General features: G+C 47.8%; 1 protein-coding gene across 5 annotated transcripts; it reads right to left on the reverse strand.

The window, feature by feature from the left end:
• Window positions 1–5903: 5903 nt before the first annotated feature.
• COL15A1 (collagen type XV alpha 1 chain) lies at window positions 5904–104108 on the reverse strand. 5 transcript variants are annotated; one of them, XM_061200195.1, is made up of 42 exons: window positions 104038–104108; window positions 103560–103639; window positions 103392–103477; window positions 70101–70648; window positions 68869–68943; window positions 67306–67386; window positions 62216–62363; window positions 58953–59062; window positions 56327–56482; window positions 54984–55136; window positions 52830–52979; window positions 52212–52352; window positions 49680–49730; window positions 48416–48502; window positions 47124–47249; window positions 46181–46243; window positions 41139–41174; window positions 40581–40721; window positions 40331–40399; window positions 39475–39510; window positions 39286–39369; window positions 37924–37989; window positions 35465–35500; window positions 33527–33589; window positions 31067–31135; window positions 30924–30959; window positions 27795–27848; window positions 27635–27694; window positions 26078–26146; window positions 25919–25960; window positions 23333–23378; window positions 21456–21536; window positions 20987–21036; window positions 20788–20889; window positions 19737–19881; window positions 16219–16283; window positions 14743–14871; window positions 14546–14605; window positions 13751–13810; window positions 9333–9518; window positions 8000–8115; window positions 5904–6989 (listed from the first exon to the last, which is right to left on the reverse strand). In XM_061200195.1, the coding sequence occupies exons 2-42, from the start codon at window positions 103568–103570 to the stop codon at window positions 6776–6778; spliced, it is 4101 nt and encodes a 1366-aa protein (XP_061056178.1). In that variant the 5' UTR covers window positions 103571–103639; window positions 104038–104108; the 3' UTR covers window positions 5904–6775. The 5 variants fall into 5 exon arrangements, with proteins under 5 accessions (XP_061056178.1, XP_061056177.1, XP_061056181.1 ...); XM_061200194.1 differs by lacking the exon at window positions 104038–104108 and adding an exon at window positions 103853–103997; XM_061200198.1 differs by lacking the exons at window positions 56327–56482; window positions 104038–104108 and having other exon boundaries at window positions 103560–103819.
• Between the last annotated feature and the right edge of the window lie 40071 nt (window positions 104109–144179).

Here is a 144179-nt window from a genome sequence, read left to right on the forward strand (position 1 = left end):
TGTGGCGCACAGGCTTAGCTGCTCCGCGGCATGTGGGATCTTCCTGGACCAGGGCTTGAACCTGTGTCCCCTGCATTGGCAGGCGGATTCTTAAGCACTGTGCCACCAGGGAAGCCCTCTCTCTTATTTTTCTATCTCATGAATTTATCTTTTTGTCTGTGTTCTGAGAGGATTGTATTAATTCTTATGAGTTTACTGATAATTCACTAAATCAGTTTTCAATAGTATATATGCTGCAGTCCTATTTTATTTGGGGGCTCATACAATCATGTATTCTATTTTCAAGTAGTGTTCCTTGTTCTCCTAGTATCCCATCTGATGCTTCTTCTACCCTCTGACATTTCACTGAAACACAAATTTGAATTTTTCAAGTTGGCTCCTGTTTTCTGTAATAATTCTTTTTGATAAAAGCCATTGGCTCTGATTGATTTGCTGGTTCCCTTTTTGAGACTGCTTAATCTCCTCAGATGACTGAGGAGATTTGTCAAATCAAATATATGTTGTTATTTGTAAATATGAAAGCCTGTATTGAAAAGGATTGATAGCTCTTCTGAGTGCTGGCAGCAATCGCCGCAGGTCCCCATAAGCTTTCCCTCACAGGTCCCAGAGTATCTTTGCCTCCAGCCCTGGCTGGCATAGTGCTGTGGGCACCAGCATCTGGACAGACTCACAAGCAGGCCCTGCCTTTGTAAGGTATCCAGTCACACTAGGTTCACTTCTTCCAGAGATTCTCAAGACTCCTGCCTGGCTGATGTTGTTCTTACTTTATGACAGTGGAGTTTCAGAGCTTTCTCCTCCTCTTATTTTTATTACTTTCATCATTTCAATGAGATTTGGGGAAGTTACTGTAAGCTCAAATTATTATCTTGAAATAAAACCTGCGTGGCTTCCCATTAGACTGAGCCTGATGTAACTGGCTCTGTGGTGCTGGCCCGAAGACCTCCAACTTCCGACGGCCAGCATGTACATCTCTTTGCCTGAGAACTTTCTCTGGCAGCCCGAACCCACTGCGGCTGAGCATGGCAGGTCAGAGGTACTGGAATGTAACGCCCCTCCGCCTTTCAGTGACTGGTGGATGTTGGTGTATAAATGCCACAGTTCCTTGTCCCTTAGGTGGGAAACTCTGAGGTGCCTGTTCTACACTGGATCCCAGAGTTCCTAAAAGGAGAGGATGATCTGGTCGCCCACAGTGGTGACTAGATGCCCCCTTTAAAGCCTGCCTTCCCTTCCCTATCTCACTTCCCCATTCCCCTATTGGTGTATCCTGGGATCACCTCCCACATAAACTACTGGCAAATGAATCCTCATCTAAGGAGGGCCCCAAATCAAAACACTGACAGTGTGGCAAGTTTCTTTTAGAAAGTTCTCTCTCCTGGTGTAGACAATGAACTGGAAGGGAGAAGCTGTGGGCCAGGAGATCAGCATGGAGATGTGAGACGCGGTCCTACAGAGGTAAGACAGGAGCCCGCTCTTTGTCTCAAAGGAGGACCAACACAGGCAGCAAAGCAAGAGTGCCCCGAGATATTTTAAAAAACACTTTGGGGCTTCCCTGGTGGCGCAGTGGTTGAGAATCTGCCTGCCAATGCAGGGGACACGGGTTCGAGTCCTGGTCTGGGAAGATCCCACATGCCACGGAGCAACTGGGCCCGTGAGCCACAACTACTGAGCCTGCGCGTCTGGAGCCTGTGCTCCGCAACAAGAGAGGCCGCGATAGTGAGAGGCCCGCGCACCGCGATGAAGAGTGGCTCCCGCTCGCCGCAACTAGAAAAAGCCCTCACACAGAAACGAAGACCCAACGCAACCAAAAATAAATAAATAAATAAATTAATTAATTAAAAAAAAAAAAAAAAAAAACACGCTTTGACATTTGGAAGAACAGAAGAACAGAAGTAGCCACCACGGATATATCCAGACTTTGCTGAACTTCCTCGCACCTACTTTACATCTCATTATTATTGTTGCTGTTATGACTAAGAAAGCACTCAGAAAATAATTGTTGAATGAGTGAGTAAGTAAATGACTCCTAGGCTACTGGTTGGCTGGTGGCACCATTCCCTGAGAGAAGGATCGGAGGAGAAGGAGCAAGTCTGGAGGGAGGGGTCGGGTAGGCAATCTCCTCTATGAACATATTAGATAACAGGGCATTCTGGGTCCTGCTTGGAACGCAGGGTGCTGGGCAGGCTTAGGCAGGGGAATAATCAGATTATTTCACTGTCATTGTGGCACATGCTCCTGTCAATCAGAAGGAATATAGCCCCAGTGCCAGAGCGGAATCATGGAGCCCCTACTGGGCCAGATGATAACATTTTAGTTGTAGGGTTATGGGGAGGATGAGCAGAGGGGCAGGGGAGCCAGGACACCCAGGGGCTTGGGACAGTGGATACTCACCAACAGGTACAGCTGCACTAGTGTGTACACGTTGAGCCAGAGCTCTGGGCTTGAAGGCAGACAGAGAAACCAGGCAGATTGGAAGACGCCATCCAGCAAGACTAGAGAAAGGGCCCCCAGCTCATCTTGAGAGACATCTAGGGCAGGCCAAGGATAGTGAGCACTTACTCAGGATGCTTACTCAGGGTCACAACCACTCCCGGAGCTTCTAACAACTTAACTCAGTGGAGAGTAATTTCCTTTACTACCTCTATTTTACAGATGAAGAAACTGACCTGCAGGGAAGTGTTGAGTGTAGGGTATGATTTTCAGTAACTTGCAGATGATTACATGGCTAGTGGGTGGCAGAGCCCAAATTCAAACCTAGACAAAGGCCTGTCTACACTCGACTGCCCTGTAAGTTGGAGTACAAGATGGAAGGCAAAGGGGAAATCAGCCAGTGGTGATCAAAGAACTTTGAGGTTGCTCAGCGGTATCTTGGTGACTCAGGAGCTCAAGGAATAACCAGAGAGGTACTCCCCCAGCACTGGGTTAGGCAGGGATTGCACACATACACTTGCCCCAGCTGGTAAGGTCTTTGAGGAGTTGGAGGAAGAGGAGATACACATGGGATTTGAAACAATCCGTGGCAGGAGAACAGGCTTGGTGGATTTGAAAAGTGGGGGCACAATTTCTCCAAATTCAAACATGGTGCTGGGTACAAAAGCATTATTGAAGAAGTATCTCTGAATGGATGAATGAATAAACAAAAGACCTGCTTGATCTTTCTCAAACACAGAACTGATCCCCATCCCATATCTCAGCTTCTTAAAATCTTCCCAAGCTGCTCCACCAGTAGCAGGATGAAGTCCACATACCTTATCCTAGAATTCAGAGCCAGCATCTACCATCACATCCCCTACACTCAGCCCTTCCCTGCTGCTAGGTGCTGGAATCTCTCTCTCTCTCTTTGGTCTTTTTCTCAACCTCTTGAGCCCTATTTTCTGGTCACTGCAAACCTCCTCACACTATGGGTGGAGGAATTCTTTCTTTTGCATAACTCATCTTGGATGGAGCTGCCACTCACAGTCATAGACACACGACACGAGCGGGACCAACCAGAATCCTTTTCAGGAATTAATATAATCCCAGAGGGGAGAGGGAGTCTTCTCTTTCCTCTGAGGCCACCCTCTGGGGTCTGGAGTAACGTTAAGCCTGGAGCTATGAACAACCCCTGGCACACGAAGGAATCTTGTTCTTGCTGAAGGGAAGGAAGACACATACAGAGAAAAGCAGAAGTAAGACAGACAGAGAAAGAGAGAAACAGACTAAGTGACGATGTTGCTTGAATCTCTTGGATTCCCTGTCCTTCTTCCTGGTTTCATGAGCTAATACATTCCTTTTTGTTGTTGGTTGTTTGTTTTTTGGCTTATGAATTTGCCTTGTGTTTCCCTCACTGATCGCTATTCAGCTGGACGGGACTGCTGCCACTCCCTGAGGTCCATGTGGTCTCCTACTTGCACTCCCTACAGGTTCAAGCAACATGGTCCAAGCCATCTAAAGGCAGAGGGTGCAGGAAATTTGAGACTGGCTCTTGTGATCCATTCTCCTCGTTCCCTCGCTTCTTCTGAGGCACGACCACGCAGCCACGTTGACTTTGGCAGAGAGCTTGCCCTGGACTTCCCCCTTCATTCTGTGTCTCCCCCAACTCCCCTTCCTTCTCAGCTTCTCGGCTCCTTCGTGCCCTCCAGAGTCTGCCTCCCCCATGGAACCTGGTCCCTGATGTGGGTGGATATGGGACAGCCGCTTCTGTCTTTCTGCCTCTGAACAGGGGACCTGGGATGCTGCCGGCTCCAGACCTTGAGAGTCCACAGTTTGGACTCAGAGCAAGTACCCCAAGACCTCTTGCACTGGAAAGACTACTGTGGCCTCTTTTCCCTCCCCTATTATGCCTGAGAGCGCTAGCCTGCTCCTCAGGCTTGAAGGACATTCAGGGATAAAGTGAAGGCTGGAGACCTTTCAATCATTGCGTTTCATTTGTGTGACAAGGTCTAGGTGTGAAATACACCAGGTGTTCAGAGGAGGAAGCATGACAAAAGGTAGGCAGGTTCAGAGCACTGGGGGATGTCACAGAGGAAGCAGAGTCTGCATTGGCTGTTGGCAAGAGGGCCAGGCTAGACCTAGAGTGGCTAAGACTTTCCCAAGACGGGGCAGGGCACGGACAGCAGCCTGGTAGAGGGGCCTATGTGGCTCACTTAAGTATTCACGAGGCCCTCAGGCTAGTGGCCTTTGGCAAATGACAGGAAAACTGATGTTCAGTGAAGGGCCTTGAATGCCAGGCCCAAGATTTTGACCGTCATTCTCAGAGTCTAACCAGGACTGGGGTTGATGCAAGGCCTCTTCTGGGAGGGCCGGTTGGTCATACCCTCCTTCGGTGCACAAAGAGGACTGAGAAGCCAGGGCATGAATGTCAACCGCCTTCCTGGGGTCAGCAAAAGGGGTCTCCCCTCCTTTTGGCTCCCCCAAACCCCGACACCACCCTGCGCCTTCTGTGGCCCAGGGCCGCGGTGGGCTCTGGCTAAAACGGAAGGCACCTTCTTTTCACGACCTCAGCACCTCCTGCCCCCCTCCCCCCTCAGTTCCTGTCCATGCCAGGCACCCATCCCCCCAGCCACTGGGTGGGTGAGCGAGTCCTCAACAATCCCTTCTGGGGCTTTCCAACCTATAACTGTCTTCATCCCATGACTCAGATTTTCACTGCTCTTCCATTTAGGAAGCCCCTAAGTGGAGGTTCTGGGCTGTCTGCCTTTTTTTGGTCCTCCATTTCCTTCCTACCTCAAGGACTATTAGGGTGGATTCACTTTGCTGAGTTTCTGGGCCAGCCCAGCTGAATGGGAGGAAATATCCCAGCATGCCACTTGCCTGGTGATTCTGTTTCTCCTGCAGCATCAAGCCAAGAGCCAGAGAGTCACAGCCTGGGAGCTGGGAGGGAGCGAATAGGCAGCCTTGTGCAGTTGCTCCTTGAAACGATCCTGGGCACTGGAGTGAGATGGACCCTGGGCCTGAAACCAGCCCCACCACTCAGCAGCCTTGTGACCTGGAACAAGTGACTTCCTGAGCCTCAACTTTTTTTTTTTTTTTCATTTGTAAAGTAAAGATAAAACTACTTACCTTGCAGGGTTATGAGGAAAGATAAATGGGACTTATGTTAAGTCTGATATTTAGGAACTGAGAGTTGATATTACTTATTTTATCCCAACCTCCTTGAGAGAAAAGGCAGATTTGCCCAAAGTCATGTGTTGAGACACAGTAGATCCTGTTTGTCACACTGGGGCTCTTCTGCCCCCACTGAGTGGAAGACAACAGGCAGGAGCAGAGGAGCATGATGGGAAAATCTTCCTGTTCTCTGATCATCTCCCGAGGGGTAGCACAAGTGGCAGTGACAGGGTTAGCAAACCCCGCCCCCAGGGCCGCTTCCACATCACTGGTGAAGAATAAAGGAACTGGGGGAAAAAAGTCAAACAGAAGAAAGCGCCTGGAAAAGATGTTTTTATGTTCACTTACATGGAAAAAAAAGAATCAAAGTGTACAGCATGAAGGTATATGTGTCTCAGAAAATTCATCCTCATGAACCTGTTTGTTGAATCGCAGTTATAATTCAAGCATTGCCAAATGGAAGTTATAAAATCAGGGTGGGGTGTGGGGAAAGGGCCACCACAGGAAAGGTAGTAATTACGTGCTATTTCTTCTCTAGTTTTAGATCATTGGGAGTTTAAACTTTTCCAGCAAGTCATTTATATAAACAGATGCCACACTAAAATATGTTGTGTCAAAATATAAAACTCCTAAAGCAAGATGGCAATAATATTTTAGGAAAAAAACATTAAAGTCTGGTAATATCAGAACATACAAATAGGATCATTTTGAGCAGTTCTGTTTCTCTGTATGAACAGCAGTTGCAAACAATGGATGTATATTAAAGAACAAAACATTTGGTCTGCACATAACTTAGAAAGGGGTACATTTCTAAACACTGACTTTGTAAGAAAACATGAAGGACATCTTACACTCAACAACGGTTAAAAGAAGGAAATCACTTTCTGAAGGATGCAGTGGGCAGAGTGCCAAGGCCTTTGTTTTCAACTTGCTCTTAACCGTGTTGGGATGTGTTTACACTGCATGGGTTTCCTGCAGAATCTAGCACCAATACATGGATCAGATTTTATCTTTGATCTGAGTCCTTTATGTCTTCAGTTTTGAGTGTATTGAGGTATGTTTTCTTTGGTTGCTGTTGTGATGAATGTGTAATAAAAAACTAATATTTACAACGTTTAAACATTTTAGATTTCAGTGTCAACTCTTCACATAAAAAAAAATTGGAAAACTCTTAAGAATCATGGGAAGGTCATTACTTCCTCACATCTGTCATGAAACTGTTTTCGATACACAGAACAATTAGCCTATTAGCACAGCTGTATGCTTTCTGGTCCAGAATCTTCCCCGTGCTCAGCGGGGAGGCCAAGCCCATGACTGCCATGTCGGCGGTTCGCCACGCTTCACAGTACTGATCCACAAGACGGACTCCGTGGGTGCTGGAGCCGTGCCAAACGACCTTCTGGGGCCTGAAAAGGAATTTTGTTGTGTTACTTTTTGAAATGACCCTTCTTTGTGGCATATCTTGGTGAGCAAATTGGCATAAGTCTAGTGAGTCAAGTCAAACTCCTGAACCCTCCAGGGTCTGACTGCACATCACCTCTCTGTCTTTATCACTGTTTCCAACTTTCTGAACACACTGCATTCCAACCATATCCAGCTTGTACTTGCTCTGAAATCATACTCTCTGCTTTCGTGAATCTGAACCTTTGCTCATGAAGCCCCTTAGTCTGGAATGGCCTCGCTTTCATTTTCAGTGATTCCTTCTCATCTTTCACAAGTCCATTAAACGCCCCCTCTTACAGGAAGGCTTCCTGATTCTCACCACCAAGGAATAATGATTCTTTCCTCTGTGCTCCTACCATCTTATCTGTTTCTCCATTTTCCAATGACAATATTACGTCTAGAATTGTAGCTAGTCTGTGTCTATCTTCCCACGGACTATGAGCTTTGAAAGGAGAGGGGCTGTGTAGGTTTATTACTGTGCCTTCCAGGCCTGGCATTAGGCTTGGCATAGAGTAGACACTGAGGAAAAGTTTACTGAGTTGTTCTATTCTTAAAAGCATACATAATTTTCAAAGAATTAGAGTGCAACTCACAGTATAGGGTTAAAGAATCACCAAGAATAGCATTACTTACCACTTATTAAGTGCCTACTGTATGCTAGATGTTCTCACACTTACCTTTTTATTCTCACAACAGTCTTATCCGTATGGATATGATTATCCTGCCCATTTGACAGGTGAGGCAACTGAGGATCAAAGAGTGGAAGTGCCTTGCTCAAGGTCCCATATTATGTTACTGGACCCAGGTCTCCTGGTTCCATGGCCAGGCTCTCTCCATGGCCCCTGGCTGCCTCACTGAGGCTTTACGTTGGCAGCACCCCAGAGGAGCAGCTGATAAGGGCATCCCATTGTTAGACTGTCTCCTAAAACTGTCTATTATATGATATACTTCAAGGGCTTCCACCTCTACTTACCAAGAAGGATCTGTCATTACATCTCGGCCATCAAAGGAATATATTGGAACATGTGTATTGAACTGACCTCCATGGCCAGAAAAAATTGAGTCCCAATTATTAAAAAGTACTTGGCCCTATGGAGACAAAATGCCATGTTAGAATCATTATACAAACAGCCTGCAAATATTTATCCATTCTTCAAGGCCCAGAAGTCCCTAACCCCAATCCCAGATCCTAGACAGAGTGAGAACTCAGGAAATACTTGTGGTTTGATTTTATAATCTTTCCTTGAACCCTTTTGGCTTTACGGTCTTATTTCTTGAGGTAATTTCTTTTACTATATGTGTATAAAGTCTCCTCCCTATCAAAAGTGTGTTTTAGGTCTTTATCATTGCTATTTTAAACGTATATACTGAGCTTCCAATTTTTGCCAAGCCTTGTGCCAGCCTACAAGTGGATGATGTGGAGATGAATTTCTTACTCTTTTTCCTTTGGTTATTTGTATTCCAAGAATACAATCTGAGTGGGTGAATGTAGTAGAACAGAACCTTGGAAGACGGGATGGGAAGTGCTGGGTGTGGGGTCAGGATGGTCTTGCCAGCCTCAAGGTTCCAAACTGGAGTACTGGGGTCACAGGGACCAAAGGGTCTCGAAGCACCTTTGAGGTCTGGTTAGGATTCAGGACCCAGGATGTGTGTGAGCAGCAACAGAGCTGCCCCTCTGTAGCCTTAAAGGAGTAGGCTATTTCCATGGTATAACTGAGGGATGATGCGAGGCCCTGCCTTGCCAGTGAATGAGGGCAGAGAAATATCTGAGGGTACCAAACCAGGGTGCAGGACAGAGTGGCTCTGCTTTGGGACCAGTGCTCACCAGCTGTTCTCTGGTGCCACTCAGCCAGTGCTCTACAGAAGGCATCCTCACGTGGAACCAAGAGGGGGTCAAGGAAACTAATTCCAGTTTGTAGTGACTTTGAGTAAACTGCTTTCTGCCTGTGAGCCTCAGTTTCCTCATCTGACAAACTGAGAAAAGAATAACTCCTGTTTTTATTGAGAGTATCTATTAAGATAATGGATATGAAGTGCATTGTAAACAAACACAAAAGCTATATAAATGAAAGAGGTCATTACTATCCCTCCTGTCTGCTCCAAGGGTCATAAACCCTCCAAACAGGAAGGGCCATTGTAAATATAAGGCAACTGAGGTCCAGAGAGGGAAAGTAACCACCCAAAGTCACGCAGCTAATCAGGGCCTTGAGACGGCATACTTCTGATGATGTCAGGAGTGGCAACGCCTCTAGTCCCTGTGGAGAACAGTCTATCCAGGAGGCAATGAGAACGATATTTATTTTTACCTTAAGGTTCACTATTGGAAGGCTATATCTCTCTTCTTTCCTCACAACTGTAGAGAGATCTTGCAAGTGGGAGGATAAGAAGGCTTCGTAGGTGGACAACAGTCCTGCTGCCCTGGCCTGCTGGAAGCACTGAAAATCAGCTCGAATGTCCCCAGAAAATGGCGTGTTCAGAGCGACCAAGTGTAGCTGAAAAAAGTGAGAGAAAAGACAGTGCAGTTGAAGAATTAAAGCAAACTCCAACCCCCATAGCCATCACATGTTCCTAATAAGATCCCACACTTGCTGCAATGGAAGGCATGCTAGAGGTCACCTTACTCAACCTCTACCTGACATTGGAATTCTAGCCCCTGCTGGACCATCTCCAGGGAGGGAGAGCTCAGGTCTCCCAAAGCAGCCTGTGTCAGCAATCTGAACAGCTCTAAATAGTAGAAATTTCTTCCATATATGAGAAAAACAAAACAAAATAAAGCACTTCAGAGATCTGAATCCAGCCTGCAGGCAGGCCATCTGTGGGTCTGCCCCTCATTGAGTTTCTAGGAGGTTTTTAAGCTGACTTTGGTCCTAGATCTCAGAGCTACATCAAGCTATCTGCCTCCTGCCTTTTCTTCCACCTCCTGAGTAGGCCTGAGGCTGATCATGAGGGACCAGAGGGAAAAGGCATTGAAAGGAGAAGGTCATGACATTTATTACTAAGACTGCTGGGATAGACCCTTTTGGAAACTAGGGGTCATACAGGTCATACATACTGACCTGCCACCTTGGTAAGTAGCCCAAATAAAAGCCATTCCATAATCTGCTTTCTCCCACTCTTTCTTGCCCCAAACCCAGCCTTCTTTTGCGGCCCTCTCTCCCAGCCCTTTCTGCTGTACCCTCTGAATTATACTCCATAATCAAGGAGTAGTCATCTCCCTCCTCAATCTCATGTCAGGAATAACTTTTATCTCATTAGCATAGCGCTGGTGCAGGACCCGGGCCCAAGTTGCCAGAAAAGGAAAATATTGTTAAATATCTTAAACCCATCTTCCTCCCTCTTATGTGTCTGAAGACCGTGACACCCGAGGCAAGAGGCCTTATGGTCTCATCACCGTTCTGCTGCTGTGTTTCTCGGGGCTACACCCAAGGGTGGTCGCAAGAGGCCCTGATGGACTGCGCTTCCCTGATACCAGGGGACACCTAGGAAAGGGGCAGCGGTGAGTGCGGGTCTCCCTGCCACACCTCCAACCCCACCACCTCCACCTCTCCTTCTTTAAGGAGATGCACAGAGAAATGTCTGCAACGATGGCTGCTTCTGAATGGTGAGATTGGGGGCTTTTATGTTCTCATGTTTCTATACCTTTAACCGCTGGAACATTTCTATCATGAATAGATATCATTTTTATGAAGACAGTGACATTTCCACAATCAAACGTTAAAATGGCTTTTTGAAGATGGTTGTAGTTGTGTAAAATTATAAGTGATTTACTATTTTCTTTCCCATTCTTTTTTTTTTGGCTGTGTTGGGTCTTCACTGCTGCGCACGGGCTCGCTCTAGTTGCGGCGAGCGGGGGCTGCTCTTCGTTGCGGTGCATGGGCTTCTCGTTGCGGTGGCTTCTCTTGTTGTGGAGCACGGGCTCTAGGTGTGTAGGCTTCAGTAGTTGCAGCACACGGGCTCCGTAGTTGCAGCACGTGGGCTTAGTTGCTCTGCGACATGTGGGATCTTCCTGGACCAGGAATCCAACCCGGGTCCCCTGCATTGGCAGGTGGATTCTTAACCACTGCACCACCAGGAAAGTCCCCTTCCCCATTCTTTTTATTCATTGTCCAAATTTTCTACAATGAATACGTATTACCTTAGAATTTATGAAAAAATTTTGTAGCTACTGCCCTAATGTCTCCCCTCATAACTAAGCTTTTTGAAGGGTTACCTATACTTGCTTCTCTATTTCCTCACCTCCCATCTACTCTGCAACCAACTAGAATCTTGTTGGCGTCCCTCCATGCTACAGAAATGCTTTTCTCTAGTTTCTCAATTTGAACAACACCTTTTAGTTCTTTCAATGGGCCTCTTGGCAGCATTTGACACTGTTGGCTTCTATCTTGTTTGGCATTCTTTCTTCCTCTCTGGCGATGGCTTCTCAGTTTCCTTCTCATATGTCTTCCATCAGTTCCTTTTTGTTTTTGCTCGTCACAATCCAATCTCTTCTCACCATATAGATTCTCTTTGAGAATCCTACCATCCCCAAGACAATTTCCATAGCTCTGCTGAAAACTCCCAGGTCTGTATCTCCAGACCAGACCCACTGCAGGGTTGCAGACCTTCTGATCCTGCTTCCTCCTGGTGGTCTCCACTCAGATATCCTACAGGTACCGCAGGCTCACCACGCCCTGCATTAGTTCCTGCTCGGTGAATGGCAGCACTAAAGGAAACGTGTTTCTGGTGTCCGCCAAGTCCATGCCTTCTTCTTTGAAAGTGTCCCCACAATACTTGCTAAAAAGAGTGGCCTCAGGCCATTCAATTTCATTCTCTTGGCTGTTCTTTTTTTTTGTTTTTACATTTTAAAAAAATTGGGGTACAGTTGCTCCACAGTGCTGTGCTAGCCTCTGTTGCACGACGAAGTGAACCAGCCATGTATACACATATCCCCTCCCTCCTGGACCCCACTCCCACCCGCCTCCCATCCTACCTATCTAGGTCACTACAGAGCACTGAGCCGAGCTCCCCTCACTACACAGCAGGCTCCCGCCAGCCATCTATTTTACACATGGTAGTGCACATACATCAATCCCAATCTCCCAATTCATCCCCTCCACCCCTTGTGTCTACACATCCACTCTCCACATCTGCATCTCCATTCCTCTCTTGGCTACTCTTTTTTTTTTTTTTAATAAATTTATTTATTTATTTTTGGCTGCGTTGGGTCTTTGTTGCTACACGAGGGTTTTCTCTAGTTGTGGCGAGCGGGGGCTACTCTTCGTTGTGGTGTGCGGGCTTCTCATTGTGGTGGCTTCTCTTGTTGCAGAGCACGGGCTCTAGGCATGTGGCTTCAGTAGTTGCAGCACATGGGCTCAGTAGTTGTGGCACGCAGGCTCTAGAGCGCAGGCTCAGTAGTTGTGACACACGGGCTTAGTTGCTCCGCAGCATGTGGGATCTTCCCGGACCAGGGCTCGAACCCGTGTCTCCTGCATTGGCAGGCGGATTCTTACCACTGTGCCACCAGGGAAGTCCCTTGGCTACTCTTGATTTGACTGGGAGTAGGCAACTGACCCATGTAGACTACCTCTCCCAAGACTCTGAATTGAGTCAGTTAGTATTGAGCTCTGCAGCTGTAAGATCACATAGAGTTGAGGCCAGGATCAGTGCCATGGCAACCAAGGCTGTGCACAAGCTTTGCAGATGTAACCTATGTCTGTGTGCTGGGGTGGGGGTGGAGGGGAAGCAGGAGGAAAGACCTTTGCAGAGGCTGGTCTGTAGAGATACTAATAGCAGGAACAAGAGTCCACAGGCCCTGTTGTACTTCCTGCAATTGAGTTCCATAAGGTTCCTGCAATTATCTGAATAAAATCTTCATTTAAGCTAGTGAAGAAATGGAGTGAGAGTTTCAGGTCTAAGCAACAAAATGATCCCTGGAAAAAAAAAATCTATCACCACTCAGTTACCCAAGCAGAAACCTGGGCATCATTCCTGATCACCCTCATCCTCACTGCCCCATACCCAACCAATGACCAAATTGTCACTCCTGCCTCCTTAATTTCTCTCCCATCTGCCCACTTTTCTACATGTTCACTGCTGTGATCCTAGTTCAGATAATACAGTAACTACTTAACTGTCTTTGGGTCCCCGGTCCTGTGCCCTCTAATCCATTTGTGCATTATAAGCAAGGTAATTTCTCTGATGCCAATCTTATTTACCCTTGTCTTCCTTAAAATCCTTCATTGTTCCCCCACTGCCCAGTGGAAAAGGCCAAAGCCCTTGGCTTGGCTTTCAGGTCCTTGATGACTGACCTTGCCCTACGCAGACTATACTTTTCCCTTCCCTGCCTTGAACTCTACTCCTTCAGCAAGACTGAAATACTTGGAATTAGAGAAATGTACAGCGCTTGCCCTTGCCTCCCTCTGTTCCATACTCCCTCTGCCTGGAACTCCCAATCCCCTCCCCTTACCTGGCTCTCCCCTGTTCTCAACTGTCCTTCAGGTCGTGATTTAAAGGTCACCTCCTCCAAAGAAGGCAGACTTCTTTGACCTTCCTAACACTCCCAGTGCCCTGCATTTGCCTCGCCCAAACGACTTCTCACACTGTATTGGAATTACCTATTTTTTATTTGCCTCTCTGGCTAGTCTATATGCATCTTGAGGGTAGGAACTGTGTGCCAAGCATGGGGCCTGGCACATGACAGACACACTTTCGGCATCTGTACGGTAAATGCATGAATTGTACTTACTGCAGGGCTGTCATAATTAACACTTGAAACAGACGTCAGTGGAAGCTGAAGCTGATGAGACTGTCAGGTAAAAAAGGAAAAAAAAACCAGTCCTGAATATGCATTCAATCTGTTCCTCACCATATATTAAGGTACAAGTGCAATGTTTCTTGAAAAGCTGCTTCAAACAGTTTGTCATGGTCTTTGGACCACTCTTAACTGTGAAGAGTTTCACACATGAACGAAAAATTATCCTCGGAAAGGGAGTGGATATTCTCAAGACGTTTAGAAAGAGCGCTGAATCAAGGAAGAAGTCCATGTTTTACAACCAACTCATTCACTTTAATAGAGCAAGGCACCTCTTCAGAGCCTCAGCTTCCTCATTTGCAAAGTGGGAATGCTATCACCTGCCTCAAAGGGTAGCTGTAAGGTTAAAATAGTGGACAACGCAAGCTGCTGTTGTTCATACCAGGCAAGCAAGTCTCAGTGTCAAATATTAAAGGGCTCTTCTAGATTGCTTATGCCAACCGTGTTTTCACAGATCAATAAACTGAGGCCAAGAGAAGGGAAGTCCCTTGCCCAAGAGGATTCAGCTACGACATGGGAATGGCCTGTCTCCAGCGTCTGGGTCCAGCTCTCCCTCCAGCTGTTGTGAGAACATTCTGTTGGCACTTGGTAATTTTGGGGCTTCTGCCAGATAGTGAACCATGCAGAGCTGGCTCTCCAGAGTCTGGAGAGCTTGATACTGGATGCCAAGGGGATTCAGCAAGTGCTGATGAATGAAGGAGCTAGAGGTAAGGAAGGGAAACGACTCACATTGCTGGAAAGCGCAGGGGGTGGTGGGCTGTCATCCGGAATGGGGATCAGTTCTCCCAGCTTTAAGGAAAACAGTACGTTGAAAATGAAACATCAACTAGAAACTGTTCGCCTATTTTCAAATCAGAAAAATGGCATTTACAGGAGTAGATTGTTATTTTTAGAGGGTACTTGGAGGCAGTTTGTTAAAGAATTACCTGCAATTTTTTCCAACCATCTCTGACACGAATGAAAAACTCGGTGCTGTCCCTCAGGTAGATGAATGTCCCTTCTATGACCAAATGGGCTTTCTGCAACATGTCAGCCATGTTGCTAAATGCTGTAACCTGTCAGATAATTTTAAATTCCAAACATTGCGGTTATCATCACAGCGATGGCACAATTTGAAAAACTGGCCTCTTCGTAAAGTCAAATATGAGCCATCCCCTCACAGTCAGTGAAAAGGCTTATTGTGCCATAGAGAGATATATAACTTCATTAATAACCAAAGGACTTTCTTTCCGATAAAACAAAAACACGCATTACCTTGAAACACAAATCTCAATTACAATAAACAAATTAAAACAAAGAAGATAGTATCCTGAGAGTTCAAAGACATTTAAAAACTGTTAACAGAGTTGGCTCTGTTGGATGTTGGTATTGGCAAAATCATTGGTAAGTTTTGCCACTTCCATTTGTGTGAGCTGCACAATGGCACCAACATTGTTACATGTGTTTTGTTAGTTCATGCTGCTCCTTACAGGGTTTCAAATTTCTTTTCATTTGGAGAAAGAAATGTAAGCAAGTGAGTTACTCTACCTATGTCTTAAATCTTTTTTGCCTGGCTGGGTAGTTCCAGTATTAAATACACAGCAGAAAATGGGGATCTGTAATTTCTCTGTCTAGAAAATTGCCAAAGATCAGACAGCCATCTTGGCCTATCCAGGCACAGGCATAAAAGCTGGAAAAATCTATTGAGAAGTATCAAGCCTCAAAGAAATATCAACCAAGGAAGCTGTTATTTTTCTTTTAAACTGAGAAAGATTATAAAAACTTAATTTTCACCTAGCTTTGAAGATGACTTTGTGATTAAAATGACTTAGGCATCCCCCAAAGGTACCAAATATCGAAATTCCATCTACTGTTGGACAGTTCTTCATCTGGCAGCCCAAATTTCCAAATAAAATCTATCAAAGACCAAAGAGCATTCCTAGGACTCCTGACATCCTAATGAGGTATTTGTCCCTCTTTCTGTGCATCACAATAGTCTCTGTGTGCCATATCCTGCTCCAGTGATCTGCAGGGTAACAAGGTACAAGAGACATCCTTTGGTAGAATGGAGAAGGCTGCATTACCCAGGGGAAATGTAACCAGCACAGGGCCTCCTGTGATGTTGTTTAGTCTTGTGCCTGTGTTTTTTGATGTAATATGATTGGCTCTTGTTACAGTTTAGTCAATTAAGGATTGGAAAGGTGGAACTTAAATCATAAATGATTTTGTAGTCTGTATCTTTTTACTTAATAAGTCATCCAAAGAGATAATAAATACCCTGTTTGTGAAATTATACCATTTCTATTGTCATGGAGGTCTAACTCCAACAGAGAAGGTATGCCAGCCCCTAAACACTGCAGCCAAAGTTCTAAGGAAACCCATCCAAAGCAGAAGGATGAAGACACACTGATGATAATACTGACCAGGTTCCTGGATCCGGGGAGCCCTGGCTGTCCTGGAGGGCCGGGTGGGCCTGGAATGGCCACAGCTAAGACAAAGCAGAAAAGAGAAGTTACAAAAAAGCATAATCTCTGCAAAATGCCTCCGAGGTTCAGCTGGTCACTGAGGGGAGCGTTCACCACCCCACTCACAGTGCTTCAAAGTGTTGCACCTCGTAACCGAATCTTAGGAACTCTGTGCCCAGCATATGACTCAGCCACATTGACTGGTTTGGGGGAGAACTGAGATTCTTGACTGTAGCCCTGGATGAAGTCATGCCTAAGACTTTCCAGTTTTATAAGTGAATAAATTCCTGTTGTTTCAATTGTTTGTATAAGTCAGTCTGAGTTGAATTTTCTGTCACTTGCATCCAAAAATGCTCTGACTCATACAACTTATTTCTCCCAAGAGACAAACAGGTAATTACTGAACAGAGGAAGCAGGCTCAGAAAGAAGAGAAGGTGCTAGGCTACAGGGGGGCAGGGTAGGGCAGCGACAGGGGCCCTGGCCGTCCAGCCAGGAGACTCAAGTTCCTGATTTGTCAGTTCTCAGCTGTGTGATCTTGGGGAAACAAGCTCTCTGAGCCCCAGCTTCTTCATCGGTGAAATGTAAACAGATATTTCTTCACTAGCCTGTGTTGAGAACTGAGAAGAACACAAACTAGGAATGTGCTTTGCAAATTGTACAGCATTCAACCAGAGATTCTTACCTTTTGAAGAGTCAAAATGCCCTTAAAAATCAAATCAAGGCTATTGCCCTCTCCCCTAGAAAAATGCATATATGCATATCTGCAAGTGCACGCACGCGCGCGCGCGCGCACACACACACACACACACACTTCTACTTAGAACGTTAGTGGGATGATAGCTCCCTGAGGCACATCTTTGAATTTTCTAGGAGTTTATGGTTCCCAAATGAAGAGTCCTTACTTTAGGCAAACATAAAGAAATGTTATTATAGCAATTTCGCTGCTCTCCTTCTACCTCTCTAATCTCCAGTTCCCCCCAGAATCTGCAAAACTCTTGGCAGAGTTAAGGATGTTTGTACAAGTCCCAGTAAAATTACTGTATGAGATTTTTGAGGTCACTGCAAATAAGCCTGCAGTCTGACATAGGACCTGAAAATTCATACACAGGTGGTGAATGTCTAGTGGAGACAAGGTCTGAGGACTTGGATTTGGATCCCAGCCATGCCTCTTCCTAGGATTTGTGACCTTGAGTCACTCTTAACCTCTCTGAGCTTTGGTGCCTTCATCCATAAAATGAGTTTTATAATCTTATGCATTTCATCTCCTTCCTGGGGTTGCTGTTAAGATTAAATGGGATAATGGATATGGGAGTGTTTTGTAAACTGTGAATTGCTATATATTATGTGAAGGGTAATCCTTTTCAATGGAGCAAGGAGTCCTAGGGCCCCCTAGTTTAGGGCTACTATGGACAACAGAGTCTCTGAATCCTGTACTCACCCTGCAATGCCCCTCCACCTCTTGCAATTCCTATGTATCCCTCAAGGTTGTATGGGCACCTATGGTTTTATCCACCCAGCACCTTCTCTCTTTACAGGACCAGCATCCTCACTTGCTCCTGAGATCTTCCCCTTCACCTCTATGACCATTCAGGTCCAGAAGGAGCTGTCATGGTCTCATGTGATCCCACCTCCTGGCCACAGATGTTTGGTCCAAGGTTGGGCATCTGGCCCAAGACAGGTCAGTCAGAGTCCTTCCCCAGAACATCCCCACCCCAGGGCTTTTCAAACTAAAACTGAGAAACAAGACCAAGATTTCTAGATGACGGTGGAAGCTGTAGGTTGTTGGTATTTCTCGCCATGCAGAGGATATGGTCTATGGCGAAGAAGCATGATGCTGCAGTCGGAGAGCAGCTGAGCAAGAGATGGCCAGAGAATCCTCGCAGGGACTGAATCCCTGGTTCCGGCTGCACCTGAAGTCTCACTGCATGCCTGTCCCTCTTACAAATTGATTGTTCACACCCTCCTGCACATCCAATAAGTTTCCCTATGCACTTGAGCTAGTTTGAGTTCCATTTCTGTCACTTGCCCCAAAGTCACCTCCTGTGTAAAGTTCTCCCGGATGCCCCAGACATTGTAGGTCTCCTCCCAGGTGTGCTTCCACCACACCTGGCTCATGCCAACCCAAACAACAAAAATGATGCATTCATGCTATTATCGCTGCTGCTGTTATTTTCCACCATGGGCACAGTGGAAAGAACACAGGCTTTGGAGCTACTCTGATCTGGGTCCTAATCCCATTCATGCCACTTATTAGCTGTGTGACCTTGGAAAGGTTCCTAAACATCTCTGGGTCTCACTTTCCTCCTCTGTAAATTGGGGATGCTAATACTTTCCTTGAAAGGCTTTCTGAGAATCCAGTAAGATAATGTAGTAGAGTGACCAGCAGAGTGCCTGGCACTTGGTAAGTACTTGATAAATGGAGATTTTCTTCTATTTCACCTATTTTTCATTTGAGGAAGTGAGGTACCAAGGGGTAAAGAAATTTTTACATAGAAGGTTAGAATCAGTGCTGGTCCTCAAGTCCCTTAAGGCCCAGGCATTGACAAAGCAGCCAGGAAGTTTCCACCCACACATGAAAAGATGTTCATCATTATTAGTCTTTAGGGAAATGCAAACCAAAACCACAATGAGATATCACTTCACATGAATGAATGATGACTAGGATAAAAAAGATATGATAATAACAAATGTTGTTGACAATGAGGAGAAATTGGAACCTTTGTACACTGCTAGTGGGAATGCAAAATGTTGCAGTCACTTTGGAAAACAGTCTGGCGGTTCCTCCAAAAGTAGAGTAACCATGTATATGACTCAGTGATTCCACTCCTAGACATTATACCCAAGAGAACTGAAAACATATGTTCACACAAAAACTTGTACACAAATGTTCACAGCAGCACTATTCATAGTAGCCAAAAAGTGGGAACAACTCAAATGTTCATCAGCTGATGAATAGATAAACAAAATGTGGTATATCCATACAATGGAATATTATTCAGCCATAAGAAGGAATGAAGTACTGATACATGCTACAACATGGGGGAACTTTGAAAACATTATGCTAAGGGAAAGAAGCCAGTCACAAAAGGTCACATATTTTGTGATTCCATTGATATGAAATGTCCAGAATAAGCAAATCCATAGAGATAGAAAGTAGATTCATGGTTTCCAAGATCAGGGAAAGATCAGGAAAAAGAGGAGTGACTGCTAATTGGTACAGGGTTCCTATTTAAGGTGATGATAATGTTCTGGAATTAGAGCGAGGTGATGGCTGCCCAACCTTGTGAATATATTAAAAACCATTAAATTGTGCACTTTAAATGGGTGAATTTTATGGCACGCAAATTATATCTCAATTTAAAAAAAAAAAAGAAGAGAAAGAAGGCTCCATCCAGGAAACAGCCCTCTGTCGGACAGTGTGGCTCTGACATGCCACCCAGATGTGGTGACGCTGGGCACCACTCACAGTACTGACCTGCTCCTAGGATAGCCGGAGGTCCTGGTGGCCCCGGGGGTCCCGGTGGCCCAGGGGAACCAGGTCTCCCAAAGCCAGGTGGCCCAGGCAGGCCAGGAACACCTGGGGGTCCCTGGGGCCCGACGATGGTCTCCCCTTTCTGGCCCTGTCAAGTGCACAGTAACAGAAGAGAGAAAGCACCATTAGTCACTAGAAGTCCCGTCTGTTCTTTTTGTCAGGACATTGATAAGAAGTCAGTAAACACCCTCTATTGTTATCATCATCCTCAATCCTGGCACAAGCCAGAAAGTGGAAGACCTAAAGAGCGGTGGCCCAGTCGTTATGTTGAATGACAGCAGAGAAGCCTAGGGAGCCCTGGACTCAGAAGGGCCCTTGGAGCTCATCTAGTCCAGCCTCGGCATTTCACAGATGGAGAAACAGAGGCCTAGAGAGGGGCAGGGCTTTCCCGAGGTCCCAAAGCAAATCAGCAGCAGAGCTGGAAGGAGAACCCTGGTCTCCTGGCTTTGCTCGGTCTATGCTCATGGCGAGTTCCAGGGCCAGAATTTGCTCCTGGTCCCTGAGGGTCAATGATCTGGTCATAATCTCAGTGGAGACATAATTTGAACTTCTCTTTTGTGACCTGGAGAAACCTCTCATCCTAAGAAGACCAAGCCCATCTACAGGCTCCTTCTTTGATGAAATTTCAGAAGAATCAAATAGCCCCCTAAAAACATCTCCCTCACCTTCCCTTCTGCCCCTGTTATCTGATGTGTTTACCATTAACAACTCTTTGTGCTGAGTGAGTTTTCCACCGCTGATGTGAATAAGGCACGGTGGTGGGTTACCTGGAAGCTACCTGCGTGCATGTGGCCTTGGCTAGCTCCCTTTCCTCTGTGGCCTCTGCCAGGCTCCCCACCCATTAGCAAGTAGGGGAGAGAGGCCGACGCCCAAGGCCTGCCTGCAGCCTGTGGTGCTGTGACTGGCCATTGCTCCCAGCTGCCTCATTGCACTGGGGGGCTTCAGGGAGCGCCGTGACTCCCCGAGGAAGGTGTGTGGAGGGGTCGCTACTCACCGCCAGGCCTGGACTTCCCGGCAGGCCCGGGGGCCCTGACTCAGAGAAGCCGCTGTCAGAGGCTCCTTTTTCTCCTTTGATCCCCCTGTCTCTGTTCTCCCCCTGGAAGCAGAGAACATCCAGTAAGAGTCAGATGAACCAGTCTCTGACATAAGCCTGAGAATTTGGAAACACAGGCCAGATGTTGAGAAATGCTCACCTTCAAGCTGTTCAGAAAATGTCTCAGGTAAGTTGGATCCACAGGAGGGCCTGAAAAAGAAACGCTTTTTAAAAATCCACACTCAATCTCAGAAATTCAAACACCAAAGCCTCCAAGTTGGCAACCATGATGAGTTCCTAGCAGAAGTGACCCCACATTGGTTTAGCTGACAGAGGGGGCACTGGGCTAGGAAACAAGCACTAGTCCAGATCCTGTGACCCTGTGGCATACTAGGCTTGTCCCTGGTCCTCTCCAGGCCTCGTTCTGCAGATGAAGCTGGAAGGATCAGAACTTCCGGTCTCTCTTGACAATGTTCTATCTTGCACACGTGTTGCCCATGACTGGGTCTCTCAGGAATTCCACGGAGCTTGTGGACAGGGTGCTAATGTAATTAGCCTTACTTACTGGCTCAATTGGATTTCTCAGAAACAAAAATCAAGGGCAAGATCCAGAACAAGAGTTTGGATACCTGGTGGTCCCTGGGCCCCCTGGTCGCCTTTTTCTCCTTTTGAGCCGGGAAGACCCCAGGATCCTTTCTCTCCTTTAACACCTGCCACCAAATACACACACATTAAAAAAAAAAAAGACAGTGGAAAATCACCTTCATTCTATATAAAACATTTTTGAGACAAGTTTTGAAACTGAGCCCCTTGAGCTAAGTCTACTCAACAACAAAGGCCTACTGAGGGTATAAAATCCTTTGCTATAGGATGGAGAGGCAGAGGTAGATGCAGCAGACACAATTCCTGACCTCGGAAAGCTCTCAAGGAGACAGACACAGTGAGGGTAGCGCGAGGCAGGATGGAATAAGTACCATCCTCAAGGTGCCAGCAGTGCATCATGGGAGCCCAGCAGAGGCTACAATTAACTCCCCTGGACGGCTTCATGCACGTGGCCTGAGACTCAACACCAAGTCAAGCTCCCGGTACCATCTCACCTAAGCCTGGGCAGCACGGTGGTGTAAGGGGAGGGGAGGACTCTCTGGGAGTGCCACAGAGGACAGCTAACGGTGCTAAGTACTCCACTCGCAAAGTTGGAAGAGTGCCAACAGTGCGGTACGCCACTCCCCACAGGACTTGTGAGAAGCACTGCTTCTGCAGAACCGGCCTTACAGCCCTCTCTGCTCCCCCAACTCTCTATCTGGGAGAGGGGCTCAGAGAAAGCCTCCTGGGAGTACAGAGTTTGGGAAGGGAAGCAGTCCCCTTTCCGCACCTAGATGAGTGGGTGGACACTAGATCTTTGAGTTCCTGGTTCCCGAGAGAGATCAACTGACCAATGTGTGCCTACACACTGGGGATCCAGGAAAGCAAATCCAGCTCCACCCCCTCCTCCCCAAGGTCCACCTTGCACCAGGGGAAGGGAGAGCCTTGAATTGGGTCTGAACAAGCAGTTTGAGAACAGCCTGGACTTTGTAACCAAAAGTGACCAAAAACCCATGAAGCCAGATACCAGCAGGGACACCACCACCCAAGCAGGCCAGGAGTGACAGAGCCGAGCCAGAGGTCAGTAGTGGGGAAAAAAAAAAAGGCCTTTCCCTGTTTAAACTGCAAGCGTTCAGACTTCTCAATCAAAAGGGGCACACATGGTGTGACAGTGTGTGTGGGGACAGGGAACCAGAGTCACTGCTTGCCTGCAGGCTCCCGCCTCCTGGCCTATCCCCCCTCTAATGTGTGGTAGATAAGCTCCTATAGGCCACGAACATGCTGATGTTTACTAATCACTAAGAGCCAGTGCGTCTCACACTACACTGTGTATACACCTCAGAGGGAGCTTGTGCAAATGCGGCTCCTGATCTAGCAGGTCTGCGATGAGGCCTGAGATTCTGCATTTCTAACAAGCTTCCAGGAGGTGCTGACGCTGCTGGTCCAGGAACACTCTGAAGCAAAGGCCTTCTGAGCTCCCACGGCCTCCCCTGCATTAGCTCTTGGCATATTGCATTGTAACGACTTTTTAAATAGTTTCACCCAGCAGAGTCTAAGGGCCTGGGTGACAGGAAGAGCATGGGATCCATCTGTCTCAGCCCAGTGCATAGGATAGCACCAGGCAAGGAGAAGCTATCAGTGGATGTGTTATGAACAAACTAACACATGAATGGAAAAATGGAGTGCAGCCTGCTAGCTAGGAGGCTCAGCCAAGATGCACAGAATAGGCAGATGGATGACACAAGCAAACAGAGGTGCCCAGTCCCACAGCTTTTGTCCAGCTACCACCCTTCCCATGACACCCAGACAGATCTTCCTGACCACCAAGTCTACGCCCAGCACTGGGCAATTGGAAACCACCTCTGCAGAGATAGGAGGGTCAGGAAATGTCCCAGAGAAACAAGGTGAAGACAGGAGTGTGTACCATGAAAAGTGATGAGTTCTGAATTTCCAGGATATGTGGTACCAACCTAGAGAGAGAGAGAAAGCCAAGGTCATACACTGCAACCCTGTTCTGGTGTTTGCATGCACAGGGAGCCACAGTTCCCTGTCCTGGGGGTGAGGGGTGAGGTCATGGAGTCAGGCCTTCCTTGGGTGTTGTAACCCCCAAAGGCCCTGAGTTTCCCGGCATCCCTCAGTGCAAGGCATCCCAGGCCTTCAACTGGGGCAGGGTCGGGGGGTGGGGGCGGGGAGGGCATCATGTAGCTGAGCTGGGCTGAGACCTACTGGCCAAAAAACTCTGCAGAGGGAAAGCCCAAAGCTTTAAGGCAAAAAGTCATGGCAATTTTGGTCTGGTCAACTGTGAGTGTTCTTGCCCTCCCTTCTGATCAATCAGGATTGATTCATGTGAGAGGTCAAGCACTCGGGCAAGTGATGTACTCAAGCCATGAAGCTGGGCCAGCCATTAGCTTTGCTGTCATGTGTAATCAAAGATGAGTACACTGAACAGGAGTTGATGGTGGTGATAATTAATAAAGGGGAGTTATCATTAGATTGGGGGGCTATTCTAGACTTCCCATTAAGTGCCAGGGGTCTGGAGTCCAAGCTATTCAAGATAATATTCCTTCACAGTTCATCCCCAGATTCCTGCATTTCTTTCTTTTTTTTCTTTGTCTATTAAAACAGAGCCACCTGCCACCCTGCTTTTAATAGTCCACCTTCACCTTTTTCCCAGTTAATATGCAGAATCAAAATGATCCCTCTCACACCAGATCCTCCCATGCTTTTGGGTGCAGGGTCACAAGATGCTCAGGGGTCACCAAGAGAAGATGAGGGAAGGGGGCAGGAATCTTCGAGGAAGAATATTTCTAAGTTAACGATAAAGGCAGCAGTGCCCAGCTGATATCTTACAGCTATGCTGATAAAGTTGCTCCACTCCAGGGGTGGATTGTTAAGGGTGAATTGTTAAGGTATTAGAAAGGGCTGAAATGAGAAGGGGCTTGTGAAATGCTGGATGTGAGAGGAAGTATTTCTTTTTCAAATGTCCATTTTGAGAGCTGGTCAAGAAACATCCATGCCCCAGCCTGCATGGAGTCCAGCCAGGCAACATGAAATCAAAACCCAAAATGCTCTGAGTTCACCTTTGGCTTATTTTAAGGAACGTCATGACCCCCCAAGGCCATGGTCACAGCAAAGGGTCCTAGCACAGGTCACGGTAATTGCAGTAGCATTTTTACAACGCTCTTGAGTTTTTCAAGTACTGTCCCGTGGCCAGTTCATTTGAAGCCTGATATCATGTTTGCTGGGAGGGGCTTCGGGCACTAACTCACGGTGGGACCTTGCCTCTCTGGGCTGAGGTCTCCCTTTCTCTATGGCTGGGAGGCAGCCATCTCTCAGGAGGGTCTCTCCAGCCCTGACGTTTTAGGATTCCTTTCAGGCCACTGATGTAAACGTGCCTGGTTAGCTGTTGTCCTCATGTAGTTCTGGGAGCCAGCAGGCCCCTTGGTCACCTTGCACAGGTGGGTCCTATCCTCTGCCTTCCATGCTAGAGTTCCCAGGCCCTGGGCTGCAGACTTGGGTGTCTCAAAGTTTAGACATGGACAGATGTCTGGGCAAACACTCAGCCAAACTGCGTCATTTTAAAGCCTCTGACCCAAGTCTCATCACCACCTCCAACAGGCATCAATTAAGAACCCACTTCAAGGAATCTTCTAAACTGTAATTTGCAAGCTCCCGAGAACAGAGGCCACGCCTGTCTAGTTCACCCCTGTGGTCCCAGGGCCTCACTTGTACTTGACACGTGGTAAGTCCTTGATAAATATTTGTTGAATGAATGAGAGAATAGTTATGCACAGTTCCATGACTAATGCCTGTGCATGGGGAGAGGCCCATCCTCCCTGGGTTTCCCCACACCTAATACGGGTGACACCCTGGGGACACTGCACTGACCAGCTGGGCAACCAGGCACGTGTCTGACCCCTTGGGGTGCCTGTACCTGCTGCCTGGTGGTCAGGGGACCTGCAAGATAGCCCCAGCTCCGTCCGTCCTGTGACCTTAGACAAATCAGTGAGCTTGTCTGAGTCATAGTTTGTTTCCTCATTACAAAGGGGGAAAGAAAGTCCCTCCTCTCAGGGCTGTGTGCTGTGCAGTAATATGACAGTTGAGAAAGGACAGTTATAGACTTTAGCCCAAAGCTCCCAATGCAAAGAGCACTGGTTAGAATTGCCTTTTTATTCTCATCTGTATTTTAAGGGGTCTATTTCCCCCCTTCTTATACTGCTCCAAGCATGAAGCTAACATGCTAACATGAAGCTAACAAAAGACACTGCTTTTTGACTGCATTAAAAGACACACTCTGTCCACATGTGTGCCCTTAGAAGACCCAGTACGTTTCAGTGCCACAATCTATTATCTAGAAACCTCGAGTCACTCAAGGGTCTATATGCAGGTGATAGAAGACATCAAAGAGGACACTGACAGACAGAAGGGGCTCAATATAAAAGCTCATCTTCTCTGAGTTGCTTTCTATGCCAAAGCCTGCTCTATAAGGCAGCGACTATACGCTACTTACTGGCGTTTTGCAGTGTGGCCGGACTGGAACTGGGAAGACGGCCTGTGGGAAGTGAGAATGAGAGGAGGGAATCAGGACACCCGACTCCAGCTTAGGCTGGTCTGGGGCCGTTCTCCGCTCCTCCTTCAGGTCTCCCCCACCTCCCCACTGCCAACTTACTCCTTTGATCTTAATCACAGCTCCAGGTGGTCCTGGGGGGCCTGGAGGACCAGGTAGGCCAGGTGGGCCCTAAAGGGAGGAAAGAAAGGCCATTCCTGAGTTCGGGTTGTTATGAATTCAGAGGCAGCTGCAGGATACTTCCCCAGGGTTTGGAGACACAATGAGGAAAGGAGGGTCCTCTAAAGCCAACTAACTCTTCCCATAGGTAGGCCAGTCTCTTCCCAGAGCACACCTATATCCGTGGCCTCGCTGCAGCTTCACAACAGCAGAGCAAGTATCATCGCTGGTTTACAATTGGACATAATGAGGGCCAGAGGGGGGAAGTGACCTGCTCAAGGCCACACAGCAATTCATGGCGGAATGGAGACTGGAAGCCAGATTCTGACCCCAAGAGCAGTGCTCAGAGGATACTGAGCCCACCACCTCTATCGACGCATCCCTCATATGGAGGGGCGGGTGGAGTGAGGCCTTCCCAGGATACAGTGCCTGGGAGAGCCCCTCATAAATGTAACAATAAACGCCAACTCCTGTTAGATGGCAGAGTCACTTTCAGAGCCAGGTCAGCCTGGCCTTGACACCATGCAATGTTTTCTCCGCCAAGCCTGGAGCCCAAGCTGGACCTGCAGTGGAAGCTGCAGGAGGGGAGGGGGAAGGGGAGGCTATGACCACAGGTGAGCAGCCTCCGGCCCACGAGAAGCTCCACGTGATCACTCAAGTGCAGGCACCGGTGTCTGCTGTACCTGGAGCCCCGGTAGGCTTGGTGAGTGAGTCAGTGCCCAGTGATTCCATACGATTGCATGTCTGCATTTCTAGGCATACAAAGCAGCGACCATGGGGCGCAAACAGAAGCAGCAACACACTCTGAGCTGCGTTTGTGTGCAGCAAATGGGGGACCTTCAGTGGGTCACTAACTTGTACAGGCCCTAGTTTCCTCCTGTGTAAAACAAGAACGCCACTGAGTTTCTCTTAGGAGAGTTACTATCAAGACTGAGATCCTGTCCTCAAAAGCACTTTGTAGAGTGTCTGGCACACAGTAGGTGCTCAATAAATGCTGGCTTCCTTATTGCAGACGTGGGACCCTGCTGATGCTCCGGTGTCCGTCATCTTGTGAGGCCCTGCCTGCACAGCTTATCGACCTTCCACGTTCTCTCAAAAGCGCTCACCGAGCACCCCCAGCAACACGTGAAACCCCCAGGACTGTGTAACCCAGGAAGGACGGGATATTACCCGAGTCAGAAGACCTGCGATTTGAAACCAGACTTCTTGAGAAAGCCCAGATCGTGTTCTCCCACCCTCCCTCTGGGGTCTGGACGAGAAAGCTTACGCCCCACTAAGGTGGATTTGGTGGCAGGGACCTCCTGAGAGCAAGCCGGAGGACAGGGCTGGGCTGGAGGATCTTCGGAAGTGGCAGCAGAGGAAGAAGAAGAACGTTCCTGACCATTCTGTCCACGAGCCCCGCCCACTGGACCTGCCACTCGCCCGCCCCTCCTCTGGACACTGGCCCTGGGGCCGCGTCCCTGGGGTGGCATGGGGCTTGGTCCCTGGTGTGGCACTCACCGGCATCATGACCGCTCGATCTCCTTTGGTGCCTTTGAGGCCATTCAGTCCTGGGCGACCCTGAAACCCACGGGAGAGGCCTTAGTAAACCCACTGCCCGCAGGCCAGCCTGGCCCGCGTGTCCTCCCTCACATGCAATATGAGAAACCCCAACACCTACGGGTCGTCCAGGGAGGCCAAATTCTCCTTTGTGTCCTGGTGGTCCTCTGGGCCCCTGGAGGCAAAGTAAATACCAGATTAGAAAGAGAAAAATACTGTATGATGTCACTTATATGTGGAATCTAAAAAAGCCAAAGTTGTAAAAACTGAGTAAGATGGTGGTTAGCAGGGGTAGGAGGGTGGGGGAATAGGAGAGGTGAGGTTTAAGGTACAAACTTGCAACTAGTAGACAGCTAGGTCCTGGAGATCTAATGCACAGTATAGTGAATATGGACAGCAACACTGTATTAATATTACAATCTTCAAACTGCTAAGAGTCTAGATCTTATTTATTCCAACCACAAAGAAGAAATGATAATTATGTGATGTGAGAGAGCTGCTATCTCCACAACAGCAATCGTATTGCAATATATAAATGTATCAAATCAACATGTACACCTTAAATGTACACAATGCTGTATGTAAAATATATTTCAATTAAAAAAGAAAGAACAGAAACTCAAGGGCTAGGGAGATGGGGGGCATCCAGCCTACCTTTGTGGGCAGTGGTGACAATGAACCACTAATAGGAGGATGGAGGGCAAGGAGAAGTTATGAAATGTCCACCTGCCTGGCTCCTTGTCCCCTGGCCTCTCTGTCCTCAGCTGGACCCACTTGCTCAGTCCCTCCTGCAGGGCTCTACCCCAGTCCAGACGCTGGACCCAACCCTCTCAGCCAGTCAGAGCTAACAAAGAAGCAAGAGGTCAGTAGCTCCGGGCCTCAGCTCCCAGGTAGCCGTGTGCTGGGCCAGCTCAGAACGTGGACCTTTGCCTTAGGTCTTATGTCCCAGGGTTCTCCATGTCCCCCGTTGGAATAATGCAGCCCTGCTTCACTCCTCATGTCAGCCAAGCCCAATAACCTGCTTCAGGATTTGGTTCCTGCCTTGCTCCCACCTGTCCCTAAAGACCAGAATCTTGGCCTGGCGCCCCACTTCTCCAGATGAGCCCCTGCCCATGGACCGCATTCCAGTGCTTGCTTCTGTGTCCCCATGCTCCAGAGCCGCTGCCCTGTTCCAACTTCCTGCCGGAACCCTCATGCCTTCCAGCATCCAGGATGCATACAATGTACCACCTCTTCCCAGAACAAGCTCTACTTCCAGTTGACACCTTTCCTGTTTTGTAACTGGGTCTGTCCTGTCTCCCAGGGGAATGACTAGTTTAAGCCTGGGGCCTATCAAGCCCCTTCTTCCTGCTCTATTAATGTATTCAGACTTACCCTGAAAAACGGCGAATAGACTGTGTTGAGATAGGCTCTGTATGTAAAGTACCCAGACCAGGTTACTCTCAGGAAAAGAAAAGCAAGGAGTTAACAGGCCACAGGCCACGTGGTGGTACGTTCTAGTGCAGGGCTTCTCAAACATCAGTGTGCGCAAGTCACCTGGATCTCATCAAAATGCAGATCCAGTAGATCCGGGGTGGGGCATAAGGCTTTGCTTTTCCAACAAGCTCCCAGGTGATGCTGCTGATGCTGGTCCATGGGCCACACTTCGAGTAACAAGGCTCTAGTGTTGTAAGCTATACTAGTCATGAGGGCCATAGACAGCCCATATGACACCTTATGCAAATTAGAAGAAGGTGCCCCCTTACTGTCTGTGCAAGCTATGCACAGCTGGGCTTCAGTGGCAATAACTGTGCAAGCTATGCACAGCTGGGCTTCAGTGGCAACAACTACCCTGGCCATCTGCAGCAGCTTGCCGGCCACCATTGCTAACAATTAGTATTTCCCACCATACTGGGTATTAGTAAGTGTTACCCAGTGGTTAACACAAGACTCTCCCAGTCTGCCTTAGTCTGCAGCTAGGGCCAAGGACACCTCTCCAGGGCATCCATTCTGCCTGACTTAAGGGACCAAAGGCTTTAGAAGGTCCTTTGAAGGATGCACCTTGGAGGTCATGGGCCATTCATCAAGGACACGTGCCTGTTAGAGAAATGTGAGTTCCTTTCTCCCCAGGCCTGAGATCCAGCTTCAAACAAACCCTGCATTCAAACCCCAATGTGCAGTTCTCCAGCTCAAAATGTTTCAGAAGAATGAAGGTGTCAACTGGAGGCAGTGAGGTGTGCTGGGAAAAACCTGGACACAGAGTTTGACAGGCTGGGTTCAAATCCCTGCTGTGTCACTAACAAGCTGTATGGCAGTGGGCTAGTTACTTAACCTCTTTAACCTCGGTTTCCCAGTCTATAAAATGGGGGTTCTGACATTAGCCTCTTAGGGTGGTGAAAATGAAATGAGGTGATCTGTGTTGAAGCATCACTGTCTGACCCATGGTGGATATTCTATGAGTTTTCTTTGTTCTTTGGGAAGAAATATACGAGGGGCAAGTTTAGGGTTCATCTAGAGAGAACTGGTAGCTTAAAAATTGTTCAGCAGCCCCCCAAAATTATAGATTCCTGGAGCAGTAAGGCAAGAAGGACCCTATCATGTCATCTAGTACTCATTCAATACCCTCACTTATAGATGGGAAGACAAAAGCCCAGAGAGAGAAGAGGACTTGTTTGAGGTCATACAGCAAATGGGCAGCAGATCCAAGACCAGAAGCCAAAAGGCCCAGGTTCCCTGGGTAATGACAATCTTTAGCTGGCAAGACCTGTACAACTGTGGGTCTCACCACCATCCGCTTCCCCTCTCCTTCTGGACACAGAGCTAAACCACATTTCTGAGACCTATCCCCACCCCCACTCCCACTCCCGCCTCCTGCATCAGAGGTCTGGCCAGAAGTGGAGTTCATCATCTTCCATGATCTCTTCCCCCTCCCCAACCTCAGCCTATCAGCTGGAAGATGCCACTGTGGCCTTGAATCCACCAGAGGGCAGAGTCACAGGATGCAAGCATCCTGGATCCCCGAGTCACTGCTTGGAGGGGAGATGTCCAACTGGGAACCACCACAGTGGGCTCTGCATAAGTGAGAACTAAGCTGCTACTGTGCTGAACCACTGAGATTTTATTTAATTGCAGTTAGCCTACCCTTGACACAGATACATTTTGCCACATCCTTTTTATTTTCACAGCTGGGACAACTCAATCTAGTTGAGCCAAAGTACGATAAATGCTTCAAACCTCAGTCCAGATGCAGGGGCGAGACGCTCTGGCTTACCATTGGTCCCGGGGCTCCACGCTCTCCAGGTTCACCCTAAAACAGGGAGACACAGACTTGTCACTCAGATGAACACGGTTTGCGACAGAAACAAAGATAGGATGTAGAAGATGTGTGCCTTCAGGGTCTGGTGACATAATTACCTTTTGGCTCCTCAGCCTTTCCAGAGGAATATCCCCCGTCAGGATGGCGCCTGGCTCTCCCTTCTCACCCTGCAATTCAGAGAACCTTTTGATGAAGCCGGGCCTCCGCCTCACCGCCTTATCCAGAGGCTCATCGCCATGATTTCTCTGGCCTTCACGCTGCCTCTCCAACCCCACTGCCCGACATGACCTCTTGCTAGAATATTGCGCAGCCTCCTAAGTCATTAAATGTTCTCTGGACTGTTCCCTCCATGTACCATCAGTTACTGTCTGAAAGCACAGGTTGGGGTCCTGCAAGCCCCTCTGGGGCTCCCGCTGCTGCCAGATCAGCGTCCCCACTCTCAACCCTCCAGGAATCAGTCCCAACAAGGTCCGTCCCACCTCTGGCTGTGTGGCTCCCCCCTGAGAACCTCTGGCTCCTAATATATTTGGTGGCTTGCTTTCCTAACAACTCGACTTGAGATCTGTTCCCACCTAGAATCCTTAGTCTTGTTAAAACATCTAAAATTGGGAAAGTGATGACAGCATGAACAGTGGAGGCCTCTCCAACACAGGGGCCCTGAGTCTCCATGTGGAACTTTGCCTCCAAACTCCAGGCTCCTGTGCAAATGCTCACTTGATCAGGCAAAGTTATCTCAGTTGCTGGGAAATAGGGGTGATGGGTAGACTGGTGGCAGGGACACAGGATCCTGCCCCCAATCCTGTGCTCAGCAGGGCCATCTACTATCCCAGGAGGCTTCCAAGAAGATATATGTCCAGAGGAAAGGCCAGGGAGAGGAACCATTGAAGGCTCTGGCCCCAAACTTCAATGCTAGCCCCTGGGGAACTGGGCTGGACCACACGCAAGTCTCCCTTCAACAGGGCTGGAAGCAGCCAAGGCAGTGGTGCCAAAGCAAGCCAAGCAGCCTCTCCTCTCCGTCCCCCAAGCCCACACCTGATATTTGGATCTTACCACTTCGCTGGTGAGGAAAAATAGTCCTGAGCACGCCAGCAGCAAGAAGAAGCAGGCACAAAAGCATTAGAGGCAGAGCGAGAGAAAGCGTGTTGGCTGCGAGGATCAGAGCAGACCTGCCTCGGCGCTCTTCCCAGTTTTCAAAGTGGCAGGGGATTAGGGAAGAGATGGCACGTACGTCCCTCTAGATCCACCCGACCTTGCCACATAGAAAACAGAGCGTTTAAAGCAAGAGCCAATCCTGCTTGACCAGGCCTCCTCCCAAGCCAGAACTGCCCTGACCCCACGCCATCTCTGTAGGCTCGTGGCAGCAAAAGGCATCCCAAGACATGGTCCCGTGTAACGCTAAACTCAGACCCAGCACACTGAACCCTCCACCCCCTGGAACTGTGGCCCAACAGACACTGGAGACTCTCTCCCCCTCCGTGGGGCTAGCGGGAAATGGTGGGGGGAGGAAGGAAAGAGAGTAGCCTAATGCTCTCTCCTCTTAGAGACACACACCCTCCTTGACTCCCCAAGGCAGGCTCAGGGCTGCTCCCACTGGCTTTGTACAGACCACCGTTACAGCAATGACCACGTACTCTGCTGGCTGTCTGCATGTCTGTTCCTCACATCTTATTTCTCTATCCCTAGTGCCTAGTATAGGAAACCGGCTGGCACACCTTAGGGAATGGATGTAATCTGGATGAGTGTATAAATGGATGGATGAATAAATGAATCCAATCCAGAATAACTGCAATCCATTTATGGACGTCACTCTCCCCTTATCTATAAAAACCAACTGGGAAATTAATTCTAAGAGGCAAATGTGGAAGGGTACAAAGATCATTTCAATGCCCTTGGAATTTTCAGGAAGTGCTCTGCATGCTAAATATTCCAAAACTTCTGGACCAAGACTGCCATCCAAGTGCGGAATGCCCCCGCTTATACTAATAATAGTTTAATAAAATAATGATTTCTAAATATTAGCATCATTGTATTCATTACTTATACATCTTTTCATCCAACAAATGTTTTAAGTGCCATTTGTGTACCAGGCGCAGTGCTAAGTACTGGAGCTACAGAAAAGAAAGTGGATGTGCCTGCCCTCGGGGAGTGCACACTCTAATGCAGGTGCCCGCAGGCAGTTAGACAAAGCACAGCATTCAAGGGAGCGTTGGGTTGAGTTCTCTTTCCAAACTATGACGAAAATCTGTTTCTCCACCCACCCCACCTTCACTCTGGAGGAACATTGAGATCATGAAAGTTAACAGCCGGGGAGTGACTGCTACTAGATACAGTGTTTCTTTTGGCATGATGAAAATGTTCTAGAATTAGGTAGTGGTGATGGCTGCACAACCTTGTGAATATACTAAAAATCGCTGAATTTCACAATTGAAAGGGGTGGATTTTATGGTGTGTGAGTTATATCTCAAAATTTAAAAAAGTTAACAGCTACTTTCAGCCCATTTGAAATATTTACCAAACTCTAGAGCACAATCCCACCCAGATAGCTGGGCCCTTCTTACCTGTTCTCCTTTTAGTCCTGGAAATCCAGGCACACCAGTGTCACCTTTTGGTCCTCTGGGTCCCTAGAAGGAATCATTGGAGGGTATTCGGTTGTTTGTTAAGATTAAAATGCTTTAACTAAACAAAGTTGTTGTTGTTCCAAAAAGTAAAAGAGCACAGAGTGCCAGTGGAAGTCACAATTAGTCACGATGTTTTCCTAATATTAAGTGGTCTAGAAATTGTGGTCTGGTGGAAAGAAGACAGCACTGAGTGTTAGGAGGCCTGGAGGCCCCACTCCTCTTTGAACTGTGGTTTCCTCCAATGGACACCATTGAAACTGCCTGCTGCCTCTGCTCACCCATGGGTCCTCGGGGCCGTCCTGCAGCCCACCGCCCCCATCATTCACCCTCCATGACTCCTGCCCCTTCTCTGGCTCCCCACTACCTACGGGATGGGATCCAAACACCCTAGCCTGACACCCAAACTGATCCCAGCCGGCCTCAGCGCCTCATCTTCCACTCCCGTCACTCCACCAGGGGCGAGCCTATCCCCTTAGCCTCTCTGCACCCCTCACCCGCCCGCCACCACCATTCCCTCTGCAGAACCAAAATTCTGCACACCCGGTCAGAGGTGACCTCGTCTCAACTCCAACATACACTTAATATCTGTGACAATGACTCACACAGCCAGACGTCTGCCCCCAAAAAAGAGTTTCAACACTTTATTGCAATTTACCTTTTCACAAGTCCCTACCTTCTGGGTTAACGCAGTGGCCTTCAAATATTTGTTATTATTATTTTTTAGCAGTGAAACTCTTTTCATTCTCCTTTTTCAAGTAAAGTCAAACAAAAGCCCAATGTATAAAATACGTCAAATGGAGCCTCGGCAGTGGCCTGGATCCTGCCTACTTGGCCCCCTCCTTACTCCTGAAGTGGTCCCAAAGGCTCTTCTGAGGAGCCTAGGGCTCCCTCGGGAACACAGAACCAGTCATTTAGAGAAAAATGTGTCTGGAACACGCTCTGGCTTTGGAGCAGCCAAGCTGGGGCTGGAGATCAAGCTCAGAGTTCTGGCCTCTTCTCTTCCTAACTAAGAGGTCTTCTCCATGGCTGCCACCCTCTCCTGTTTTTTAATGTCTAGTTCCCATGTATTTTTAGTGTCAACATAGCACATGCTTCTTTTAAAAAATGTAGAAGTGCAGAAAAGTATAAAAAAAAGAAAAAGATTATAATTCTACCATCAACAAAAAATTTCTATTACATTTTTTGATACATTTCCTTCATTTATCCTGGAAGCAGCGCATGTCACCATTGGCATTAGGCCTTTCAGAGCTGCAATGTATGGAGAAATTGTGCAGATTTCACTCTGGAGCCTTGGGCTTCAGTGCAGGCTCAAACTTTTAGACTAAACTGATCACTTTCTACACAGAAATGCATTTTCACCTTCCATGGTGGAAGCCCCATAGCGTGGTGCACACAGACTATTAATTTTGGACTTCCAGGCTACGATTCCCCTCTCTCCATCCGCCATCGCCACCATCCTCTCTCTCTAGGGATTTTATCTACTCGGACTCTATCTATTTGAAATGCTTGATTCATCTACTCATTTATAGGTAGCCAACCACAGACTCCAGCTCTGGCTCTGGCTGCCCTGGGCTAGAAAGAGATGAACAAGACCTGACCCCCTGCAAGTTGGTCACAGTACAGTTGAGGAAAAAACGATAAGGGCACAAATAACTGTTATTCAAGGCAGAAAAGAACGACAGCAGAGGTGAAAATAAAGCCCTATGGGATTCAAAGGAGGGAAGGATCACTCCAGATGGGGGCAACGAGGAAAGGCTACATGAACAAGACGGCGCTAGAGGTCAGTTGTGCAGATGGAGAGGAACAGCATTCCAGGTGGAAGGAACAGAATGCACACAGCCTCGGGGCACAAAGGAAGATGGCTACTGTGCTACTCACTGGAAATCCTGGCAGCCCAGGGATGCCCTCGGAGCCCTGTGACACAGACAGACAAAGCAGGCAGGTTAGGAGCAGCATTTCCAGGCCAGCAGGAACCTGTACCTCAGGGGCCCACTCCCTCCAGCACCTTCCAAAGGCCCAAGCATGTTCCCACACAGTGGGGCTCAGGATCCATTTTGCAGAGGATGCCGAGGCCCGGGAGGGGAAGGAACCGTGCAGTCACACACTAGTTAGCACAGAGCCAGGAACGGCTCAGGAGTCTGGAGCCTCTGCTCCCCCGAGCCAGGACTCTCGGCACTTTAAGTCCCAGCCTCCTCTTCCGTGAAATCACTCCGCGTCAGAAACTTCTGGGGCAATGAATGCAGTGCTCAACCTCCACAAATATTCTCAGAAAACAAGTTCCTAAACTCTGAGGAGTGGGCCCAAAGGGTGTGCTGGGAAATTTGGGGGTGGAAGTGGGGGCAGTTGGTGAGACTCAGTTCTTTTCCCTCAGTAAGAGGGAGAATTTTAAAGGACCAGCCATTTTAAAGGCTCCAGGCAACAGAAAATTTGTGGTTCACTCCACATGGGGCCACGACTCTTTTTCCTCCAAGCCCAGATACCCACATACCTATTAAAGACATAAGAGTTTGGCAGAATACATATATAGAGAGAGATATAACTGAATGGCCACAACTTTCTCAATATACTGTACAGTCGTCCCTGGGTATCCGAGAGGTATTGGTTTCAGGATCCCCTGTGGATACCAAAATCTGCAGATGCTCAAAGCCCTTATATAAAATGGTGTAGTGTTGGCATATAACCTACATACATACTCCATATACCCATACACTTTAAATCATCTCTAGATTACTTATAACACCTAATACAATGTAAATGCTATGTAAATAGCTGTAAAACCAATGTAAAAGCTATGTAAATAATTGCCAGCATGCAGCAAATTCAAGCTTTGCTTTTTGAAGCTTTCTGGAATTTTTTTTTCAGCACTTTTTATCCAAGGTTGGTTGAATCTGAGGATGCAGAAGCAACAAGGGACTAATATATATATAATATACTATATACATATATCTATATGGTGTACATATAGTAGAGTGGAAAAGTATAAAGGTACAGCTGGGAGGGAACTGCCTCTGAGTAGGAAAATCTTGATCTTCCGTTAGGGACGGAGGGGACCCTTGAGGGCCTGGATTTGCCAAACAGGAGGACAGGGATTGGGACAGAAGGAGGATTCTCGGGTGGGGAAAAGAGAGAAGGGGTGGGGGCAGACAAGGCCCAAGGACTCTTAGAACAGAGATGTTGATTCTTAGATCTTAGGCTGTCTGTGTTTTGCTTTAGAATTAAGCCACCTAACACTCTAAACCCCCAATAGTTTGGGAAAAACTTTTGTGAAATGACTTGCTTGTTTGCTTTAGGGTTTGCTTACTGGGGTGTTTTGGATGATTTTAGTAGAAATCAAGGAAAGGGAGACCCACTGGATGTAGTATAGAAGAGACAGTGAAATGACCCATCAACAGAGGCCACTCAGCAGAAGGAGATACTGGTTCTAAAGGAATCGTGCAGATATTTGCAGAAGCCTTGGGGAGAGCACTGAATTTTCCCCAGGATATGGACGGCAGAGGTTCAGGCCAGCCTCACTGGGGAGTGCAGGGCGGGTGGCCCCGGCAGACACCTGGACTGCACAGCTGTGGAAGTATAAGCCTCAATCTCCATGTCGGCTTCCACAGAGTGCCACAGTTTGCAAAGCAGTTTCGCATCCATCACGTCTTATAAGCTGCCCCAAAGGCTGGAGAGGTGTTATCAGAGAGATGATGAGAGTCTCAGAGCATTATGTAGAGGAGATGGGGCTGGAACCCAAGGCTCCTAAGGCCAGAGCTCTTTCCTCTCTCCCCAGCTGTCACCAGCAGATATGGAAGATGCAGTGTGGATTCATTGCACAGACTGCAGGAGGAAGCTTCCTTCCTCTTAGGTCCTGTTGTGTCATGGACTGACGCTGTGGACTTGCAGAAATAAGGTAGCTTCTTTGTGTGTTCCTGATCTCTAAATGGGGCCAGAAAGACTGAAGCCAGTCACGTTCCCTCCTCATGCGCCAGTTTCCCCATCAGCACAAGGATAGGTCTCTCTAGGCTCCTCCCATTCTGGGAAATGAGATCATGTAAATAAAAGCATGCCCAAAGCACTGCTCAGACATCAATCAATTTGTTACTTATGATTCTCTGATTTCCATTACACATATTTCTGATGCAAGGGACTGGAAGCTTCCACTGCATTGGACAAAACTCCCTGCACAAATCAATGTGACAGCAACTTCTCAGAAATGCAAAGCTCTCTTTCTATTCTACTACTTCAAGACACTCTAGCTCTATGCTTCAGGAGCTCAAAGGATTCCAAACCAACCCAACTTAGTTTCAGCTGGGGCCTCTGGGTAGGACCCTCACTCTAGGGCAGCTGTGGATACACACCGGAGGCCCGATGAGCTCAGGAATGTCCGAGAGATTCATGAATCCATGGGTGATGTTGATCAAAGGCTGAAAAGAGAAAAATCAGACAAAGAGACAGAGGGTGGCACGTGTCCCACCTTGCTCCTGGCAGTGAGGCTTTAACTGAAGTCACCCCGCATGGCAGACACAAGCAGACACTGACAACACCCACCCACTGCCAACACACCCATCCCTCCCACTTACAACACAGCCCTGAGCCGCCTTATAACTTTCCTCTTCGATTAATCTTAAAATTGCACCATACATAAATGCCTTTTTTCTTTTATAATTTTAAATATATAAATTTAAATATTATATTTATATGTTATATAATTATAAATTAATATTAATACCCACAGAAAACTGTTGTTGGGTGTGTGTGTGTGTGTGTGTTTGTCCATGTGGTTATTTTATATAAATGGCATCAGGCTGTAGGTATTATTCGTCAACTTGCTTTTTTCACTCAATCATACAGCATGGAGGTCTTTCCATATGGAAGTTTTTGGTATGAACATTTTTAGTTTTAACAGATTGCCAAAGAGCTGTCTAAAGGGGCTGTACAACTTACACTTCCAACAAAGTATGTGAGATTATCTACTTCACTCCACCCTTACCTATACTTGATATTTTTTAATCATACTTCAAAAAAAAAAAACTCTAGTCATTCTTTTTTCCACTTATTTGGGACTTTTTGTCTTTCTGTCATGTACCAGTATGACATTATTTCTCTTGGAAGGGCCACAGTTTCTCACAAATGTGATGTTCTAATATTCAGTGGAGTGTGACTGTGTCCCAGCCCACATCCCAGTCTTCTCTCCAAATTTCCATCGCTCTCCACCCACCCCCATGCCCATCAGCTCCCTGTGCCTTGGACACACCCATGTTTTTCTCTTCTGTGCTTCGGCTCAGAGTGTCTTGACCACCTGAGTTCTGGAAGTCCTGTCCTCCATACTTACCTGGTGAATCCTTCTTAGCTTTCAAGTCCCTGCTCAAGGAGACTTCTTCCAGAAAGTCTTCCTTGATTTCTCATAACCTAAACCATCTTTCCTCCCTCGTTCCCCCACTTATGTTCCTTGCCTCTCGGTTACAGCTCTGTTACACTCAGTCTCCTGACTGCAAATGCTGCCAACCAGAAGAGAGGGTTCTGGACACACTATGTGTGACAATAGTGGTACCAGGGTAGGAACAGACAGGTGGGCCATGCTGGCAGGTAGGAACTCCAACACCAGATGCCAGCTATGTGTCCCCTGCATAAAGAGCAGCCCTGAAGGCCCTGAAGTTGTGGACAACCTTCCCTCCCCTTTAGCAAAAGCAGCCATGCTGGTGATACCTGGTGATACTCACACTAGATAAGACCTCGATGCGCCCTGGTAGCCCCCTGGGCCCAGGGGGTCCCACAACGCTGGCTCCATCCATCCCTCTTTCACCCTGGATATAGCAGTGAGAGTGGAAAAAAATTCACTGTATGTGGATAATGCTCCTAGAACCAGGCTGAAAATTTCTCTCACCCCCACTTCAGATCTGTGACCTCACCTTGGGTCCCTGGTCTCCTTTTTCTCCTTTGGGACCCTGGCAAAACAGACAAACAAATATTCTTTGGGTTTTTTTCTATTCACTTTGCCCACTCTCCATCTATCCTCCCATCTTGCCATCTCTCCCTAAGCTCTTACAAGGATTTTGTCCCAGATAATGGGAGCAAAAGATGAGGGGCAAATTCCCCTTACAGAGTCCGAAGGAAGGAATATCTCACAGACAGTAAGAGGACCAGAGGCCCTCTCCCAGCACGGAGTGAGTGTCCTTTTGACCCTGAACCCAGAGCCCTCTGCATCTGGGGTGGGGTGGAGGTCTTCCTATTCAATCATGGAGGGGGCTGTGCTGCTCCCCTTTGCGAGGCTCAGCTCCTCCTGCACTGGTGTGCTCAGCTCTGGGTACCACTTGGATCTCAAATATAATGAGATCCTGGGGATTGGTCCTCTTGAGAGCAGGTATCATAGCAGAAGATGGACAACACCTCCCTGGGGGGTAGATGTAGTGGGGAAGGGTACTTGTTAAGAGCATGGGATTCTGAAACGGGGCAAAGTGTGAGTCTTGAATGGGCAGCAGGAAGGAGGCAATGAAGCAGAGATGCTTGATGGTAAGGGACTGCGGAGAGAGAGAAAGATAATTTTCAAGTTTTCCCACATGATGTTTTGTGCAAAACCTCTGTGCTACTCCTCAAAGAAACAAGCTATAAAGAGCACCTGGTCTCCCCACCACACAGCTGGAAGCTGGAGGCGCAGAGAGGGTGAATTAGTGAAAGTAGCAGAGTCAGGATGGCACCCCACAGCTTCTCCACTCCAGTGTGACAGCATGACAGTCCTCAAAATGAAGGTGTAAAAAGTCAACCTACACTTGAAGCCGTTGGTCCAGAGATTCCAGGCTCATGCAACAGCCTGATGCTCCCAGAGCCTTCAGTATCCTAGGGAAGGAAGAAGAATGAGAATTTCAGTACTGATTCCCAAGCACCTCCCTGCGCCAGGTGTGGTGCTGGGAGCTGGGGCTCAGTGGGGAATCAGCACCACCTTGGCGTTCAGTTAGCTGGCCTTTCCAGTAGTCCTTAGTGCACGTTGTTCTTTAACCACAGAAAGGAGGAAAAGTACCTCAAATCCAAGTCCCATTGCACATCCAGGGCCTTGGGGCCCAGGGGGTCCAGGGGGCCCTGGGGGTCCCATGACCCCAGGAGCGCCAACTTGTCCATTTTTCCCTGGGGGTCCTGGTAAGCCTCTGTTGCCGGGATCACCCTGTAAGGAAGGGGACAGGCTGATTATCTAGCCTTGGAGTCACTCATGGAAGGAGCAACATCCGCAACTGAGTCAAAAAATTGTTCTTTGAACTTAATTAGATTGTTGGATTCTCTGATCAGCGCTACTTAATTGTCCAGAAACAGCCATCTTGCCAATTGACATTTCACTTGGAGATAAGCTAATGGCGCTCATTGAATGAATTAGGGTGGAGAGGGTGAGAAAGGAGAAAACCTGGTGGGTTATTCATTCTGCTCCAGCTGTTCTGCCTTCCCCAAGCAGGTCCTTCCAGATGTTTCTCTCTGATCCATGACATTTATATATTCAATACTCTAGCCCAACAGTTCAATTATACTAAACCCAGAGAGAGGGGAGGAAGGAGGAGAAAGCTTTTTCTTTTTCATTTTCATTTTTTACCTTTTCACCAACTGAGCCATTAGGTCCTCTTGCTCCCTGAAAAAAAAAAAAATGGGGGCCAATTAATATATATTTCATTAGGTATGTTTAAAAGAAAATGCAGGATTGCAGACTCTTAAGCAACAGGACATTAAAATGGGACCCTTCCTGCTCAGTTCTGACTGATGTCTCAAAACTGAGCCCATTACAGTAGTTGTGAGTTTGCTAAGCAGGTCATGCTGAAAGCTTGTGAAACCCATCTTCCAACTATTATCTCATTACCTACCTCAAGAGTGAAAAGGAGAAGTTGAAGATTAACCAGGAAGAGATTGTAGAAGAATTCCCTTGGAGAACTGTCAGTGTACTGGGTGGGCCCGATTCCCCTCCTCGAAGCCAAGGGAAGGGACTTCAAGAATTTGATATGTATTCCCTAGGCTTTTGGAGATATGTGGATGATGGCTGGCTCTCTTCTGGAAAAATCTAAAGACCAAAAGCTGGCTGGAATAGCCCCAGAATGGGGGTGGGGGGGTCCTCTAAAGCAGTTTGCATGTCCACCGCCAATGGGAGACACAGTACAGGTTTCCTGCGGGGTTAGATGTGGATCCCAAGGAAAGGAGCCAGCTGCGAGCTCAGATAGAGGGGAGGACCAATGGGGGCTGATGGTCAGGAGTGGTCAGCCACAGGAGACACTGCACTACATCAGAGGACTGCAGTCAGGGGCCCCCAGCTAGAGAATCTCCAAGGAAACCACAGAAGCACCCGCAAGAGAAGAAGCCAGCAATTGCATGGCCACACAGAAGGCCCTGACACCATGATACACCCGCCATCTAAGGCTGTGCCTTCTCCCAAACCCCTCTTTCCCTGGGCCAGATTCCCCTTCCTATATCAAATCCATAGAAATGACAGAGTGGATAGTTCCAAAATAGTCATGCTCAAAAATAAGATGGCGAGTGATACTGAATCTGAAACACTGAGGAATGGCAAAGAGAAAACATGGGAAGCTGAAGCCAGAGGCTTCAGTGGTGGAGAGAAACCACAGGTAGAAAAATATCAGGCAAGGGAGGAGTGGAAGCCAGGAGCAGGGTGTGGCTCTGACAGGGAGATAGGTCGAAATTCTGGAGCTAGATAGCCATGGAGCCCTGCCCATCTCCCCTCACCTCCCACTTCCACTCCTGCTACAAGGATAATAAGAGTTGTTTACTGGAGCAAAGGGATAGGGCAGAGCCCCAGGTGCCTAGTGGACCCTGGGAGGTCCAGGGGTACCCCAAGCATCTAAGATCAGCTGTTGAGGCACCCTGCCTGCTGGCACATCCTACTCCTCCCGTCACTTTCCTGAAACCTGCAGAAGTAGCTACCACCCAACTCCCTAGTAATTTGTACAAACAGAGGCAGGAAACAGACTAAAGAGGGATTCCAATTTCTAAAGCAAACACACAAACAAGAAACACTACACATTTGAGGAAAGGCAACACTCTGAAAGAGAAACAACAACATCAACCATGGACGGTTTCCTGAGGAAACAGCTAAGAACACGATCCAATCAGGAGTCTAAGTAAATACTATATATTCTCAGGGAGAAAAGGGAGGATATTACAGCCAAGAAACAAGGACAAACTATTATGAAATAAGAACAGTGGTTATAGAAAAGAATCAGGGCTTCCCTGGTGGTGCAGTGGTTAGGAGTCTGCCTGCCAATGCAGGGGACCCAGGTTCGAGCCCTGGTCCAGGAAGATCCCACATGCTGCGGAGCAGCTAAGCCTGTGCGCCACAACTACTGAGCCTGCGCTCTAGAGCCCGCACGCCTAGGGCCTGTATTCCGCAACAAGAGAAGCCACCACAATGATAAGCCCGTGCACCACAATGAAGAGTAGCACCTGCTCACCACAGCTAGAGAAAGCCCGCACACAGCAACAAAGACCCAACACAGTCAAAAATAAATAAATAAATAAATATTTTAAAAATGAAAAAATCAATTAGAGACCTTAGAGACAAAAATATATAACTGCTGAGAGAAAGTACTCTACAGAAGGGTTGAATAACAGAAGAGACACACCTGAAGAGAGAATCACAGAAAGAATCCCGTTACTCTATGGGATGGTGGGAGGAGAGGGGTGCTTGCAGAAGGAAGCAAGCCTGGCTGGCTAGACTCTGTCACTTCCCTGCCTGCTGGCCTGACCTGGGAAAAATTAAGTGTGACCTTTTATCCCGGGCAGAAACAGAAAGAATCGGGTTCCAGTTTTGTTGCCCAATATGCAGGCTACAGTTTCTGTGTCTGCTTTTCTTGGGTGTTACCAGCCACACCATCTTCTGCTGCCTGACACAATCTGTCCTTGAAGGAAGTACCAACCTTATGCATTTTTCAAGTAACAAGTCAAATCACAGTCAGGGATACTGTGAAATAGACGTTAACTTAGTCCCATCTCTTGACTTTTGGACTCTACCCTCTGAAAACATTATTATTGTGTTGCCAGTTGACCCCGTTCAAGAAAAAGATGTTCATAAGGTAAAAAACTATACTTTTTCAATTGCCTTCCTGACTCTTTTCAAATCAAGAGTATATCTTGTAGCAGTTTCAAAGGAAGTTCTAGAAGATATGTGGGACCTTGATTTATCTTTCTCAGCAACAGATGATTTTATCCAGCTTGTACATATGAAGGCAGGAAATAAGTCCCCTGTCACTGGAGGCGTGTAAGCTGAGCAGAGATTGTGGAGGGGCATCAAGGATCAAATGTATCATTGGATCTTATGTGGTGTTACACCCCTGAGATTATTCATTTTCTTTAGCAATTTTTGTTATTTCACATTCAGACTATTCTCCTTGGTCTACTTTTTTGGGGGGCGTGGGGGTGGGGGGTAAATGTCATGTGCGAGGCTTTCCTCCAGCTCTCCAGATGCAAATTTCCAAGTCCTTCTAGAGTCTACTTTTCCTTGACCAGAAAACATCATATACACACAGGGCAACAAATTAGGCCTCACAGCAAATTCCAGGAAGAAAAATGTGATTTATCTGCCACAATTAGTCTGGGCAAGCCTGCCACTTTGCGCACAACCGAGTGTCTGAGCAGCTGCAGAGTGCACCTGTGAGGGTGTTTGTGTGCGGATGTGGGCATGGGCGTGGGTATTCTTAAGTCTGAGACCAGCCAGGGAGGGGTGTGTGGGGAGGGTGTGTGGGGAGGGGTGTGTGGAAGGGGTGTGGGGGGAGGGGTGTGTGGGAGGGGTGTGTGTGGGAGGGGTGTATGTGGGAGGGGTGTGTGTGGGAGGGGTGTGTGTGGGAGGGGTGTGTGTGGGAGGGGTGTGTGTGGGAGGGGTGTGTGGGGAGGGGTGTGGGGAGGGGTGTGTGGGGAGGGGTGTGTGGGGAGGGGTGTGTGGGGAGGGGTGTGTGTGGGAGGGGTGTGGGGAGGGGTGTGTGGGGAGGGGTGTGTGGGGAGGGGTGTGTGGGGAGGGGTGTGTGGGGAGGGGTGTATGTGGGAGGGTGTGTGGGGGAGGGGTGTGTGAGGAGGGGTGTGTGGGGAGGGTGTGTGGGGAGGGGTGTGTGGGGAGGGTGTGTGGGGAGGGGTGTGGGGGAGGGGTGTGGGGGGGAGGGGCGGGGCAGGGAAGCTGGTAAGAAGAACAAAGAAGATGAGAGTAAGTCTTGTGATGTTTCCTGCAAAATTTAATTTCTTATGAAACAGTCAGTACGTGTAAAATGAGTTCTATAAAGCTCGACAATTGTTTCTTTCTTCTTTTTCTGAGAAATGAGCTTTCCACGAAAATCGAGTTACTGTTTCAATAAAAATACTCCTGAGAGCTGACGGAAACTGGAAATTCAGTGACAAGCATGGTGTCTAGGGAGTCAGCACTTTCCACAACTCCGTCCAGGTGGCGTACACAGAAGGCCTCCACTCCCCACCCCAGCGGGGAGGCTCCTCCCTCCTCTGAACCCCAGTGAAGCTCATGACTACATCTCTAGAAGGAAGCTCACCTCATCTTTATTGCCCCCCTTTGTGGAACATGGGAATGCAGTAGGGGCAGGAACCCCGCCCCACAGCACCATGTAGCTTAACAGAAGACTGCAGGGGCTTACAGAGAAGGGAGAGACTGAGGGCGTGCGAGACTCAGGAATGGAGGGTGAAAAGGGCACCTGAAGAAGTTTCATTCATGCATCAAACTGCTCACAGAAGCCTGGGCTAGGTTCTAAGGATACACAGACAGTGCTCACGCCCTGCTTGTAAGGCTGGGGTTGGGAGCAGACTGGTAAGCGAACAGCTTCAGTGACCCTGGCTGGAGGGGTCCCGCAGAATCAGTACTGTGCTAACGGGAAGCAGAGGAAGGAGGGGTGCTTTCTGCTCACAGAGTCCAGGAGAGCTTCCCAGAGGGTATATCTGAACTGGGCTTCTGAGAATGAGGAAAGGGAAAGGACAGCCCAGAGAGGAAACCACAGGCCAGGGCCAGGAGGCTGTGCAAGCCCAGAGCCTTTCAGTAGGGCTGGCTGGCTGGCCTGGAGGCCGGGTGTGTAAGGGGGCAGCGGGAGGTGCAGCTGGAAAGGTGGGTCAGGAAGGGCCTTGAAGGTCTGCACATAGTGAGGGCTCTGTCCTGCAGGCAACGGGGAGCCGCTGGCGCTTTCTCAGTGGAGAGGGCAGTGAGTGCTGACAGCCTGCTCTAGGAAGATGGACTGGGCAGGGTGGGGAGAAGGGGGCACCAGCAAGGAGCCTGATGCCACACTGCAGGCAAGGAGAGACGAACGCCAGGTCAGGGCGGAGAGAGAGGTGGACATCAGATTGGCCAGTCTTGGCAACAGATGGTTCATGGTAGGAAAGGGAGAGGAGGGAGGAGTTAGAGAAGACTCTGCTTTTGAGTCCAGGGGACTGGGTAGATGGCAGTGCCATTCACGGAAGCTGGGGACATGCAGGAGTGGGCAGGGGAAGGCGCTGAGTGCAGGTTTGGGCATAAAGAGCTCCGGGAGGGGGAGACATCCAGCATGCGGACCAGGATGGGATCAGAGGCAAGGTCAGGCTTAGAGGTCAGAGAGGCAGGGTGGGCCTGGTGATTCTCCGTGTTGGAACCCGCCCCCCTCTTCTCCGTACCTTCTCCCCTTTCATTCCAGGAAGGCCGGAGGCTCCATCAAGTCCAGGCTTTCCCTCAGGGCCCTGAGGAACATCAAGGATAATCAGCCCACAACATCTCTGAGAAGAATCAAATATGAACCCTCTTTGGAAAAGGAGGCCAGGGCTGGGAAGACCCAGCAGGTGAGGCCAGTGGGTCCAAAGCCTTGTGTCAGCCCATAGCAGAACACCTGTCCTGGCCCCAGTTCAGCCACGGCCGGCTGTGCATCTGTGGACGAGGGTCCTTCACTCTCTGGGTTGCATTTTCTCTTCTGTGGGGAGTCGGGGGCAGGGCTGGACTAGGTGATTTGTGGGGGCCTCCCACCCCGGGCCCAGCGCTGGTGCTCTATGATTCCAAGATTCTACAAGAGCTTGCATTTCCTATACTAAGATAAAGCAGTGAAACAATGTGTAGGATAATGTTTTTCTTGGCTGCTGCTGCTTTTTTTAAAAAATAAATTTATTTATTTTATTTATTTATTTTTGGCTGTGCTGGGTCTTCATTGCTGCACGCAGGCTTTCTCTAGTTGCGACAAGCAGGGGCTACTCTTTGTTGCGGTGCACGGGCTTCTCATTGCGGTGGCTTCTCTTGTTGCGGAGCATGGGCTCTAGGCACTCAGGCTCAGTAGTTGTGGTGCATGGGCTTAGTTGCTCTGCCACATGTGGGATCTTCCCGGACCAGGGCTCGAACCCGTGTCTCTTGCATTGGCAGGCAGATTCTTAAACACTGAGCCACCAGAGAAGCCCGGCTGCCGCTTCTTATGAGTCTTAGTAATGTCTCAGCTGAGGAGGAATTTGTTTACAAATGCTAGCTAGCTCCTCACTCCCTGTCGTAAGCCTTAGCACTGGGGTCTGCAGTCTGTACCCCCTCCCTGGCTAAAGGAAGCCCCATAGGCACAGAGGGGCAATGGCTTCGGCAGCTCACCGGGGGACCAGGTTCACCAGCAGGTCCATCTTCTCCAGGGGATCCAGGGGGTCCCGTGAAAACATCAGTTCCTGGTTTTCCTGGAATCCCAGGTAAGCCAGGTGGGCCTGGGGGACCTGGAGGACCCTAAAAATAGACACCTTGTTAAGAAACAGTGCAGGAGGGGACAAATATATATGTTCCATTCACTCCATTTCTGAAAACAACTCTACAAGTAGAGACTGGTATTCCTACTTAGAAGATGGGGAAACTGAGGCTTAGTGACATGATGTGACTTGCTCAAGAGCTCACACACACAGCTAATGAGGAGAAGAGCTGGGATTTGAATCCAGGTCTTTTTAAGCGCATTATATCATGTTTTCTCCCTAGATGTATGTACATAATAAAAATATAATTTGTTGGAATTCTCAGAGATGCTCTAATTTAGTTTTCTGATTACCTGAGAGGTTAGTCCAAAACTGCCTATTGTTAACCCTTATTAAAAACATCCCTGCAATGTACTAGTCTCTTTAGCCTCGGGCTGGGTTGGCTGATGCCACCAGCTTGGAAGTCCCAGCTGGGTCCCGCTCCACTCATCCAGTGAGTCCTGAACCCTTCCAGCCCTGTCATGATGAGTGAGCAGAGGGCAGCCGAGTGGAGCCTTCTAGGTGGGGGTTCAGCACAAGGGCTCAGAGGAAGGGATGGAGATGAGGTTGGGGCCCTGGGGACAGAGGCACGAGATGCAGCTGAGAAGAGAAGTGCTCCCGGGGGAAATCTAGAGGGACCAGTGGGGGCCCAGCCTTGGGCAAGAAGCTGGGGGAGCAAGAGGTGCCAAAGAGGCAGAAAGAGTGGTCTGGAGAGGTAGGGAGGGGGCCGCCTCAGGGTAGGAAGGATTTTGAGAAGGGTCTGGAAGCCAAAGTGTGAAATGCTACCTAGAGAAGAGGCCAGCAGGTCTCTGTAATGGGTAAGGGGGTGGGGGGCAGAGCCAGGTGGTAGAGGTGAAGGTCATGGGCATACGTGCTGTGGAAGAGCCTGCTGGAGAAGGCTACCGGGGGAAGGAGGCAAGTGGCAAAGTGGGGCTCCTAACTATAAACTAAGGCTCAGACTCACTTAAAACTGATGGAAGACGGAAATGCCAAACACATACAAATGTAGAGGGGAAAGTATAGCGAGTCCCAGGAGCCCACCATCAGCCGCAAGAGTTATCAACGGTGGCAATCTGCTTTCATCTGTTATTGGCCCCTGTGTCCCTCCCTCCTGGATCCTCGTGAAGGCTGCCCCCGACACTAGGCTGTTTAACCCTTCACACTTACTCTTAACAGTTCCTCGCTGCGCACTGGGTCACCAGAGCCGACGTCCAAGCCCCAGCCCAGGCTGGAGCCCTCAGCCTCCACTCCCACCTGTACAGAGAAAAAGTTCCCACGGCTTGGTTTCACCTGCTACTCTCCAAGGACAGCTGTGTCACTGAAAGTCTTCCCATATATATTCTGTGGCCCTATAACTGCTGCTGCCAACTTTCCTTCTGGCTTTTTCTCCCGGTCCCCTCTACAGTTGCCCTCCTCCCTCTCCCCCTCCCAGCTGTGCGGCCAACACACAGCCAGTCCTCAAACACAGGACACACTTTCACAGCCTCTTTTGCTGCCTTTCAAATCCCTACTCATCCTTCAAGGCCCAGTTCCATGGTCACCTCCTCCATGGAGCCCTACCCAACCCCATTTTCAGAGAGAATTCACCTCTCCTACTCTGTGTTCCCACCAGCCACTGCGGGGGTCTGGATTTAGCAGTAGGACCACCTGACTTGAAGCTCAGTTGTGCGTGTGTTGGTCCCACTATGCTAGGACTCCTCCAGGGTCGGCCCAATCCTGAGATATCTCTGGGTGCCCAGTGTCCAGCATGAGATCTGACACTGAGAAGGCACTCATTATGTACTTGTTGAATGCCATCAAATTCCTCCAAGGAACAAAAGGAAACTTCCAAAACACCTTTCTGGTACTTAGTTCCTGAAGATGGGAACCAGGCAAGGCCTAATTCAATCATCGAATAAGGAAGAGCTGGGTTAGGGGTTAGAGCTGAGCTTAGGCAGATTGTGGCAGTGTGGGCGTGTAGGTGGGAGAAGGGAGGTGATGATATAAAGGCGAGGAGACAGGAGGCTGTTGCCAGCATCCAAGGGATGAGGAGGTGCTGCACAGCTAGACTCGGGGGCTTCGGGACTGACTGGATTGAGGGGGGGCACTCGAGGATGTTTCCTGGCTTCTCTCTTCATGATCAGGAAGATGGGGTACCATTCCCAGAGCAGGGGAACCCTGGGGGGACAGCAGGCCTGGAAGCATGGTGACAAGCTCAGTTTGGGATGTGCTTAGTTTGAGGGACCTGGGGGTCTTTCAGGGCACAGGATATAAACGGGATGTAAATGGTTTCTGCTCCTGGACTCTCTGAGAGAGTCCTGGTACAGGAAAGAGAAATGAGCTCTGACTGGATGGCACTTGGGGGCAGACGGGAAGGATCCGCCTGTGGCTGTTTTGTGCATCCCCGGCCCCTGCACACTGTGCATGTGACAACCCTGGGTGGGAATCTCACCGTGGGTCCAGCAGGTCCAAGGGGGCCAGGAAGTCCCTCCCCAGCTTCACCCTAAAGAGAACAAGATGTCAGTGGAACACTGGGCACCCCTCCCACTCTCCCCTCCTCTCTCCCGAAACTGTGCTTATTTCAAGAGGAGGCTTATGCAGGAGTTCTACATACCTAATTTGTTGAGCGTGTACTACGTGCCAGGTAAAGTTTTCCATGTATTAATTCATTTAATCCTCACCACATCCCAGGGAGAAAGTTCTACAATCCCCATTTTATACATGAATAAACAGAGAGAGGGGTGTGGCAGAGCCAGACATGAATGCCCCTCTCACCCACTGCCTTGGGTGACTCTGAGTTTCAAAATGAGCCAAAAGATATTCCAGAGTGGGTACTCCCAAGACTGTCCCTATTGTGTTATTAAACTGTCTGCTCAGGAATTGGGGCACCCATTTCAATTCATCACAAATTCCTGACACAGGCACTTAGGGTGATCTATCTTCATTACTTATGTGCCATGATGAAATCCTGCATGTTCGTCTCTCTCTTTCACCTTTCTCCCCACACCTCTCTCCCCCTCTCTCTCTTCTTGGAGCTTTTTAAAAATCTCATTGGATGGGAATTCCCTGGCAGTACAGTGGTTGGGACTCTGTGCTTCCGCTGCCGTGGCCCGGGTTCAATCCCTGGTCGGGGAACTAAGACCCCCGCAAACGTGGAGAGGCCAAAAAAGAAAAATTAAAAAAAAATTGTTTTAAACATCTCATTGGAAAAGTCAGAAGCCCCCTTGACAGAAAAACCACCATATATTAGGAACCTACCAACCCTCACAGCTCTACTACTTTAAGGCCACAACTGCTGACATTTAGGGAGGGTACTTCCTTCCAGGGTTTTTGCATGTGTCTATTTTTAAATAGTTAAGACCACAGTAGGACCACCTGACTTGAAGCTCAGTTGTGCGTGTGTTGGTCCCACTAGGCTAGGACTCCTCCAGGGTCGGCCCAGTCAGTATACTGAAGTTCATAACCAGCTTTTTTTCCACTTAGCATTATATGGTAAGTATTTTCCTCCATCATTAAATATTCCTAATAAGTATAATTTTAATAACTGCATAATGTTGCATTATTTGAACATCCTTTAATTCAGTTAACTCCCCTATTGTTGGCTAGTTAAACTGTGTCTAGTTTTTTTTCCATTATGGACAATAATGAGATTAACATCCACGTACACAAAGCCTTTTTACATATCAGACTATCTCCTTTAGGATTGATTCCTAGAACAAAAGTGTCTGGGTCAACAATACGCAGTTTTATGGTGTTGATATGTGTTGACCAAGAACTTCTCAGCAGTAGTAAACCACTGACACTGTCACCAGCATAGCTGGTCTCACTGGGCCCTCACCAAGTGCCAGCTTCTCAAAGAACAAAATATAAAGGATCTAAGGACAACTGAACCAGGTTTCCCAATAAATCAATGGCAAAAAGAACAAAGTAGGTGGGAGACAATCATAGACCAAAAGAGACTTAAGAGACACATCAACCAAACACAAAGCAGACCTTGTTTGGATTCAGATTCAAACTAAGTGCAAAAAGGCACTTTTAAATAACTAGGGTATTAGATAATATGAAGGAACCACTGTCAATTTTGTTAGATGGATAATCACATCCATTATTACCACTGATGGATGACACTGTGGCTAAGGGGAAAAAAAGGTCCCAGATCAACCTATTAACAATACACATTAACATGTTTATGAGTTAAATGATACAATGTTTGGGATTTGCTTTAAAATACTCCAGTCTTCCCCTTCCCTCCACTCCAAAAAGATGGCTGTAGGAGGGGGAACAGATAAAGCACGACTCGCGTTATGTTGCTGAGTGATGTGTATGTGGGGGGGCTTCCCACTTCTAAAAGACAAAGTCACAGCCCTTAAATGGTGACAACCTCGCACCTGTGCATAGAACTTTCCGAACATTCCCTGACCTGCATTCTGACTTGACCTCACAGCCACCCTCTTCTACAGATGAGGAAACTGAAGCCCAAAGAAAGGGATTTGTGTGAGATCGTACAGTTGCAACCCAAAAACTCGTGTTGGAAGGGACCTGAAGGTGACCCTCTCCCCCCTCCCCCCCACCACACACAAACACACCTCTGATGCTTCTATTTCCTCTACAGTCCCTGCCACGTCTTACAAGCTTCCCCACCTCCAGGATGGAATCTAATGACATTTGAGATGGGCCTTTGTATCTTTAGGCAGCTCTGCCTATTAGAAAGCTCTCATTCCAATTAAAGAAGTGGGCAATTTGGGACACAAAGCCAGGTGCCCTAGGTTTTTACCTCTTGCATCTTCTCCACAAACTGCAGCTTCCTTGTGTGTTCCTAGGTTGGAGGACCCTCAAAAGCCCAAATTCCACATTTTGCAAACCAAAATGAAAACCTCCCTCTAGGAAAGCCAGGAGCAAGCCCCTCTGGCCTTTCTTTCTCTCCTCTGTAAGACCGGCCAAGTCAAATCTTCATGCCTCTACGCAAAGTGATATCTTCACTTACCGGAGGGACCCCTCTTTCCGGAGCTACTGTGGGTATGGGAAGCGGGGGCGCCTCAGGGAGAGCGCCACCCAACTCTTCTGCCCCAGCTGCGGGAAGGGGCTGCTCTGTTGTGGCTGCTGCTAAGTCTTCATCACCAGGACCCTGAGAAGCCAAACCAACACGATGAATCAAGCCACCTCACCCATGATGCAATGTGCACACTGCTGCTGGGGAGTTTTGTTGACTTTCCTTTCGGTGGCACTAGCCCAGTTTCAAAGCACTTTCCTACCTACAACTGTCATTACACCCGACACACTCACAGAAGCACAGACTCATAATCCCCTTCTGAAACATGCATCTCCTCTAAACCCCCTCCCCAGTCATGGTGCTTACTGCCTCTCACCCCAGCAATGCTGTCTAACTTTGGACCACATTCCGAGAAAGTTCTCCTTGGACAAAGATGGGGGTAGAGGGTCAGGACAAAGCCTGCTCCCCTGACCCCCTCTGCTATGCTCCTTCAGTTACATCCTGCCTCCCTCTGGTTGGTGCCGACCCAGATAAATGCTCTAACGAAGCTGCCTGTGCATTTGGCTCTGGGAAGGCCGCTGTGAGGCAGAGAGGATGCTAGGAGACACTTACAGAAGTGACTACTTGCTTGGGGGCCGCTGTGGGTGTGAGGGGAACCAGGCCATCAGTCGGGAACCCGCTGGCCTCCTCTTCCTCAAAAGTGCTGAGGGGCACTTTTGCTGCAGCCGCTGCTATTGTTAAGCTTTCTTCACTGATTGGACCCTGAAATGAAATTGGCATAAGTGATCGTGACACTTCATCCACACCCCTGGTTGGTGGGTGTGTGATTGTGGGGAGGAACCTCCTGAGGCCATCAGATAAAAGCATGGTCACAGCTCATCTAGGACCAGCCTTAGCCCCCAGACCCCCAGAGCTCCAGGCTAGAACGCACCTCTCGGATCGTCCCCTCCCTGCCCCGGAGTACCCTCCAGCACACCTCTGCCGCGTGCTTTGGCCCAAACCTGCGCATCCTCAGGAACTGGCACTCCCTACCTCCACAGGAAGCCCTTCTATCTCCAGACAGCTCTGCTACTTAAGTTCTAGTTTCTGTTGAGTAAAGACTTGGTAGAACTGGGAACTGATCCCTAGTTTTCTCACCCTGTGACAAGGGATTTGCCTTTAAAGAAGAAGGAAAGGTAAGGAGGGAGGGAAGAGAGATGAAGGAGAAGAAAGAGAAGAGGAAGAAGAAGCAGGAGATGGTGGTGGTGACGATTTGTTAATTACAATAATCCAGTAACTGCCAAGTGGCCTTGGGAGCTCCGTCACCTGGCCAGGGCATACCTTCCCCACTGTAAAGTTTCCTTGTCTGGACATTAGACCAGAGGTGAAAGGCTGGGAGTGAATGTGTGGAATGATCTCAAAGGCCAGTGTTGACATGTGATGGCCTGACAACCCCCTCTTTTCACTCACTCAGCAAACATCTACTGAGTCCCCAACATCTGCCGGGATGAAGACAGATCAATGAGCAAGAGGTATGTGATCCCTGGCCTCACAGAGCCTCCGGCCTGGTAGGGAGCCAGTTGTGATGAGGCTTTCCGAGGAGACGTTTGGGGTACTGGGAATGTGTCTGATGGGGAGACTTCACAGCCTGGGAGGCACCTCCCTGATGAAGCGGTGTCTGAGCTGAACTCTAAAGGATAAGCAGGAATTAACGGAGGGAAGAAGGAGGAGGAAAAGGTTCCAGGCAGAGAGGAGAGGGTGTGGGAAGATTCTAAGGCAAGAAGGAAATAGGCATGTTCAAGAAACTGAAAGAAGGCCAGTGAGGCTGGAGCTCCAAGAGCAGGGACAGTGGCCCAAGATGTGGCCCTGGAGGCTGGCGAGGCCGGACCCTACAAGCCTTGGAGGCCAGGTGCGGTAGCGGGGTCTGCAGCGAGGACAATGGGAAGCCCTCTGCAGAGGGCTGCCCCCACCAGAAGGAGCCGGGGGCAGAGAGGATGGAGGAGGCCAGGAAGGGCCTTAACCATTGCCCGGGCTGGGGATGCGGTATCTCGGTACAGGGGGCTGGCGCTGGAGAAGGGTAGAAGGAGGGAGATCTGTGACGTGTTGAGGTAGAAAAATCAACAAGACTTGACACGTGACAGAACATGGGAAGTAAGGAAGAGGGAAGAGAATTCTGGATTAGGCAGCTGGGGGATGATGGTTCCATCATCTGAGATGGGAACACAAAAGGAGTGGAGACAGGAGTCTAGGTTTGAATCTGTTGAGTCTGAGTGTCCTAGGATACTTGCATCCTGTCTTCAGGAGTTGGGAGCAGTGTCTCTGTGAGGCCTGAGGAGAGGGCTGAGAAGGCCTGGCCATGCCCTTGGACCCTGCCAGGGCCTGCCTGCACCTGGACCCTCCACTGAGCTCTGACAGCCTGTGCTTGCGCCCAGAAACGGGCATGGCTGTGCCCGCCATCACCTCCTCCACTCACACCCAGCACTCTTCCACCCCGGCTCCCGACCCCTGCATCAGCCCTGGAACTCACTCCCACCTCACTTGACTCACCCATCTCCCCACGGGCCGCTGGGGCTGTCAGCCTGCGCTGTCCCCACGCCTCCAGGGCCCACAGTACTCTCACCAGGCACCGGCAGACTGCACCTCTGAGGGAGTATTTGGTCAGAGAGGTGTCCCCTCCCCATTCAGGTTCTTCTGGATTTGCTGAACAGAATGGAGACCGGCCCCCTGAAAAGGCCAGGATCCGCTCCCAGCTGTGACCTCAACCTTCCAGCACTTTATACTCCTTACCAAAGTGACCCCTTCCCCAGGGTCCTGAGTGGGCATGGAGAGGGTCAGTCCCCTGGTGGGCACACTGCTGGCCTCTGCTTCCCCGGCACTGCTGACGGGCACCTCGGCCTCCCCTGCTGCTGTCGCTGTTGAACCTTCTTCGTTATCTGGACCCTGAATAGGAAGACATCACAAAGGGGCCCCATCACTGATCCGCTGCGCTGTGGCCAGGGGAAGCTAAAACTGCCCTCCCCGAGGTTACTGATCATTGTGGTGACAGATCCAATGGATGCTTTCCAGGCCTTTACTCACTGGGACTCTTGGCAGGAGGTGACATCGTTGGCCACTCCCAGAGCAAGAAAACACCACCCCTGACCCAGACCTAGACACAGCCTCCAAACCCACCCCCCTCCCCCCGCCTCCAGGCTTGCTTCCCCCAATCTTTCTAAGATCCTACTGTGACTACGTCACTTCCTGCTTTAATACCCTTCATTCCACATATTGCGTTGATATACGATATTTGCTTTTCTCTTTCTGACTTACTTCACTCTGTATGACTTCTGTATGTACAGCAGAAACTAACACAACATTGTAAAGCAACTATACTCCAATAAAAAAAATTTTTTTAATAAATAAATAAAAATGAGAGCAAAAATAAATAAAAGTTATATATTATTTAAAGGAAAATGAGCTAAGATCAAATAATTGAGTCTGAGGTCACTCATGTTTTACTGAAAGCTGAAATTAAAGAGCATGTATAAAATCTGGGGAAAAAAAAATACCCTTCAGTGACTTCCCATTTCTGCTGGACACTCAGGCTCCTTCTCACGGCGTCCACGGTCTCAGAGGCTTCTCTAGCCACATTTCCCCTCCCCATTGCTCACACCGGGCCCCACAGGCATGCTGCGCTTGTTTAGGTCTTTGTGTGCTCCTGTTGATGCCTCCAGGCCTTTGCTCCCGCTGGCCCACCTCCTGAACACGTCTCACTCCCATCACTTCTAAGCATCCCCCTGGTCTCGCCTTCAGCCTCCTTTCCCCAGGAAGGCTTCCTGGCCCCCAGAGTCTGGGCTCTGGGCCCCTTTTGATGCTCCCCTGTGCTTCTTCTGTTGTCCCGCTTCCCTCTCTGTTCCCAGGAGCTGGGTCTATCCTAGTCACCTGGAGCCCAGCACAGCACTCCACAAACACCTGCTGAATGAGTCAACAGAGGCCTCGGCCTCCAAATCAGTGTCTACTGGGACTCGGCCCCACAAGGCTGTCACTCTGTCCTTTGCAAACAGGTGAGGAAGGCCAGTGACTGCTCCCACCTGAGACGCCACCAAACTCCAGAAGCAAGTGAAGTGGAGCATGTACTCTCAGCTAATTACCAGAGTGACCCCTTCCCCAGGGTGCTCGGTGGACATGGAGAGGGTCAGTCCCTCGGTGGGCACACTGCCGGCCTCTGCTTCCCTGGCAGTGCTGATGGACACCTCGGCCTCCCCAGCTGCTGCTGTTGCTGCCAAACCTTCTTCCATATGTGGACCCTGGGAACAAAGGCATCACTAGGGACCACGCCACTTGCCCATGCCCCCGATCAAGGTGGCTGTGGCTGGAGAAGACTGACTGCCTGTGCCCTCCGGCAGCTTGCATTTCTGTAGCTTCTTTCCTCAAGGCACTTTGTTATCTGTGATGTTACCACAGCTCCACAACAGTCCCAGAATCCCTGTGGCAGGAGAGACTGCAAGGCACGTGTGTCTCCCATGTGATTCCAAGCATCTGTTTGCCACACCAGTGACTGGGAGATCAGTGCCTCCTGAGACACATATAGCTATGCCTCCTGCTACAGCGCTAGACACTTCAATCTAGACCTGTCTTCCTCCCTGTGACCTCCCCTATGTGCACATCCAGGGGCCATAAGAACAGGGCAAGTGTCTTCGTCCATGATGGTGCTTCAGAGATACGCAGGCGGCAGCCCCGTCCTTCTCAGCCTTCTCCAGACTGGACACCCCTCTCTTTCCCTGTGACTCAGTTTCCGTGGGAAATTCACAGGCGGATTCTCTGAAGGTTACACAGCAGATGCAGGAAACGGCAACAGAGAGCAGCTTTGGCTGTTGGTGTCACCAAAGCGACTATGCTTTATCTCAGCTTCACAAAGGTTTGTTTTTTAAAAAAATTTGGGTGGGGTTTTGCTTCATTTTGCTGCAAAAAGTAGTTCTTTTGGGGTTTTTTTGTTTTTCAGCCACACCTCATGGCTTGCGGGATCGACCAGGGATTGAACCCTGGCCCCGGCAGTGAAAGCCTGGAATCCCAACCACTAGGCAACCAGGGAACCCCCCAAAAATGTAGTTCTTTTGGATACTAAAAACACTAGGCTGATCAGAGTTAGACATATTTCTTTGCTGAAGGACTTCTCAGAGCCTTCTCTGTAAGAAGGATACAGAGTGGCTCATTCCCCAAACTTACTGGCCTATAGAACCATTTTTCCATATAACATCAAATCCTTACAGAATTATCGTCCCCTCAAAACAGAGAAAAGCTGATGTCATAGGATTTTAAAATGAGATTTTTTTTCTGACTCAATGTCAGCTAAAGCCCCAAAGTACAAGTACAATTCCATAAGCCTCAGGTAACCTCCGTGTTCTAAAAAAAGGAGCCAGACGACTTACATGGGACAGGCAAAGAGACAATGAAATGGAATCAGTTCTATCAGCATTTGCCCACCACCTGCCTTCGGCTATGTAAGAAAAGGTAAAGAATTCATTTAGGGGTTGAGTGATTACAGACTTTTGTAAGAATTCCTTTGGAGACAATTTTCTGCTTGCTGTGGCTCCCCCCTGGCCCCCACTACAAACCATTTGGTGAGCTGGGTATGTAGTGTTTGGACTTTGGGAGGCAAAGGGACTGGTGTTTGATTCCCTCTAGGGAAATACCAAAGGCAAAAGCAGGGAGCCATCCAGACTGAGTCAAGAGAGAGAGACAGAGATATCTGCCCTGCAGTTGTTTTCCTGGTGATTGACTGATATGACCCTTCCAAAGGGAGCCAGCTAAAGCCATCTGGAGATGGACTCCCACCCAAAGGGCCCCCTAGAGGATGAGGGTGACCAGCACAGGGTAGAAGCCCAGGCAGAAGTTAAAAGGCCAAAAATGGACTTGGGTCCTAGATTCCCTGCAGGAGGACCTCTAAGGAATCACAAAAGCCCCCGTGAGAGAATGTTCCAGCAACCAGATATCTTCCCCACAAAAGGCCCAGATCACTGTCTGATAAAACTGTGTCATTTTCTCCAGGTGGGCCAGACTTTCTGGGGGGCGGGGGGGGAGTGATGAGAGGGAGGAGAAAGAAGTAAGAAAACAGAGAGGAAATATCCCTAACCATGCTTCCTTCCCTTCCTGGCTCCTGGTTATATTTGTATTTTTATCGAATTTTTGATATTATGCTGCAGGGATTTTGGAAATACCTGTGAAAATAGGATGTTACCAGATAGTAACTGGGAGAGGAGAGAAGTGTCTTGAGTTTTCATGCCAGGATAGGGGAAAGAATGAGCTGACACAAGGTTTTTAGCAGAGGCCAGAGGTGAGAAACATAATTTGCTTTAATTTGGCACACTCCCATGTCCAGCATTTAAACAACTGGCTTTGCAAGTGTAAAAGCCAATTACCAAACAATAGAGCAAACACACCTGCAGTTAATCTCATTCTCTCTTGAAGGGGCTCAAAGGGCAGAAGACGCTGTGCATCTTCACAACAAGAGGGAGGCGGGCACCGTGTTGAGAACCCAGCATTCATCTCCGGGCAGGTTTGAGGACCTGCCTCTCCTCCCCTGTCCTGGTGCATCCCTGGGGAGACTCTGGGGCCCTGGGACTCCCGCCTTCTCTGTACCAGCAGGAGGGAGGCAGTCTCCCTGATATTCAACTAAAACCCTGTGACTCTCTATGGTGCCCAAGACAAGTCACCATCAAGTCTGAAATAAGCAAGCAAATGTACTACTGACTCAGATGAAATTTACCATTCACTCACCTCTTCAATGACATGAAGGAAGGCCCGATCCCCCGAGCCAGTGTCAGTAACGGGGGAACCGTCCACAGTATCAACTGTCTCCAGTGTGTCATTCAGGATCTCACCAGACCCTACAGGAAGCAGGCATTCTGCACTTAATAACTGCATTTTGCAAATGAAAAAGAATGTGGTCTCTCTTCACCTATGACTTGAAAAGATGTCCATAATACAGGATTAAGAGGGAAAAAATGTTGCAGAAAACCGGACAACGAAATGCAGTATTACATGGTGGTTTTGATCACAGGCTCTGGCACCAGCTATAGGGTGAGAACCCTGCTTTGCCGCTTACTAGGAATGTAACCTGCGGCAAGGCATTTACCCTGTGGCTCAGGTTCCTTGCCTATAAAGAGGGGATCATAATTCCTGTCTCCTAGGGTCATTTTGAGGATTATGTGTTACAAGGATTAATTAAACTAATGCGAGAAAGGTACTGAGGACCTGACATATAGTTAGCAAGGGATAAATGTTCATTGTCAGTGTGGTTCTACATTTGCAAAAGGAAGAAAAACTTTATATGAGAATACATGTTTTATCATCATTATATATATTATTATATAATTAACACATTAATTTTTATATATAACATATAAAATATATAGATAATTATGTATATATGTGTGTGCAGATAAACCACACATACTAGGCTAAACCACAGTACTTAACAGTATTGGTTTCTTCCAGAGGACAGCAGAGGAAACTATTTTTTTGGTTCATACAACTCGGCATTGATTGAACTGTTACCACAAGCACGTATTTCTTTTGCAATTTAAAAAAACAAATGGAGTCCTAAAGCAAAGAAAAAGACATTATACTAACATGAATGCCTGCCTGTTACAGGCTGGGCTGCAGGCTAAGCACATCCCACGCACTCCCTCCTGGAAGCCTCCGGCTGGCCCATCTGTCCTACCCACAACCACCTCCACACCACCTCGCAGCGGGTGGGCAGAACCAAGGCAGGAATCCTACGTTTTCAGTATCCCCAATATCACCCCACGGTGTGTGTCCTGCTCTGATCTGCACACTAACACCTTGTGATTATTAACCCCGTTTTGCAGAGGAGGAACAAGGTCCCACATAAGAGGCTGCGAAGGGGCCCGGAAGCCAGCCCTTTCCACACACACTGTGCTCATGCACGTCCCATGGTAAGGACACTGTCGAGGGGGGAGGTGCTGAACTATTCAAGGGACCCTGTGCCCACATGCACTTAAAAGACTGAATGCCCAGGAGTGGTCAGTCTCTCACTGCTCTCTCGTCCTCCCTGCTCTGACCACCAGGGGGTGCTGTGCTAGCAGCCAGAGGGACCCCAGGCCTCTGAGTTCCCACCCCTTGGAGGACAGAGGTGGGGTGACAAAGGTCCTACGCCAAGATGGTGTCAGGGACCCTTGGGATAAAACTCTTGGGAGGCTTTTGCTAGCCAGGGACAGGGCTCGGAGTTCAGCCCCTTCCTCCTCACTGAGCTGTCTGCTCAACAAGAATGAGGACCTCTAGCCAGCTCTGCTGCTTCTGCTTGGCCTTCTGTCTGCCACAGAAGTAATCTGGCAGATGCCGGGGAACAGGCGAGCTGTGCTTAGGCTGGGTCCCGCCTCCTATGCACTCACCCCTCAGTCTAGGGGAGGCCCTCGCCTTCTGGCCCTGCAGCCTCTGCCCCCTCCTAGCCCCTCGCTCTGAGATCCTAATTCCCCCCAGGAGAGCAGCATGTGCAATTCACAAACCACTTCCACACCCGCAGCCACAACATTCAGTCCTCTCATCCACCCGGGAGGCAGGGGTTGTGAACCCTCGCAGTGGACGGCGGAGGAATCCAAAGCTTGGAAATGTTGAGCAACTTGCCCACGCCCGACAGCAAAGAGGTGGCTGAGCAGGGTTTCCGTCCAAAGGGTCTCATCCAGCAGTCTTTCCACAGCTACACCCTGACTCCTTGCTGGTATTGTAACTTTATTAAATTATTATATAATTTTTTTCTATTCAGTACTGTATACCTTCTCTCACAAACAGACTTCCCTAGTTGTTAAAATAATATTCATTTACTGAGGGCACAAGTAAAAGGAATAATGATACATAGGATTTTAGAAGACATAAAATACCGAAGTACAAAAGAAACCTACAATCCTGCCACCCAGAGATAACCACTCACAGCATTTTGTTGTATATTATTCTAACACACACACACACACACACACACACAGTGCTCTACATGGTTATATATAAATAGATATAAATAACATATATTCAGATTTAGGGTCACAGCACACATATAGTTTTGAAAGCTGCTTTTCTTGTGGAGTACACCATGATCATGTCTCTGGGTCATTAAATTTTCTGTGTCCCCAATTCCAGGGCTGTACATGTGAATGTGGACAGTCTGGGTTGTTTTTGACCTTGTACCTAAATCTCAGTGCTCTGGTGTTGGCTGTAACTTTAGTTTGAATGGTTACCCCTCTGATAAAGGGCAGAAAAGGCAGGCCGATCTCCGGCCATGCTGCTGCCTGGGGGATCCCGTCAGATCCTGGGCTTCTGCCAGGGCTCCCCTGTATGGCTGGGCAGGGGCGAGAGCCCTGAATGGGTAGTCAGGAGGCCAGCACTGCCCCCAGGGCCTGCCAATGACCTCCTGGGTGTCTGCCCCTCTTTGGCCATCAGTTTGTTTCCCACATGTGCCAACAGGAGTTTAGATGGCCTGATCCTCAGAGAGTCGGCGAGTTTGTGGCCAAGGCTGGAAGGAGTAGGGATTCTGGAGTCAGGCCTGGGCGCTGGCTCAGTCCCACCACTCACTAGCTGTGTGACTGTGGGCACATCACTCACCTTTCCAAGCATCGGTTTTTCCATCTGTAAAATACTAGCTAATACTAGCGACTAGTAGACATGTTGTCAGGATTGGAGGGGAAGTATGTAAACACTTGGCACACAGTAGGTATTTAATAAGCAGCCACAATTATCACAAGCTTTTCACACCCCAGGCCCTTCTGGAGGGGTGGAATCTGGAGGTTAAAAGTTCTGGCATCCAAGATTAAACACCGGCTTTGCCATTTAGGAGCTGTGGAGCCTCAGCTGGGTGACATAACCTCCCTGTGACTCGATTTCTCCATCTTGTTTGGGAAATGAGGATGATTATAGTCCCTTCCTCAGGGGGTTGAGGGGAAGCTCAAGTGAGATGCTCTCTATCACATATATCACCCAGTCGTCACTCAACAAAACCCACTGCGTATGAAGGTGCATCGGGGACTTGCCTTGCTCGGGGCTGCTGTGCGGGACGGCGCTCATGTTGGTGGTTTCCTGGGCCCCCTCAGGTACAGGTTCACCGGAAAGCTCTGCATCCTCAGAGGGAGAAGACAGGGTTGGAGGTGTGTGTATGGGGCCAACTCTTGCTTCTCTAGACTGCAGGGGAAATGAGACCCAAAGGATTTACTTGGCAGGAGAGCAAAAAAGACGGCAGTGAATATCACTGGAGAAAACAGTATCTCCACAAAAGCTGAATAAACCCAGAAGCAAGCCTAGACCTGCCTATTGTGCACCTGGGCGATCACTGAGCCGCCCAGGCCCTAAAAAAGGTGTATGTTAGGGTAATTAAATTTTGTTCAGTTTACAGCAAGACTCTGATACTCTTGGCTGAAGCTCTTTGAGCACAGAGACCATATCCCTGTGATCCCTGCATCCCAGGCCAGCACAGAGGAGGTGCTCAGTAAAGACGCGTTAAAGGGAGGGAGGGAGGGAGGGAGGGAGGGAGGAAGGAAGGGGGCTGTGCTCAATAAAAGCTGTATAAATCCAATCCCAGAGGTACACTGGTCCTGTATACCTATGAAAAAAAAGATGTGTATGGTTTCCTTTCTAGGAAACTTCAGCTTCTGTGTAACTTTTCCAAAGTCAATGTCTTCACCACCTTTACCAACTAGGAAAAAGCAAACAAACCAAAAACCCCAACAGTTGGAAACAGAGCAGTTCAGAGAGCTAGGCAGAAATCCTGATAAAGGGCAGCAAAGGTCATCCCCAGACCCAGGATCGGGGAGCAGCTCCTGTGACCCAGGGCTCGTTAGTGGTCAGATAGTCTCATCACTTTCTGAGCTCAAGGGGCTAGGGTGAATGGAAGGATCCTGCCGACCAGTGTGGTACCTGTGGTATGAACAAGAAACAACTAAGACACTAAGATTTCAGGGTAAATTTCTTACCACACCTATCACTTACCTATCCTGACTAATAACAGAAGGTTATTTCCTTAATGTCAGAACCTAGTATATAAATGATGAATCTCTGGTCCATCAGAACAAAGAAGATTCTTATGCGCCCCATAACTTAGGATTTAATGGTTCAGTTCTTATAACCAAACTCAAGTCAAATCCCAGCTCTCCACTTATTAGCTATATTATATTGAGCAACTCATATAACCTCACTGAGCCTCAGCTTCCTCCTCTGTAAAATGGGTCCAATAATAACTACTTAAAAGTTATAAAATGCATGGATGTGCTTGGCACAGGGCCAGGCCCATAGTATGAGCCCATAAATGGTAGCTATCATCAACATCCCTAGATGTGATTTCTCTGGGTGTTAATATTAAAGGTGATTATCATTTTGCTCAACTGTACTTGTAGTTTTTTCCATAATGAATACGGAATATTGTACTAAAAAAAAGATATAGTTTACTGTACCTTAAAATCTCCAGGGTGAGGGCAGAGATGGAAGGCTTCAAGAAGTTGAGCCTTGAAGAATGAACAGTTTCAGAGAACAGTGATGGAAGGAGGCATTGAGGTGAGAAAGGACACAGCACTGCCAGGGCCTGACAACCTGTGCTTGGCCAGGGTTCGAGGATGGAAGAAGGGGGATAAAGCCTGGGGAGGCAGAGAGAGGGAGGGGGCTGGTTCTTAGTTGAGAAGTCTGGCCTTAAACCAGAGGCAACAAACTGTGTCCCTTTGGGTATCAGGATGGGGGAGATGTGGGCAGGTGTGTACTTTAGGGCGTTCACCCTGGTGTCAGTGAGAGCATGGATTTGGGGTGTTGAAGTTTAGGCCAGGAGACCAGGAGGGTGCACTAAAGAAGCCCAGTGAGGGAGGAACCAGGGAGGTATAGTGGGAGCAGCAAGCAGTCACCGCCCCCCAACCAAGGAGAGGCTGGGAAGAAGACCAAGAAAGAACTCCCCATTCCCCAGCTGCATGGTGATCTAGCAAGGCGGTAAGGACACCTGCCCCAGGCAGGTTCCTCTCCTCTCCCTGCCAAGGGTTGGGGGAAGCCACTTCACCATGGCTCCCTAGCCTGGAGCAAGACTGCGGGTGGCTGGAAGCCAAGTGGCTTTATAAGGGGCTTGGGATTTGAGATGAGGCAGGTAGGGCAGGTGAGCGTACGGGAAACACAGGACAGTCAGATAAGGGTGGGCTGAGCTCAGTAACTCAAGTTGGCAAAGTTTGAGTTATATGAAATCACCAACTCCAGCCTCTCAGCTAAAAACCTCTTCTGGCAAAATCCCAACAAGGCAGCCATGAAGCCTGGGTTCAAGGCAGAGCTGGTGAGCTGACCCTAGGCAGTCAGGGTCAGGTGTCCTGTCTCCAACAGGCTGCTGCTGGTTTTCAGGCGTTAGTGTGGATGGAGAACCAGTGTGGCCTGTGACAAAATGGGAATGTCGAGCCTTAAGACTTTTTAATTAAAATGTGGTAATTTGCTGGCCCACATTCAACACATATTTCCTGAGGCCCTACTGTGTGCCATGTCTTGGCTGTTCCCCGGGATATAGAAAGGAGTAAATAAGAAGGGCATCTGTCCTTAAACTGTTGGACTACTGGGGAGATACAGACCCAGACCCAACTAACTGTGATGACTGTGACACTTGGGATTGCCGGAGTGAGAGTCACGCGTGAGGAGGGCAGCGTGGCCGTGGCCGCCAGTCATGGGCTATGGACTGGATCCTGAAGGAGCGGGAACTGGCCAGGCAGAGACAGGGGTGGGCAAGGGCCCTCCGGGCAAACAGAACCTGCAGGAGCCAAGGCACAGACAAAGAGTGAAAGGGTGTGGCGTGTTGGGAACCTGTGAGCACTTGGGTGTGGGTGGAAGAGGGGTCCTGGCTGTGGAGCAGAATCACCTGCAGAGCTTTGTGTAAGTACAGACTATCAGATCTTACTCCAGACCTACTGAATCTGAATGTCCGGGTATGCAGCCCAGGCAAGAGGCTTTTTTTTAAGACCCTCCCCCTGCACGCACCCCCCTACACGCACACATACACACAACACGTACAAGCACACATACATACACACACAGACATATACACACAGACACATATGGACACATACACATAAACACACACACACACACACACACACACACTCAGGACTCTGATGCACAGCCAGGGCTGAGAACCATAGGGTATTAATTCTAACTCGGCAAAGATAGAACTTTCCAGAAATGGAAAGGTGTGTCAGCAGATGCTGACTTAGCAGGGGGAAGAACTGGGGAGCAGAGGCTCCTACCCTAAATGGGGAAGGAGGCGAGGAGGGCCCAGCTTTTTAAGGCCCTGAGTGCTCAGGCAGTCCATGATTCAGTTCGCTAGTCATGCTTGTGTCTTGGAGGGTGGCAGGGTTGGAAAGGCTGAGGACAGGGAAGTGAGATTCATTCCAAGAGAGAAGCCAGACAGAGAGGGGAGGGGAATGTCTGAGCTGAAGAGGGTAATTCCCCTGCCCTGGAGGGGGCGGGGGGAGGCGGGTGGCCAGGGAGGGGGGGAGCCTTCCAGGAGAGGGTGAAAGGGAGAAGTCCCTAGCTGGGGGTGACATGACTGATAGCGGCCTGGGCCCAGGCTGGAGACCTGGCTCTGCCACCTCCAGGCTGGGCAGCCCCGGGGGCAAAGCGCTTCACTCGCGTGTACCTCAGTGCCTCCTCTGGGGAATGAATGGAAACCACCACCCTGCAAAGAAGGTTACAGTCCTGACTAGCACCCTCCATGACATCTCATGCTCCTAAGCCCAACTCCCCTTTCCTGTCCGTCCCTCAGGGCCACCTCGGGTTATTAGCCTCTCTGCTCAAGTCAGCCTCACTCCTAGCTGTGAACTGGTACCCTGGGGGGCAGCGTCAGGATAGAAAGCCCAGGGGACCACGGCTCTGTGCCCTGCTGCCCTATGCCCTGGACATGCCAGTGGGGTGGCCAAGGGCTGATGGGCACACAGGATTGCAACACTGCCCAGAGCAGCCACCCGCCAGTCACCACCTAGGCGGGCACCTTGGACCCTTGACTTTCTCCATCTCAGCTACCCCCAAATCGGCTGTGTTCCTGAGAATGCACCCCTGCAACACCGCCCAGGCCGGCAGCACAGGGTCACGGCCTGAACCCTTGATGGGGCATGAGGGGACCTGTGCTCTAGCCTCAGCTCAGCCACACACCCTAGGGCCAGTCTCCTTCCCTCTCTGGGCCTCAGTTTGCTCATCTGTACAAAGGGCAGTTTTCTGTACACATCTGAACAGAAAGAGGTGACCTTTAAGTCCCTCCCATACTAACAGACTCTGGTCCTATTCTGCACCACCCACCCCTCTGTCACTGGAGGTCTATAATTTATAGCCCCCACCTTACTTCTAGCTCCCTGCTTTCTTCTGTCAGAGATGAGTCTATAGACTGAGCCAGACCAGTCGAGGAGATGGCTGGGGCTTCTGTGCTCAGTGACTCAGACACTGCTGGCTGTTTTCATTAAAACAGGCTCCTTGGTGTCTCCACAGTCTGATTCAGTGCTTTCAAAACCACTTCCTTGTCTCGGCCACGGGGCACATTCCCAGGAGGGAGGAGGCCCACACCACTGGGAGGATGGCTGCCTTTCCCATGGGGCCAGAAACGAGCTCCTGGGAGGACTGTGCATCTCACAGGAGTGGGGGCCCCAACTTCCTTCTCACAGCCAGAGCCCTGAGCAAATGTGACAACAGTCACCGTTCAGGGCCACCTCCCTTGTTCCAGGCACTGGGCCGAGACCTGCCCCTGCATGGCCTCATCTAACCTCACAAGGACCCCATGAGACAGCACGCTGATTATTGTTTTATGGGAGAGGGACTGAGGCTCAGAGAGGCTGAGTAAGTCACCTAAGCTCACACAGCTGGGAGGTGATAGAGCACAAAGTTCACCTTTGGACAGCCCTCTCGTGGCCACAGCACAGGGTGGCACCCAGGTAACGGTGTTCCCCTGCACTTGGGATTTTGCAAAATGCCCATTGGCCAGTGCTTTCCTGACCTCCCCAGGTGAACTGTCTAATGAAGTCACAGTTCTGAGAACAGAGACGTCAGACCGGGACTCTGGATACTCTCTGATAACGCCCAGCCCCCTAAAAGCCGACTAAGAGGACATGGCACAGCACCCAGTACTCACCGGGGCTTGAGTGTAGGTGATGGCTTCCAAGATCTCAGCTACTCTCTCTGTCGCCTGAAGCCCGCTGGTCTCTCCTGATGCCTGTGTGGAGAAAAATCATGCTGGGCAGAGGGGGGGCAGTTTACAACTGCGGAGTCACAGAAATGAACTCCTGTGGAGGAACGGTGCGTGTGTGAAAGAGAAAGAGAGAGATGGAGATGGATGGAGACAGAGGAAGTGGGATGGAGAAGACAGCATATGTCTTGGCTATTCTTTTTGTTTCCTTCCACGTTTTATTGCTCAAACAAAAAACTACAATCAGTGCAGTCTAACATACCTACCTGCATTTTGCCCAGGTGCCCTTCAATCTCGATCAAAAGACACTCCCTCCTTGCATGGCTGTCACCAGAATTTCTCACTGGGAGTCGTTACATTTGAAATACATCCTCCCTTTGCTACCTATTCTTCACAGTTAGCCCCCTAATGGCAGCCAAGACACCCGTATGCCATGATTTTGTAACTTATTTGTGGACCCTTGGGTTGTTTCTATTTGTTCAATAGCAACACGGAGATGAAGGAATAAATACACACAAAGCTTCCTTTCTTTCAGCGTCACGGGAACGCCAGGCTGGGATCACAGCCTCAAGGAGAGCAAACATTCTCACAGATCCAAGTTCCACCTTGGAGGCGCTTTCCAACTACACTGGCAGCAATTTTTACTAAATGAATAAAATCAGCTTATTTTAGCTTTGGGGCTGACACCACCCAAAGAGGGGCAGAAGCTCTAGGAATACGCCACGCTCTGCTTGTCTCTGCCTTTCCTGCATTATGCCATGGCTCCTGCCGGGAACACCTTTTCTTCTTCATCTGGATGACACTTGCTTGTCACCGGTCAGCCATCAGCTCCTGCCTGACCGGCTTCCCACTCCTCCTCCTCCACCTTCCTGCCCCGACCTGACCTCTAGAATTTGGGTCTGAGGGCCAATCACACTCAGCTCTGTCACTGCAGTTTGGGTGTGTGTGAGCATCTGGAGGCTAGAGACAGTTCCCAGTTCATCCCTTTATCTCCAGCATCTCCCCAGGTCTGTCACCTTGCAGGTGCTCAGTCAATTCTGGTGGGAGGGAGGGAGGAAGGGAGGAAGGGAGGGAAGGAGGGGGGAAAGGACCCATCTTTTGTCCCCTGCCCACCACCACTGCCCCCCAACTGAGGAACTGATTCATTTGCCAAGCATAAAAGCTAAATTTAGTTTTGTTTTTATAAGAATTTACACCCAGAATGTCTTAGAGTTTTTACTTTGATTTTAGAATCCTGACACCCTTTCTTGGCAGGAAGTCTGGAAACCAGGCCATTGACCGGCACAGCCACGGAAGAACCTAATACCTTAGAAGAAACACAACTCCTCCCCACCACACACCAAAGACATGGCTGAAGTTCTTAAAAATAATAATAAAGCCAAAAAGCCCAAAATAGGACTTGACGCAGTGCTTGCCAAGATGAGAGATTTCAGAGACTCCATGACGTTGGGAATGAAAAATTGCCTGGGCGCCAGCTTCTCTGGCTGCTGGGGGGACGTAGGGGCTCACCGAGGATTCTTCAGCTTCACACAGCTCCTCGGGAGTCCTGGGGTCAGGGTGGACGGTGAGCTGCTGTATAGACCCCTAGGGAAAAGCAGAGGGGTCAGAGGCCACGTCTACAGCACAAGCAGCCCTGGGAAACATGACTTTTTTGTAACAGAGAAGAAGCCGTGAAAGGACAGGTGTGAGAAGTGCTGCCCATAGCCGTGACAAGGAAACCAAGCCACCTCCAGGCCTGCTCTCATTCAGGGGGACTCTCCTTGGGCCAATGTAATATGAGCCCCACTAACCAGAGAGGTCCTTGGAGAGCATGGTGTTCAAAGCGCAGACTAACAGCAGCCTCCTAACTGGTCCCCAGGTCCCCGGCTTGTCAACAACGAGCCCTAAAATGCACGCCTCCCCCACCAGAAAGTGTCTCTCCCCCATGGCTCAAAGCTTCCCAGCTGGAAGGACCTGTCCCCAGAGCAGGTGTCCACCAAACTCCCTGCTTCCACTCCGCCTCCCCTCTCCACACCTGACAGCCCGTTCTCCATGACTATCCCCAAGTGAGCGTTTCAAAATTATTCATCAGATTTTAACTTCTTAAATCCATCTTCCACTGTACTACAGATAAACCCAAACCCCAGCCCACAGGCCTGTCCTGAATCAGTTGGGAAGGTATCAGTAAGAATGGTGCTGACTAAATGAATAACTACAGTAACTCAGGGATTTGCTTTAGAATGGCTTATTCATAAAAACCCATTTTGACAGCAAAATCAGTTTTCCGGTATTTTTTTCAAGGCACATTATCCAAAAGGAGAGAGAGAAACTACCTCACACTCTGGCATCCCAGCTATTCCACCTTTGTAGAAATTACATGCAACTGCCACCCTTTTCCAAAGATAAAAATCACTGAAGGATATAACAAACCTTACCCTTTCTATAGTGCCTTAAAACATACAAAGTGCTTTCACACAGGCTAGCTCACGTGACTCCACAACCCTGTGGCCTAGGTTTTCTTATCCCTACTTGTAGATAAGAAAACACAGAGCAGGTCAGAGAATCCAGATACTGTCTAAAATCCTCAAGCTACACTGAAAACTCAGGGCTGGCATCTGGGTTTTGTGCTCTGGGCCTAGCTTTCTTCCCACCAGCATACATGCCTCTTTGAGGACATAAGAGTAAAATAATAACAAGAATAGCTGCTTGCGTTTATCGCACGGTGTCCAGCGGCCCCCCTGATCTGCAGGACTTGGACTCACAGTGAATCTCTCCAGCCCCGTGGCTCCTGCGTTGCCGACGAAGATTCCCGCACTGGGCTCGAAGGCCAAGGCCCGGGAGGACCTCGGGAAGGGGACGTGGCTGTGCTCCTCGCAGTCCACAAGGAGGGTCACTTCCTCGCCCTGGACAACCATGGCAAAGCGGTTCCACCTGTGGGTCATCACGGGCACCAGGAAGGCGGCCGCCTCACGGGACACCTTGGAGCCGGGCTCCGTATAGTAGAGGATGACCCGCTGGCTGCCGTCCTCCACTCCTGAGAGCCGCAGGCCCAGGTAGATGACCTTCTGGAAGGCATCTGTGATAGCAAAGAGCACGCCGCCTCGGGCACTGCTGGGCTTCGCCATCACGCTGATGGCAAAGTCCCTGAAGAAGGTGGGTGGGATGAGGGTCCTGGCCGGGCGGCCGACGTTGGCACCAGGCCCGAAACTGTAGGCTGGGAAGCCACCATAGCCAGTGACAAAGGACACGGACGAGGGCAGCGGGACGCCGATGAGCTCTGTGAGGTCCAGGTGGCCCTGGGAAGCCAGTTCTGCAGGGAGGGAGAGAGGAGGCCATGCTTCACATATACATTCTACTACGCTCGGAAATGAGGAAGAAATAAATTCAGGAATGAAATGGGATCCTTCAGGAACCCCACTGTTGTGTCTTAATTATTGCTTTTCAAACTTTTTTGACAACGACTGACAATAAGAAATGCATTTACATGGCCACCCAATATGCACGTTTAGACAAATATATATCTGTAACAGTGAAACAGATGTTTCATAAAACATTATTGACTTTTAATACTTACCAGGCACTATGATATTTTCCTTTCTGTTTAACAATTCTTTTTCTCTTTTGTTTTATTAAAAACATGCTGGAAACAACCTACTGAACTGATATTGTTACCCACGAACAAGTCATGATGAGCAGTTTGGAAAACATTTAAAAATATTCCTAGAATATCCCTACAGTGTTCCCCCATCAACTTAAGGATTTTTCTCCCCATTTCTTTCTTTAAAAGAGGATAGGTTTGGGACTTCCCTGGTGGCACAGTGGTTAAGAATCTGCCTGCCAATGCAGGGGACACAGGTTCGAGCCCTGGTTCGGGAAGATCCCACATGCCGCGGAGCAACTAAGCCCACAAACCACAACTACTGAGCCCGCGTGCCTAGAGCCCGTGCTCTGCAACAAGAGAAGCCACCGCAATGAGAAGCCCACACACCACAACGACACTCGCCGCAACTAGAGAAAAGTCCATGCACAGCAACGAAGACCCAAAGCAGCCAAATAAATAAATAAATAAATTTATTAAAAAAAAAAAAAAAGTGGACAGGTTTATTTTGTTTTGTTTTATTTTGAATGAGGTCTACTGTTTAAGTGCCTCAGGGTGTGGGGAAAAAAGCAGGGACAAAACAAAGTGTTCCCAGACCTTAGGACAACTGAAATACGTACCATCGTCATCACCCTTTGTCACTGTCGTCATCATGATCAGCATCACCCACATTCCCCGGGCTCTCACTCTTACCAGGCTCTAATCTCTTCACATACATTAGCTAGCTCATTTCCTCCTCACAACAACTCCATAAGGGTAGGTACTATTATCCCCATTCTACCCCAGAGAAAACTTAGAGAAGGTAAGAAATTTGCCCAAGGTAAGCCCCTCAGGAGAGCATCCCACTAAAGAGGTGTGCTCTTAACCACTACCCCTTGGGGGGAGAAATAATAGGCCTCCATTGTGGTGGCCTGGAAAGGACCCCAGGTTCATGAGCCTTGGTCCACCCAACCACCGTCCCCTGGGAGAAGGCTGCAGGCTGGCTTGCAGTGACGTGCACCCCTGTGCACCTGAGGTGATGAGATAGGAAGGCAGGTCCCAGAGAGAGGTGGGCAGGAGCTCTGCAGGCGGGACAATAGATACAAACTGGATTTTGAAAAAGGAATGTTTGAAAAAAGGAATGTAAGATATTCATTTTGTTTAACACGTTTAGATTGATTTCTTGTTGAGATGATAATTTGGGGAAATTCTGGGCTAAATAAAATACATTATTAACATTTTTAGAACAAGAATAACATGAGGAACAGGCATGGGCCCACCACTCCACTTAAGAAAGAAAATATCAACTCAGCTGAAGCTCTCATGAACTCTCTGATCCTATTCTCCCTGCCTATGCCCCAGAGGCAGCCACTCTGGGGGTCTGGTGTTTATTATCCCCATGCATGCCTTTGTGTGTTTACTACATGACTATATGTCTCTAACAGAATGCAGCACTGCTGTGCCTGTCTCCTAACCTCATATAAATGTTGGCATGCTGCATGTATTCTGGAACTTTTTTTTTTTCCACTCAACGCTGTATTTTTGAGATTTATCCCTGTTGAGACATGTGGTTCCAGGTCTCATAGTTTCACAGCAGTACTCTAGGTATACATAAGCCACTATGGATTAGTTCACATTTCTGCTGATGGAAGGTGAGGTTTCCATCACTATTACAACCACTACTGCTATGGACCTTCTTATACACATCTCCTTGTGCTTACCTGTGCAGGTAATTCCACCACTTAGTGTAGAATTATTGGATGATATGGGTATATGCATCTGCAACTTCACTGAGTGTGGCTAAATTGTTCTCTTAAGCAACTGTGCCATTTAAAAAAATTGAGATACAACTGACATGTAATATTGTGTAAGTTTAAGGTGAACAAAGTGTTGATATGATACACTTATATTATGTATTGCAATATGATTACTTCCCTAGCATTAGCTAACACCTACATTACATCCCATAATTATCATTTCTTTTTGGATGCAATTATTATCTTAATTATCATCAAGATGCAACTGTGCCATTTTACATGTCCACCAGAAGCATGTTCTTGCCAACATTTCGGGGAGGTAGAGAGATGAGATTTGGGGAGTGGTCCATGGGGCTTTTCAACTACAGTGATGATGTTTATTTCTTAAACTAGGTGATATTCAAAAGTATTCCTTGTAGTATTCTTTATAAAAAATGCCATGGAAAATATTTCACAACACTCTAATGAAAACGATTGTCCCATCCTCAACAAAAGGGCAAATCTGATCATGTTGAGGCCCTGATGAGAAGGCTTCTCTGGCCATCTGTGCCCTCAGGGTCCGCGGCAGCCTGGGCGCCTGGCTGGAGAGGCCTTTGTGGTCTAGACGCAGCCGCACTCTGACTCCCCAGCACGCCCGACGCCCTCCCTCCAGTGTCCCAGGCCATCACAGGTCCTCTCCCCTCCTTGTCAAATGCTCTTCCCTCTGCCACCACCCCACCTCGCCCCACCAGTTATTTTTACCAGAATAACTAACTCCTCATTCTCCAAGACTCCCTCCCATGAAATCCCTTGTTTCACCTCCTGACCTACACCTCCTTCCAGGCCCGCATCAGATGCCCCTTCGATATACACTGAGGTCTTCCACTTCCACTCCCAGCACACTGCAGGTCACTGTTGGGTCACCTGTCTCTCTCCCCATTGTACCACAAGAACGTGGACCACACCATTTATCTCTGTGTTCCCAGTATCCAGCTCAGTGCTGATGAATGAATGCATGAAAAGACGAACAAATAAATGAATGAAGTCCAACCCCTTCAGTTTACAGAAAGAAGGCAAAACTGAGGTTAAAGGAGGGAAGGGATTTGGCGGCTAAAAGCAGATCTGATTCTCAATCCAATGCTTTTTCTGTCCATTTGCAACTTGCATTAAAACAGAAACTAAAGTGTGACAAACCCCAGAAGGCAAAAATAAAAAGATTTATAAATTTCATTAAATTTAACAACACATAAATTTTTAAAGTTCTGCATAGCAAAAATAAATCCCCACAGTGTCAAATAAAATCCCAACCTGGACAAAAATATTTGCTACATATATCACAGACAACAGATGAATTACGCTAATACACAAAACAAACGAACAAGCAGGAGGCCAAAAATCCAACAGAAAAATGGGCAAAGAACAGGAAATTCTTTCCACAGTAAAAGAAAAAAAAATGGCTCTTAAACATATGAAAAGATACTCAACCTCATTCAGAACAAGAGAGATACAAGGTAAGATTATGAAGAGATACGATTTTCCCTATCAGATTGGCAAAGATCAGAATGTTGGATAATCTGTTTAGCAAGAGTTTGAGGAAACAGGCCATCGAATGCACTGCTGGTGGGACTGTAAACTGGCACAACATCTGTGGGAGGGGCACTTTGACAATATTTATCAAAAGTAAAAGTGCATATGTACTCTTTGATCCAGCAGTTATACGTCTATGAATTTTTAGAACAGATACAGTTACAAATGTGACATATAAAGCACTTACAAGAATATCCATTGCAGTATTGTTTAAAATGTATCTAAATGTATCTAAACCATTCTGTCTTGGAATTCTTGGGGAATGGTTAAATAAATAATAACTTTTGGGACTTCCCTGGTGGCGCAGTGGTTAAGGATCCACCTGCCAATGCAGGGGACACGGGTTCGAGCCCTGGTCCGGTAAGATCCCACATGCCATGGAGCAACTAAGCCTGTGCGCCACAACTACTGAGCCTGCGCTCTAGAGCCTGCGAGCCACAACTACTGAAGCCCGTGCGCCTAGAGCCCATGCTCCGCAACGAGAGAAGCCACCACAATGAGAAGCCCGTGCACCGCAACGAAGAGTAGCCCCCGCTCGTCGCAACTAGAGAAAGCCCGCGCGCAGCAACGAAGACCCAACGCAGCCAAAAATAAATAAATAAATTTATAAAAAAAAATAAAAAGTAACTTTTGATATACCCATACAACGAAATACAATGCAGACTTTAAAAAGTTATGGTTCCTTAGGTTTTAATATGAAACAAGATGTATTAACTAGAAACAAACATATACGAAAAACAAGGTGCAGAATAGAATTGCTATCAGTTGGAAATACATATATTAATACTTAAATATATAAAATATATTTTAAAATATATATTAAATACATCTAGAAAGATACACCAGAAACTGGGACCAGAGATTGTCTCCAAGGAAAGGTGCTGGTGGCTGGGATATGACAGGAGACCTTCTTTTCACTGGATACTCTTTTCTACTTTTTGAATTTTACCCCAAGTACATGATGTGAAAAATAAAGACATTTACATATTTTTAAAGATGTTAACACCCTACATCCCCTTTTAGCAAGTATAAAACCTTTTCTTCATGTTTCTCCTCGCTCAAATACAGCCCATCTCTATAGAAAGAAGAAAAAGTGAAAAGAAAAGAAATAGAAAGAAAAGCAAGCAACCCACTGAGATTTCTTTTCTGCCCTCCACAGTTTAAAGATAAAAACAAAACAAAACCATGAGTACCCTGCTGATAGCTTTGCTTTCTTCTCCACTTAATCCAGTGAAAGCTTTTCCTCTAGCTCCTCTCTCTCTCCTACTGAGAACAGGAGAAGTCCCTCTCTGGTGGGATACTGCAGGTTTGTAGAATGTGTGGTTCCACGGGGAGTGAATGACCTGGGCCTCTCATCCAGCGGCTTGTTTCTAAGTGGTGTCCTGAGGGTTCAAGGGACAGCTGGGGGTTCAGGGTACCCAAGGACAGGGGCTGAGAGGTTCCCACCCAGAAGCCTGCTTAAACCAGCCCAGTGCTGCCATGGCCAGTAAAGCCCAGGCTTCCATGTGGCCATTCTGGGAATTCTTAGTTCCAGGAGGATTCTGGTTTGGGAAAAAAAGAAAAAAGAAAAAATCACCAATCTATCCAATCTCCTTATTTTACAGACAGGGAAATGGATGGTCAAGGAGAGAGTTCCAGGACCAGGAGACACAGCCAGAAAGCAGTAGATGGAGCAGTGAAGCAAGGATAGACAGAGGGGAGGTGTGATTCTGCCTTAGGGGTGACTTGGAATGACAGGTGACCCAGAACTGGTGTCCCTCCCACGACCCCTAAGCTGCCCCAGCCCTGCCAGGCACAGACCACTGGTTGGCCAGCTGGACAGTGGGCAAAAGAGGCAGCCTTCAGAGGAGAACTACCTTGGTGTTGGATTCAGATCCAGCCTTTGCCAATTACGAAGCGGGCAGCTTTTGGGCAGATAACTTACTGGTGACGAGGGGACATCCCACCCATCTCACACATGGGGACCAAATGAGATGATGGAGGAAAAGTGCAAGTGCTCAACAAATGGTAGAAATGGGTCTTCTGTTTGATTCAAAGGTATAAGCTTAGCAAAAACCAGTCTGCAAAGAGATCATTTCCTAATCCTACCCGCCCCCTGCTGCCCAGACCTCAGCCATGAGAGAGGAACAGAGTGCAGGCATCAGGCAACAGGACTTGCTTCCACTGGGTCGGCCACAGGGGGAGCCAAGCCACAATCTAGAGGAAGTCCAAGTCAGCCCAGCCGTGCTCTCAGCAGCCACCCCTCCCTCCACACACACGGTCCCACAGCGTGGCGTGGCAGGGAGCGACCCCTGGCCTGGAGTGACCCATGCTCAGGGCTGTGCCTGGGCCTGCAAGCTCATTTCTCCTTGGCCTCCAGCATGAAGGCCACCTGCTCAGGCGGCCACCAGGGAGGGGAGAGAAGCCAGGGAGCCAAGACAAACAGGCCCAGCAACTTGGTCCATAGGCTTGTCCTAGGATGGCTCTGTGCTGGGTGGGAAGCTAGGGGTGGAGATCACAGCTGGTGGGAAGACATCTCGCCATCCTTGAGGGGCAAGACTGGAGGGGGCAGTGCTAATGGGGGACTGACTGCAGAATTCTCTGGCCTCAGGAACCTTGGGGCCCTTTGTGGGAGGTGGCCACACTTCGCCACAGATAACTACTTATCTCATAGGACATCTGACCTCAGTCTTAATCTCTCAATTCATTAATGCATAGGGATAGCTTCATTTCCAATGGAAGTTCTTCAACCCACTTTTCCAATTCATGAATTTGATAACATTCATAAAGCCCCTACCTCACACCTTGTGTGCAGCTGGGGATATGGAGCTGAACCTAGAATGTAGGCTCTCAAGAAGCTCATGATCTAGGTGTCTCAGTTAGCAGTCATCCGCTCATGCTACTCACAAGATCCAGAGCCTTCAATGGCTCCCCAGTGCCCTCAGGATCAAGTTGAAATTCCACTCAAGACACCTTTTGCTTCACCTCTTCACTCTCCCCCTTTTCCTGTCCCTGTCTTTGCTCATGCTGTTCCTTCTATTGGAACATCCTCCCCTATGTTCTCACAGCCAAATCTTTCTAAGCTCACTCAGCTGCACCCCAAGACACTGGAGCTCCACTCCCACCCTATACAGAGAGCCATAGGCATGACTCCCTCCTTCAAATACCCACATCAGGGCTTGGCAGAGAGCAGGCACTTGGCGTTGTGGCCTGAGGAAAGGGAACAGAGAGATGCCACTGGGCCTCACTCTCCTCAAGTCTTTGGTTTGGGCTCCTGAGCACAACTTTGGTGCAGCTCCTCCCGAGGGCACAGGGAAGAGGAATCAGACGGTTTTAGAGGTGGACTGGGCAGAGGAAAATCTGAACAGTCACCACATGGTGCAACTTTCCTCCCAGGGGTCCAAAGCCAGTTTCCATGGAAACCAGGGCAGAATCCTAGTGCTGAAGAAACAAACAGGGCAGGGTTCAGGTTTTCCTTCCACAGAGATGACAGTGACCTGGCCAGAGGAGGTGAAGAACTGGAACCCTTCCCTCTCCTCTTCTCCAGGACAGCTGACATCTCTCCTCCCCAGGCAGGTCTCAGTTTCTTATTCTATGTAATGGGCTGGTTCAGCCCTTCCATCTGTGGGGTCCTGAGGCAGTGCCTGGGGCTAGCCTGGGCTCTGGAACTTTGCCTCCTCAGGGAACTGTATCTGGCTTTGCAAAGCTCCATCTCACAGATGATTATCTGGGACCTGAGCCCAGTGCTCGAGCTTGTTAGCCTTTAAAGCCCCAAGGGACTAAGGAGCATTCCTCTGGCTCTAGGTCAAAGAGGGTTGCAGAGAAGCCAGACAGGGTGGCTGAGGACACTCCAGGAACGTGCACAGCAGCGGCCCCTGGCGGCCACACGGAGAACTGCACCCATGAAACCCAAGGAAGGCTTCCTGGGCTGCAGCTGTGAGGGACACCGCCTGTGCCAGAATCACAGTCAGGTCTGGAAGTGACCCAAGAGAGCAGGTCTGAGGTCAGTGGGGAGCTGTGAACAAGCCAGGCCTAGAACCCTGGTGCCTCCCTCCCATCCTCTGCCCCTTTCCTACACCGGCTGCCCGGGAAAGCAAAAGGTGTCCCTTCCCCACATCCCATTTCCACTTGCAGCTGTGAAGACTACAGAACACTTCAGTCAGCTTAAACGGGGACTCACTGACTCTCCCTGCTCCCACTGGGGGCAGGGCTTAGGGGGTCCAGGTGATCCAACCTTGATGGAGCCAGCAGGCTAAGTGTGTATAAGTAAAGTGGGGGTGACTGCCCTTGGGACCCCAGCAGGGCCCCTCTCCCCTGGATTTCCCTGCACTCACCCCTTGGGAGAGAGGAGGTCCCCAGTGCCTCCTTTGCTGCCTGCTGGGAGTTCACCAAGTCACAGACTCTATGCAGAAAGACTGCAGCTCACCATTTGGAGAAGGAGTTTGCTCTGCCGCATCCCTCCACACCAAAGTCTATCTGGTTTCTGCTTGCACATCTACACTGTCCAGGAGCTCAATGCCCCCAGGACAACTCTGGCCACTGCTGGGCAATTCTAAGTCTTCTTTATCCCAGTATGCTAAGGCATGTCCTCCCGTAGCTCCCACCTGCCTGGCTGGGCCTAACTCTGCCCTCTGGACTTCCACACCGTGGCCTCTCAGACACTGCATGGAATGGTGGACAGGGCCCGGCCTGGGAGGCAGATTCTGCCACCAACGCAGTGTATGATCTCGAGCAGTCCCTTTTCTGTGAGCCTCAGTTTTCTCGTCTATGAAATGAGAGGCCTGCATCAGATGGTTTCCAAAGGCCCTTACCAGGTCTGAAGGTCTTCAGTTTTGCATCCTCATCTCCCATCTGTTTTCCAGTTTCTCTAACCACCCCTAACTGCCGGTTCCTTCAGCCCACAGCCTTCAGGCCTGGAAGGAATGACTCCAATGGGGACCAGCACAAATCCAGCTCTCCCCCTACAGACATCCTCGTCTTTGGACAGTGTGGCCTGGCCAGAAGTGGGGAACACTGTGCCCGGGAAAATGTCATAGCTCTGCCTGTGAGGACCCTCACCGCACCCAGGCTGGAGTCCCTGGAGGTGCCCAGCTCTACCTGACTCCCTTCCCGAGGAAAATGAATGCAGCAGAATTCCTGCTGCAGGGGCTCCATCCACACCCAGCAAAGATGCAAGAGGTTCTTAGAAAAACCTACCACCCAATGCATTTCTTAGAAAAAAGAACTGTTTCCCTGCCAGGGAAAAAATCCTGGATCAACTTAGAAGGAAGACCTGGGCTTGCCAACAATCAAAGACCTCATTTTTCTGAATTACAGAAGAGCATTTTTCTACATGTAAACTTAGAACGCCTCTTTCCCTTTTCCGGTTTTCATATATAGCGCAGGAATTTTCCTGCTCAATGAAGTTACTGTATGAGCTCTCCTTTCTCTCTCTTTCTTTCAGGCCTCTGACCTCAAGTGAGAAAACGATGGTTTTGAAGGGGCCTGGAGGTGGTCAGATTCCTGGCAAGGTGTGGGCCCTGCAGCTTGGTTGCCCTGCCTAGCAGCTGGAAGGAGCTGGGCCCAGCTGGGTGCCCCAGCAGGAAGAAGTCTGCACCCACCAGCACCCTCTCTGGTTTCGAAGCATCCTCTCACCTGTTCCCTCGCCAGGGGGGAGGGAGGCAAGGGAATCAAGCCCCAGAGAGGGGAAGTAACTCACCTGAAGCCCCAGTGCGGAAGCCAACCTATTACAGCCCACTGCCTCCTGGGCTTCCCCCTCGGCTCTCCCTCTGTGTTTCCACAGTCCCCGTCCATCCCTCCACCGCTACACCCTCATCTCTGCATTCTGGTGGTTAGTGCCCTTCCTTCCCTGATATGCCTAGACATGGGCTCCTGGGCATGGATCATGCAGACTCATCTCGCGGTCCCTGGCACCAGCACGGAGTCTGGCAAGGGTGACCTATGAATGGATGACAAGAAACAATAACATCTGTGGCTAAGATTTACTGTGGGCTTGCTGCATGAGAGGCACTATTTGAAGAGCTTTCCACCAATCATTTCATCTTCACCCTTGATTCTTTATGAAGTAGATAATATTATTATCCCCATTTTACAAGATAGAAAACTGAGGCTTGGAAAAGTTAATTACTGCCCCAAGGCCATGAAGATAATAAGCAATTGCAGTCAGGATTCAAATCTGACTAGGTAGTATAATGTGGTATGAAGGTTGCAGTCCTAGCCACACGTCAGAGTCACCCAGGGAGCTTTTAAAAAGACAGAGGTCTGCCCCTCCTGCCTGGCCCTATGGAATCAGAGTCTTCCAGAGTCTGGCCTGGGTGAGTCTGATGCCCTCTCCTGGTTGGCAGCCACAGGTAAGGGTTAACCTCCTGGGGTTTGGTAGCAGAACGATCTGGGCTTGAGCCCTGGGTCTACCACTAACTGGGGTGTGACCTTGGGCAAGCCAATTTGCTTCTCTGAGCTGTAAACTAATCTGTACAGCGGGGCAGCAATAAAAGCTGGCTCCCAGAGTCACCATGAGAATGGACAACACGAGGGGCCAGGAGCACTCAGGACCCAGGGACTAGGCCGATTCTGGGCCGGGTACCTTCATGGTCTCTGCGGTTCCCTTCACAGTCACCCTCCAACTGTTAGCCTTTACAGAATTAATAACAGAATCAGATAAGTAGGCCCAGAGACTAGGGAACTGAGGAGCTGAGCCTGGAGAGAGTGGTATGACTCCCTCATTCTGTGACAGAGGCCTGCAACACCCGCCTACACACACACACACACACACACATACACACACACACACCCACCCATCGGCTAGGCAGAATTGGCTCCAGTGCAAGAGCCATACGCAAGCCCCAGGAAGCAAGCAGTGGGTCTTGCTGTGCTGCTGCGGTGAGGGCCTCCAGACCCCTTCCTCACTGCCTTCCCCAAACTTGGGTTCAGAGCCACTGCAGGGACCCCATGCACCAGGTGGTACAGTAAAGGCTACCAGGTGTGGGCAGGCATGAGGGCCACGGGCATCTGGGAAGGGTTTTGTAGTAACTCCTCTCAGTTTATGGCCCTTCCTTTTCCATTTGGGGAACAAAGACTCTTTGAGTGTGATGGAGGCCTTGACTCCTGAGGATGACATCAACTGCGGTGAGTCACCACTCCCGGCAGCAGCTCCGGAGGACTCAGCCCGGGGCTCTACAAGGAAAACTCACAAACTCACTGACGCGGGCCTGGAGGAAAAGGGGCCGGCCTCGGGCACGTGAGGGGCACCAGAGAGGAACAGGTGGCAACCTGCTAGAAGTGGGCAATTTCAGGAGCTCCTGAATGTGCCGGGCTCCGCACTGCAAGGGGACACAGAACCAGTGCTGGCAGGGCAGCAGGGTCAGGGTAGATGACCAGACGGTTCCCAACTGTTCCCCGGGGCCAGGGATGGCAGGAGGGCAGGGAGGGGCATGGAGGAGGCCACCAGCAGGAGTGGGGAGGCTAAAGGAGGCCTGCCCCTCAGCTCCCTAATACACGCAGATACAGTCACACATGCACACACACACACATCCAGATTCACGCTTGTAAAACCACACTCATACACACACTCTCACCTATTCACAACACTCCCACGAACACTCACACACACCCTGATACAGATATCCATACACACACATTCACATACTCACACGTATATGCACACATATCCATACACACACCTTCACCCACTCTCATCCCATACTAACACACCCTGACACCTTCACACACTCACACACACATCCACACACAAATCATTCGTGGAGACTCTCTCACACATTCACACACCCACACTCATCTACCCTGATCCATACACTCACACCACAGCAACTCAGACTTAATTTGCTTGATATTTTGGGTTCCAATTACAGCCTCATTTGAAAAGGATTCTGCAGCTAAAAACTAACCCCCCAACACAAAGCCACCCATTAGAAACCCTTCCATGTTATAGATGTTGAAGTGGGGGCACTGCAGGGGCAGATGTTTGCCTGGGGGCCCACAGAGAGTCTGCAGCCCACTCTTTCTTCTCTAGCTTCCTCTTTAAAGGTCTGGAGATCTTCAGCTGCACTTCCTACACACAGGGTTTCAGTTTCTCTGATGTGGGCACATTTTCTGGATTCTGCCCTTATCAGTAAAACCTTCTTCTCAGGATATTAGATTTGGGTCATGTCTTCACACAGCATCGAACCCAATTAACTCATTCTCTTGGAAGCAATGCTAGAAATGGCTGAGCAAGAAGTATGAACCGCAGGTGATATGGGCACCTGGCAGAGCCTGGCACAGGTAGGTGCCCAATGAATGTTAATTTCATGAATGTATGAGGAAAGTGTAACAATAGTTTGTGTGTAGTGAGCCCTTATTATGTCCTGGGCACCATGTACTTTACCTGCCGAGCAGTGGTTCTCAACCCTGGCTACACAGAATTACCGGGGAGATTTTTAAAAAATATTTATGCCAGGGACCCACCCCAGAGATGTTGATTCAGTTTGTCCAGGCATGGCCTGGGCACCAGCCTCCCAGAGGTGATCCTGATTCACAGCCCCGGAGCTCTCCACAACCACCCCACTCTTACTGTTCCCAGTCGACAGATGAGGGAACAGAGGCACAGAGAAGTTAAATAACTTGCCCGAGGGCACACAGCTATCAGGTCCTAGAACTGGCGGTTTTAAGATATGAACCTTAAAGGTCTGAGGCAAGGAGTTGAGTCTCCCTCTGCTCCTCTGCTCTCCAGGAATGTCACTTCAGCCCAAGGCTGCCCCACTCCAGGGAGCACACCTTGACTGTCCCGGCCCTCGGTGACCTTGGGCCTGTCTGCCTCCCTATTCCCATCGCCCTGCTGCCGATCCCCACTGCTCTGAGCACCAACACTCAGCACCTGCCTCTCAGGAAGGAGCTTTGCCCCCAGCGAGAGACAGTCTCTCACGGGCTTCATCTTCTGAGCAGATCTGGGAGGGAACTGGACTGCCACTGCTCTCATTTTGGCCAGCCTGACATATGTTCCAAACTAGAGAAGGATCTCCAAGCAGCACACTATTAGGGAGAAAGATTCAGCCAGGTCTGGCTTCAAATCCCAGTTCAGCATTTAAAAGCTGTGCAACTTTGAACAAGACACTTCATCTCTCTGAGCCTTGGTGTCTACATCCATAACACAGGAATAATGCCACCTACTTCAGGAGAGACTTACGAGAATGACTTGAGATAATAGACGTAAAATACTAGGCAGAGGGCCTAGCAAAGCATACATTCAATAGAGCACAGTGGTTGTTGTTACTGCAATTATCGTCAATGATATGAGCCTTCTTTTCTTTCCCCTGAACTGTTGTCTATAATTGCCAGGAAAGATAGGCTTGTGCAATTTTCCCTCTGGGTCTCAGTTTTCTCACCTGCAAAATGGGGTGAAATGACCTCCTTCAGCTTAGTTGCAGTGAAGGTCAAATGTGGTTCTGCATGTGAAAATGCTTTGTTAAGCATAGCCTGCTCAGGTATAAGGAGTAACTAACATGGACAGAGAGCTCCAAACAGGTGTAGGGGCCTGAGAGGGCTGTTTTTCTCAGATTAGTGAAATTTGAACATGCTGAAATGCTATAATGTGGCCAGTGGAACTTCATAAGCAGAATTTCCTGTCCCAGCCTGGGAATGGCTTGAATAAAATGGGGCTGACCAAGAGGAGCTGGAACCTGGAAATTGGTTTAGCATTCCCACTCCATCCCCTCCTGACCCCAGGGCAGGACGCTATGGTCAGGCTAACTGCAGCTGCTGGAAGAAGCAACAACTAAACGATAATAATAATGACCCATGTTCACTGTAGTGGGTTGAATGATGGCCTCTAAAATGATAGGTCCATATCTTAATCCCTGGAGCCTGTGAACGTGACCTTATTTGGAAGGAGGGTCTTTTGAAGATATAATTAAGGATCCTGAGATGAAGAGACCATCCTGGATTATACAAGTAGGCCTTAAGTCCAATGACAAGTGTCCTTATAAGACACAGGGGAGATTTGACAGAAGAGAAGGCGACATGATCATGAGGCAGAGATTGGAGTGATGCAGTCATGAATCAAGGAATACTGAAAGCCCCCAGAGCTGGAAGAGGCAAAGAAAGATTCTCTCCTAGAGCCTCCACTGGGAGTGCAGCCCTGCCAACACCTTGACATTGGACTTCTGGTCTCCAGAACTTTACCAGTTTGTGGTAATTTGTTAGAGCAGGCAAAAAACCTAATACATTCATTAAACACTTACTGTATGCCAAGTCCTATTATAAGTGTGGTGCCTGGATTGAGTCATTTAATACTCACAATAACCCAGTGAGGAAGGTATTATTACCTGTATTTTATACATGAAGAGATTGAGATGCAGAGGGATGAGGTCATACAGGTAATAAGTGGCAGAGACAAGATGTGGACCCAGCCTGGGTCCATTCTCTATGGACACAGGGTTAGGCAGGGCCCTAGCTGCGATGGGGCTTCCCTCGGATCACAGCACAGCCACAGCAAATGAGCTGCCTCCCAGACAGGCTGATGGGAGGCCGAGTCCCCTGAGTGACTAGATCCCACTGACTGACAACAGGGAGAGGCAGCCACGTGGCCCCAGCTGGGGGAAGGAGGTTGGTGATCTGTGGGATGCAGAGAGGCTTGGGAGGTCCAGCCCAGGGGGCCTGGGCATGTCTGCGAGGGTTCTACAGCCAGGAGGAAGCTTGTGGCCTCCAAGGGAGCTGCTCCCCAGAGAAAGCCTGTCCCAAGCCGGAGGAGGCCACACTTCCAGGAGGGGCAACAATAGCTACTTCCCTTGCCTCCCCACCTTCCCCTTGCCCTTCCCTGAGGGAAGTCCTCTCCAGCCACACTGGGAAGCTGGGCCTCAGGGTTGATTTTTTCCTAAATGCCTGCAAATGGATCACTCCACCTTGCCAAGAAACCCTCCTTTGGTAAGTTTCCCAGGAAGCTCCAGTTCCTCACTTCTATGTTATTATCTGTTTATTTGCCTATGTCTCCCACCAGCCTGTGAGCCCTTTGGGGGTCAGGCATCATCTGTTTCATGTTTATATCTCCCAACTTCACCCTCACCCCTCTAGCACAGGGCTTGCCTGAGTTAGGCAAAAATTGAGCATTGATGGAGGAATGAATGAACGAATAATGCACACATGAGTGAATGAATGAGCTTAATGGATTCTGGAGAAGAGTGACCGTATGCCTGTCTTACCATATTACATTTATTGTCATCAATACATACAATCAATACAGTCTTTTTCAGCAATTACAAAGAACTCTAATGAATGCCAGCTGTTTGTCACAGTGATCCCACCAGCACCATTTAGCTCAATATGCACTTAACAGCCTAGCTCTCATCTGATCCAACTGTTGAAGTATAATATAATATTAATAGCCAAACAGAGGCCTGATGTTAACTTTTCTGAGGGCTGCGATCTTCCATCCTTTTGGCTGACCCTTAAGCAAGAGGGTGCAGAATGACCAGCCTTCTGAAAAATGCCTGCCTTGGCTCTCACCCACCAAACTGAGCTGGGAGTGCCGCTCTAAAACACACTGGCCTCTTAGATTTCAGAGTGCATTCCAGCTGCCTCCCTGGAACAAGGGTCCGGGTAGGGATTATGGACAACGTATGCTTCCCCTTCCCGTGGTATACTATTAGGTTCTTGAGGTTTGGCTGGAGACCTCAGAGAGGCTGCTCGTCGCCTATCTGGGGGCTAAAGCATGAGCTAGGGCCACTGGGCAAGCTGGGGCGGGACAGGCCAGCCTTCGAGGTCCTGGGAGAAGAAGGGTAAGATTCCTGCTCCTTCCTGCATCCTCCCCCCAACCTCCAGCCCCACGTTGTAAGGCATTGGGGTGGGAGGGGCATCGATGGTGGGAGGAGCTTGAAAGAGTAATTCTGGCGCTTTCTAAATCTCTAAGTAAGGCACGTCCTTGGGTATTTCTTGAGTTCTTTCGCATGATTGACACCACGTGGTCCATAAAATCTCTTACAGAGTTAGAGGTGCTAACCACATGCAATTCAGTCATAATTTACATTGTGCCAGCCCCGAGAGAAATGCAGCCACAAGGGGAGGATGGATCTCGGAAGGGGAGGCAGGAGTGGACCTCCCTGTCTTTCACTCTATCCTGGTCCCAGTCCAGGGTTCTGGCATTGCCCACAACCAGCATCCAGTGGCCACACTTGTCTGGACTTGGGCCTGGGGTGGACTCCGGAAGATCAAGAAGACTCCGACTCTGGTCCCCGAGTAGCTCTCAGCCTAGTAGAGAGGGCAAGACACCAACACACAGAGCCCTGGTACAGGTGCCTGAACGGAAGGACAGGGCAATGGAGATGGGCCTGGAAGGCTCTGCACAGGTGAACATGGTGGAGCAAGCAGAGCATAAGCAAACCTACGGAGTTAGGAAACTGAGGGGTATGTGGGTAGTCCCAGGGGATGGGAGCAATGGGACCCTTAGGTAACCTCCAACATTAGCACAGAAAGGAGAGAATTATGACGCCAGGTTAGAAGTGTGAAGCCAACATCAGCTCATTTACTCTCAGGACAATTTGATAAGGTGGGGACAATTGCTCTCCCATTTTGCAGATAGACAGACCAAGGCTGAAGGAGATCAAGGCCACAGAGCTGCACTGGTGTGGTTGGGACTCACACATGGGTCATCTGAGGTCCTTCCCAGCTCTTTCTACTCTTAATCACTTTTTCACTCGGGAGACTGGAAACAGATTAGGGAGAGCCTTGAATGTCAAGCCAAGGAGACTAAAATTTATGCAACAGGCAATGGGGTGCCTTGAAAGGTTTCTGAGGAAGGTTGCCACTGACCATTTTAGGAGGCATCACCACTTCACCTCGAGCTGCTGCCCCGGCAGTCAGGCCCCTTCCTTTCCCTTGCCAAGCAGAGGGTGGAATTGGGCGATTTGGAATGTGGAGCGAAGGCGGTCGTTTGGCAACAGCAGGAGACATGTTTTCCTGCAGCCTCTCAGCACTTGGCATGTGATGCCCTGGGCACAGCCCAGGGCGTCGCAGCAGATGAGCTTGTATGAATTCAGCCAGGACAGGGAAGCAGCCGGCAGAATGAGTTCACAGCTTCAGCAGGAGCTGTGAAATCTCGCCTACACTGAACAGGCTGATAGAGGCCTGGAGACTTGGGGTGACCTTCAGAGCTGGGAAGGACTTCAGTCCAGTGTCCCCAAGATGAGAAAACTAAGGCCCAGACTGACGATGTGACTTGCCCAGCATATCGTGTTCCCACAGTTTTCGACTATCCAGGCCACTCTCACCCACTGCCCTAAAAAGGTGAGGCACAGGGAAGTGCTTGGTACACAGTAGGCACCCAATACGGGAATGGATGCATAGTGGGGCCTGTGGTCCTCACATATAACAACTCGATCCCATTGAGTAGGGGGAACAAATGACGTAAGAAATTTGTCCTACAGCTGTTATCAAACACACTGCTTCTTTCTACAGATTTTCCTGCTCCACTGTGCAGAGACCTGCTCTCTGTGGGATGCTGGAGCCCCGTTTGGCTCTGAAATGGGATTTGAGTTTAAGGGAACAGCCAGAACAGATGGTGACCCTGAAGTCATATTTTGAAACAGGCTGACTCTTGTTTAATCTAGATGAAAGTATAGCTTGATGGCCTCCAAATGTTAGCTGGAGGAAGAGCCTGTGCACCTCCAGAGTAATGGGAGAGGGAACCAGACCCTCCAAGGTGCGTACCCAGGAGATGCCCCTAACTGGAGGCCTGAAACTGAGGGTGACCTCGGGGGCACCGGAGGAGGATGAGCCTCAAGCCTCACCCAGCAGATGCAGGGGAAGGACGTGGAATTCTGTGCCAGAGAGACCTGCACGCAAGGCCTCATCCACTTTCTAGCCTTGTGCCAGTTCCTTAACTCCTCTGAGCCTTAGTTTCATTATCTGGAGAGATGACAATACCCAGCTCTCAGGGTGGTGGTACAGGGTAATGTCAGGTGCTGAGCACATCTTATTTATCTGTCCGTTCATTCATTCATTAATTTACAAATATTCTCAAGCACCAGCCACCAGGTGCCTGGCACTGCTACTGTGGGAGATTCATGGGTGAACAGGACAGATGTGTCCCCTGCCCTCATGGCGTGTATGCTCTAGCACTGTGTTCCTGGATGGGCAGAAAAACCACCTGAGGGCTTTAGAAGACTGATTCTCGGCTCCATACCAATCAGGACCTCTGGGGGAAAGGCCTAGGCCTCCACATGTTTTAAAAGCTCCCCAGTGACGCTGCTGTGCACAGGGTGCGGTTCATGGTTTCGGGGAGAGCTCTCACCCACCAAGGGCTTGTCGTCTCGGGCTCTACTCTGAGTGCCTCACACAGCCTGGGAGGTGGGACCTCCACTACCCCCTGTCCTCCTGAGCAATTTGCCCAGGTCACACAGCTGATAAATGGAAGAATTGGGATTTGAAATCCAGCTGATGTTTCCAAAGCTCAGCTCTAACCATACGCTGCTAGGCACAGAAGAGACCCTCAGTGTATGTGAATTCCTGTCCCCTGTCTTTCCTCCCACATCCCTGAGGATGGGACAGACAGACAACATGTCTACAGTCAAGCAGCAGCAAAACTGGGGAATTTGAGGGTGGTGTGATGCCACCCACCTGGACATCAGAAAACTGTTCTAAATCCAGTTCTTCTATATTCTGGCTGTGTGACTCTCATCATGTCCCTTGTTCCCTCTGAGCCTCCACCTTCCCCTCTGTAATTTAGGAGAGCCAGAATAGAGGATCCTGAAAGTCCAACATTTTCTGGGTCCTCAAGGTCCCCGGTGGGTTTTGATGGGAGCGAGGTATTTGGGGGACCCACGGACCCTAAGAAGGGAGCTTAGGAGCCCCAGCTACCCAAGGTGCATGAATGGTGAACTGTGCTTCTCCCTCAAGGAGCCTGGACCACACAGGGTAGGAGGCTGCCTCCAAAGAGATTCTTAGAAACCTTGAACTTGAGTGGGACTGGCCAGTCTCCCGCATAAATATGCATGAACAGCATTTTTCACATTCCGCCCAACCTTCGCATGCTCATGCACCCACACACTTATTCCTGGAAAGGTAAATTCAGATTGAGGAGGGAAGTTTTTTACAGCCACCAACACACACACATCTATTCATTCAACTAGCATTTATTCAGCACATGCTGTATGGCACCACTGTTCTAGGTGCTGGGGATCCAGCAGTGACAGACAAGTTCCTTCCCTCGTGGAGCTGCAAGTTCTAGTACAAGAGCTATGGAGAGCAGTGACCTCCCTCTTGTCAGTAGCAAAACAAAAAACAAAAAACATGTCAGTAGCCCCTTCCACACACAAGTGCGTTAGGTAACTATTGATGGAGGAAACGTTTATACAAGAACGGGTTCTTGTACCCGCTACCATAATTCCAAGCCTCCCCCACCAATTGGGGATCTCAAATCTATATATAGCATCATCTCCACTAAAGCGTCACCATTAGAGAGAGGGGACCCTATACCTGAGGGCCTGGGTCTAGCCAGAGCCCCACAGAGCTTGGAAATTTAATTAAAGCCTCCTGCCCTATCTTTAAAAGCACTTAAGTTTTGCACTCCATAATAATTGTGGGCTGTTTAACATAAAAATATTCTAAATAATTTTCCAGTTGCTACTGGACTCCCTGAGTTATCAACCGCTGAGTAAAATGGATGCAGGAAATAAACAATGTGGCTTTGCACACTGCTGTCACACAGCCAAGGACCACGAGCACACCCAGTTTGAGAAGCAGGTTTCTAAAGGAATGGCCTGGACAGGAGTGGGTAATGAATCACCATCTCCCACCATCTCTAAAGGAATTGCTTCCCATGTGAAAACATCTAAGAACTTCCCACCCAAGTTATTCCCCCGCAAGACCTCTCTGTTCCCTGGCAAGAGAATTCTGCATGTGCTTGTGGATACACATTCTGAATACAGAGATCCAGAGAGAGAAATCAGAAGACATATATAAGATCTGGATGAGCCTCAGAGCTGGTCCAACCCCTTCATTTCACAGACAGGAAGAAGCTTTTCAAAGCCAAGACTAACTGGAGACTAACTGCAGAGGGCAATTCTTAGAATCCTTTTCTCGTGTGACCTTCACAACCTCTCAGCCAGGCAGCTGTGATGGCCTGGGAGGCTCTGGGTGGCCAAGGTAAGACCAGAGACTCTGCTCCAGGCTCTCAGTCAGACCTGCTTCCCTATCATTCTACTGCAAGTCTCTCATATACACTTCTCTTGGGCAACACAGAGGTGGAGACCCTGTGCCCCTCCCTGAAGCCATAAACTCTCGGGTAAGTAGAGGCAAGAGCAGGGCAGGAAAGAGCACCCAGAGGCTCTCAGCCCATGGACCCTGGGCTATGAGCACTGGGCAGGACCCAGGGGGCAGTGGAAGCCCAGATGCTCACCCAGGGCCAGGCTCGGGAAAGCAGCTACTGGACGGAGGTTCTGCTTTCATGATGGAGACCCCCCACTTCAGCCCCGTCCCATCCTGTCCTGTCCCATCCCAGCCTCCCTTCCCTTACCAGGCTCAGAGAATTGACTGCTCAGGCCACACCAGCGGCTGCTTCCATCCTATCCTCATCCTGTTGCCTCTATCTGGAGCATTCCACTCCTCTTTTAACCCACCAGCCCCACCCCCTTTCCTGGCTAAATCTATTCACACCTCAGATCTCATCTTAAATGTCACAACTTGGGGAGACTTTCCTGACACCACAGTATTAGAGTGGCCAGGCATGTGCTTTCATAGCTCCCTGCACTTCTTCATAACACTTTTTACTGTTTATAGACATTTAGGGTTTTTTCTACAACCCTTTACTTAGTGTCTATGTCCCCCATTAGATTCTAGGCTCCATGAGAAAGGGAACCATGCTTATCTTGTTCATCATTTTATAGCCAGCATGTACCACACTGCCTTGCACACAGTAAGCAGTTAATAAATATTTATTAAATAAAAGTGAGGGAACAAATGAGTGAATGAAAAACCTACCAGGCTATGACAGGCAGGATGACCATTTATACCTAGAAATTTTGGCATTAATTCTATCCAAGTCACCCACCCATACTTGCAAAGTCCTTGCTTATCTCCCTGCACTGGAAGGTCAATGATTCTGAACCCTGAAAATGAATGGCACTGTCCCGGCTCTCCCCATCCTTAGGTAGATGGGCTTGCAAGTGACTCTGATGGAAGAAACCAGGTACAAGCAATGCTGAGGGAGGCCATAGGAGGGTTTAGGAACCATGTCAGTTAGCACTGAGGCTGAACCTCGTCACCATGGCCATTACCCTTCATTGAGGGATCATGGTGTGCCAGGCACTGTGCTAAGAGCTTTGGGGACATGACTCCATGTACTCAACCAAAGAACTCTGAGATAAGTACTATTATCATCTCCACTCTACAGATAAGGAAACTGAGGCTAGAAGAGGACTAGTAAATTGTCCAAGGTCACCAGCTAGCACGTGCAAAGCCTAGAACCAAACCAGCTCTGCCTGACCCCTAGCCCCAGCACTTGACCACCACGCTACAAGGCGTGCCCCTCACTTCCGTTTCACTCCCATCAGGCAGGGGCCAGAGTAAGGTGTAGATTCTGATGCAGCAGGTCTGGGGCTGGACCGGGGAACCCTGCATTTCTAACAAGCTCCCCAGTGGTGTTGATGCTGCTGGCACAAGGACCACACTTTGAATACCAAGTCTATAAAGGAGAAAGAGGATTTCAACAGGGCAGGGAGAGTATTCCAGACTGTGGGGCAGCGCTAGCAAAGGTAGGAGGAGGGAACATACTTGTAAATTCAGAGACAAGTGGAGTTCAGCGTAGTTGGAGCCAGGGCACCGTAGCTGGAGCCAGGGCACCGGGAGCGCTGGGAGGGGAGAAGACGCCTTGAGCTCCCGAGGAGAGTGGAATTTAAGGTGCTGTAAGGGAGAGCAGGGAAGGGTTTTAAGGTGATGTGACATAATGGGACCTGCCACGCGGGTTGCTGTGAGAAGATGCACTAGACGACAGAGAGATGGGAGGACCTATTGGCCAGGACAGGGAGCTGCTGTGACAGTCCCTTAGTGAGCACAACACAGGCCTGAACCCAGTGGGGCAAAGGGATGAAAGGAAGAGATTGGATGCAACAGACCTTGCAGGAGCAGAATCAGTTTCTTCGAAACAAAGCTACAACACTCTTTCCAGGTGCTAAAAATTTCTCAACCAATCCATGCACTGCAGCGACAGTGTGGAGATGACAAAGCTGATGGCAGATATAAATTTAGGTGCACACAATTCCAACAAAGTCTCAAACAAAACTACTCTTAGAAATGGGGCCCACCAACCAGTTCTTCCAATCGGCCGTACAGTCTCCGTGGTGACCCAATCTTTTCCTTTCTTTGCAGATTAAGTATCTGAGTCCAAGAACAGAAGTGACTTGGTCAAGCTTCCCAGGGAGGGTCCAGACCCCAGGAATCCTACCACTAGCTTAGTGCTGTACACCCGAGAGCACTTCCTTCAGCAGAGAAAATGAGGACATTCAGCCGTAGTTTGATAGCAGCCCACACTTGCAAATATTAAACAAGAAAAACCATTCCACTTCTTCAACTGGAAGCTCATATTCTAATAAAAGTAGAGGGGGGAGACGCTGAAATGAAGCCATCTACTCTAGACAGTTAAGCCTGAAATAAAATTAGAAAATGTGTCACGTGGAAAAACTCTGCAGTGAGAAATGATTTCATTTTTCCCTCCCTTTTTCTTTCTGTGGGAGAGTGAGCAATTTGGCATTTCAACTAGACAGGGAAGGAGAGCAGCTGTGGTCTCCATTTTGTACCAAATACACACAGCCGTTGGGCACAGTTCTGTATCCTGACCCATGGAACAGGATGTCAGTGAAGGATGGGAACTGGACTGAGCGCTGCTGAGTTGAATCACCTCCCCCAACCGCCGCAAAGTTTGGGCGAAGTGAATTCAGATATCCTAGAATGTTCCCGCTAACAGTGCTTTTAGGATTCACCTGGTCCAACCCCTTCATTTCCCAGATAAGGAAACGGAGGCCCAAAGAGAGCCAGTGATTTGCCCAAGACAGAAGAGCAGGGGAACAGCAAAGTAGAGCCCCTCCAGTGCCTCCAGGGTACTGGGGCCCCACCGTGGCTGGTGGCGACCTGAATGAATATAGCAGGCTTCCACTGGGTTATGCGTTTAACAAGCATTGACTGAGTACCTGCCAGAGCCAGGCATGGGGCTAGGTGCTGCGGGTACAGGGAGAATAACCTTAGCTTGGACTCTCAGGGTGCCCCACCACTGGCATTCCAGCCACCCTGGGGGCTGTGACCTTTGAGATCAGGCTAAGAGGAAGGATATTCTTGGAGATGAAGCCAAAACAGCACACTGGTAGGACTTCAGAGGGTCTCAAATGCCATGCTAAGGAGTGTTAAAATCATTTCCTAGGGCTGCTGTAACAAATTATTGCAAATTAAGTGACTTAAAGCAACACACATGTATTACCTTACTGTTCTGTAGGTCAAAAGTCCAACACAGATCTTGGATAAGAATTAAGCAGATCATGCTCCTTTCTGGAAGCTTTGAGGAAAAATTCTTTTTTTTTTCTTTTTCTTTTTCCAGGTTCTAGAGGCTGCATGTATTCCTTGGCTTGTGGCGTCTTCCTCCATCTTCAACACCAGCAAAGACTAGTCAAATCCTTCTCACCTCACCTCCCTCTTCCACTTTTAAGGACGCTTGTGATTACACTGGGCCCACCTGGGTAACCCAGGATCCACTCCCCTTTTGAAGGTTAGATGATTATCAATACTAATTCCATCTGCAACCCTAATTCCCCTTTGTCTGGTAACCTAACATAATCACAGGTTCTGGGGATTAGGATGTGGACACAGTTGGAGGGCCAGTACTCTGCCTACCACAGTTGGTTAGCATAGGAAGATGACAAAAGGTTCTAAGGCAGGGGGTGACATAATAAGAGCTGGTTTTACACTGCTGCTCAAACTTTAACGTGCATGTGAATCACCAGAGAGCTTGTTAACAGGCAGATTCTGATAAATTGGGTCTGTGAGTGGGAGTGGAGATTCTGCATTTCTACTAAGTTCCCAGGTGATACTGATAATGCTGGTTGGTGGACCACACCTGAGTGGCAAGAAGCTAGAAGACTCCTGTGGCTGCAATATAGGGGGTGGGTGGAGAGAATGGAGGCCGGGAGACAGACCTGTTTGCTGAAAACAAAGACAGAACAAGCCAGGCACTAAGACTGTGCAGCTGGAAGGGGAGAAGCAGCTGGCTCACCTAACTTCAGATGGTTCTTTGTGTGACGCTGTTGAAACTGCATGGATTTAGGTGTAGTTTGTCATCGGCTTTTGGACTCTCTGTTCTACAGGATGCAATGGTGATAACTTTCCAGCACTGGAAAGGCATACCTTCACTTTTCTTTCTTGAAATGTATTCCACCCCTGACGTATCTGTTACACCCAGCCCCTGCTCCCACCCGCTTTGGCCCCTCCACCATTACCACCACCGTCATCACCATCACCATCACCATCATCACAGTGGATGGCTGGGGGTGGTCTTCCAGCAGAGCTGGAGGCTCACACAGACTCTGCTACGGTCCGGGGTTCCTAATGCTAGGTTTTCACTAAGATCTCCACAGTCCCAGGCTTTGAATATTCATTCATGAAGGTAATCAAACACTCACTGTGTCCATTTGGTGCCACGTCAGACGCTGAGGAAACATGGATAAATAACATAGGGTTTCTGCCCTCAAGGAACTCACAGAGATGTGGGAGCAGGAAGGAAAGAGGTACAGAACTGGTCACCAATTACAGGCCCCATGCTTCCCTTCTTACTCCTCATAGTAGGAATTATTGTCCCAATTTACAGATAAGGAAAACATGGATAAGAGAAGTCACTGGCCCTGGGTCACTCAACAGAGCTGAGATCTGAACCCAGGATGTGGGTTCTGGGGTCCAGTGGCAGCTCTGCCTCTCACCTGTGTTGCGACCACGGACAGGACCTTTCCTTTCTGGGACTCAGGATTGTCACTTTTGAAAGGAAGCCACTGGACTGCATTGCTTGTTCTCAACCCTGGCTGCATTTTAGAATCACACCAAGAGCTTTTGAAACCTGCCCAAGACTGGACCCCAGGCACATTAAGAATCCTGGACGCGGGGAGGACTGGGCCTCAGATTCCTCTTGAATCCCCAAGGTGATTCTAATGTGCAGCCAGGGTTGAGAACCACCAAGGTCCTTGTGACCTGAGCTCTTGCATTCTAATTTCCTGAAGAAGCCTCTTCTCCTCTAGCCCTACCACAAGGCCCGTGCCAAATGGATGAATGAACGGTAGGGGCGAGGCAGGAATCCCCAACTCCATTTAACTAAGGGCAATTTGGAGCAGTAATGCTGGCACTGTCCCTTGTGCTGTTGTCATGTTCTCCTTTCAGTTAGAAAAATAGCATCAGTGGACAAAGGTGCGGTAAGTTAGGTAGGTATTCTCTTATGCTCTTGCAGGGAGTACAAATTACTATGCCTTTCCAAAAAATGCAATGAAAGCCTTAAAAAAAAACAAAAACGGGCAAGCACTAGACCCAACAGTTTGTTTTAGGAATTTGTGCTAGGAAATAGTCACAGGAATGGTCAAATACAGAGCTACAAGAATCGGGTCATCACAATAGTGTTTATGGACGTAAACAATTGGAAACAGCCTAAAGGCCTAAAAGAGGCCTAGTTTAATTATGGGACATCCACATAATGGAATACTATTTCGATTACAAAGGATTTAGGGAAGAATATTCAATGTTCCAGAGGAAGTATCTAGATAATTGTTAAGGAAAAAAATGCCAAGCAACAAAATACAATGTACAGAATGATCTATTCTCATTATAACATATGTGCATATTTAGGCACAGAAGATAAACTTGAAAAACAGTCCACCAAATGTTAGCAGGATTTATCTCTGAGTCATGCGAAAATATGCGACTTTTTTAAACTCCTTTTTTTTTTCCAACCTAGATTTTTACAATGACTATTATTTTTATTATCAAAATATTTTAATGTTACTGAAAAATATAAATCTCTTCTTTCAAAGCTTGCTTACCTCCCTCTGCCTCCTCCATCTTCTGGTGGAAATGGACATCCCTCCTTTAGTGTTGAAGAGGCTTGCTTGCACCCTCATTAGGACACTCAGGACAAGGTCCACAGCATTCAAGCCAGCTGCTGCACACTGGTCTCTACTACTAGATTGTGAGTCCTTCCAGGATGGGCACTGGGTCCAGTGTGGCTCTTTAGTCACCCTGCCACCTATCCCAGTGTGCCTCAGAGAGGGCAGGCAGCCAGGAGATATGCGAGGAAGACAGAAATCTATAGTAGTAGCCAAAACACAGAACAGGGCAGACAGTTTTGAGGACTTCAGCAGCCGTTTGCTTTGGGAGGAGACTAGCTGCAAAGACCTCCTGGTGGTGGAGGGGGCTTTTAAGCTGGGCCTCATTTGAGTCCCTCAGTGATAGGAGGGGTGACTCCCAAACAGACCTAAGGAAGGGCTGCTCTCTGCAAGCCAGACTCTAGCCAAGCTCCCCAAACCAAAAAAGGGGCTGCCCTAACACCTGAAGTCAAGGGTCCTGCTCACTTAAGAGAGATATGAGGGCCCTCAGAACTGTTTTCTGCCCTGTCCAGTTCTTTAAGTCATCCATGGCATGCAACAAGTGTGAAATGAATTGGACTGGATAAAGTTGGGTTGGGATGGATTACACTGGATTAGGTTGGGTTGGGTTGGGTTGAGTTGATTCTGATTGGAGATAAGGGGTGGGTTGCACTCAATAGGTGACCTAGGCCTCATTCTTGCCTCATTAGATCTTGCCCAGGAAGAGGTCTGGGGCTTCTCCAGGTTCTGTTCTAACCCTAGACTTTTTTCTCTTGAATTGGGGTAGCGGAGGAAGGTGGTCAGTCAGCAAACTGGGCCGCTCCAACACCTCTGACCCACCGCAGCTCCCTGGGCTCTGTGTCGACAGCAATAGCTCAGGCCCCACAGTCAGCTGCTCCTCTGACTTTGAAGCCTTAGTTGCTCATCTGTTCTCCTTACTGCATATTAATGTCTTAAATTGAATCTTATTGTTAATATTGCCTTGCCTTTTATAACCCTCACCTGCCCACCACCACTATGACACTCCCAGTATCCAATCATATCATGAGAAAATTATGTGATAAATCAGTCTATGCTAAGGAATTTACAGCTTAATGGAGGAAGCAGGGGTAACTTCCCTTACCAGATTTTAAAACACATTACAAAGCAACAATTATCAAGACCATGTGGGATTTTTTTAAAACAACACATACGCACAAGAAAGCAACCAATAGTATGTATAAAGATTCCACAAAAAAATTCTATTATTAAAAGAAAAATTTTATATGATAACCAGAAGCAGTACTAGGATGGAGGAATAGTTTAGATTTTAGTTAGTATTTCAGGGAATCCTGGGTACCACTTTGGAAAAGAACTGACCTCAGAATACATTCTATGTAATCTATTTAATCGATGGTTCATTTTAAATGGATCAAGCTGTAGACATTCAAAGAAAACTGGAAAATAAGCTCATATATTTAGCTAGCACAGAAAGATAAACGTGCAACTTTTGACAAAATAGAGGCTTTCAGGAATAAGATGAGTGGGATAAGCTAGAAAATAAATTGTTTACACAAATAGATGTAATGAAAAAAAAAGATAAAGAGCAAAGTAACATTAGTGTAAATTCCAGCCTAACCAGTTATTAAAGTCATTAAAGAAAAGAAAACGAAAAGCCCTATAACGTGCCCTGATTACTCAGCCATGGCCACTCCACAGGTGGCACAGCCATGGAAGACTCAAGATGACTTAGACACTGCAGAGGACATGGTAAATCGGCACATTCTCTCTAGACCACAGTCTGGACCTGCCCATTCATTCCCTCTTTGATTCATTGAAAGAGTTTGGGGAGCATCCACTCTGTGCCAGGCCCTGTAGGTTCTGGGGTTCAGAGTCGGGCAAGGCCCAGTCCCCACCTCACAGAACTTCCTGTGTAGTGGTGGGGGCAGACAAGTAATCAATGATCATGGTCCATTCTGGGAAGCCCTGTGACTGAGAGATGGTGATATACAGTGTTAGCCCAGAGGAGAGACACTCAACATGCCTGGTAGAACAGAAGGACTTCCCAGAGAGGAATCTTAAAGGATGAATGAGGGGGTGCCAGGTGAAAAAGGGGAAAGGCATTCTCAAGAAGGGAGTGGCCTATGCAAAGACACAGAGGTGGGACAGTGAATATCTCATCCAGAAACCTGCCAGGGAGCGGCTGGTGTGAGCCCAAGTCAAGACGGACATCGTGTGAGTGGAGAACGGGAGGTAGGCAGAGGCCAGACCACAAGGGGTACTTGGGGGCAAGGAGCATGACTCCATCCTAGGTACGTGGAGAACCCAGAGAGAGCAATTAAACTAAGGAGCAGCATGATTCAATTTGTATCTCAGAAAGATCCATCTAAATAGATAATAAGAACTATCCAACTAGTTCTGTTATTTGATGGGCAAATCTGTTTGAGGGAATCTAGTCAAAGGAAATAATTCCAAAAGAAAACAAAGGCCATTTGTCTGAAGATGTTCCCAGCAGCACTATTTATCATAATGACAAAATGGCCAAAGTCCACATGGCCAACTCTGGATGAATGAGGCATGATCCACACCCTCAAGGTGCTCTCATAGGAAGAAGAAAGAAATAAACATACTGTCGGTACAGGGGGGACAGTGGCTGGTGCCTGGAGAGACAGGTGAAGGGCTGTGGCAGTTTAGTGATGAGAAAGCTTAGCTGGGGAGATCCAGGGAAGGCACCCTGGAAGAGGTGCCGTTTAAGCTGGGAGGTAGAATTAGGCCCTAAAGAGAAACAAGGCGAGGGAGTGTATTTTAGACAAGGAGATTCATCACACCTTGTGCAAAGTCAAGGAGACTGCAAAATCCCAAATATACATGGGGAGCTGTGTGTGGTTCAGTGTGCCGGGGGTTTTCAGCCTTAACTCTGCTGTAAAACACATAATGGCAGGACATTATGCCACCACAGGCATTCCTAACTTTAGAGAAAACCAGAAATTTAGCCAGTAATTAAAACACTACAATCATTCATATTCATCACAACTTCTAATGGTATGTGAGCAACATGAGCTCATTTCAGGCTGGGGCACAGGTAAAGCGGGAGGCCAGTGATGTAAAATCTTAGGTGTGACTCTTACCCGCTTCTCTCTCACTCAGGAAAGCACATCAGCTGGCCACCAGCAAGAATGAGATGATTAGAGGGAAAACCTGAACCTGCCCTGACTGGTATTCAGAGTTTCCCCCAAATGGCCAAGAAGTGCATGAAGAGATGCTCAACATCATTGGTCATTCAGGAAATACAAATCAAAACCACAGTGAGATACCACTTCATACCCACTAAGATGGCTGTAATCTGAAAAGTAGAAAATAACAAGTGTTGGCAAGGACATGAAAAAATTGGAACCCTTGTACACTGCTGGTGGGAATGTGAAATGGTTCAGCCACTGTGGAGAATAGTTTAGGAGTTCCCCACAATTTAAGCACGGAATTATGATATAATCCCGCAATTCCACTGCTAGGTATACAGCTGAAATAATTGAAAACAAGTACTCAAATCCATGTACCCAAATGTCATAAAAGCACTAATCATAATAGCCAAAAGGAGGAAACAGCCCAAAAGTCTCCATCAATGGAAGAATGGATAAACAAATTGCGGTAAACAACGGACTATTATTTGGCCATAAAAAAGTGAAGTCCTAATACATGCTCCAACATGGATGAACCTCAAAAACATTATGCTAAGTGAAAGAAATCAGATGCAAAAGGTCACATATTGTATGATTCCATTTATATGAAATATCCAAGACAGGCAAATCCATAGAGACAGAAAGCAGTTTCGTGGTTGCCCCGGGCTGGTGGAGTGGGGATGGGGGGAATGGGGAGGGACTGCTTGATGGGAATGAGGTTTTCTTTGGAGTGATGAAAAGGTTTTGGAACTAGAGATGATGGCTGCACAACATTGAAAATGTACTAAATGCCACTGAATTGTCATTATGAAAATGGCTAGTTTTATGTTATGTGAATTTCACCTCGATTTAAAAAAGTAAATCAAGATATCCAAATGTCCAATACATATACGAAAAGGTAATCGACTTAATAATCAGGAAAACATACATTAAGACGACAGTAAGATTCTAACGTGCACCCATTAGAACTGCAGGAGTTAAGCCCACTGACAACACCAAGTGCTGGTGAGGATGCGAAGAAACAGAGGCTCTCCTACCAGCTTGACGGCCGTGAGCCCTGGCACAACCATAGTGGAAGCCGTGCTGCCATTGTTCATTTGGAGGGCTTGCCTACCCTGTCGGCCAGCACTGAACTTCCATGTGTACAACCAACGGAAATGTGTGCACATGTGCACAAAGAGACGTGGACAAACAGCATGTCAGAGACACGCTACAATATTAGCCCCAAATGGAAACCACCCACATGTCATTGGAAAAAAAATGGATAAATAATGGACAGCAAATTAATACAGTGGGATACTGCACAGAAAGAAAGATGAATTAACTGCAGTGAAATGCAACAGCATAAATGAATCTCAAAACTTAATATTCAGGGAAAGAAGCCAGACACCAAAGGAGACACCCCACATGTATAAAGCTCAAAAAAAAAGAAAAACTGAACTTCAGAATTTGGGGATCCATGCTTAGGTACTAACGTTATTTTCTAAAAGGAAGGAAGGAATCACCATAAAAGTCAAGGGGATGGTTACCTCTGAGGGGAGGGAGGGAATAATCACAGCCAAGGGGCACAGGAGAGCTTCTGGGGGCTATTCCATTTCTTGACCCACTTACATGAAAGTTTGCTTTGTGAGAAATCATGGGACTGTATTTTTGTGTGCACTTTTCTGAATAGATGTTATATTTCACAATAAAACAGTTTAAAGAAAAGTAGATCATTTGCACATATTAACATTTTGTTATCAGGAACAAATTAGTTATGACACCACTGTCCCTGTCTCACAACAACTTCCTTATCTTCTAAAAGAGCAGGCATTCCAGTGACACTGTAACTTTACCAGCTCAGCCCTCACCCACTAGGGGCACAAGGATTGATGCGAGGGACAAGGGGCCAACTGACAAGGGTCTCTTTAAACAGGGTGAGCCAGAAAACCCTCAGGAGCTGAGAAGCCTGGGGTCTCTGGACCTCGTTTCCTCGTCTGAAGCACAGTGCCAGTACCCAGCTCCTGGAGTGATTGTGATGATTGGGTGAATGAAGTATGAACATATCACACATATGAAGTGGTTTACAAGTGTTAGCCTTATTAAACTTCATGCCAGATTTAGTTTGCAGGAGGATATTTCAGGCCTAGGAAGATTCTCCCCTCGAGGGACACTGAATATCCATCAATCACCCATCAGTAATGGGTATTCCTAACCTTAGAGAAAACCAAAAATTTAGCCAGTAATTAAAACACTACAATCATTCATTCTTCTCCTGAGGGTTTCCTGGCACTCCCCTTTTACATTAAGGAAAGCGACAGGACTTCCTCTGTGTTAGAAAAACAGCCCTGACCTGGCATCCAGAGAGCCAGCCTACAAACACAGGAGGAGAAAGAAACACCAAATTTTCTTTCCCCAGAACCTTCTTCATTTTGGGGGTGGGGTTGCAGCAGAGTTCACAAAAGACCACAGAACCTGAAGCTGCCCTCTGCCGCTGAGTTGGCAGTACCTTATATCACATGCAAAACTGCAACGTTCCGACACGGGCCACGGTGCTGAGAAGCCAAAACTGTGCTCCAGCTGCCCTTTGGTCTGCAAGAAATGCCAGGCTGGACGCTCTGGCAGGAGAAGTTGTCATTGTGTTTGAGTCTTGCTCCCAAGGAGGCAAGGATCTGGGCTGTCCCGGGCTTCCTTCAGCACACAAAGAGTTAACCATGGCCACCCAACAGTCCTCAGTTTCCTTCACAGAGACAGAGGTTGTGTCCATTCCCCCCCCCCCACCAGACCCCATCTCCCAGCACACTTATTCTATGGAGACTGTGTACTAATCTCCTAAATCCAAAAGCAGTCCGAGGCTACTATTTGGAGAGTGGTAGCTCTCCTGCAAAACTGCATGGAGAAAGGGCTGAGCAGGGAAGGACCAGAGTCTAGAGACCTTGGCACCCAAGCCCTGCCTTTTGCACAGGCCAGTTCTTAAGCCTCTCTCACCCTGAGTGTCCTCTTCTGTAAAAATGCCTGCATTGCTTTCCAACACAGCTATAGCAAGGATCAACCTGTAGTTTCAATCACTTATTTTGTGCCCAGTATGTGCCATGGTGTGGAAAGCATATTATTTCTAATATCTCTTTTAATCTTCACAGCATTCCTAGGAGGAAAGGTCGTCCAAGTATTCCCCTTTTTCGGATGGGGAAACTGAGGCACAGAGTGGTGAAATTCATTGTCCAATGGCACCTAACACAGCCACAATTCAAGCCCAGGAAACCTGAACACACTTTAACTCAAAACTATTTTAACTCAGACTCCACTAGTCATACAACCGCCTCTGGGTGCTGGTGGGGAAAGTGAGGCCTGGGAACAGAAGGTACCAGATCCCCTGGTCCCCAGTCCATAGCTCTTCCCATCGCGCATGGAGCTACTGCCCACGATGGATGGGACTCTCCAGGTAACTCAGGGCTAAGTTAGCATCAGGGCAATTCAGTCCCGTTATTTCTTGCGCGGCAAAGCGCCAGGTGTCTCAGCCGGCGGTCGTGCTTCCGCACCTGTGTACAGAGAGGGCACCAGATCTGCCCTTACAATGAGCCAGCCAGCACGCGCGACCTGAGCGCGGGCCCTGGGTGAGCTGGAGCTAACTGTCCCCGCGGAGCCGCTGGCGCTGTCACTGGGCTTCCAAAGTCCCCCTCTGCCCAAGATTGGAAGGGCCGCACCTAGCTCAGACACCTCGGGTACCCGGACAGCACTCCACCCGCTCCGGCCGCCCAGAGACTCCCATTCGCCCCTCGAACCTCCGGCAGCGCCCGGGGAAGCCGTGGCAGAACCACCAGTGCGCACCGAGAGGCGAGGACTCCCTTTTATGTCCAGGAATGAGGCGCGCACCGCAGCCGCGCTCGCAGCCAAAACCAACTTCCCCCGGGTGCGGAGGCAGCCGGTGCCATCCTCGGGCCGAGCCGCTTACCTGTCGCGGAGCGGGTCCGGGTGACACCGGGGAGAAGCGCGGAGATGGAAAGCAGCCACAGCAGGCGCCAACACTGCGTGTCCCTCCTACGAGAAGTGGCGGAGGGAGAGAAGGTGAGGCGGCCGGGAGGGGCCGGGGGGAGCCGGGGCGCGGGGCAGCGAGTCCTACCTTTGTGCCATCCCGCAGTTCCGCGGGCCGCCGAGCTCCGCGGACGGCTACGGGCTCTGCGCGTGGGCCGCTCGCCTTTCCTGCCGGGAACAAAGGCGGCGCTGGGCAGGGGCAGCGGCAGCGGCGGGCAGTATCCGGCCCGCGCCCTGAGTCACCCGCGCTCTGAAACCCGACTCTGCCGCGCTCTGCGGTCCCCCGTGCGCCGCGCCGCGCCCCACCTCGGGCAGTGCCGCAGCGGCGCACTCACGTCCCGTGGCTCCTGGCCGCGCTGACCGCCTCCCCACGCCCCTTACCCCCTCGACAGATGCGCGCCCCCCAGCCGCGGCTTCCACCCGGGCGGCCTTGTGTAACCGAGAAAAGCCCCGCTCCCGTGCTCTTGTGGGTCAGCGGGCAGCTCCCTCCGGCCCTCACGTCTGTCCCTGTCCGGGCTGCCCCGCAAACAAAGCACTCTCTTTACGGGCCAATGAAATCCTCTCACCAGCCCAGGAAGGCTGGAATCGCTCTGATTTCCCTAAATGACAACGAAGAAACTGAGGCTCAGAGAGACGCAGTGAATGTCCCAAGTTCACACAGCTGGATTGGGCTCCTGACTGCTGTGCCCCGCCCTGCACGCCTGACACACAACCCCCTTGAATGCCCAGGAATGGCCCCTTTGGGGCGGTATAAGCGATTCATGTAAATAAACGCAGCAAAGAGAACCCTAATAAAAATTTTAAATTTATCTACTATTGCAAGGTTTTCCTCTTTATACCTTGCCGGCACCACCACCCTCCACCACCAGAATGTAAGCTACAGAAGGGCAAGAATTTATATTTGTTTTGTTCTCTGTCTGAAATAGTACCTGGCAGTAGGAGATGCCAATAAACAGGGGACGAATGAAGGAACACAGTCCTTAGGTGAGATACCGCTCCAGGCACTGTGATGACCGGGGACAGATGAACCAGTCTCAGCCTCCAGAAGCACACATGGGTAGTGTGCATGGTTGGGGGGGAGGGAGCAGAGGGCAGACTATTCCACCTCTACAGATCTTAGCACAGGGCCTGGCACTGGCTAAACCCTCAAATGGTGGCTTTTTATTATTATGATTACCACCAGGCCCAGTAGTGTAAGATATCTGGGGGAGACGAGGCACCACTGAGATCAGCTGAGACCTGGAGAGTTCTGAAGCCAGGCAGGCCCAGGGGCCTCTCTTCCTGGTGCACCAAGTAGCCACAGTGGGCTGTCGCTCTGTGGTCAGTTCCTGGTTTTCCTTTCTAGATGGCAAGTCACCACCTGCCAAGTGAAAAGGTAATCTGAGTTAGCCCTGCAGAGATGGGATGGGGATGGACATTGTAGCTAACATTTATTGAGTGCTGATTGTGTCCTGGCCCTGTGCTAAATGCTTTACTCATAACAATCAATCCCCGCAACAGCCCTGGATAGGTGATACCTCAATGATCCTTATTTCATAGATGAGGAAGCTGAGGTTTAAGATGTGCCCAAGCTAGTGCATGACAGGTACCAACACCCATGCTCTTCACCACTCCATCACGCTACCTGTCTGTGAACAAGAGGATTACACCCATTTCCCCACCCTTGAAAGCAAAATTGCACAGGAGATATGGAGCACTCATGCATGAAGGGGTTAATGCCAGCATGGGCAGTGAGGGCTCCAAAGGGAGCTCTGGCCTGGGGTCAGGAGCCTGGATTCCAGTCCAGTTCTGGCCCTAGTTGCAGAGTGAAGTTGGGCAAATCCCTGTGTGACTTTTTATTTCTTCATCTATAAAATGGACGTAATGATCCTGCTGTTGGGGGGTGGCTGGAGTGTCGATGAAATCACTTGGATGCCACAGTGCTCTGTCCACTGTAAAGTGCTGTACAGATGTGAGGGGTCAGCTCTGGGATTAATGCACACAGTCTTCAAAAAAGAAAGAAAAATCAGCATGGTCTGGAGAAGGCAGGAGAGGCTTCAGCCTGGTAGTGAAGTTAACCCAGACTCTGGGGTCTATGGAGGGTTTGCAGGGGGCAGAGGTGGGTGCAAATAGGAGGGAGGGGAAAAGCAGCCAAAGCAGCTCTAGAGCTAGGATGGCCCCACATGAAGCTAACACAAAAGGCAAAGTGCATTCTAACAAAACGGTCAGGCTTCTTTCTTATTCTGTTCATATTCGCTGTGAATATGAATTCTTCTCCCACTTGCAGCCATGCTGTGCTGGACATACCTTACTTTATTATGAATTACTAACCATAAGGAATTTGCCTTATTAGTTCTATATCTTTTATTGCTTATAAAGTACCACATCAACTGGGAATGTAATTGATTTTCTTAGAACTATAGGAGATATGTATATGTATAGCTGATTCACTTTGTTATACAGCAGAAACTAACACACAATTATAAAGCAATTATACTCCAATAAAGATGTTTAAAAAAAAAAGAACTATAATTCTATATTGCTTCGGAAGAGCCACATCAACTATGATTATATAATAGTTCTATTGTTCTATTTGACGCTTAAAACCACAGGTTGTGAACTGGTGGCCATGGGCTCAATTTGTCCCACAGATATCTTTTGTTCAGCCTGCCTGGTGTCAACCTCCAAATTAAATTAGTTAGCAATATATTTGATAATTAGTTGATTTTACATTAAAATCCAGAATTCTGGCTTCTTTTTAAATTTTTGGAAAACCTGGCAACATGGGGCTTGCATTCCCTGTGCCAGTGATTGATTTGCATGAAAAGCGGGTGGCTGCCTTCAGTCAAGGCCATGTTCTCCAGTTTGCCATGATCCCTACCATCCCTATTGCTCCCCAACACCAAGCCTAAGAATCATTTGCCATTTATCATCACATATGCACTCTGCCTTTTCTTATAAGAAAGAGAAAAGTGGAATAGATTGAGCATTAATATCTCAGTTAAAAATGGGGGGAAAACATATATAGATAGAGAAGGGGAGCATGTTTCAAGAAAGATGTGGAAGAACATATTTCTACATGTTTAATATACAAATTAAGTATACCTACATTGAAAAAATGAAAACTAAAATGCCGTGATGAAAAAATCTGGTCCCATATATACACTACCAAATGTACAATAGATAGCTAGTGGGAAGCAGCCGCATAGCACAGGGAGATCAGCTCGGTGCTTTGTGACCACCTAGAGGGGTGGGATAGGGAGGGTGGGAGGGAGGGAGATGCAAGAGGGAAGAGATATGGGAACATATGTATATGTATAACTGATTCACTTTGTTATAAAGCAGAAGCTAACACACCATTGTAAAGCAATTATACTTCAATAAAGATGTTTAAAAAAAAAAAAAAATCTGGTCCCCCTCAGTTATGCATGTTACCTGATGGATGAAAGGATAGCTGTATTTTGATTGGTGGGCTTGATTGTGGTCCAATTTATCAGTCCAAGATACATATGCATAAAGCAGCAGTTTCCTTTATTATTCTGGCAGGGAAGTCGTATGTGCACATTTCATATTTTGTTGGTTCTGTGTAAGTATCTGATAATATCTAATTCACTAGAATCTAAAGATATAAGTCCCCAAAGCACATTTCTTTCCTACAAATGACTGGAAATGGATGCATGTTAATATTGTTAATTTTGTACCTATTTCACCCAGGAAGCCAGACCATGTTCCTAGGCAATCAGGGCTCTCACTTTAAAGTTGGGCCTGGAGGTGGGAACTGTGAACTCAGACTGATGGAGGACAGGGAGGGCATCCGGCCTGGGAGCTGAAGGGGGACCAAATGGTCCCAGCTGCCGGTGTGGGAGGGATGGGGGCAGGATGCCAAGCAAGACATTTCGCCTCCTGCCAGACTGTGTTTTGAGGGTTTAAGCGATTTCCTTCTATTCAATATGAAGTTGTAGAAATAGCCAAGAGGAAGCTTTGTGTCATATTGGAGCTGGTCTAAATTGTTTACCACGGCTTCAGTACAATCTGCGAGATCGGGACGTGTGGAGATGGGGGGATCTATGCCCCAGCTCTTGAAGGACTCAACTAAATTAACGGGCTGTTCCATTTTCCTATAAACCACCCAAGTGTCCCAGTAAACTCAGTCTCCAAAAGCATTCTCCAGACTGTCTCAAGCAGCTAGAAGGGGCACAAAAATCAGTGAGAAGCATCCCAGGTTGTGGTTTAGGAAGAAGTTACGAAGAACATAGCGCATGTCTTTCTGAACCTGTTTCCTCGAGACGTGGGGATAACACCTCCCTTGAGGAGCTGTGGTGAGAAAGTTCACAGGAGACACTCAGAGCTTGCATCTTCATCTGGCTTCAGGAGCAGAAAAAGCAGAATAGACCTAACTAGCTGACTAGAAAAGAGTTAACTGGAATATCCAGAGAAAAGGGCTGCCCTTTGGGTAAACAAGAGAAAACAATGACAGTGTAATCCCACGAGTGCCTTGCATGGAGGATGCTCTTGTTCTGATGAGCACCTTGATGCGTCTGGCTATGCCAAGGGAGACCATGGGCTGCTAAGAGCTGATTTGTTCTGCATGAGAGATGAATTCGAAAATCTGACAATCCTAGTGGGAAGAGGACAAGAAAAAAAAAGGAGGGAGGGTGTGTCAAACACCTCTTAGGTGCCACTGCCAGTGCCCGACCCTACCCTCTGCCTCCATCATTTATGTGCACCATAGGCGAGGTCATCCAGCTGCCAGCAACTGCTTCCCTTCACCTGAACACTTTCTCTGGCTGCTGGAGCCTGCTCTGCCCACAGCATAGCAGACTGGAAGTGCTAGGGAATCAGTGCTGACCCCCCAGCTGCTCTCAACCAGTGGCTGACAGGATAAAAACCTGGGCTCCCTTTCCCATTTGGTGGGAACTTCTAGACACCCAGAGTCCCCGTCCCCATCACAGCCCCTTGTCCCTTACCCACACTGAGCACCTCTCCCTTCCTGCCCAGGGCCTCCCTGCGGATGCTGACCTCTGACACACTGCCTAATCCACTCAGCCCGAGCAACCTGGAAGTGCAGGAGAAATAACACCACACAAAGCAAATATTTAGCCAACGGAAGCCAGCAAATACCTTTCTCTCCCTTCTTCAACCAGATGCACCGTCCTGAGAAAGTCATTTATAAGCCATCTGAGAGATGCTCTCACAAGACTGAGTGATCAATCATCTAATGCCTCTCATTGGCTCTTCCTCCTTCCCTGCCTCACTTCCCTTTTCTTCACTTCTGCTCCCTAGGATTTTACTCCCTAATACCAAAGAGGCACCTAAGACTAACACCTGAGTGGCCCAGGATAAGCTAGGTGGTGGAGTTTATCTCTCACACTCATGATCTTAACAGGGTTTCTAGAGTGGTTGTCACTTCCATCTCACCAGGTCCCATTAGCATGATGTTACCAAATAGGGGACCAGCATTATGATCTGTGTCATATTAGGATGACAAGGTCCCTATGGACTATAGTATAACAGAGAACAGGAGAGTTAACATAACTCTGGAGCCAAAAAGTGAACCTGGACTACTCTCCTTGCCATATGAAAGCAAATTGCTTTTGATTCCCCCCTGCATACAGACTGTGACTGCATTTGCCAGATCATGGTGCATCCCAAGTGTCAAAGGTTGTATTGATATATTCCAGTAGCTACCACATCTGACATGGCAGCTTCAATTGAGGCTACCATCTGGCCAAGTTTATAGCAATCCACTATTATCCACCACAGTCCATTTGGTTTTTTCAAAGGCCATACAGGAGAATTCGTGGAAATACAATGGGACTCACTACCCCTACACCATTTAACTGTTAATAGTAGCTCTAAACTCTGCAATACTTGCTGGAATGTGGTATTGCTTCTGATTTACTCTAGGAGGTAGAAAAAGGAAGGTAGTTTCAAGGACTTCCACTAGACCTTTTCATAAGTCAGGTAGCTAATACAAAGGTTCTGCCAGAAGCTAAGTATCATGTGATTACATAGAGGAATGGGCACAAAATGTGTTGGTCATGGGGCTTCCCTGGTGGCGCAGTGGTTGAGAATCTGCCTGCCAATGCAGGGGACACGGGTTCGAGCCCTGGTCTGGGAAGATTCCACATGCCGCAGAGCAACTGGGCCCGTGAGCCACAACTACTGAGCCTGAGCGTCTGGAGCCTCTGCTCCGCAACAAGAGAGGCCGCGATAGTGAGAGGCCCGCGCGCCGCGATGAAGAGTGGCCCCACTTGCCGCAACTGGAGAAAGCCCTCGCACAGAAACGAAGACCCAACACAGCCAAAAATAAAAAAATAATAAATAAATAATAAATAAAAAAAAAATTAAAAAAAAAAATGTGTTGGTCTTTGTATCTCACAATGCTCACCAGAGAGCATCCATCACAGAGGAGACATGCAACAACCAGATGGACAGACTGACTCATCCTGTGGATGTTAGCTAGCCTCTCGCCCTGGCTACCCCAGGGCTGACATGGTGGAGCCTTAAGAAGAGTGACAGTGATGGCCAGGGTAAATGTTAGGCAAAGACTCAAGAACATGGGCCCCATCCTTCTGAAGCAGATCTACCTCCTGACATTGTGGAATGGCCAACCTGCCAGCTGCAGAGACTGACACAGAGCCCTCAAAATAGTACCATTCCTCAAAGAGACCACCCAGCCACTTGATGGCAAGTTGATTTCTTCAGACCCCTTCCTGAGCAATTCTTCCTTACCAGGATCGATACCTATCTGAATATGAGTTTGCCTTCCCTGACCAAGTACCTTTGCCGGCACCATCATTCAGTGAGTAGCAGAATGCTTGATATATCAGTGTGGTGTCCCATACAACATTGTCTCAAATGAAGGGACTCATTTTATGGCAAAAGAGGTGTGAAAATTGGTGAATGACCAAGGAACCCACTGGTTTTAGCATTACCACATCACCCAGAAGCTGCTAGCTTAATACAATGGTGGAATAGCCTGTTAAAGGCTCAGCTAAGGCATCAGCTTAGGGGCAATACAGTGCAGGGTTGTGGCACTGTCCTCCAGAACATGGAACCCATGGTCACTGTATGGTCCTGTGTCCCCAGTAGCTAGAATACTTGGGTCTGGGAATCAAGGGATAGTACTAGGATTGAGCCCTTTCTCTCTCTCTTCCAGTGATCCACTGAAACCCTAGGCTCTTTTGGGATAGAGGTGCTGATTTGCAGGAGAAGAATTCTTCCAAGGGATATAGCAAGGCCACTAAACTTGAAGCTGAGAGTACCACCTGGTTACTTTGAGTTCTTCATGCCAGAGAGCCAGCAGACAAAGAAAACAGTGGCTGTATTAGTGGGGATAAGAACTCTGATTACCATGAGAAGTGTTTAACAGTGACTACCTTATGGGGTCAGAGAGGAACTCAGGTAATTTCTTGCGGATTTCTTGGTGGCTCCATATTCCATAATGATGGTAAATCAGCAAATGAAATAGTCAAGGCAGCTAAGAGAGCAGACCCTTAAAGGATAAAACTCTCTGTCACTCTGCCAATCAGCATTAGTCAGCCCCAGTCCAGACCAGTGTTTCCTAACCTGTGGCCCACGTGCATCAGAATAATTTCATGGGGAAAATGTTAAAAGCATAGCTTCCAAGTCTCTACTCAACACCTACCAAATCAGGACGTCTGCAGGCAGAATCAGGGAATTGGAATTTTAAGAAGCTCCTCTGGTCCATCTTATGTGCACTGAAGTTTCATTGCCACTGGCCTAAAGTTTCACATCTATATTTCTCACAGCACCTGGTTCTTGACCTCTATCTTGGCATTTCTTGCCTTAGGACACTTTCCCGTTCAAATATAATCCCCCACAGTGATGCATTTGCAGTTTCTAGCTCAGACAGGCTGCCAAGACCTCTCTTGGATGGATTTTCCTATTTACCATACCCTTGAAAGAGCAAGAGATCATGCATTCTGTTCAGTTAAGGCCTTTAGAATCCAAGATTTTGGAAATAAAGCAGCCCAGAAACGGAAGGGACCTTGCACATGATCCCAAATCCAATCTAATCCATCTCTGCTGTGCAAATTCAAAGAAATAAGACAACCAGGGGATCCCCTGCCTGCCCTTTGGCTAGAGAAGGGGGCCTGTTGAAGAGGATGTGGGCAAACCTCTCCCCTGGGGGCTGTCTGCCTTCCATCCTACCCCAAACCCCTCATCAATACACCTGATAATAACTGTCCTTTCCCCAATATCTGTAAAGAAGGGTGTGGCGAATATGGAAGTATTCAAATTAACTGCTATTTTTGTCTCAAGGAGGATGAGGGTTGATAAATGTGTCTTTGTGATAAGCCAGAGAGGGCAGGATGTGAAATCTGTCCAAAGTGATAGGAGCTTTATCACTGACTAAGGACCAATGTCCCCAGAGGGGAGGGCCACACCTTGTTTTTGAGAGTGGTCAGTAAGTGGTACAGCTTCCAAAAAATACAGCCCCTCTCCCTCCCCCCTTATGTGCCTCACTGCCTCCTGTTCTGGCTCTGTTGTCCTTGACTGCAAATCTGCAGGAGAGGTCTTGGATCAGCAATAGATCGCATCTTCCTCTTTACTCAACCCTATAGGTTCAAGTGTTTGGTCAATGGCACCCCTAGAGGGTGTCCAAGTAAGGAAGTTTCTTTTGTCACAATGAATGGGGATGCTACTGGCATTTGGCAGGCAGGGGCCAGGGATGCTGAATTCCACAATGCAAGAGGCAGTCTACACAACAAAGAAATAGCCCAGCAAAAGTACCAACTGTGCCCACACTGAGAAATACTAGCAGATTGTGACTTTCAAACTTTTTTTGACCAAGACGCTTGGTTTCACAATCCCATAAACACACACTTCTGAAACAAAAGTTTCATGCAACAGTATTTGCCCTTATTACATGTAATGAGCTCAGGTATTTTCTACTCTATTCTGTGCTATTCCACTGAACTAAAAAAAAAAAAAAAAAAAAGAGGCTGGTCAAAACCTACTAAATAGATTTCATGACCTACAAATGGGCCAAAACCCATATTAGGATGTAATCATTTCAAAACTCTTAATCAGCACCAGCGGTGGGAATATAGAGGGACCCTTACTGTAAGAATCATTTGTCTGCTCTCACCCACACTACTTCACTTAGTAAATTTCAGGGTAAAGTGAAAGCCCCAGTGACTTCTGATGAGCTAAACTTGTCTTGCTCTGTCTCCCGAAGAGATGCCCAAAGAGAGACAAACAATTGTCCATCGTTGAAGCGTGCGGTTTTCACAGGACCCTGCGCTGAGCCAGGAGGCCCATGTGTTTTGCATTTCCCCACAGTGGGAACAGATGGATCCGACCATTCAAAGGCTTTTGCAGGGTAGGGCTGAGGACCCTGAACTCGGCTGAAAGGCTTTAAGAGAATACTTCTCACCTTCTCTGAACTACAGTGTGACACCTATGGCAAAGGGCAGCCTGGTTCTCCAAATCAATCCCAAACTTCCCTGCCACTGTGTGCAAGCAGACCAGGTTCTAATATGGAGGAAGAAGTGCAAGAGTAGATGCCACCCGGGAGGCCGAGGGCAGGGCCAGGCTCAATGGGTGGGGCTGTGACACTGGCTGGTGGGATACCCAGCCACCGTTTGACACCTCCTGACCACTAAAGTCAGTCACAAACTGATCCCTTCTTCCAGCTGCTTCCTCTAATATTTTTACCACACTCTTAACAACCATCATATCAACATATTACTTTAAATGGTCTAAATGCTACCACTTTCAGAAAAATGTGGCCCTCCCCCTGCCTCTCCATGGACAGTCCCTCCCTATATAGTCCCTTCCTATATGGACAGGAAAAGCATATATATATCCTGGATTTTGCGACCTGTTTTTCTCACATGTAGAGCTCTTGAGAAAAGCATCTCATTCTCTCTCCAGCACCCCAGTGCCACCGAGGATTCAGACAACCCCTCGAACACTCCCCACACCTGCTCCATGCTCTGGGAATCCCAGCCCTGCCAGGCCTCTCATTCTTAATGACGCATGAAACATCATACATTTTACCACCAGAAAGCTGACAAAATAAAATGTTGGCTTGCTCTGGCCTGAGCAGGTCTGTATTCTTACAATCTAAACAAGATTATGATGACCCGCGTAGGTAGGGGCTTTCATAGCTTCCTTACCACTTATCTCATGTCATTATTACAACAACCCTGGCGGCAGCAGGGCACGTCTTATTATCCCTTTCAGAGATGAGAAAACTGAAACTTAGAAGGGTTAAGTAGCTGACTTTCTCAAGGCCAGTAGGTAATGAAGGGCAGAGCTGGAACTTGAACTTGGGTCTTCTGGCCACCCATGCATATTCCACTCAAATTTCACTGTCTCCACCACCACCTGGGTTAGGCACCCAGGCTTTATTCAGAACTCCATTCACCTACCTCGTTATCCAGGGGATACACGAAAAGACAACTGAGAGTTTTTCACCTTCACGTGGGAAGTTGCAGGAGTTTCACAGGACTTCAGTGGGAGATGCAAGTTTCCAACAGCAAGTCCAAGGAAATCCCAACATGCAATTTTCACCACCTCAACATCTGTGCTTCACAAATAATATTTGCCAAGAAGGATGACTGCTGATGTGGGTGCCTTGCTGTTTGGTGGGAGCTGGTCCTTCAGGCCCCCAATTCCAATAGCTGCCTGTGGCCTGTGAATAAAGAGGAAAGATCAGAGCTGGCATTGGTGTCTTTGGCCAGACAAGTCTGTGTCTGAGAAGGCAGCAGCTCACTACAGGTAGCCAGCAACTCAGTGCAGAGCCGTGAAACTAGAGACTGGGGTAGATCTCTAGAAGAGCTCCTTGTCTGTGGCTGTTTTGTGAAGGAGCAAGTAGCCTCTCCACCTGAGAAATTCCAAAAAGTCCTCGGGTATTCAGCCCAGGGAAATGGCTGATGGTTATACTGATCACATGAGTCATCAAAAAAAAGGTTAAATTGTGCTCTGTGGGTTCTTTTTAGAAAAGCTCAGAAGTGTAAAACACCTTAGCAAAGACTCTCATCAAAAACAAATAGAGGGGGACCTCCCTGGTGGCGCAGTGGTTAAGAGTCCGCCTGCCAATGCAGGGGCACGGGTTCGAGCCCTGGTCCGGGAAGATCCCACATGCCACGGAGCAACTAAGCCCGTGTGCCACTACTGAGCCTGCGCTCTAGAGCCCACGAGCCACAACTACTGAGCCCGCATGCCACAACTACTGAAGCCTGTGCACCTAGAGCCTGTGCTCCGCAACAAGAGAAGCCACCGCAATGAGAAGCCCGCACACCACCATGAAGAGTAGTCCCGGCTCGCAGCAACTGGAGAAAGCCCGCATGCAGCAGTGAAGACCCAACACAGCCAAAAATAAATAAATAAATAAAATTTAAAACAAAAAAACAAAAAAAACAAATAGAGGGCTTCCCTGGTGGCGCAGTGGTTGAGAATCTGCCTGCCAATGCAGGGGACACAGGTTCGAGCCCTGGTCTGGGAAGATTCCACATGCCGCGGAGCGACTAGGTCCGTGAGCCACAATTGCTGAGCCTGCGCGTCTGGAGCCTGTGCTCTGCAACAAGAGAGGCCGCGATAGTGAGAGGCCGGCGCACCGCGATGAAGAGTGGCCCCCACTTGCCGCAACTAGAGAAAGCCCTCGCACAGAAATGAAGACCCAACACAGCCATAAATAAATAAATAAATAAATTTTTAAAAAACAAACAAATAGAATCAAAAGTAACTTTTTTAAATTAAGAAGGGCAAGCTTTAATAACTTAGAAAACTATTAGAACCTCTCTTTGCCCAAATTTTTACATAGATGTGTTACACAGGATTGTTTTGAAGCCAAATTTCCTCTTTTATGTTTGTGAACCGTATGAAATGGAACACCTACCTTCTTCAAAAGGTACTTTGAAGCCATAAATACGTTCATACACTATGACTCCATAATCTCCTTCTGGGAAGCTAGCCTAAGAAAATACCTTGAAATATGGAAAAACCATATGCAGAAAAATACTCATCAAAGACTTGCTTAGTGAAAAACTGGAAGCACCCCAAATATTCAAAAAGGGGAGGGAGGATGATAAAATAAATTGGGGTATAAGCCTTGAAGAAATATTCTATAACCATTAAAAATGATGGTATGAAGTTTATGAAGGATCAGAGAAAATACTTATGATAAAGTATTAGGTAAAAAAAAGTCTGGAAAAATATTTGCACACACATGATTTATAAAAACACGCAGGGAACATAAAAATGTACTTGTCACTGTGTCAATGTGGTGGGATTACGGATTTTTACCTTGTTTTCAAATTTCTCTAACAGTATTATATCTCTTCTTTTTTAAAAAAAACTTCAATACCTAAAAAAAAAAAAAAAAAAGGAAGGCAATAGATGCTATTAATGCTTTAAGTAGGAAGAAACACCATGAGTAGAGGTTGGGGGGTAAGTTAAGATGAGAAACTGCCCATCTTATTGCCCAAATATTGTGTCTTTAGAATAGTTTCATGTTTTATGAAATAAATATAAAATATATGCAAAAAGAATATATAAAAATATAGTTTTGTTTAAGGCACAGAAAAGTCCAAATTATATTACTGCAGAAACCATTCAGCGTTTAAAGCTTCTCTTATTTCTATGTTTTCAGGTTACTATGGATCTACTTACAAGGGGCTTCTTGTCAAGGAGCATTGAAATGATGCTTAGTGTCTCTTTACAGTTTTTATTTCATCTGCAGCACTCGATATGCCATGATCAGGTGGATATGGGTGTTGGGTTTAGAAAACAAATCTCATTTTCTCCCTCCACCATCCAGGACACTTAGAATCATGGAAGAACTGGAAGGAAACTCCAGGTCATTCAGGTAGAAATCTCCTTAGCAGGATCACGTGTCCCAATGAGGCTGGGGGGAGGGGGGACATGCAGGGTCCCTGACTCACTATGTAAGTGTGATTCCAGAGTCAAAATTCTGCTCGGGGGCAAAACAAGGTCAATTTACAAAGGTGAAAAAAAAAACCACACGAATCCAAATCCAAATCCCTGGGAAAATGCGAACTGGAAATGTAAATCAAAGGAACATAATTCTTGACACAAGAAAAATAAGGGGGAAGGCATAAAGACACCTGTTGGTACCTATTACTGCATAACAAACTACCCTAAAATTTAGCAACTTAAAACAAGAACCACTTTACTGTATTTCACGATTTTATGGGTCAGGAATTCAGGCAGGGCTCAGCAGAGAAATGCTTTTGCTCTTCATGGCATCTGAGGGCACTCAGTGGTACTCAGCTGGCAAATGAGTCTAGAGGATTCAAAGATTCCCTCATGTGTCCGATGCCTGGGGAGGCTGGCAGCCTGGGCTGGGCTGGATCTGTTGACCACAGCTCCTACACCAGGCCTCTCTAGCACAGCAGTCTCCTCGGTATATTGGAGCTCTTACACGGTAGCTGCCATGGCCCAGAGCAAGCATTTAGAGGCCTAGACTTCTTGCAAACTGGCTGGAAATTCCAGAACATCACTTCTGTCATATACTATTGGTCAAACAATCAGTAAGGTTAGCCCAGGTTCAAGGTGGGGAGGAGGCAGTGCAAAGGGATGGAGGTGGAGTTCGTGTGTACATCGCTGGTGATGATGGAAATTGGTACAACATTTTGAGAAGGCACCTTGTCAATATGTACAGAATACATAAAACCATTCATCCGTTTTGGACCCCTGTCTCAGTCCTGGGCATCCATCTACCCTAAAGAAATAATTATACTAGAGACATGAAAGATTTACTATTATCTATCAGAGTGACAAAAATAAACAAAACCTAAAAGTTCAACAGTAGGAAAATGATTAAGGCTTAACACCACTCTGGAATAGTAAGTAGCTATTAAGAATGTTAATTATGAAAGTTTTACATAGAAACATGGAAAATATTTACAGTGTGGTGTTAAACAGAAAAAAACACCAAAGGTCATATGCATGTAAACAGGGATCAAAGGAGAACAGACAGGAATAAAAATAGTTTTATTAGGGTAATGACATTAGATCATTATTTTTCCTATTAGATTTTTTTCTTTAAAATACAAGGAACAGAGAATCATGTTAAACAACACCACGGGGGATGCAAACAGCAAAATCCAGTTAGTGTGGGACACTAACTCTACAGGATAAATGATCAGTTTTTTTCAACAAATCAATTACAAGGAAAAAAACAAAAGGAAGGGGAATCTAGAGGTTTAAAGAGACTTGTCAACCCATTGGAATAATTGGGCATTATTTCGATCCTGATCCAAACAAATGAATTGCAGTGACAATATTTAAGAGACTTAGGGGAAATTTGAACTCTGGGCTTTTGTTTATCTTAAGGAATTATTGTTTATCTTGTTAAAGATGATAATGGTATTATGGATACTTTTTAAAGTCCTTATCTTTTAGAGATAACTACAGAAATGTTTACAGATTAAATGATACGATATCTGGGATCTGCTCCCAAAAATATGGAGTGGTGGGAGAAGTGGATGGGGTGAAGATGAAAGGAGATAAGGAGTTGGTAGTTGGGGGGAAGGGTGGTATTATACTGTTCTCTTCTGCATTTCTTTGAAAGTTTCCGTAATAAAAAAAAGGCGTTCATTTTCAATGTCATTTAAGGTTGCTGAATGAAGGGACAAGCCAGGCTGTGCCTTGGAGGGATGCATCGGACATTGGTGTGGAAAGGATGCCACAGGAGCCTGGAGGTGAGGAAGGCCTGAACCTGAACACTGGGGGACTTAGAAACCCAAACAGGTTCTTACAGACAGGAGACCTGGCCCTGGTCCCAGGTGGCTGCTTCAAGCCTTGGGCCCAATCAAAGTCTCAGTTTCCTCAGCCATTAACCAAGGATAAAGATCTTACCTTGAGATGCACCAGTGAAGCTGTTTGATGCCTTAAAGATTCTGGTACCAGTTTCCAAAGGTGGATGTGTGTTGGGAGGGGTGGGTTCCCCCACGCCATCAAGCAATTCTCTGCACCTGGGTGTCCTAAAATTCAACTCAATTCTGACACAGCTAGCAGCAGATCACACAGTGAAGGGTTTAGTCCTACAAGATGGCTCCCCTCCCCCCACTTCAAATGCTGTTGCAAGTCGATGTCGTCACCCGTGCTTCCAACCAACTGGCTATAGATTGAAGGTTCCAACGACGTCCTTCTTGGGTTCGGTTCATTTGCTAGAGCAGTTCACGTAACTCATGAAACATTTTACTTACTAGATCAGTGGTTTATTATAAAAGGATATAACTCAGGAACAGCCAGATGGAAGAGAGGCATAGCACAAGGTCAGGGGAAAGGGTGTGGAGCTCGGAGCATCCAAGCCCTCTGGGAGTGCATCATTCTCCCCAGAGCTCCACGTGTCCATCAACCCTGAAGCTCTCCGAACCCCATCCTTCTGAGTTTTTATAGAGGCTTCAATCATAGGCCATTGGCAATAGAACTCAACCTCCATCCCCTCTCCCCTCCCCAGGGGTCTGGAGGTGGGACTGAAAGTTCCAACTGGCAACCAGCCCCCATTCTTAGGTGCTGGTCTAAAAGTCACTTCATTATCACAACAAAAGACACCTTTATCCCTCTCTGCACAGGAAATTCCAAGGGTTTTAGGAACTCTGTGCCAGAAATGGGGATGTAGATCAAATATATATTTCATATTACAAATATCATAGCCCATTTTGGGCAGAAAAGCTGTTGGGTGCTGTGCATACGTTAGGAGCAGCATAAGGCACAAGCTCCAGCCATGCTTGGCCAGGTCACCCAGGGCCCTGGCCTGTCCTGGTCTATAAGAGGACACATGGTGACCTCAGCTGCTGATTACTCGTCAGATTACAGGAAAGGAGGGGATGCCAGAAGCCAGAGTCCCAGAGAGAAGCCAGCAGGGCCCCTGTCATCCACCACCTAACAGCAAGTCCTGGGGGGGCAGGGATGGGAGAACAGTCCTGTCCTTGACCTTTAGCTACAGAGGCCTCCGAACTGGAGAAGATCATGAACTGTTTCCAAGCGGACACAGGGGTCCAGGTAGGAGGGACAAAGAGGAGCTGCCTTGAGCAGGCGGGAGCAAGCAGTGGCTGCCACGGGCACTCTTGCCTCCTTCCTCTTTCCCGAGGTGGAAGGATCGAAGCCTGGCTCTAAATTCCAGCTGTGCCACCTTGGGCAAGTCACTCCACCTCCTTGACCAGCAGTGTGTCCTCTACAAAGTAGAGACAGTAATAATACCTGTCTCAGAGGATTGTTAAGTGGCATCAGAAGACCTTTAACAAATAGGAGTTCACTCCCCATTCATCACCCCTCCAATCAGAGCCCTGGGCAGTAGCTGTCTCCATATTCTAAGCAAGGGTCTCACTTCAAGGGAGATATTTAAGATTCAGAAGCCTCATTAGAGATCTGATGTGCTTTGTCTGGGATGTGGCGAGGAGCAAAGAGATTTTTAGAAGCTCCCCAAGTGACTCCAGTGGGCCGCAGGACTGAGAATTCCTTGTGATACTCCTGATAAAGATCAAGTGAATGAATAAAATCAGCTTTTTTTCTTATTGCACTTTAGGGCCAAGTGCAGCTGAATGGGGGTCTTGGGGTCCAAAGATTTGGGAAATTAAAGAAAAATTTAACCCCTCAGAAACTAGGGTCAACTCTGGAATGTTGTCACGTGTTTAAAGCTTGGAGATTTGGCCAAGCCTCGTTTAAGTTTGCTTTTCTTATAACATGATGAATAGTTCTGTGTTGGTTTTTCCCCACCTCCCTGTTATTTTGCAATGGTCCTTATTCAAAGGCTTGAAAATTTTGATAAACCATGTCGCTCTGATACACATGTCTAAGAATAAATTAGAAAATATTTGAAATATATTTAGGAAAAAAATGCCATTTGGTACCACAAGAATTGAGGGTTTATAGAAAGACGCTGTTCAGAATAAATGTCAGGCATTCTTTTTGGATGAATAAGCCCCTGCAGAGGTCCCATCATGACCGGTCAGTTCATCCCTCAGTTCGACTCGTAAGTGCTCATTGATTCTGTGGAAGGCGTTCTAGAATGGGGTTGGAACTCCAACACACGCACAGAAATGACATGGAAACTCTTGGTCCAGTCCTGGGAAATGGATGCTTTCTTTCCTTTCTCAAAGCCAGAGGGATCTGGCAGTGTTTTCTCAGACTTCTCTCTTTTACTCTTGGAATCTTCATGCCCCCGGAGATTTAATGAGTGGTTCTCAAACTGTAGTCCCTGGACCAGCAGCAGCATCACCTGGGAACTTGTTAGAAATGCAAATTCCCCTGCCCACACAGCAGACCTACCGAAACAGAAATTCTGGGACGGGGCCCAGCCATCAGTGTTTTCACCAACCTTCCAGGAGATTCTGATCCACTGGAGTCGAGAACTACTGATTACGAGCACAGACGGATCATGAACAGACTTTGCTTCAAAGTCAGCTCTGCCACTTATCACTCAGGTAAGTCACTTCACCTCTCTGATCCTCTGTTTCCTCTGCGAAAAATAAGAGTAATAGCCTACCACTGTAGGCTCGTTTGAGGATTAAGGGAAGGGATGCAAGTAGAGTGTTTAGCACTGTTCTTTGCAGGGCTGGGATTAGGGTGAAGCGAATGAGGTGCCTACAGTCCTGTGGATACCTCCTTAAATTCTGCATCCAAAGATGGCTCACTTACCTCACCCTCGTCCCAGCCCTGGTTCTTGATATTCCAAAAGTGCTCTGTAAATGGCTGCTACTATTTTATATTACTGAGGGGTCATCCATCTTCGGGGCCTTGACCATGCAAAGTTCCGGAGTCAAAGTCTTTAGACAGTTTGGTGTAGAGGAAAGAGCACTGATTCTGGAGTTCGCAGGCCAGGATCTGACCTCTAGGAATGCCAGGCAAGGAGAGGGGTGCAGAGCAGAGGGCAAGCCCAGCTCCCCTAGACAGGCTTCTTTCACTGGGCAGGGCTCTTTCTTCCCTGTTTCCTTCATTCTGAGAGAAACAGAGGCCACTCTTGAGTTTGGACCCCCTCCCATCTGTGATCACTGTATTTTCTGTATCAGTAGATACCGAAAAAGCATTTGACGAAATCCAACATCCATTCTTGATGAAAATTTCAGCAAATTAAGAATTGAAGGGGAATACAAGAGGACTTCCTCCTTCTGTCAAAGGGCCCCCACAAACCCCATTGCTAACATCGTACTTACTATAAGATGCCCCTCTCCATCTAGGATCAGGAACAAGATAAGGATGTCCACTTTCACTGCTATTCTACGCTGCACCAGAGGCTCTAGTTAGTTAATTAAGGCAAGAAAAAGAAACAAAAGGCATCCACATTGGAAAAGAAGAAGTAAAACTGCCTTTATGCACAGATGACCTGACTGTCTATGGGGAAAATCTGATGGAATCTACAGTAAAGCTACTAGAACTAAGGAGTGAGTTTAGTGAGGCTGCAGGATACCAAATCAATGTACAAAAATCAACTTTATTTCTATATACTAGCAATAAAAATTGGAATTTAAAATGTAAAAATAATGTCATTTATAATAGCATAAAATATGAAATACTTAGGTATAAATCTGCAAAAGATGTGAAAGACCTGTGCTGAAAACTATAAAACATTGCTGAGTGAAATTAAATAAGATCTAAATAAATGGAGAGATAACCCATTACCTAATCCAAGGGCGCAAAGATTGACCCCTAAGTTTCTTCTCAGAGTCTTAATAGTTTTGATTCATTTTGAGTTCATTTTTGTATATAGTGTGAGGCAGGAGTCCAACTTTATTCTTTTGCATGTGGATATCTGGTTGTCCCAATACCATTTGGTGAAGACCCTATTTTTCCCCCATTAAACGGTCTTGGCACCATTGCAGAAAATCAATTAATCATAAATATGAGGGTTTCTTTCTAGATTCTCAAATTCTGTTCCCTTATATATATGTCTGTCTTTATGTGAATACTACACAGTCTTGATTGTTATAGATTTGTAGTAAATTTTGAAATCATGAAGTTTGAGTACTGCAACTTTATTCTTCTTTTTCAAGATTGTTTTGGCTATTCAATTTGGACAACTGATTTTTTTTTTTAACATCTTTATTGTAGTATAATTGCTTTACAGTGTTGTGTTAGTTTCTGCTGTATAACAAAGTGAATCAGCTATATGCATACGTTTATCCCCATATCCCCTCCCTCTTGCATCTCCCTCCCACCCTCCTTATCCCACCCCTCTAGGTGGTCGGCAAAGTACCGAGCTGATCTCCCTGTGCCATGCAGCTGCTTCCTACTAGCTATCTATTTACATTTGGTAGTGTATATATGTCAGTGCTACTCTCTTACTTCGTCCCAGCTTATCCTTCCCCCTCCTCGTGTCCTCAAGTCCATTCTCTATGTCTGTGTCTTTATTCCTGTCCTGCCCCTGGGTTCATCAGAGCCATTTTATTTTTAGATTCCATATATATGTGTTAGCATACGGTATTTGTTTTTCTCTTTCTGACTTACTTCACTCTGTATGACAGACTCTAGATCCACCCACCTCGCTACAAATAACTCAATTTCGTTTCTTTTTATGGCTGAGTAATATTCCATTTTATATATGTGCCACATCTTCTTTATCCATTCATCTGTCGATGGACACTTAGGTTATTTCCATGTCCTGGCTATTGTAAATAGTGCTGCAATGAACATTGGGGTACATGACTCTTGTTGAATTATGGTTTTCTCAGGGTATATGCCCAGTAGTGGGATTGCTGGGTCATATGGTAGTTCTATTTTTAGTTTTTTAAGGAACCTCCATACTGTTCTCCATAGTGGCTGTATCAATTTACATTCCCACCAACAGTGCAAGAAGTTTCCCTTTTCTCCACACCCTCTCCAGCATTTATTGTTTGTAGATTTTTTGAGGATGGCCATTCTGACCGATGTGAGGTGATACCTCATTGTAGTTTTGATTTGCATTTCTCTAATGATTGGTGATGTTGAGCATCTTTTCATGTGTTTGTTGGCCATCTGTATATCTTCTTTGGAGAAATGTCTATTTAGGTCTTCTGCCCATTTTTGGATTGGGTTGTTTGTTTTTTTTGATACTGAGCTGCATGAGCTGCTTGTATATTTGGAGATTAATCCTTCGTCAGTTGCTTCATTTGCAAATATTTTCTCCCATTCTGAAGGTTGGACAACTGATTTTTGACAAAGCTGTAAAGGTTGTTTAGTGGAGAAAGCATGGCCTTCTCAACATATAGAATTCTGGAACAATTGGATATCCATATGTCTTGATTTTTTTACTCTCTGCCCATGACCCCTGCTTTTGGCTCAACCCCTATTTTCTGAAATGCTTGTATTCTTCTAAAGTTCTTTTTCTTATTCCTTTTCAAAAACATAAATTTAATTAATCTTAATTAAATTTAAATCTTCTTGGTCTGTGCTTTCTCTTTTCGCAGGCTATGCCTTATCTCTCCATTCATAGATGATTTCTGAAATCTGGGAGTGTGACCAGCTTAAAGGGCAAAACTGATGGGAGCCAAGGAAGCAGCCTGTGAATCTGTTCTCTGTGCCTTCCTCAGTCAGTGGCCTTCCTTCCACCTGGTCAGCTCTGGGGAAGGACCTGAGTAGCCAGAGCTACAAGGATTCTGGCACCTGCAGGGCCATCAGGCACTGGGCAACTTCTCTAACTTGGTTTCTGAAGGAGTCAGGGCCTCCTCAGCCTCCACGTCTACTTTGTCCATGAGCATAACATATGTCTTCGTGACATAAATCAAGTATCTAGTGCATGGATGTCCAGCTAACCTTGCAAACAGACCTCAGAGGTCCTGATCTGGCCACTTATAGGGCAGGAAGTACCAGGAGAGCTCTGTGTGGCACAGGATTCTCACAGCGTGGCCCCGATCCAGCAGCATCGGCATCACCTGGGAACTTGTTAGAGATCAAATTCTCACACCTATTGAATCTGAACCTCTGGGGTGAGGCCTAGCAATCTGTGTTTTATCCAGGCCTTCAGGTGATTCTGAGGCACCTGGGCAGTTAAAATGCTTACCTGCTGGCACTAAATTACCAAGATTTAATATCCTGCTTCTGCCATTTGCTACCTGTTACTTAAAATCTCTGCGTCTCAGTCTCCTCATGTATACAGTGGAGATAATAAAGGTACTAGCCTCCTAAAGGCTCTTGTTCAAATTAATGGCATGATCCATGTAAATTACTCAGGAAGCACTTAATAATCATTAGCTTATAAATGTAAATTTCCCTTGCCTTCCGTGCTTATGAAAATTCATTGTCATGTGTAACAGTCGTATAAAAATTTCGTAAAGAAATTTGTATGTAATGGTCCTATTCGTTTTTATAAGAAGCAAGGTAAGTGTTATCATCACTTCACTGTCCACTTGTAGAAACCAAGACCCAGACGATGAACCGTCTTTCCAGGGTGACAGTGAGACAGAAACCACTTCTGACTTGAACACCTGTGTATTTGCATCACATAATGAGTTCTCAGAGTGCAGGACTGGAATCTTAATTGATACAGGTTTAACTGTTTTAACTGAGGTACTTGTATTTGTGTACTACGGAAAGAAAGATATGGTTCATGGTGATGCTGTTAATTATATATAAAGTGCTTTGCAGGACCCAGCTTAGCACCTTACTCACCACTGCTCCCTGAGAGTCCTCATTTTTTAAAGGGGTGAGGCTGTTTGGGTGGCCTCAGCTCCAACTCCTGGCTCCAAAATTTCTTAGCTGAGCGTGTGACCTTGAACAAGGCACTTGCCTCTTAGAACTTCCTTTTCCTCTTCTATAATATGGGGCATTATCCCTGCCCTGCCCAGCTCCCAGAGCAGCTTTGAGTCTCAAATGAACTAATAGATGTGGAAGCACTTTGCAAACTGTAAAGTACGTGCACAAGTAGGGAATTGGAAGTCACAGAGGTGGTGAGGGAAGAGTTTGCTGAAGACGAATACCACCGGCCCCGCCAGCACTCAGCAGCCCTGTGGTCTGGCAAGGCCAAAGCTCTGTACAGCTGGTGGGAGGCAGGTGGGGACTGGTGGACAATTACTCAGGATTTGTGGTCGGTCCCATGTCAGGGAGCAGCCTGCCGGGACGGGGGAGCTCAGAGACTCTGCCCGGCAGAGCCACGGGCCGATGCCATCAAAGGTATGAGCCATTAGCTCAGAAAAAACCCACTGCTGGCCTGCTTCTTGGCTAGCCAAGGTCGCTCTGGAGTTAGGCCCAAGGAGTCCACTTGAAATAAAACAAGTTCTTGTCCCAGTTGCCAGTTCACAAGAAGACCTTGGGCGAGACCCTCACTTCACTGGGCCTTAGTTCTACAACACAAGCCAACACAAGGTGTCTGGTTTGCACTATCTCACTACCTCTGTTATTATTCCTCCTACATCAAGTGCTTGCATCCAAAAATCTTCCCTGCCACTACTTTTCCTGAGTAATGACGAATGTGTTTGCCCCTTTTGCAATATTCAGACACGTAACAGAGCTTCCAGGAGACTATTGCTAGTGGTTGAGGGTGAAGCTGGGAACCAGCTTGTCTGGATTGGAATCCTGGAGGGCTGTGTGGCCTCTGGCAGCTTGCTTAGCCCCTTTGACCCTCGGTTTCTCCATCTGCAAAATAGGAATCATAAGCATACCCACCTTACCAGGTTGAAGATCACTGAGATGATGTGTGAAGGGCTTCGTCCAGCTCCTGGCAGAGGAGAAGCTCAATAAAAAGCTGTTATTATTTTCTCCAAACACGAGGGTGCACAGGGACCACCCTGAATTGACTTCAGAAACACGGAGACACCTGATACTATTAGGAGCCTATGAGCCCTCACACAGGAGCTATAGACTCTTTCTTTTAGGATTTTGAAAGAACTGGAAATAGTCTGAGGAACCCAACACCCAGGGACCCCCAGCCTGGAAACTACTGCCCTGGAGTCTTAACACTTCTTCCAGCTCTGACAATACCTCAGCTCTGCTGAAGGTCAGCCAAACCTCTTAAAAGAAACCCGCGTAGTCAGTGGCAGCTGGGCCACTGGCGAGTCCAATGCAGACCCCAGGAGGAGTGGCCACAGCCCAGAGTCCTGTCTCCCAGGGGCAGAGCCCCTGGACAAGTGGGGCACATCAGAGGAAAGCTTGCAGCCTCCTGTTTAGCGCGTCTGGGAATTGAACCTCCACACTCCCTCCCACCTCTCTGATCCGAAAAGGTCAAGAGAGAAGGAAGTGGTTATTTCAAAGGCTGGGCGAGCCTGCTTTGCAAAGGGGCCTGAGTCCTGAGTCCCCCAAGGACTTGCTGAGAGAGAACTTTGCCTGTTTCCTTTCCTTCATTTCCTCCTTCTGCTCCTTGCAAGCCTGTTCTAAGTATACATCTTAGAAGTCAAGATATGGGATGGCAAGAAGCAGAAACCTAGCTACCAAAGGTAGAGAGAAAACTCGGGTTCTGGGTGGGGTGGGAGTGATTTGGGGGGTCAGCCATGTGGTGAAGTCTCCCATGGCAAACACCACAGCTGATGGGAAGAGCACACAACCCTCCCCTCTGTGGATGCCTCTCACCCATTCTCTCTGGCTCCTCACACCAACCGCCTGAGACATCCAAGGCAGGGGTTCTAAGTTCCATTATACAGAGGAAGAAACTGAGAGGCAGAAAGGAGGTGATAACACTACAAATCATGGTTAATTATGTTGAGTACTTACTAATTTGCTAATAAGGTACTGAGAAGGATCCCCACAAAGATCCTATGAGGAAAGTACTATTATTACTATCCCCATTTTACAGATAAGAAAGTTAAGGCACAGAGGAGAAGCTTAGTTTATTTAAGCTTACTTGCACGTCAAGTAACTGTCAGACACCAGAGCCCACGCTTGTAATCACTGGCTACACCAGCCCTGCCCAAGGGACCACACGAGTCCGTGGCAGGGCCAGGAGCCAAGCTAAGTTCAGTGGTCTTTCCCTGTCACCCCTCTGCTTCTGTGTGGTCAATGTAAGGCTGGCTATTCTAACAATCAGATGTACACAAAAGAGGGGCCAGCTGTGTGGGAGGGAGTGAGCACCCCATCACTAAGGGACATACCAACCAAAAGTACATGACCCCTTGGTGGGGCGTTACAGAGGTGACTGGGGTTGAACTTAAGGTTCCTTCTAGACACAAGCATCTACACAGGATGGAAGGGGACGATGAAACCCATTGCAGGTGCTAAACAAACCTCCAAAAAAGGTTTCTAGGTCCCATCTTTTCTTTCCATTCTCATGTCACTCATTCATTCTTAAGTTACAATTTACAATTTACTATGTGCCAGTTGCAGTGTCATGTAACAAGGGACAAGAGAGACACAGCCCCTGCCCTCCTGGAGCTTATATTACAGTGACCTACACAACCCAGGTTGCCTTCCTGCAACTTCCTCTACTAAGCCAGCGTTTCGCCCTCTGGACCTTGAGCTCATCCTGTTTCCCTTCTGCCAACTCCTGCGGAAATCAAACCCAACTCAAATGCCACCTCTTCTAGGACACCTTCACTGGCATGCCCAACAACAGTGTCATTCCTCCTGTTAGGTTTCTGTGACCAGTACAGGGTGTTTACATATCTCACGGGGAGTTGTGTTGAACTGCTTTGAATTTCAGATGTTGGGGGGAAGTGGAGAGTTCTTCTACAAGACCACAAGCTCGTGGGCAGCAGGGCGATTGTGTCCTAGTCTGGCTTTCCAATGCCGGGTATCCTGACACAGAGAAGATGTTCAGTCACTCATTCATTCATTCAACAAATATGCCATGAGCACCTACGATGTGGCAGGCACTGTTCTGACTCTGGGTTTACAACTGTGAACAAAACAGACAAAAAGCCCTACCCTCGTTGCTATTCCAGTGGGAACAACTAAGTGGACAAATTGATAACTGAATGAATATGAGTTGAATCCTGAAAACCCTTTTGAGACCCTACGCCTAGGAAAAGGTACATTTTAGGACTGTTTGTATATCCACAAGGCCAAATATTTATCTAAATTAAGTGAGCTCTTGAAGGAAGCCTACCTTCCTCTGTGGTGTGAGTGTTTAAAAATCACCAGAAAGAGACTGTGTTAGAATTAGTTGTTGCAAAATGACCCTGTTTGGGGATCCACAGCCATTGAGGTATTAGTCTGAGGCTTGGATAAAATAAAATAAACTAAGCTTTAGAGTCACAGAAAAGATTCAATTTGAGGAAACACCAGGCCCAGGGACAGTAATAACAAAAATAATCACAGCAAACACTTACACAGCACAGATTATGTGCCAGGCCCAGGAGAAGCCCCTGGTTCCTGACAGTTGACAAGGCTGTGTCGGAAGGAAGGGGAAGCTACCAGAGGGGTGGCCCTGACTGGAGCTGTCCCTCAAGATCGGGCCATTGTTCACTTGGGCTCTGACTGTCCCGTGAGCCACAAGCTTGCAGCCTGGTGCCTTTGAAATTCCCAGGAATTCAATGGCAGAAAAGACATGTCTTCCCAAGTGGAAGGAAATTTGCCTCCCTAAAATAGAAAAATCGTGCTCAGAGGAGGAAATTCCTTGTTACTATGGAGGCGTCTTTACTCCCTGAAAAGAAGATTGGAAAGCACATTTATTGAGAGCCTATTATATACCAGGCACTGTGTGAGGACCTGATGTGAACTATCATTTACTCACTGCTGGGCGCTATTCTAACATGAGGCCACAGCCAGGAATGAAATACATATATACTGTCAGTCGCCAGGGCTGACATGCAGCCAGGATATCCCTATATAACTGTCCTACGTGTTAAAATATTTCCATGTTTCTGTTTTACAGAGCAGCTGCCCTGAGCCTCTGAGTGCCCCCTCCCTGCCCCAGCTGCCCAGGCCCTCCTTCCAACCTTCCCCTCACTCCCCTAAGATCCAGCTCCTCTGGAGTTGACTCCAGCACAGCTGGGAGCCCAAAGACCTGGCATCTGTTGGCTGGTGCCTGTTAAATGTCCCACTTATCACCCTTGCCTGGCCCTCCTGGAGCTGCCAGGCCATGGGTATCTCACTTAATCCCCAGCAGCCCAGTGAGGGGGAAACATTGACCCTCTCAGACTCCTGCTTCCAGCTCCTTAAATGCTGCTGTACCCCAAGCTTCCTCCTTTCACCATTGCCCTCTCCTTCCTCACTGTGTCCTGTAGTGAGCTGATCCCAGCTGGTGGTTTCATACCTTTTCCACCCACTCTTACCCCCTGAATTTGCTTCTCTAGCATGGACCTCTTTCCTAAGCTGGCCATATGGCCAACTGCCTGCTGGACGTCTCCCTGGGAAGTCCCACTGCCACCTCAGACCCAAGGTCTTCCCAAGTAACTGAGGTCAGCTTACCTCCCAGACCTTCCCTTCCTCCCCCGCCTCCTCCTTGCCTCCTCCTGGGTTCCCATTTCTCTCATTCCTGCACGCATGTATTCATGCCATTAACACCCGGAGAGCATCCATTACATGCCAGGCACCATGCCTGACACTGAGGATGAGGAAGGGAGCAAGATAAACCCTCAAGGAGCCTACAGTCCAGCAGATGTCCAAGCTAGAAAGCTGAGTGTCCCCGCCAACTCCTCCCTCCTTCAGCCCCAGCGGAAACATTAAACAAGTCCCATGATTTGCCCCTTTCCCTCCATCTCCACTGCCAAGGCCTGAGGCCAGATCCTCATCCTCTCTCACCAAGGCCTCCCTCCCCTTTGGCCCTCTCCGCCACACAGCCAGAGGGACATCTCCTGCACACATCTAAAGCTGCCCCTCCTCAGCCTAGAGCCCTCCATGGCTCCTCATTGCCCTCAGGAGAAGGTCCAAGCTCCCTGGCCCATCCTGACCTTGCTTGCTCCAGTGGGGTTGGCCTGGTGGGAGATGAGCTTTTGGGTGGTAGAGCTGTTTGTTCCCAACCACCTGCTGATTCCTCTGCAGCGGGGGTACACATGCACACAGACCCACACAGGCACACAGACCCACACAGGCACACAGACACACACAGGCACAGACACACACGTGCTCAGGTGCACATGAGACATAAACGAGAAAGCCCATTTATACCAACACACATGCCTGTAGATGGAGTTGCCAGATTTAGCAAATAAAAACACAAGGTGCCAGTTAAATCTGAATTTCAGGTCAACAACAAATTATTTTTTAGTATAAATGTCCCAAATATTGCATGGGACAGACTTACTATGCTAAAAAATAATTTGTTGTTCATCTGAAATTCAAATTTAACTGGATGTCCGTGTTTTATCTGGTGACCCTGCACATCAAGGAAGGCTTAGACAACCCCCCCCACACAGAACCCAGCTTACACACACACACATATCACACACTGACAGTTCAATCCATGTGTAAATGTGTACTTCACACGTCACACCTCAAAGACGAATGGGCATCTCACCACCTAGATCGAAATGTGGCAGGGCCATGCGATTGGCCAGCTGTGGAGAGCTCTTCAGGGAAATGTTTATTCTGTGAATAAATGCCTAATTGACAGGAATTCCTGGACGTCCAAGTTCCGGAACGTTGTGTGCCCAGAGTGGCCCTGCGGAATTTGAAGGCAGACAGAATTAAGCTCAAAAACCTGACCTCAACACATCTGCACTGTGTGTCTTTGCGCAAATCACTCAGCCTCTCTGAGCTTCCATTAGCTCATCAGTAGAATGGAAATGTTCCATTAATAAACAAACTCTTTAGGGTTATGGTGAGAATCACTAAATGACATCATATATGTAGAAGACTTTTTTAGAGTTTTGGGTACAAATCAGTTCTTATAAACTCTTATTGTCAAGTACATACACAAAATCAAAAAAAAATATTAATTGCAATTGGATTCAGAGATGGAATGACCCCTCAGAGCATAAGTAAAGCACAGAAGAGGAGAAAGCAATGAAACATTGGAACAATTAGACTCAGGCAGTTAAACAGGGTGGGAGGAAACTTTTGGAAGTGATTGGCATGTTTATGGCATAGAATGTGGTGATGGTTCCATGGATGTATACTTATCTCCAAACTCATCAGAGTGTATACATTACGTTGTACAGCTCTTTGTATGTCAATCACACTTCAATAAACTGGTTTTAAAAAAACAATAAAGTCAGGCACTAGTATTAATTAAATACTACAGAGTCACATCCTCAATAGGTCAGGTTCTAAATTCAGCACAGACAGGGAAAACTGCCTATGTTTAAAACACTTCGAAACACTTTAGGATTGTATATACAATGTTATGCAATGTCAAATAATCATTCTTTTGCACACTGGAAATTGAGGACCAAGGAAATAGAATGAAGGGAGGAACAAAAGGAACTTCTTTATGCAAATGTCTGGGCACATTCTACTTTTCAAATGACTAGCAAATCCCTAGTGGTGGATGGCAGGGGTGGAATTTCAGTGTTTCTGCCTGCCTGCAGGGTTTCCTCCAATCTTCTTAAAACATTGAGCTTCCAAGTGGTTGACAGTAGTGTTGTTCATCAATTATCTCCCACCTTGAACACAATAGGATTGGATGTGCCTGTTCCCTTGAGGTTAAGTGAGATCATGTGATTTGCTCGGGCCAATGAATGTGGAGTGATGTGTGCTAGGGCTGAGGCGTTCCAGTTCTGCTAAGTGCTAAGCAACTCTTCATCGTCTCCCCCAGCTGCAGGGGCCAACAACATTCCAGATGATGAACCCTGAGTATCTAAGAGAGGTCAGTGTTGGGCAGAGACTCCACCAACCTACAATGGATTTATAGCTTGAGGGAGAAATGAACTTTTGCTGTTTTAAGCCGTTCATATTTGGGAGGTGTGTGTTACTGCAGCAAAATCCAGCTGACCCTGACTAATATGTTTGATAATCTTAATACAAATTCATAGATTTGTTTGTTAAGATTTTTTTTAAATGTCATTACCTCTTATAGGGGGAGGAAAGTTCTAATTAAACTTGTAAGTTAAATAAGACTGAGGTGACTTCATGTAATTATACACTGCCAGGATTATACCTGGAACTTCGCTAAAAGCCAAGAATGAAATATTAGATTATGGATCAGTGAAAGCATTTAGGAGTGGGTAATAGAAGAAATTAGTACCAAAAGGCTCTGGGCCAGAGGGCTAGGAGGGAGGAAACCAATGTTTACAGAGTGCCTGCTATGTGCCAGATACTGTCCTGCACGCATTGAAAATATAATTTCTTTATTATTCTCACTAAAACTCAATGATGTAGAAACTGAGGCTCAGAGAGGTCAAAGAAGATGTCTAGTAGCAGAGAAAGGATTCAAACCCACACTGGCCTTACTCTTACATCGATGCTCTTACTGGAGCCATAGGGAGGCTGAGTTTGGCAGGACACACTGGCCACCATTCGCTCCAAGGGTGGTTGCAATTTAATGTGGAAACAGGCTAGCATTCAGTTTTTCAACAGCTCAGACATGACAGTCTCTTGGCAAGGACTAGGGTGTCCAGAGGGCTTGCCCCACACAGAGCGGCCCTGCTTATGACTTCCTGCTCTGCACCCACAAGGGTCCCGGGCGTCTTGGGAGTGTCCTCGGAGGAGGAAGCAGCATTCCAGGTCCACATGCAGACAGCTGTGAACTAGGGTGACTCATGCTGGGACAAGAAAGCCACTTCTTTGCCTGGATTCCTTGTCCCCAAGTCCTAATCTGGAGAAAGCTTCCTTAAGCTCCCTGAACACAAGACTCTGTCTGGGTGGCTGGCGCATGAAAGGGGCGGGAAGCCAATGACGTCCAAAGAGAGCAGGGTCCAGAACAAAGAGGAAATTCAGGGTGGGAGATCATTTTTTCTCCCTGGCAAGGCTCCTGCAGCCATCTGGCTGAGGGGGCTGTTATTCAAACCTCTGGATCGTAGTCTGTTTGTTTTTGAGCAGTTTGCAGCTGATTATTTTCATCAAGTTCCCTGCGACCAACCGCGCTGGCTGGCTCCGATACCAGGCAAACCTGTGCAGCCAGCACGTCCTGTCAGCCAGGTTCACAGTTGGTTCCCCTCCCAGGGAGCCAGCAGCATTGTTCTCTTACCAACAAGTAGCCCCTGGCCCAGGACAGGGCATTCACCTCTGGATGCCTGGGCCAGCCCTCCAACTGTTCCAGCTGACATCAACCGGATAGACTGGAGGGAAGGAGGGGCATCTGGGAGATCAGAAAGCCCCTGGTGGCCAGACCAACTCGAAGGGCCTTTAGTGTTGTCAGTTCTGAAAAGGCAGCACCAACCTTTTCTGGGTGTCATCACTGTGCAGAAAGGCAGGATGGAGAGATCTCAGAGAGGAATGAGTTCAACGTTCAGATCTGATCTCCATTACTCTTGCCATCAGGCAACTGAGCCTCCTTTTCTTCCTCTGGGGATCAGGGATAGTAAAGCTTTCTGTCCCTGGGCTGTTGTATGCAAATGCATACACATATAATATTATAGGCAGACCTCATTTTATTGCACTTCACTTTATTGCACTTCTCAGATATGGTGTTTTTTTTACAAATTGAAGGTTTGTGGTGACCCTTCAACGTTGAGCAAGTCTGTTGGCACCATTTTCCAGCATTTACTCACTTCGTGTCTCTATGTTACATTTTTTATTTTTTAATTTTTGGCTGCGTTGGGTCTTCCTTGTGTGCAGGCTTTCTCTAGTTGCGGTGAGCAGGGGCTACTCTTCATTGAGGTGCACGGGCTTCTCACTGTGGTGGCTTCTCTTGTTGTGGAGCATGGGCTCTAGGCATGCGGCTTCAGTAGTTGTGGTACGTGGGCTCAGTAGTTGTGGTTTGCAGGCCCTAGAGTGCAGACTCAGTAGTTGTGGCACACGGGCTTAGTTGCTCCGCAGTATGTGGGATCTTCCTGGACCAGGGATCGAACCCATGTCCCCTGCACTGGCAGGCGGATTCTTAACCACTGTGCCACTGGAGAAGTCCCTATGTCACATTTTTAGTAATTCTCACAATATTTCAAACCTTTTCATTATTATTATATTTATTATAGTGATCAGTGATCTTTTCTTTTTTAACATCTTTATTAGAGTATAATTGCTTTACAATGTTGTGTTAGTTTCTGCTGTATAACAAAATGCATCAGCTATACGTATACATATATCCCCATATTCCCTCCCTCTTGCGTCTCCCTCCCACCCTCCCTATCCCACCCCTCTAGGTGGTCACAAAGCACCAAGCTGTGATCAGTGATCTTTGATGTTACTACTATAACTTGCTGTAAGTTCAGACGATGGTCAGCATTTTTTAGCAATAATGTATTTTTAATTAAAGTATGTACATTTTTTTAGACATAATGCAATTGCACACTTACTAGACTACAGTGTAGTGTAAATATAACTTTTATATGCACTGGGAAACCAAAAAATTTGTGTAACGTGCTTTATTTCAATATTCTGTTTATTGTGGTAGTCTGGAACTGAACCCGAGATAACTCCCAGGTGTGCTTGTATATGTAAAAGGCCTAAGACCACATCTGTACATAGCAAGTTCTTAATAAATATTATTAGTTTCCTCCTTCCATTTCTTCAAGCATGTGCTACGCTGGCCTCTCAGCTCTCCTGGCTTGAAGGATGGGTGAGGCCTGGTGTTCCTTGCTTTGGGGAATGGGATGCAGGGATTGGGGGCTTTCCTTCCAGAGGCAATAAGAATGGTCCATGTCTTCAAAGTAACTGTGGTGGCCACAGACTGATAACTTTTTACCCAGAAAGTAAAATCCAAACGGTTTGGTAAGATGTGAGCTCAGTTACTCAATCTGCCTTTCGGACATCAGCCTGTCCTTGGGGTCAAATGAGCTCTTAACAGGCCTGGCATTTTGTTATCTGCTTTCTCCTGCAACTGTTTTTCAGTAGAGAAATCTCACCTGTGCAACAGGAACACATACTCAAGGTCCTTCAGAATGAGCTTCTGTGTGTGCCAGATGGGCAAGTTCAATGGCAAGGTGTGTGTGGTCGGGGGTGTCATTTTAAAAAGGAAAGAGGGAGGGAGCTCTGTCTGAGGGGAAGGGAAATGCTTGCACTTGCCCAGTGCTGAAGGAACCTTGGGTAAGGTAGCAGGTGTATACATGCCGCTGACCTGCTCCCAAGCTCTCCAAGAGAGGCCCAGGGAAGGAGAGCTCTGCAGGGGAAAACAGAGCTGGAAGTAGCTTTCAATTACTTTCAACTGCCCTCTATGGGAAGATAGAAAGAGGGTGATCAAGGCAGGGGGCTCTTGGAGACTGAGGTGCTCAGAGCTGGCAGGAGCCCCGCTGACTTTAGGGGTGGGTGTGGACAACTGTGGAAGAACAGCCAACCACTGACCTTGCTGAAAGAGCCATGTCCTGAGCTTGGGCTGAACTGAGGGGACAGAGGGAGCAGTGCTGGATCTGAGTTGAGGATGCCTTGTCTGTAGCCCTGGACAAGTCACTTCCACCCTGCAGGCCTTGGTTTCCCTTGTGTGAAGCTGGAGGATTAGACTGTGCCATCTCTAAGCAGTTTCCAGAACTGACTCGCGTAGTCTCTGATGCAGACGTCAGGTGAAGAAACCAAAGGAACGGAGGAGGGTGATTGGTCACTCAAGTCCACACCCCTTCTCTCTGTCCACTGGATGTCCCACGTCGTCCACACTCATTTATCGAGTTGCTGACGAAAAAAGACTGCTCACCAACACTCACACAGTTTTACAGGTTTGTCCACCATATAATCCTGTTCATTCCTCCCAACAACCCTGTAAGAAGATAATACCTACAGTTGATTGAGTGATATTATGTGCTGAGCATTACCCTAATCCTTTTACATATTTCATCTTACTTAATCCCCACCATACTCACATGAGGCATGGGTATTATTGTCCCTGCTTTACTGATGTCCACTTGACCTTGCAAACGTGAGTTCCTCTAGACACGCGATAACTGGATGGAGTCTCTGAACCTGACCCGTGTGCTCTCCACTCAGGCCCTAGGCGCTGGGCCAGCTCCTGCCTGTTTGCATTAGGCTCCTACTTCCTCCCAGCTGTCCTTGGCTCTGGTCTCCCTCTTACCAGAGGGGACCTTGAGAAATCATTCTCCTGATGCAGCAGGAAGAGGCCACTCAGGTCGGGTGAGTGCTGAGGGAGATGCTGAGTTACTTTCCACAAGTCTACTCCTCCCCAGAGAAGGGCTGGCCCAACCAAGTCTCCCAGGACAGTCTGAACAAGTATCTGATCTGGAAATTTGGCCCAATGTTCTTCCTTCCTTGCTGGCTCAGAGGATCCAGGGCCATATCTGCTGGGCCAAGTCCTCCACCTGCGTCCTAGATCCTGAGGCCTCCCTCTCCTGCTCAGCCTTCCCTCCCTGGCAGCCCTGTCCCTCCCTCCCTACTGGCTCCTTCCCACTGGTTGCTGCTGAGGCACAGCAGAAAAAGCCTGGACACGGAGTCAGAAGACTGGGAATCAAAGCTGCTCTGTCACTTACTAAATGCATGACTCTAGACAGGTCAGTCACCTGGCTGAGCCTCGGTTTCCTTTCCTGGAAATTAGGGTTATGAGGGCGATAGGGCCGCAATTCCTCTCCAGTCTGATTTCCAACTGCCCCCCATCTTGCCACCTCTGCTCCACTCAGACCTGTCTCCTGCCCATGGATTATTTAACAAATCCATTCAACAGGTAGGCTGGCACAGAGCACACTCCCATAAGAAGCTCCACACAGGCCCTGCTATCACGGAGTCCACAGTCTAGAGGGTCAGGGAAGTAATAGACAGGCAACTATCAGACAGTGCACTGCGAACTGCGATGCCAGAAGCCAATGGTGCTGGGGTAATGTGAGGAAAGGCATCCATTCAGCCCTGGGATGCCTGCAAAGGCCTCCCAAAGGATGAAATATCAAGCTGAGATCTGGTAGGAATCAGCCCTCTGAAGAAGAGGAAGAGAATATTCTAGGCAGAGGGAATAGCTTGAACCAAGGCCCAAAGACAATAGAAGGTTAGGGGACATGAACAAACATGGTTTGGTTTGACTGCACCACAGCACGTGCTTGCATGTGTGTGTGTGTGCGTGTGTGTGTGCATGTGTGCACTCATGCATGTTGGAGTAGGAGAGAATGGAGAGGTGAGCCTGGAGAAGTGGCCATGGACTTGCTTATGCAGAGCAAGACTCTGGGTGGTACGCATAGAGAGCAGTGGGGGAGGATGGGAGGGATTATAAGCAGGGAAGGGACATGGTCAGGCATGATTTTGAAGATGCCTCTGTCTGCCATGGCAAGAGGGGATCAGATTTTTAAAAAAATGATTGCCAATACCAAGCATCTATGAGGATGTGGAGCCACTGCAACTCCCATACTCACATATAATGGGATGTATACCTGTAACCTGAACCACTGTTTTAAAGAACCATTAAGCAACACCTAGTAAAGTTGGAGATCTGGATATTCTTTTTTTTTTCCTTTTTATTTAAAATCTGATCCTCTCAGACGTGGGTATTCTTAACCCAGCAACTCCATTTCTTGGTTCCTACCCAAAGAGACATGTGTGAGGCATGTCTATGTAAGGATATTCACTGACGTACCATTTGTAATAGTAAAAAAGTTGAAATGACCTATCCAGGCATCTGTAGACGAACAACTCGGTAAAGTGCAATTTGCTTATATGTTGGAATACTACTCAATGATTAGATGAATGAACTGGATCTCCATGTATCAAGGACAAATCTGAAAATATAATGAGCAGTGGGGGAAAAAAGGCAACTTGCAAAAGGATATGAACCTAATACTTTGTGGTTTGTGGATCATCAGTAGAAAAGATATAAAAATACATGTGGGAATTCATCACACCAAATTAGGATAATATTTACTCTGTGGACGGAGGGTTAAGGGGTAGGGTAGGAATTTAGCTGAAATTATAATCTTATATTTCTATACAAGACAGAATTGAAGCAAATAGAGTGAAATGTTAATACCTACTGAGTCAAAAGGGTGGGTATCTTGTGACTTTTGCATTGTTTGCTATACTTTTGATATGTTTGAAGTTTTTGGCAATTGAATTTTAAAATGGATTCATGGACAACAAGGCAAGGGGGAGGCAGATCTGCTGGGGAGGCTTTTCCTGTGTCGAGGCTGGGGAGGCTTTTGCTGTGTCGAGGCTGGGTAGGCTTTTCCTGTGTCCAGGCTAGGGAGGCTTTTGCTGTGTCCAGGCTAGGGAGGCTCTTGCTGTGTCGAGGCTGGGGAGGCTTTTGCTGTGTCGAGGCTGGGTAGGCTTTTCCTGTGTCCAGGCTAGGGAGGCTTTTGCTGTGTCCAGGCTGGGGAGGCTCTTGCTGTGTCCAGGCTGGGGAGGCTTTTCCTGTGTCCAGGCTAGGGAGGCTTTTGCTGTGTCCAGGTAAGGGAAGCTGGTGACTCGGACCAGGGGAGGGCACAGTGGGGAATGGAGAGAAGCGGATACAAATGAGCAATACTCAGAGGCAGAATCAGCACAACTCTCTGCCTACTGGGATTCCTCCTTCTTTCTCCCTTTATCCGCAGGCACCTACTCAGAGTTCTGCCTCTATAGGAGGCTTCTTCAACCACCCTGGTCCTCAGAGATCTCTTTTACTCTGACATCTTCTAGGCCTTGAAATATCAGTCACTCCTGGAGTCATTTCATGCAACTATGCCTGAACTTGTGGTGTCCACATGTTTCCTTTCTCCAGTAAAACCATGTGTTTGAGCAGGGCAGGAACTCTCTCTTATGCTCTTGACGGGTGTCCCTCTGGCACGTCTATGTGGCTAATTGCTGTATCCCATGCCGCCCTCACATCATGCCCGTGGTTAGTGCCAGAGAAGTTCTAGTTGAATGAATACATGAATAGATAAGCGAATGACTAAACAAGTTCCAGAAAGATTTGCTGAGTAAATGCAGGGAGGCAATTGGCAGCCCAGAATTCAAACCACAAGTTTGCTATTAACAAGTAGTAACTTTGGCAAAGTCGCTTCACCTCTCTGAATCTGTTTCTCCAGCTATAAAATGGAGAAAATGCCCATCTTTCAGGATTAATGCTTATGGATATTTTATATTGCTTATGTATTCCTATGGGTGTTACATATTATGAAGATTATATCCATAACATACCTCTAAGATGCCTACCACTTCCTCCCCAATCTCACTCATATTTCATGGAACTTTCCTTGTTCCTAGCCCAGAAAGTGTGGCTTTTCATACCAGTGGACGCAGCCCCTTCTGCAGACAAGTGATGGAGCCAGGAGGACCTCTGACCCAAGCAGGGCCAATCACACTCTCTCCCAGGAATTTGGAACACAGAGACTTAGTCAAGTGACTTGCATTCATCAAACATTTGATGAGCAGCCCACTCTAATCATGCTTTGAGCTTGCACAGTCATACATTTTAGCCAACATGCTGCACTGCAAGATGAGAGCCTGAGGACTTCCCTGATGGCCCAGTGGTTGAGAATCCACCTGCCAATACAGGGGACACAGGTTCAATCCCTTGTCCAGGAAGATCCCACATGCCGCGGAGCAACTAAGCCCGTGCGCCACAACTACTAAGGCTGTGCTCTATAGCCTGCGAGCCACATCTACTGAGCCCGTGTGCCACAACTACTGAAGCCCGCGCGCCTAGAGCCCGTGCTCCACAGCAAAAGAAGCCACCGCAATAAGACGCCCACGCACCGCAATGAAGAGTAGCCCCCGCTTGCTGCAACTAGAGAGAAAGCCAGCATGCAGCAATGAAGACCCAACGCAGCCAAAAATAAATAAATAAACAAACAAATTTATAAAAAGATGAGAGCCTGAGGATTTGGGGGGAAAATAGGATACTTGTCCCTCTCTCCTGCCCCTTATCACAGCCTGTTTTCTAGGGTCTTTGTAGACAAGCCTTCTCTGTCTTACAAGGCCAAGGTTGACTTGCTCCTGTCTTCCCCACAGCACAAAGCCTAGCGCCTGGCACTGAGAAAGCACTCAAGTGACATTGTTTCAGATGAATTGTGTTGGATATGAATGGAAATAGACCAGGACTCATGACGGAAAGAGAAAGCGAGCTGGTGAGTGCAGACAAACTCAAAGCATAGGAGGGATGTTTTAAGCAATTGGAGATATTTAACTTGTTGCAGAAAAGGCTCATGGAGAGCAAACAGAAAAAGCGATCCAATGTTCTCCGTGGCTAAAAGTTACAGAGAAGCAGGTGTGGCTTCGCACCAGGAAAAACTTGCTGTTGGAACTGCTCACAGGTATGTTGATTGTCTTATAAGTCTCCCTGTTTGGGGACATGTGCAAGCAGAGACTGGGTACCACTTAGCAGCTATTCAGGCACTATATGAGAGGGCTGGGCTAGTGACCTGAAAAATTCCTTTCAATTGGGAGTGTCTAAGTCTATGTGTTTATTTGTTGGTGCACCCTAGAGGAAATTGTTAGTCAAAGTTCTAGTTATTAGTGAGACCTCTCAGAAACTTTGGCCATGTGTTCTGAAATACATATCAGACAAAGAGCATCCATGGAATAACTGTTACGATTTATCATTTCAGTTTTTATTATACAGTTTTATTCATGTTGGATAAAGTTTTAAGAGAAGCTTTTTTGCCCTAAAAATGTTAATGGGTTGCCCACCAGCTTCAAAAGAAGAAAAATAGCTAATAGAAAAATGATATAGTTACAGTGTTAACTCCAAAGTGGAAAGAAGAAGCAAAGTTCTAGCAGAGTACAGGGCATGTGCTCAACACATGGGCATGTCCTGCTCTCTCTCTTTTTATAGTCTGCCCGAAGTTACCAAGAGGACAAAATCAGGATGAAGGTCAGGATTACAGAATCCAGTGGGACCTTGTTGTGTATGTGAAACCAGCTAACTGAAGACAGAAAAATTTCCAAAATTGTTACGGAATAAGAATTCCCCCTGCCCCATAATGATACCTCCGCTGGTCCCCTTCCAGTTTACCTCTCCCATCAGCATAACAATCCACTCCGTGAATAAGCAGGACCATTCTCAGAAGAGGCAGAAAGAGAAGAGCTGGGGGGGCTTTCAGGGAACTCTATCCTGATCCTATCTTCTTCTTGGGCCTTTTGGCATCCTGATGCTTGCCAATTAGCCATCCCCAGGTGGACCCGGCCATCAGGTAAGCATGTAAATCCATACACTTAGTGTCCATGATCTACACATCAAAGTCAGAGAGAGAAATCTACATGGCAAACAGGAATGACGAAGGATCCTATCATTAGACAAGTACCTATAATCAAGGTTTTTAACCTTGGTTGAGGGAGACTTTAAAAACCCAAAAACTTCCATTTGAAACCACTAAAATAAGGATCTCTGGGGGTGGGACATAGATATCAGCATTTTAACTTTTTTTTAAAATGAGATATACTTTACATACCTCTGAAATTTATAGATCTTAACTACTTATCTTAATGTGTTTTGACAAATGTGTATACCCATGTGACCTACACCCCTATCAAGATATGGAACATTTCTATCACCTCAGAAAGTTCCCAGCTGCCCCTTCCTAATCATTTCCCAGAGCTCAAGATGCAAACATTGTTCGGATTTTTTTCTACCTTAGATTAGTTTTTCTTGTTCTGGAATTGCATATATTGAATACATAGAATGATATAGTACTCTTTTATGAACTGACTTCTTTCACTTGCATAATGCTTTTGATTTTCATTCATGTTTTGTATGTATCAGTAGCCCTTTCCTTTTTCATTACATAGTTGTATTCCATTGTATGGATATGTACAATTTATTTCTCCATTCAGCAGTTGATAGACATTTTGGTCACTTCTAGTTTGTGGTAATTCTGAATAAAGCCTCTATAAACAGTCACATGCAAGTCTTTGTGAGGACATATGTTTTTATTTCTCTTGGTTAAATACCCAGGAGTGATATAGCTGAGTTATACCATAAGTAGAGGTTTAACTTTATAAGAAACTTCCAAACTGTTTTCCAAACTATGCAATTTTTACATCCCTACCAGCAATGGATGAGAGTTCCAATTGTTCCATATCTATGCCAGCACTTGTTATTGTCAGTTTAGTTTTTTCAATAAACTTTTTATTTTAGAACTGTTTTAAATTTACAGAAAACACTGTAAAGGTAGTAAAGAGAGCTCTTACATATCCTGCACCCAGTTTCCCTTATTATTAACACTTACATTAGTATGGTACATTTGCTACACTTGATAAACCATTATTTGTACCTTATTCTTAACTAAAGTCTACTCTTTATTCAGGTTTCTTTGGTTTTTATCCAATGTCTTTTTTCTGTTCCAGGATTCCACACACAATACCACATTACATCTAGTCATCATGTCTTCTTAATCTCCTCTTGGCTGTGACTGTTTCTCAGATTTTCCTTGTTTTTGATGACCTTGATAGGTTTGAGGAGTATTAGGTATTTTATAGGATGCCGTCAGTTGGGATTTGCCTGGTGTTTTTTCTCATAACTAGACTTGGGTTATAAATTCTAAGGAAGAAGACCACAGAGATAAAGTATCATTCTCATCACATCATATCAAGGGTACATACTATTAATGTGACTTCTCACAGTTGATGATGACCTCAATCACCTGGCTGAAGTACTGAGAAAAAAGTCTTTCAGTGTGTCCATATATTTACCTTTTCCATTGCTCTTTATTCCTTCTGCAGTGTCCAATTTGCTATTATCCAATCTAGTGAATTTTTAAATTTCAGATCTTATATACATATATATTTTTTAATTAATTAATTAATTAATTTATGGCTGTGTTGGGTCTTCGTTGTTGCACGCGGGCTTTCTCTAGTTGCAGTGAGTGGGGGCTACTCTTCATTGCAGTGTGCAGGCTTCTTATTGCGGTGGCTTCTCTTGTTGCGGAGCACGGGCTCTAGGCACATGGGCTTAGTTGTGGCACACGGGCTCAGAAGTTGTGGCTCACAGGCTTAGTTGCTCTGCGGCATGTGGGATCTTCCTGGACCAGGGCACGAACCCATGTCCCCTGCACTGGCAGATGGATTCTTAACCACTGCACCACCAGGGAAGTCCCCAGATCTTATATTTTTTAGTTCTAAAATTTCTATTCCATTTTTTTGCTTGTTTGTTTCCATTTCTCTGTTAGAGATTCCACCATCTGTTCATTCATTATGTCCATCTCTTCCTTTACTGAACATATTGATAATAGTTATTTTAAAGTTCTTATCTATTAATTCCATCATCTTATCACCTCTGGACCTGTTTTTGCTAACTGTTCTTTCTTCTAGTTTGGTGCACATTTCCCAGCTTCTTCATGTTTCCAGTAATTTTTGTTTGTTTTCTGGACATTGTGGATATGATGCTGAGAGTCTAGATTATCTCCTTTTAAAGAGTCTCATTTTTTTTTTTCTTTTTTCTGGCAGGCAGTTGCCTTTATTTTAAAGACAGAAAGGCACAGCCTTTCTGGGGTCTCAACTGAATGTCCAGACTATTTGGTGATGTCTCTCTAATATGGCTAGTCAGAAATCCAGTATCTGTCAGTGCTGTGAGACTACCAAAATCTCTGTTGACCTCGTAGCCCTCCAGTAGCTGTTTCCTGCCAAGTCTCTCAGAGTCTCACTCTGTGCATGTACAGCTTAGTACTCAGCAAAAAGACTTAAGGGAATTCCATGAAAATTTCACATCAGTATTTTTTAAAGCTCTCTAAGTGATTCTAATATACAGCCAAGGTTGAGAACTATTGAGTTTTAATTCCCTAATTGTGAAGGAGTTGGAAAAAATGCCCTAGTACCAAAGAAAATGCCAAACCCCTCAAGGTGGACTGGTCCTGGACAAAGTCATGAAGGATGTTGATAAAAAGAACTCTACACTAAAATGGCTCTAACCTGGGAGACATAAAGGAACAGAATCCAAGATTAATCAAGTTTAGTGTACCTTCTGTCCTTTAAAAGGATCAGCTATTATAGCTCATTCTTGCTCAGTTTGAGT

This window comes from Eubalaena glacialis, chromosome 9 (assembly GCF_028564815.1).
Source record: "Eubalaena glacialis isolate mEubGla1 chromosome 9, mEubGla1.1.hap2.+ XY, whole genome shotgun sequence".
NCBI lineage: Eukaryota > Metazoa > Chordata > Mammalia > Artiodactyla > Balaenidae > Eubalaena > Eubalaena glacialis.

Coding starts and splice junctions, on each gene's coding strand:
- COL15A1 (XM_061200195.1), bottom strand. Junction 62,364..67,305: donor TCACCTACACTCAAGCCCCG/GTGAGTACTGGG, acceptor TTTCCCCTGCAG/TCTAGAGAAGCAAGAGTTGG. Junction 46,244..47,123: donor CTGGTGAACCTGGTCCCCCG/GTGAGCTGCCGA, acceptor GATGTTCCTCAG/GGCCCTGAGGGAAAGCCTGG.